We start from the raw sequence: 112,763 nt of genomic DNA on the forward strand, positions 1-112,763 counted from the left end.
TTGGTGGTGCCTTTCTTCTCTACAGTGTGGTTTATCGGGATTTCAAAAGTCAGTGGCACCTGGGCTGGATGTGTTTGCAGGTTTAGTTTGTTTGTTGCATTTCAAAACGCCAAGTAGTTCGTCTCGCATCACTTGCCGTAGCCCAAGCCGGAGTGTGAGGATTGATTGAGAGAACAGTCGGTAATGGAAGCCAAGTGAGGCCGGCGCAGCAGCACAAACTAAGAAGGATTAAGATCTCCAAGAAATCATCTTCATTTATTGTAACCCACAACATTACTTTTTACTGCAGCCGGAGCAGAAGATGGGCAACTTTCTTGGTAATCCGCCAGATGTTGCTGCGCCATTGTCGAACTTGCCCGGATGAATAGATGGCGCCGTTACATCAAACACAAAAGGACCATGGATTAGTTGATCCTGAGTTCTCTCGTTCCAAAAGTGTGTTTTTGTGACAGGCCTAGATGAGTGACCTACGCCCATCAGAAATAGAGTTGAAGTAGCTGTGGATGATAAGAACGATTGTCGACTTCTTAAATGTCACGTTAAACCCCGGCCTGTTCAAAAGTCATTAACGACACTCACAGGGAGCACTTGAAGCACCCCTTTTGAGTGAGTTACCTGTCTTGTGGAAATGTAATTCAAATAAAGAATGATGATGACCATTTTGTTAGCCTTAAAAGACAGGCAGAAATTTTCCATCCATCCATTTTCCGAACCGCTCGATCCTCACTAGGGTCGCGGGGGGGTGCTGGAGCCTATCCCAGCCATCTCCGGGCAGTAGGCGGGGGACACCCTGAATCAGTTGCCAGCCAATCGCAGGGCACACAGAGACGAACAACCATCCACGCCCACACTCACACCTAGGGACAATTTAGAGCGTCCAATCAGCCCGACATGCATGTTTTTGGAATGTGGGAGGAAACCGGAGCACCCGGAGAAAACCCACGCAGGCCCGGGGAGAACATGCAAACTCCACACAGGGAGGTCGGAGCTGGAATCGAACCCGGTACCTCTGCACCGTGAAGCCGACGTGCTAACCACTGGACTACCGGGCCGCCCGGCAGAAATTTTGTTTTTAAAAAAAACAACGAACTTAAAAAATGGAGGTGGTAAATGATGTTACAACGCAGTCGGAAATTAGGGTACACCTGACTTTTGTGCTGGCGCACTCAAGGCAAGAGATTGGGTGCACCGGTGCAAAAGGTTAGCCTCTCTCTCTCTCTCTTTAACTTTTCAGAGCCATTTAACAAATAAGCCTCACCGACGATCAGCATCATCATCCCAGACAATGAGCGCACAGAATGGAAAGTCAGATACAACATGTCAAATCCTCAAATGAGGCTGGATCCATCCTGCTATCATTCTCGCAACTTCTCTCCCAGTGTCCAGTACAAAAGCATGACGAAATCCATTTTCACAAAGTCTAAAATCTCCGGTTGGGAAGTCCTCCTTGATCTCATGATAGTATTGCACAGGACACCAATGGTCTGTTGCTCCATAATAAAATATGAGCTAAAACAAATCAACAGAGACGTAGTTAGATACATCATTGACAATACCAGCAGCAATACTTTTTGTTGAATCAATTGTCTTGATAACTTTTGCTTTTCATTTATTGTTTTGAAATGCCATTTGTATTGATGTGTTTCATGTCCGTATTTGTGACCAGTTCTCACAGGTTGCCAAAGAATAAACCCTGTATTTTTATGGACGTCGTGTTGTGCTGCATGCTATATCCTGAGGGAGCTACAAATGGATCAATACTCTGATTTCATGGACATAGTATTTCAATGTTCTGTAAAGCGCTATGTTGCAGCTGCAGCGGTTGTGAAGGCTCTATGTAAATAAAGATGTATTGCACTGTATTGTATTCCTTTAGCGTAGCTTCATCTAGTGGATGCATAACGTAACCGCAGCCACGATTGTAGCTTCTATTCTATGCGCCTTGTAATGCAGTGTGCCCGATATATGAAAACCGTTTTGAAATAGGCCATTCATTGAAGGTGCACCTTTTACTCCGAAGCGCCTTGCAGTGCAGAAAATATGGTAATTCACTCTCAAAAATTGAATGAGAGGACGAGATAACAAACGCATGTCTCATAGATTGCATCACAGATCCATCTTTTTTTACATTAACTGTCACACCGGTGTCAGAAGCTAACTCATGTCATAAAAATGTTGAAACAATGAAGCGCTTCACCTCGTTTGCCAAAAGGCGAACAGCGAAGCTTTTCATTTCCAAAAGCGTGATGCATATTTTTCATCAGAATGACGATCATTTTTTAGCTTGACAACCAATCAAATTCAAGTAGATTCAAGATCTACAAATAGCTCCAAATATATTCCTGAAACACATCTTACCCTTTCAAGGTTTTTCTTAATGGTCACGTTATCTCGTTGCAAAACCTTCCTCATTTCCTGCCCCGCCATGTACACAGCATTAGCTGCAAAGAGGGGGGAAAAAAGAAATTAAGACTACACATTCCGTGACATTCAGGTTGAGTTCACATTCTTTAATTATTCCAAGTTTAATTCTACTGTGATTAACTTTTTTCAACATCCTTTTTTATTTCCCCCCCCCCCCCCCCAAAGTTACCGAAGCTAATAAATCGGCTTTGGGCTTTTACATGTAACGTGCTTTTCCATCGGCAAAGCACTTCATCACAGACTCCTCATTCACCTACTGATGACGTACAATCAAGAGCAACTGGGGGTTCAGTATCTTGCTCAAGGATGCTTCAACATGGTGATTAAGGGCCGGCGATTGAACCCACAACATTAAGATTAAGATTAAGATGAAGATATCCTTTATTTGTCCCACACTGGGGAAATTTACAGTCTACAGCAGCAAGAATGTGGCTAGAAAGAAGAAAGAAGAAAAAAACAAACACCGTTCAATTAAGTGCAATATAAATAAAAATTAGGGGTGGGAAAGGATCACACTCTACCACTGAGTCATGCTACCCCGAAAAGTTTCAAAAGGAAGAAAAAGCACTATAAAAATAGTACGTGTCCATTTACTATTTTTATGACAAAATGTGACCGACTAGAAAAGATGACTGAGGGTCCTCAGTTACAAAAGTCTTTACCTACAATATTTCTTGGTTACAAATGCAGCACACTGAACAGTGCCATTTCCACTGTGCAACAACCAAAGGAATTGGTTTTCTTACTGTTTACCATTTGATGATATTTACGACTGAAAAGTGTTTTGCTCCAACTATTGACTGTAATTCTGACTTTAATACTGCGTTGGCCTTGGTTAGTCATGTCAGTGTATTCAGGTTTATCCATCCATCCATTTTCTGATTCGCTTAATCTTCACAAGGGTCGCGGCGAGTGCTGGAGCATATCCCAGCCGTCTTCGGGCAGTAGGCGGGGGACACCCTGAACCGGCTGCCAGCCAATCGCAGGGCACACAGAGACGAACAAACATCCGCGCTCACACTCACATCTAGGGACAATTTAGAGTGTTCAATCAGCCTGTCATGCATGTTTTTGGAATGTGGGAGGAAACCGGAGTACCCGGAGAAAACCCACGCAGGCACGGGGAGAACATGCAAACTTCACACAGGGAGGCCGGAGCTGGAATTGAACCCGGTACCTCTGCACTGCGCTAACCACAGGACCACCGGGCCGTTGGATCAGGTTTATGTGTAAAATAGTTTTAAGTGTCATGGGAATGAAATAGTCATAAGAGGACCCCCATAATTAAATGTCGGTTACATTCTAAGGGATTATTGTTTGGACAATGCCCAATAGTGGTTGGCCCCAGAATGAACATACCAGGGAAATTACAAATAACCAAATTAAATATTCTGCAAACCTCAGGTGTTGAAAGACATCAGCATGAACTCAATGAAGAATCAACAAACCTGCAGAATCGCCACTGAGGAGGCCGACAGTCGGCTGGACAACTGAGCTGTCCAGAGAACCAATGCCAGCAAAAACCAGTTTGACCAGACTGCGTTTGAATGTCTCAGGCAGGAGGGAGAGCAAGAAGATTGACAGGTAGGCGATGTACCGCATGTGACACAGCACAGGGGTCATAGTCTTCCCCTGGGGAGTCTGTGCCATGCGTTCAATAGTTGGGAACAGCATGACAGCCTTCAGAATCTGTTAATTAAAAAAAAAAAAAAGAATAAAAAAGTAACCCCAGTGGGCAGAAATTTCTCAAGAAAGAATAACAATATTTTTCCATCCATCCATTTTCTGATCCGCTTATCCTCACAAGGGTCGCGGGGGGTGTTGGAGCCTATCCCAGCTGTCTTTGGGCAGTGGGCAGGGGACACCCTGAACCGGTCGCCAGCCAATCGCAGGGCACACAGAGACGAGCATCCATCCGCGCTCACACTCACACGCAGGGACAATTTGGAGTGTTCAATCAGCCTGCCATGCATGTTTTTGGAATGTGGGAGTAAACCAGAGTACCCGGAGAAAACCCACGCAGGCACGGGGAGAGCATGCAAACTCCACACAGGAAGGCCGGAGCCGGGATCGAACCCACAACTCCTGTACTGTGAGGTCAACGCCCTAACCACTGGACCACCGGGCCACCCGCCCAACAATATCGTAATTTCTAATAATTAGTAATTCTATGCGCCTTTTCCACTATCCGTTCTACCCTGAAACAGCCTTGTTCCACCCTGTGTGGTCATATTTCGCATTTTCATTGCATTCATTCTGAGGTTACTTTTTTTTCAAGGCCGGGTGGTGACAACAGAACCATTCTTTCGAGCCTCTTCCAGCCGGGTTCAAGAACGCAAGCTGAGGAGTGCTGTGTGACGGCACCTGCCCAAAGGTGGGCGAGGAGGTAGTTTGCCTCCTCTGTCGTCACCTCCAGAGATCAGTGTGCTTCCACTTTGCTACACTTGCTTACCAACTGCTTTGGCTCCTCCTTGAAGGGCCTGCTACTTCAAGAGATGACCTGCACCTGGGAGCTGCTGCTCTGCTCAGCACTGTTATCTGCATGTCTTTTGGCAGAAGCGTAGCTCCATCTAGCGGATGCATAACGGAACTGCAGCCACAATTGTCACTTCTATTCTGTGCGCCTTATAATGCGGCGGCGCCCTGTATATGAAAACTGTTAGAATAAGCCATTCATTGAAGGTGCGCCTTATACTCCGAAGCATTCCTGGGGAAAAGTGGCCTCCTTTGTAGTAATAAAATTGACTATTTTATTAATATAACTGGAAATGGACTGGTGTGTTGTAAGTCACCTCACGCGAAATGGCAAGGAATGTGTTCTCCTAAATGTGTACACTCCATATGAATGTCTTCCTGATAAAACATAGTATCTTAATAGGCTTGCTTTTAACAATTGGTATTTTTCAGGCCATACGTTTTGTAATGTGTTTGTTATTGGTGATTTTAATTTAGATATTAGAGACAGTACATTAGTATTCGCTTATCATTTGCATGAGTTTCATGAGGACAATGTTTTTGTAATACTGTCAACTCTTACTTGCAGATCGTTTTACATACTTTAGTGACGCTTTGCATAAGTACATCCAAAGTCAAAATTTGGTAAATTAAATATTTTTTCACAAATCTATACTATTGGTCATTCCACATCCGTGCGCTATTTTTTACAACTTATTGACCAATCTAAAATGATGGCGCCAGCGATGTGCAACTGCCACTTAAGAGAGGTGTCAATTTATCGCGCGGCAGCCTTTCCAGCAGCTCCTATATTTTGTTGTTCTACTTCTTCCTTTCATAACTTTGCTGCTGTGAATCGGGAATTTCTCCATTGCGAGACTAATAAAGGTTTTTCTTATCTTATCTTAATTGCGAATAATTAATTACAGTCAGATTGAGCGCGTTATGTTTTTTAATCGCATTAATCTAAATTTTAATCTCTAACTTTATTATTTCTTTAGATGGGTTGCCTTTTTATAATATCCCTTTTCATTTGTTGGCTTCATGTGTTCGAGGAGTTGAGAGTGGGGAAACAACTGTCAATCACAGCCTGAAGCGGACATTGATTGACTGGCTGCAGATGATCACATGACATTGCTTGTCCAATCAGCGCTGCGGGACATTTAGTTCGCTCCGGAGTCAACGTGGGACATTTGTGATAGTACGTTGTAAATTTAAAAAAAAAAAAAAAATCCTTCTGTCTTGAAATTCTATTCACTTTTTTTCTGTTTTTAATAAATTTGTTTATGACTTGAATTTGTAAAAAGTCATATTTTTGTTTTGCACTAATGAAGGGTTCGGTGAATGTGCGTATGGACTGGTTAGCTTCAGTACCTCTAACATGGTTAAGAACCACCGATGTAGAGTATTTAGTTGTCATTTTGTTTCTGTGGCCTATATTTTGAAAGCAGCTACATTGTTACTAAAAATCAAGATCCACAGATTTATTAACAAATAAATGTTTTCAAAACGGGTTAAAGACAGGTGCAGTGATATGCACACTTTATACAATATCGCTCACAAACCTTGAAAACATGCTCTTGGGATGAATGACACATTTTCTAATTTGTTGTAATGTGTTCGACTCATTCAGGGCAGAACATTAAAAAGATTGGCCAAAAGTAAGAGTGGTCTTTGCGATGAAATGATTGACAGAATCAAATGAATTTGCCAGATCCACAAAAATAACACAATATTCTCTACCGTCTATTGAAACCAGAGATATTTCGCATGTCCCGCAAACCTGATAACCACTATATTGCAGAAACAAAATACATAATGTATCACATGAACCTATGGTCGGCATAGCTCGTCATAAAAACATTGCCGTTTTTCTTCATGGTAACAAATATGTGCTGTGCGGTATGTTATCAACACGTGGACATCTTGAAACATGACCGACCTTAAGATTGGGATCTCTCCTCATTATTTCCAAAATGATGTAGCAGCCAATGGAGTGTCCCACCAGGATGAGGTTTGTCTCCTTTGGGACATGCTTCCTGATGAAGGCCAGCTTGTGTTCTATCTGACCGTTCAGACCAAACGTGTCCAGATCAGTCGTTGAGTCGGCATCTGTGTAAATGAACAAATCATTACAGTAGCTCACAAAAGTGAAAGCACCCCTCACATTTTGTCAAGAATTTCTGATACCTTTTCAAAGGGAAAACACTGAAGAAATAACACTTTGCTCCAATGTAGTCAGTGTACTGCTTGTATCAAAGTGTAAATTCAGTGGCCACTAAAAGTTCAGTAAAATTCAGATCTAAATAAAAGGCAACTAAGATGGGTACAACCGAAATAAAAATGCGTGACCACCGTGAACCCTCTTCGCCAGAGTTCCCTGGGGCACCACAGATTGCCACTGGAATCCTCGTCCAAAACAAAACGGACAACCATGAGATCACAGAGATGATGAACGTTACAGAGCTCAAGCTACTCCACATTCCAATCGAGGAAAGCTCACAGATGCTCAAAAGGGTTTACCTCCGAAGACATGCTTGTCCAGTCTCTCACTTTTAGCTCCAGCAAAACACTGGTTGTCTTGGAAGTGTGTGTCTGTTTGGGGTTGTTATCATGTTGGAATACTGCCCTATGGTCAAATTTCTGAGGGGAAACATTAAATATAGCTACACAGTGCCAGCAACACCCATGCAAATGCCGTGTGAGAACGATAAACAAATTTTAACACTAACAAGTGACATGACAGTGGGGACGAGAAACAGCTCACTGGACTGAATGTGATACTTTTTACTGTTTAATGTCACTTCAAAATTAAATTGAGAAAAGGTAAGCAGTCACAGTGTGTTGTATAATTTTTTGTAGAATAACTAAAAATATATATAGTGGTAAGTTACCGTGATATAAAATGACCTATATCGTGACAGAATATTTTTTTTTCATATCGCCCATCACGACATTGGAGCATTACAAAGGTAATTGAGAATACTTCTGTTGATGCTCAGTAAACACTTAGCAAGTATACTTAAAATGTTCTAAACTGCTATGAGACTGAAAAATGGAAACTAACCAATGGCTATATTCTGCCATATTTACATGCATATGTTCATTAATATACACTGTGCCATTTGAAATCAAATAAATTAGGAACTAGTTTTTTAAAAGTGAATATACAGTAAATATACAAGTGATTCATAGTCCATCTTGTGATATGGTCGGTGGACAGGTAGCTGTGTTTTTTTGGGGTTTTTTTCTAACTCTCACTGATTGGCCACGAAGGTCCTAATCGTGTAAAGCATAAAAGTGAGTGTGAACAGTAGTTTAGTTTGTCTAGTGTAGGGTATATGTGCCCTGCAATTGTTTCCAGGATGTATCCTGCCCCTCGCCCAATCAGCTGCTATAGACTCCCGGCTCAATTACAACTTTGATGGGGTCAAGCGATATAGAAAATGGATGGATGGATGACAGCTAGTTGGATGGTCAACATAAATCTTTGAAATGGAAGATTCATCTTATAATGAACAGATGACAGTTTAAGTGCTTGATTCTGAATGAATTATTACTAAGACTTTTACCTTCCACCATGTCCATGGATTCAGGAGGCATACAGTGACCAGCATGGCTCACAGCCCACACTGGGTGGTGGCAGCCAAACAGAGCATAAAGTGTTTGTATGAATGTTCTGTAAAATCCAACTACACCAGGGTTACCTGTACAGAGTAAAAAAAAAAATATATATATATATATATATATATATACACACACACACAAATATATAAGTCATCTGGGTTAGGCTCCAGCATGCCCGCAACCCTCATGAGTACTACAGATGGATGATGGATGGATGGGTAAATAATTCTTAAAAATGTGCAGTCTTTCATCAGGCCTGGAACTGAAAAGTCCTGTCTCAACCTGGTATTAAATGGACAGTAGTTTTAGTGCAATCACTGGTGAAGACTGAGTAAAATGTGAAGAAAAATGCAAGACTATAGTTTGTTTACCTTTGATCATAACAGGAGGATTGACATTTAATAATTCGTACAGAAAGTAAAGATGGCCACAAGAAAACCCAATGATGATGATGATGATGATGATAATAACTCACCAGGAATAACTAAAACAAGCACGTTATGTCCAGTGTTTAAGTAAGGAGGGCCACATCTTAGAATCTCTGTGATGGCTCCACAGCAATAGATGAAGTCCGTTTGTGCTGCACCACCACTCTCCGCGTTTTCCATCTCATCTTAGAAAAAGAAAAACTGAATTTATCGCCACACATTGTAAACCACGTTAACATTGTAAACAAAAGCACACATACAAATTTCTAACTCAGGCGTTTCACCGTGTCTTCAAATGACTCGTGCAGATTGGCAGCAGGGTACAAAAGGTTCACTCCACGTCAAAGGACAGGCGATAAGAAAATGCACGAGCAGTAATGCTGATCCAAAAAAATAATTTTCTCATTTCCCTACATCGTCGTACTGAAATTGTAGTTTAGATATACAAGTGGTGATGAAAGTTGAACATTAGGAGGTGAGGCAAAAAGACAGCGCAAACTAAATAAGTAAATTCCAAACAGCATAATTTTTAAATGCTAGTTTGCGGCTGGAGTTTGTTGTTATTTACGAGATTCCTATTTTATTGGAAAAAGTTAGATTGACAGTTGTTAGATTGAGGGTGTAATATAAATTAAAAACGGATTCTTTCTTACCGGAGCATTACCAATGGATTTACAATGCAAAATAGCTTCCGCCTTCATATTTTCCTGGACTGTGATTGGTGGTTCTATCAATACACGCTATATGACGCCTGCACGATCTGAGAGCGCGCATGCGCAGAAGGTCGCCCATTATTGATGCAAACTACGGCAAGTATAGTACTGTGCACTGTTCAAAATGTGTACGGAAGGTCAATTAATTCTGGGGTGCGGGTTCGTACAATAATGTCGAATAAACGTACTCATAGAATGCACTATGGGCCTGCACCGCTAATATTTTTTCATTACCTTATTATTAGGTTATTCTAAAAGAGTGCACGAAAGAATGTAGAGTTGAATTAGGACGAAATACCGAACTCTACCCATATTAATAAAGTAGAGACAAGGTTTCAAGCAAACTAAGTGTGTTTTTCGTAATTTGATAACCAGAAAAATTTTGTCTCAGAAAATCAAAATAAGAATTGATATCTTGAATTTTTTATTTGACAAAACCAGCATCCACTCATTTACCATAAAACATGAGAATTACAAACTGAGCACACAAGCAACATTCATAAAACTGTATATTGTAACCAAAAAGGCCTTTAAAAAATTCTCTTCTTCGGTAATGTGCGTCGAGTTAGATTTTTCATCCGAATTCAAACTAATTGCTTTCGTGTGTTAATATAACTTAATTTTTAAAGATAATGAAAATACTGTATTACGAAAAGGGTCGCGTTAGGGTGTGTGGGAGCCAATCCCAGCTGTCTTTGGGCAGTAGGCGGGGGACACCCTGAATTGGTTGCCAGCCAATCGCAGGTCACACATAGACAGACAACCATCCGCGCTCACACTCACACCTACGGGTAATTTAGAGCGTCCAATTAACCTAATTTAACAAACAGTTGACTTGAGTGGTTTCAAAACTAGTAATCCATCAATTGGTTATGTATAAGTCATGAGAAGAGATAATTAAACATTTATTCGGTTTCACTGTCGTAACGGCCCGCCGAGGGGAAAACATAGCTACTAAGTGTCCCGCGACAAAAATGAGTTTGACACCCCTGGACTTAGGGTGTAGGCAAAGAAAATCTCAAAGCTGGAATTCTGAATCTTGGTGTCATGACCCTTTTGGGAACAGAGCAACTAAAGACAGACATTTCTAATAAAATTGGTTAAAGGTTTCTTTTTTTCCCCCCAGACGTTTATTTTATTTTTTTAACTAGTGAAGAGAAAAAATGTCCCCCCCCCAAAAAAAAAAAAACCTCAAACCTGTTTTCACTAATTAAAAGACAACATGAATGTCATTGCATGAACATTTTATCTCAGAAGGTAGAAAACTCGATATTTAGTCCAAATATTTTGTATCCAGGGACAGGAAAGATTCTTGGCGGAAGGCTTGATGTTTCAGGTTTGTATTTTATAGAATGTGCGATTGGGCCCGCTTGGAAGACTCCTCTGTTGGAATTTAGCCAGTATTATGCGGGCACTCTCACTGATATGAACTGGCTCTAAGTGCAACTCAAACCGTTGTGCGTTTGGGTTTTTATTGTAAGTAAGTTTCAGGTGTGCCGCAAATGACTGTTGAGGAGTGGTAAGCAATCTTTTTAATCCGGCATGTTCCCAAAGAGAAACGTCTTGAACTTCAGGAGTCCTGATTCCCAGGAAAGGGACATTCATCACAGGTATTGAGAAAGGAACCGTCAAAAAGTCCACATTTGCTTCTCCATAAGCCCGGAAGTTGAAGGTAACATTCATGTAATTCTGTTCTGCTTCAATGTTGTAGTTGTACTTGTATTGGTTGAATCTGGCCGAACCAATCCAGTAAGCCCGTTGCTTCTCAGAGTTGAATTTGGCACCGTAGTCATGCTGGAGCTCCACCTTCCCACTAAGTTTTAAGGGGAAGACCATCTTTAAGGTTGCTTTATTCTTAACGGCATACACAGTCTCAAATGAATGGGACATGAATTCCAGAGTGTTGGAAATGGAACCAGTCACGGGTCCGCTGAGTTGTGATCGATGATAGGCTGCCAATAACACTTTCAAGTCCCAGATATGGATCTCACCATTGGCACCGATTACACTCTTCACAAATGGCGCTTCAGATTCACATTGAGCACGCGTAACGATACGGCTAAAGACGACCGATTCCAACGTCAGCATTTGCTTTGTCCTTAACGCGCTCCAAGTTGTGTCGCTGACAAAATTTAACTTAGATGTGTTGAAATTGATATTCAATTCGAAAGTGCTTTCGTGTGTCCCTTCATCCGAGTAGTTTCCCCAGGACCACTTCCCACAAGCCGTTGTTTTACCACCCCAAGCGATTCCTCTGGCCACCGTCGACGCCATGTGGTGTTTCACCGACGTCAGACTTGAAATTTCCATTGATGGCATGTCAAAGTTGTGGTTGTAAGACGTGCTTGCATTCACAAAGATTCCACTCCTCAGTGAGAGTGTCACGCTGTTGACCAAGTCCGCCGTGTACATTGAAGTCGCGGCCTTTGAGACGGTCTGCGCACAGACCTCAGCCGAAGAACCCCCGAGTACCAAGGATGCGTCATGAGCGATGGAAAAAGCCAAATGGGAAGCTTTCAACATTTCTGTAAACGTCAACCCTTTCGATCCAGGCGCCTCAAATTGAGCCATCGCATCAAAAGTATATTCCATAATCCGGAGAGTTGATTTGGCCTGAGATTGAACGGTGGCTGTAAACTTGGGGTTTTCCGGAGTAGATGTTGAATTTTCAATCTTTCCCGTAGTAGCCAGAGTGTACACGGGGGAGTTCACTTTAAATTCACCTTGAAATGTTCCCAAAGCGGGGACACAATTCGCATGAGGAGTATCGGTTAGTTTGATTCCCGGCGTTGGGAGTGGTGTGACTTGAAAATCCTTTGTATGTAATATGGGGACGGTGATGGTTGGAACTTTGATTTCTGAAAGTCTTATTTCTGGAAAGGTGACGTCCGGTAGGGCAAATACATAAAGAACTTTCAGGTCACCGAAAATCCTGTCAGTGTCAATGGCTGGCATTTCAAATCGTTTGATAGAATCGACCATTGCGAGGATTTTGGCTTTGAGCTCATCGAAAGATATTGTCAAGGCAGGAACTCTGATTGAGCCAAGAACGGTAAACTCCGGGACTGAAATTTCTGCTGGAACGGAGATTTCATGCAATTGATTCATGTTGATTGTAAATCCGGGAATGACAAGGTCCGTAAAAAGTATTGTGAAACTGTCAACCTGAATCTTAACGTTCTTGAATTCATTCAAACTGCCGTTGACGGTTCGCTTCATTCGACAGAGGATCTCGTTGTCATTCACCAATTTGCCGATCTCCTCGATCAACTGGTTGATCTTCGCTGAAACGAAAGCTACAATATTATCGTAGGATTCGCTTGCTCTTTGGAGGTGAAAGCGCACCTCGTCTCTGATATCCATGTCAAGAATTCTCTGCCTGATGTCTTCAATGACATCCCGAACTTTCATTTTGACGTCGACGTAAAATGTACTGTCCATCACATGTTTTAGCTTCTTCAGCGACTCCGCTACTTTTGTGTTTCGGAGTTTTTCTATGTAACTGAAGATTGTACGTTGAATCGTGCGGATAAATTCCCTGACGGCTTCACCTTTTGACACAATCTCATATGTTTTTATCCTCTCGTTTATGTAATTTGTCAATTGCGCGACATTCTTGTTGGCTTCATTCACAAATGCATGATAGTCAACGTCCGTCAGTGACTCAAGAGCTGAAGAAACACCACCGAGTTCTTCCATTATTTTGTTCGCATCGATTGTACTTAGATGGTTTTTGACACTGTGGAGAAATTGCACAATTTGATCATGAACAAATTCCAAATCGACAAACTTCAGAGCATTGGCGAATGAACGCACGCCCTCCTCAATTTTCATTTTCCCGATGAGAATTGCCGCCCGCTCACTTATTTCTTTAAACGTGTCGCCGAGGTCGTATTTTGAAACGTGATCTCTGATGTAGGAATATATTGCATTGAGTTTGGAGGGCACTTCATATTCATCAATCCAGTTGACTAAAACATCCTTTGCTGATTCCATCACATTTGCGATTTTTGTGTAAGGAATTTCATACAAAAGTTTCTCAACGCCCAAATTGGTTGAAAGAAGAAACTCGTTCATTTGTTGGAACAATATCCTCACATCGAAACTCTCAATTTGATCACATATGTCTGCAAGGGTTCTTCTTATTTTCTCTCGTATTCTAGATTTTGAATCAAATTCTTGCAGCCAAGCAATGCTGCCGCCTGCGAGTTTCTCCAAATCAAACTGTTCCGCAATGTTATCGATGGCCTTCAGGGCTTTAAGTAGCCCTCCCCTGATATTGTACTTCTCAATAAATGCATGCAGTTCATTTTCGGTTGCATTAAGCACGCGTGCTAATTTTTCAGCGATGTGCCTCGTCTTGACGTAGTCATGGATTGAAAGAATTAGGTTTCGGATTTTAGCAGCAACATCAAATACTTTATTTTCCAAATCCTTTATCATGTTGTTCATTATGACGTCCAGATCATCCATCGTTACGTCAAACCCGTTCATAAAGTAATCGAGTTTCTCTTTAATCTGATCCACTTTGTTTTCCAACTCCATTTCTTTCATGAAGTCACTGACTCGCGATGGGAACTGATCTACCTTGACTCTGAAATCAGATATCATCTGTTTAATATTCTGATTGTTGATGTATCTTTGAAGTGTTTCCAACGCACGTATACATGCACTCTTCAGTTGTTGACAAGCAGCGGGAAAAGGAAATGGTGTCAGAATGCTATGGCAGTTGCTGCTCTTGTCATATTGGAGAAAACCAGTCAGACTGAATTCTTGCTTTTCGACTTTGGATCCGATATTTTCGTTCCATCTATGGAGAGCATCTGTGAGCATGACTTTCGAAAATTCAAATCCAGCTTTCTGTCGGTTGTTATAGGCGCCGATATTCTGTTCGAAAGAATGATTATTTAGTTGAGATTTAATTTTCCACTTTACAGCTTGACCACTTGGCAATAGGAAACCATCAAATTGGTGATCTAATCGGGTGGACGTCTCCCAATTTGAAAGTGCATGCACGGTCGACACTCTGCTGTCATGTGAGCAGACGAGAAGCGAAGGCTCAGCCTTCGCTAGCAGCTTACTGTACAGTCGCCCAGTATGCTTTCCATATAAATCGATTTCTCCACCACCGTTGAAAAAGGCATCAATCGAGAGGACGAACGGCAGCGCTTGGGAGCGTATCATGCTGTCAAAATGGAGGAGCTTAGATTCGACGTGTGATTCACAAAAATATGCGGAGGAAAGTCCAGCAAACTCCAATTCACAGGTTTGACCCAAATGGACACCCGATAGGTTTCCGGAAGTGTTCGATTTTATTTTACCCGCCATGGCTTCGTAGTTTAACTCATAGGTGTGTTTAATGATGTGTTCTCCTCCATAAGATCCATGTGTGAATCCACTCAGTTCCGCCTTAACTGGCTTCAACTTGATGGAGTCTTTTCTGCTCAGAGTGAGATTAAACCATTTCAGTCCATTTGTCGCATCCAATGTTATGACAAACGGCTTCAGAAAAATCTTGGTATCCTGCTTATAGTAAAACTCTTTACATAGTGCGTTGCTCGAAGAACGAAGGGCGAGGGCCCATAGCGTGAGGGTCAGCGTTTGGCTATTTTCGGTTTTCATCTGCCCCATTTTTCCCATGCTGGTACTAATAAAATTGAAAGCCCTTCTGTCCAGTTCGACGTTGACATGATTTCTTGCGTGTGCACTGAACACATTCCCATTGAAGACACCCCAAAAAGAGGCTTTTTTCGCAGTCATTTTAGCCTCAAAATTCAGCTCCCCTTCGCCTTCCTCGGCCATTGCTTTACTCGCGGAGGACAACGATGCCCCGTTGCTGTCCATGGATCCACTGAAGATATTTTCAAATGTGACGGGACTGTATTGAATGCTATTCGCTCCACTTGTGGTCAAACCATTTCTATCAAACACAATGGATGCTTTGTGTAGTCCTCGACCTTCAGCAAAGGTAAGAGAGCCATCTGAGTTTACTTCAAGCCTTCTTGAGTTCAGTGAGCCGTTTATGAGGTGATATGCCCGGTCGGTTTCATCATCTGCCTTTGATTCAGCGAAGATGATGACATTATGGTTGGACACGCCAAACTCAAATTCATTTCTCAGCATTTTTCTCCCACTTTTAGCAACGCCGTTACACTTCAGAGTTAGTTGTGAATCTTTGTAGTTGAGTTCTGCCACATGATTGAAGATGCCTTTCTGGGTGTTTGTTTCGGAGATAATATTCAATCCAGAGTTCGTATAGATTCCATGGATTGCATTGTGAATTTTCAGAAATGGTGAGTCAAAGTGTAAAATGGACTCTCCTCTTCCTTTTCTTTCTTGCAGGTGCAGCTTGTAACCGTTGCTATAGGAGCTATTGGTATAGAAAGAACCAATTTGAAGGGTTCCATTACAGGTGCCATCTCCTGTGACTTCACCTGAGTCTGTAATGGAAGTTGACTGGGCAACGTAGTGGAAAGAAGTGTAGAGGCCCAGTGGACTTGATGCTTCAATCTTGTAATTGGCCTTTGCATGTAGTTTGTTGGTAACATCCAAAGTGGCTGAGAAACTCACTCTTGTCTGCATGAGACTATGGCTCAAGGAATTATTCACCAGATACTCCAGATGATCATCCCCTCTTCCCGACATCATCCAAGTTCCTTGAAACAGACAGAAATTACATTACATTACTGACAATATCAAAAAGAGCCATTGATGGAGTGATTTGTGTAAAACAAACAAAAAAAATCAATCAAGTACATACTTTTTTACAGCAATTATCTTTAGATGTTTAAAACATATGGAAAAAATTGCATTGTAATGTTGAACAATAAGATATCTTACAAAACCCACTTCTAATGAAATTAGGATGTTGTGTCAAACAATACAAAACAAAAAAAAACTCAATACAATGATTTGCGAATCATGTTAAACCTATATTTCATTGAATCCACGACAAAGACAATATATTTAATGTTCAAATTTATCGATAGCAAATAATCATTAACTTGGGACAGGTGGCAAAAAAGACTGAGAAAGTTGAGGAATGCTCATCAAACACCTGTTTGGAACATCCCACAGGTGAACAGACTAAATGGGAACAGGTTGAGTGCCCTGACTGAGGATAAAAGGAGATTCCCTGAATTGCTCAGTCATTCACGAGCAAAGGTGAGGCGGGGTTCAAATCTTTGTGAACAACTGCGTGAGGAAATAGTCGAACAGTTTAAGGGCAATGTTCCTGAATGGACAATTAATTGCAAGGTCCATCATCAAAAGGTGCAAAGACTCTGGAGAAATCCCTGCATGTAAGCGATAAGGCCCATGGCCTTCGATCCCTCATGCGGCACTGCATCAAAAACCGACATCAATGTGTCAAGGATATCCCCACATGGGCTCAGGAACAATTCGGAAAATCATTGTCAGTAGTCACAGTTTGGTGCTTCATCTTTAACTCCAACTAAAAACTGTACCATGCAAAGTAAAAGCCATTTTATCAACAACACCCAAAAAAGCCGCCGGTTCCTCTTGGCCTGAGCTCATCTAAGATGGACTAATGCAAAGTTCTGTGGTCTGACAAGTCCACATTTCAAATTGGTTTTTGGAAATTATGAATGTCGTGTCGTCTAGAGGGCCAAAGAGGAAAAGAACAATCCGGACTGTTATGGATGCAAAGATCAAAAGCCAGCATCTGTGATGGTATGGGGCTGTGTTAGTGCCAATGACATGATGAACTTACACATCTGTGAAGGCACCATTAATGCTGAAAGGTGCATCCAGGTTTTGGAGAAACGTGCTGCCATCCAAAGCAATGTGAACACCCCTCCTTATTTCAGCAAGACAATGCCAAACCACATTCTTCACATACAGTGGCACCCCTCTACAACAAAACCTACAGTACATGGGGGAAAATACCCCCTAATGTGAAAAAATCTTCATGCATAAACACCATTCCCACTCTCTGCCCCCCATACAACGAAAAAAAAACCCTGTTGCGTGATATGAAATCTTTTTTTCTGCTCTTGCTTCGCGAAAAGATTCACTACAACAAAGTCTAATCCAATGGCGACCTCTACTGCTTCGTTCGGAAACGACAACATCAACCACCACACTGGTTTGAACATGCGCAGTAGTCCAGGAAGTATTTGTTATTGTTAGTTTCAGTCGCAGCACGAACGTTGCATTGCTAAAATGGCTACAAAACGGACCTTTGAATGTCAAGCAGCAAAGACAAGAAGCGCTCTGACGCTGAAAGAGAGGGTAAAAGTGATCAAAATGAAAGACGGAGGAAGCAAAATCAAAGACATTATCCAAGAAATTTATGTAAGTGAAAGTGAATGCTGATCGTAAATTTCTCAATTTCTTTCCCTTTTTTTCTTTCTCCACTGACTATATGAAGTGTCAAATAAGTGTATGCTCATACTTATGCACTATTGGAATAAAAATAAAGAGTACACATACGTTTGTGTGTGCGTGTGTGTGTGTGTGTGTGTGTGTGTGTGTGTGTGCGTGTTCACATCTGAGATCAAATTTGCTACAGTGAAAAAACCCTGTTGTGAAAACTTTCTTGCTGCAAACATGATTTCATTGTAGAGGAGTTTCACTGTAACAACATGGCTTTGACGTAATAGATTGCGGGTACTAGACTGGCCTGCCTGCAGTCCAGGCCTGTCTCCCATTGAAAATGTGTGCCGTATTATGAAGTCCAAAATACCACAACAGAGATCACGCACTGTTGAACGGCTGAAGCTGTACAGCATGCAAGAATGGGAAATAATTCTACCTACAAAGCTTCAACAGTTTGTGTCCTTTCCCAAACATGTATTGAATGTTGTTAAAAGAAAAGGTGATGTAACACAGTGGAAAGCGTGACCCTGTTCCAACTTTTTGGGAATGTGTTGCAGCCATAAAATTCTGAGTGATTATTTGCGAAAAACAATACATTTTATCAGTTTGAATATTAAATACTGCAATCTTGCCTTCGTCGTGTATTCAAATAAAGATCGGTTGAACATGATTTCCAAATCACCGTCCCAACTTAATTGGAATTGGCTTTGTAAATTAAAAATAAAGATGACACATGATCTCCTAAAAACACCGTACTTCAATAAATACAAACAAACAACTAAAACTACATACTAGCTGTAGTGTATTATATATAAACTTTAAATCAAACTAAAATCATTACAATTACAAGGCGACATCACTTGTCAAAGTATAGATAAAGCATTGCTATTTAAATGGGTGTTAGGGCCATGGAGTAGTGTCACTTGAAATTGGAAACTTAATCAATGAAACATGCTTATTTTTTTCCAGTGATATGGTCCCGAATGTTTTTTTTTTTTCCATATGGTACAGTGTTTAGGACATTGTATAGGTGGAAGTGCAGGAATTGTAACCCATTTACCGGGGCGTTTACTTGATGTATGTTCTATTTTGATGCCTTCAATTGATGATGCTTTATGTATTTAAACATGTGACCATGTTTTGTTTTATTTTTTTCTCTTTCTGCCTAAAGAATCAAGAAAAGGTTCAATAGCAAAAAAAAAAAGATTCTGCTCAACCACAATTTCATAGCTACAGTATTTTTATTTAATTATTATTTTTAATTATTACTTGTGTCAGATTCAAGTTATTTCTGTGACCATCGTGGATTTTTCTTTCAGAAGCAAAGGAGTACTAACAATTTATCCACATCTAGATTAGCCTCCAGTCATAAAACACACTCTGAGGCGTGACACTCTACACCACAGCTATCAAAGTCAAGGCCCGGGGACCAGATCTGGCCCGCCACATCATTTTATGTGGCCCGCGAAAGCAAATCAAACATGTCAACTTCCGTGATGCTTGCTAAAATATGTACCACAATTTCAAATTCTCATATGTAATAAATAAGAGAGACATTGTAATCATTTTCTTGTTGCCAAACACCTAAATTGAGTAACTTAAACAATAGTTGAATAAACTATTATTCTTGACTTCTTTATATGATTTCAGTCATAATGGACCTCCCAAGGGAAACGGTAACTAAAATGTGGCCTGAGACGAAAATGGGTTTCGCACCCCTGCTCTACACATTCATTCTTTGTTTTCGGGTAAATATTGGAGTCCATTCTGCAAGTAGTCATTCTGCAACAAAGTGAATTTGAAATGGTTTACCTTCAAGATTGTGTACAAGCAGGTTGAAAGGTGAGTTGGTTATGGCCTTGTATTGCACAATGTAGCTGGGGCTGTCAACAGTGTGGTTGCCACCGGAAATTGAGCCTTCCAATCCGTAGAAGTTGCTGTTGATCTTGACAGACGCTTCAGCCACACCAATAAGGGGCACAGGGAAATCGATAACGGGAGGTACAGTGAATGACGGGAGCCTATAGATTTGGGACGGGACATGTAAACCTATTGCTGGCAAATCTAGAGCGGGAGCTGACAGGGATTTGGGAAAATTCAGTTGCTCAGATTTTTTGCCTCCCAGTGGAAGAGGAAGCGAGAATGCCATTTTGTCCTTGTTAAACTTGTAGCGGAAAGAGTTGTCACTGTTAAAGTAAAAGCCACATTCGTTATCATGTCATTTATCACCTGGAAATACAGTATATTTAAAATATTGACTAGGTAGTCAAACGAGCAACTTACAACTGCAGGAAGATTCTCTCAGGTAGAGATGGGACAATGACTTCTGAGAGTCTCCTCTTATTTTGCATGAGCTTAAGAATGGGAATGCTTACTGTGAACTTGTCCAGCCAAATGTTTGAAGCCTGCATGGAAAAAGAAGGTCAGGCATCCATTGCATTTGCCAGTCAATAATTGTACAAAATTGTACAAAAAAAAAATTCTATCATTTGTCGAATTACAAGTACAATAAAACAACCAAAATTGTCTGATAAAATTGAGATTTAGGATCTTGGTTCAAGTGCAATACTCTCAAATATCTGTGAGAGTGTAGTTAATTTTGCGGCAACTTCCCTGCATTGCTAATTTGTCGGAGACATCCATCCATCCATCCATTTTCCGAACCGCTTGATCCTCACTAGGGTCGCGGGGGGTGCTGGAGCCTATCCCAGCCGTCTTCGGGCAGTAGGCGGGGGACACCCTGAATCAGTTGCCAGCCAATCGCAGGGCACACAGAGACGAACAACCATCCACGCCCACACTCACACCTAGGGACAATTTAGAGCGTCCAATCAGCCTGCCACGCATGTTTTTGGAATGTGGGAGGAAACCGGAGCACCCGGAGAAAACCCACACAGGCCCCGGGGAGAACATGCAAACTCCACACAGGGAGGCCGGAGCTGGAATCAAACCCGGTACCTCTGCACTGTGAAGCCGACGTGCTAACCACTGGACTACCGGGCCGCCCTGTCGGAGACATTTAATGTGATAATGTGTTGTGTTGTCAGTAAATCAGGTCATTGTCGGCCACATAGGGAACCTGACCATCTGTCAAGGAACCAGCAAGGAAACAAATCAGCCTGACTTTTTCTTTACCCTCCAATTCCAAAGCTAAGAGGCCTTATGGACAAAGAAATCCTAGTACACATAAAATGTGGCGTACGTTCTTTTCAAGGCAGAAATGTATCGAGCCCCCAAAGGTGACATGGAAGTTAAAAAAAAAAAACGTTGCCTTCCCTCGCAGTTTTGCATTCCCTCGCCAAGATTGCGAGATAAGGCAAACTTTTTTTAAATTTTTTTTGCAAAAGAACGTTTTTTTTTTGTTGCTATTTTTAAAAAAAAAACATGTGTTTATGTACTTCCGGGTCATCTTGGCAACTGTAGTTGCTCATGCGAGAGACGACTTCGGAGAAGGAGAGAATTATGGAGGAGGACTTGGAAATTGTATTTAAGCTCAAAAGTAGATTTAGTGGCTTTGTGTTTCAAGCCAATTTTAAAGTAAAAGTCCATCAAACTCGTCATCCATGTTTGTTGTTTTCAGTTACCCGGAAGATGACCCGGAAGTACGTCAATGCGTATAATTTTTTTTTTTAAAGCGCCCCCCCCCCCCCCCCCGCCAAAAGTTTTGTACACAAAGGGGTTTTTTTTTTCCTTCCATGTCTCCTTAGGGCAGGGGTAGGGAACTCCGGTTCCTCGAGAGCCGTATCCTCCCACCTCTTTTAGATCCCTCCCTATTCCAACACACCTGATTCAATGATCAGCACATCAGCAAGCGCTGTTGAGGCCTGAAAAGATCATGAGCAATTGAATCAGGTGTAATGGGGTCGGGATGGATCGAAAACAGGCAGGCTATGGCTCTCGAGCAACCGGAGTTCCCCACCCCTGCCTTAGGGGTTCCGTAGAAATGAGTAGCACTGGCGTGCTTCGTTTCTACAGCTGTTGATACTTTGGCGACACTTAAGAGTGATGCTGGGAAACTGTTCTAACAAATAAATCTGTGTAACTGATGAACAATGAACCCACCCACGCGCCTGCAATATATTAGCGCATGTGCCAAGTACTGGAATGATTATGAACAGTTTTCCAGATTCGCCAATTCATTAAGACAAGGAACTCTCTCCTTTTTGCAGTTTTCTGACCAACCCCCACTGTGAGATGCAAACATTCCAAGCACGTGTGAACTCTAAAAAGGACAGCCGCCAGCAGTGAAAATGTCTTTGTGTACGACACAATAATTAAATAATACAACTTCCTGCCTGTGCAATTATAAGTACGAGCCAGCGAAACGTGAATGTGAGTCAACTGGGTAACTTTTTTTTTTAACACAAATACAGGGGGGGGGGGGGGGGGAAACACAAAATGACAACTCACTGTTTGTTACCTCAATTCCTTTGGTGACAATATGTCGCAGTTTCATGTCTGTTTTCGCAACCTTCCGGTCCAGGATATTTTCAATGAGTTTTTTCAGTTTTCTTTGATGACCTTCGAGGCTTGGCAAAATTTGCCGAATCTTTGAATTCAAGTCCGATGTCAATTGCACCTCAAACTTCTCTTCATCTACGTACAAACGCAGCCATAAATAGTAGTTGATTGTCAAACGTGATACTTTGAAAGGTGATCATTGGTTACCATATTTAAGGGAAGCTGTCTGTCGGTAGCTGGTCTCAGGCAGCTTGATCGTAGTTTCGATGTTCATGATGATATCCAGATGCTTCTTCAGGGTTGCAGTGAACGAGGCATTTGTTTTTAGGGCTGGAATGAGCATCTGGAGTTGCAGGATTGCATTTTTCATCAATTCGAGTCTACATTGAGGTGCACAGAAGTTGAAGAATGAATGAAATTGAATTTGTCTGCATCCTTGGTATCCTTTTATTGCCGACAAGACTGCTTATGTTCTCGTGGCACTGAATTGATCGCAACCGGACTGTTTTGCACTGATTAAATGCCCTGAGAATGGAATGTACCTGGGTGAACGACATAATTCACGGGCACAAAACATACCTGTCAACTTTTCGGAGCGCCAACCTGTATAAACTACCAAAAAAATCCTTATAAAGAGCAAAAAAATCCTTATAACATCCCAAAGCATTTTATATGTCAAAATAACGGCAGAAAAAAACCCACGAAATTTTCAATGATATTTATTGTAGATCTCCATAATACAATGTCCGGTAACTTTCCAGTAAATCAGAATTACTGGAAAGTTACCGGAAATGAAAGCATTCGAGTAGACTAGCACCATTCTGGGCAAAAGCAAACGGAACTACCTGTTGGGGGGGAACGGAAATTTTCAGAATCCGTATGATTTGTGCGATACGGCCATATACGTAAGATTCACCACAAAATCCGTATGAACTATGGATAAACCGTATGAGTTGACAGGTATGACAAAATTACATGTTGAATTCTATCTGATTATAGGGTATGTTTTATAACTTTGTTTATTCATGAATCATAATAGCCATAATAATAATTTGTCGGAAGCAGCAGCACATTCATAGATACACGATTAAGCATTTGAACCAAAGGGTCATGATTGAAATATAGCTGTCGACAAAAGACATTTTAATTATCTTACAGATGATAATCACGATTGCAAAGACAAAAAAAACATCCCATAGTGGAGTCCTTAGTTTTCAGTTCTTTGTCAAAATATTAATTTCTCTAGAGATACTATCATACACAAAACATTTTCGTTTGTGGTCTGGTCATCCCATTTGGAATCATTTCCAAATCCATTTGCTGTCACTGTTTTCTTATTTATTGTGACAAAGTTTGCTTTTGTTTCCAGCTCATCTCCCTACAAATGCGTGCGACAATAAATACCCTTCTGTAAAAGAAAAATCTTGCTTGATGCACAACATTCCATAATTGGTTTTAACTGTTTACTGATAAAACTACGGATTGTACCTCGTACTCCCCACCAGCGTCAACTGTGGAATGTCCTTGTTGGTGACCTCCACGGAAATGCCGCGCAAGTTGTTTTGCTTGACTTCACTATCAACTCCAGCCGCCCTGATGCCAAGTTGCACATCATAGTTGGGAATGACAACTTCGCCGGTCAAAATGTTCTTATTGCGGTTGTATTTCACAGATGCAGTGGCTTCTGTTGAATCATCACCTACCAACGGAATAAATAGAACGTTGTTATTAATTTGTTATATTCGTCTTCTTGACCGTATTGCGTCATGAGATGCCGTGAAACTGGTGCTTATGAACACAGTCAGTGTATTATAATCCTACCTTCGGCCTTTAAGGTTATCCTCAGGGAATCAATTTCATGCCGACCCTTTTTTCCTTCTTTTAGGGTTTCACGCTTTATGGTGGCAGTGTACTCGGTAACATTGTCTGTGGGTTGAATTAGCACTGCAGCCCTAAGAGAATGTCAAAAATAACTTTATGTTAGGGTACAACATAATAATCCCCCAAAAACTAAATAATCCTTTTTTTTTTTTTAGGTTTTGCATAAAAACGTGAAGATGATCAAAAATGAAATCTTATTTTCACTCAATCTGTATGGTTTAGAATCTGATAATACCATACAATAGTTGGAAGGTAAATCTGCGACTTTACTGGGGAAAAAAACCTCTTATGAACTATCCATCCATTTTCTGATCCACTTTGTCCTCACAAGGCGTGCTGGAGCCTATCCCAACTGTCTTCAGGCAGTAGGCGGGGGACACCCTGAACCGGTTGCCAGTCAATCGCATGGCACAAATAGATGAACAACCATCCGCGCTCACACTCACACCTCGGGACAATTTTGAGCAGTGGTTCTTAACCTTGTTAGAGGTACTAAACCCAACCAGTTCATCTGCACATTCGTCGAACCCTTCATTAGTGAAAAATAAAAATATGATTTTTTTAAATCAATTCAACAGGTAAAAAACACATTTATTAAAAACTGAAAAGAAGTAAAAAAAAATTCTAGACATAAGTGTAATTGTTTTTAATTGTGCGCAAAATGAACCATGCATGACGTACTATCACGACAGTCACACGTTGACTACTGAGCAAACTAATTGAACAAGCAATGTGATGTGATCATCTGCAGCCAATGATGGCCAAGCGGGTGTGTCATAACTAATTGACATGATGAGTCGGGTGTGTCCTCCATGGGAGAGGCTCCGTCGAACCCCTGAGACTGATTCACCGATCGAACCCAGGTTAAGAACCACTGATTTAGAGTGTTCCATTAATTTTTGGAATATGGGAGGAAACCGGAGTACCCGGAGAAAACCCACGTAGGCCCGGGGAGAACATGCAAACTCCACGCAGGGAGGCCCGGAGCTGGAATTGAACCCGGTACTTCAGCACTGTGAGGTTGTAGCTTTGCCTTTACTAAAATAACTGTGGCGGGTCTACATCTTATATGACATTAACAATAACATGAAGTAATTCCAGCAGACAACGAACGAACTTTGACAAGTTTGATGCTCTCATTGATGCCACTACGCATTAACCTGCTGATCGGAAGTAAGGTGTCATACCTTACCCCAAACACGGAACTGCCGCATGCACAGATTCATCAAGTCCATTTGTAATTTACTCAGCAGACATTTTAATACAGGGGGCCACACAAGTGAGCAATATTACTGATCAAGATGTGTCACTTACATGGTTTCAGCAGTCAGAGGATAAGAGGGGGCCTGGTTTTTGGAGGATGTATTTGAGTAATGAACAACGGTGCAGATTTTGAGACCTCTGAATAGAGGCTGACAGTCAGTTGAGTTAGTCTGGTCCACCACAAAAGATGGCACTGCCATGACTTGACCAGAGGTGACTGACACCAACTTGTTGCTATATTAGAAAGAAGGAAGGGATGAAATGATCAGTGAGGGTAACACTCCTAGCATCATGTCATATTTCCGAATCTAGGTGATATTGTTAAACATGAAGTAAATTCCACTAACCTAAAAGAAAAAAGCTGCGTGTTTGATTTTGGTGCAGGAATGGACAGTCTAATTTGGTTTCTGTTGATGGTCACCGTTGCATTGAGGGAGTGCTCGTGATACATGTTCGTGTGCATCTCAAGACCTGCCTCCACATAATCTGCCGCATGAACAGTCATTTGGGTGATGAATTCTAATCCAATAGAAGGCATAAATGCCAGGTCACCCTGGACATAAAAAAGTCAAGCAAAACAAATGCACTGAACAATGATTCATTGACGGCCATATCCCCGCCCCCCCATGTGTATAAACAGGAAAAGGTGCATCGTTGTGCGCTTTTCTGGCTGCACATATTCTGCCAGCGATTTAAATCTGTCATTTATGCACCTTCAAGCCACCTATTCACTCTGGGTTCCGTGTCAAATCTGGCCTTCCGCATATTTTGCCCTCATCTTCAGCATATTTCCTCTTACGCGCTTCAGAGGCTGTAGTAAGTCAAGCATCCCGGTAGGATCATCATATTACACTTGGAGTTTGGATGCAGGTCCAATATGTGCCATTCTAACAACACCAATGTATTTCTTTTTAATTTCTTTCTTTTTTTCCCACCACAGTCTCATGCAGTATACCATCGTTGGCATACATTTGTTGGCATGAAGACTCAGCCAGGCCAAGGCAAAGTTTCAGATGATCAACCAGGTTTATTTGGTAATACCGTATTGGCCTGACTATAAGACGGCCCTGATTATAAGACGACCCCCTCTTTTTCAAGTGCAATCATATTCGTAAATGAATGGCTTCTGTTTTTTTAAATGTAAATTACATCATAACTTCTCCTCAGCTGCCGGTTAACTACGTTTCTCCATTTTCTGTTATCGTTTCTATCATTTTCTTCTCTTTTCCTTCTTCCTGCTATTTTTTATTTTTCGTCTTCGTGCTACCGCTATTTTTATTTTTATTCTTCGTGGCAGGGGTTCATTTTGGCCTGGGGAGTCAAGTTCAGCATTCGCTTCATTTATATCTGGCGCCATCTAACGTCGTGAATGGGTGTAATGTCTCGACCCCGAATATAAGACGACCCCCACTTTTTCAGTCTTATTTCAATGCAAAAAACACCGTCTTATATTCGAGCCAATACGGTGGTTGAGGCGTTTTTTTATTTCAAAAATTGATTTATAAAGACGAAATTATACTTATTTATCTCTTATTTTTGCAAAGGTTTTGGAAACATTCATATTGACAAGTTATATTGTACAATAAAGCAAAACTGACAAATACTATGTTATATATATAATATTGGTCATTTCTGTCAGGGGTGGTGTGGGGCATGTTGGGGGCACCACCAAATATTTATGGCTAACGTCGGCCCTGTATTCAGTTGTAAGCACAGTTCAGATTCAATTAATTTTGTCTGTTTCCTGTTTTCCGGGAAGGAACCATGCTCTCCTTCAAAGTCTAAGTGTAGCTGGAACAGTGCGCATGTCTCAGTTACCAATTTAACGTGGACTTTATCTTTTTCATGGATTTCAATGACATACGCAAGTTTCAGAAATCATTTGTTCAATGATTTGAAGCTCTCCTCAACTGTCAGTGAATCAAGCCTCTTTGGTGTTTCCCGGTTATGTGCCGTTGGTGTGTCAGAAGTCTGGAAAGCAGAATATGCCTAAAAAGTCACTTTGTCAATGACATATGGGAGGATATGGCCCTTAACCCTATAACATGGGATGAAGCACACAGATTGGAAATGGAAGCCTTGTCTACATGAGAAATATCATGATATGAATTACTTTGCTTGAAGTGACGGTCATGCCTCCTTTGGCTCCGGGGGCAAACACACCAGCCAATGAAAACTTCATTGGGAACCCCAGGGCGGTGGAAAATGAAAAGGAGTTTTCCATGAAGATGAAGTGAATGAAGACTTCATTGTCAGTTCTCTGGGTCAATTCAAAAAATATCTGTTGATTAAAAAAAAGAACATTCAGGAGGATTATGAGCCCGGCATGAAGTGATCAAACACATCACTGACTTTATCATTAGAGTCTTTCAGCAGTCTTTACTGAAACCTAAGCGAAAGGGTGATAAGATATCCGCCCGTTGTGTATGCAATCTTGAAATTAATAAACAGGATAGGAGAATCATCCGGAATTTCAATTTTCAAGTCACGCCATATAATGAAGCGCAAATGTATGTGCATATTCCATTTCACTTCTTGTCCCCTTTTTCTGAATATCTCCAGGTCTCATGATTATGTAGCTTTTCAGGTACTACAGATGATCGAAAATCAGAGAACCTGAGACACTTGGTCATCAGGGCAGAGAATGGAGGGATATAACTTTACTGCTATAAAAATGAAAGGCTGTTATTTCCATCCATCCATTTTCTGATCCACTTCATCCTCACAAGGGTCGCGGGGCGTGCCGGAGCCTATCCCAGCTATCTTCGGGCAGTAGGCGGGGGACACCCTGAACCAGTTGGCAGCCCATCGCAGGGCACACAGAGACGAGCATCCATCCGCGCTCATACTCACACCTAGGGACAATTTTGAGTGGAGAAAACCCACACAGGCACATGTATGACATGCAAACTCCACACAGGGAGGCCGGTGCTGGAATCGAACCCTGCAGCTCTGCATTGTGAGGTCGATGCGCTAACCACTGGAGCACCGGACCGCCAGGTTGTCATTTGATTTCACAAAAAGTACAGTACAAAAAGTCCTCAATAAATGTAAAATTGCATACAATTACAGCTTATCCAAGAAGTCCCAGATTGCTTTTGCAACATAAAATGTATTTGTTAATCCTGCTGTGAGGATCACATTGTCATTACCGTGTACACACATATGGGAGCCTAAGAACAGCCTCTTGCACTGCGATTGACCAGAGTAGTTTCTAGCGACTTGTACCTTTCCAAGAGTTGGATGTTCCGATAATATGATTTAAGGAGCAGTGACCATATTATTTCATTATTCAAAAATAGTTGCATTTTTGTTACTAGCACATGGAAGGAATGGATTTCAGTGCATGCTACCTGACTCACCAAACCCTAAGTTCCTTGACATGAAACCGTGTAGCTAATATCAACATAACATACTTGTGATTTTTTAAATGCAATTATTCCAGGTGTAAATCAATAATGATTCGGAGAGACAACGTGTTTTTGTCGTTTTATTTGATTTCGTCCTCAGAGCGCCACTTTTCAATAATCAATGATCTTACCTGAGGAGGTAAAACTCGGAAGAACATATTGAAGTACATGAAGAGAGTTTCTGCCATCTTTCGTATTTCGCTCGTCTTCACATAGATCTCGTTTCCCAAAAGCTTAAGATAAGCAGTGGCTTCAGGGATCGGCGAAGAATAAATATCCTTCATGACCTTCTGGACACTCTTTGTGAAGTCATTCAGTAGTGTCTCTGAAATCTGAAGAAGGTCCCAGTGTATACATTAGCTTTTTGCCCTTCATGTAAAATGTCCTATTGATGAAGTTGCATAAAAATAATGCATGAAAAACAAATCACCTGTCTCCTACTTGCAACTTTGTCAAGTGCCATTTTGTGCAAAACCTCTTTGATCATCTGGGATTGATCACCTGCCCAATACAGAACTCTGGAGATGGAATCCGGAAAGAAGCCATCTTCTCCAAAAAGAGCCTCAATTGTTGGTTGTAATCCTGTTCCCTCAACACAAAACTTAAAGAAGGGATTTTTTTAAGGCAGTGTTTTAACATTTGGATTTCACCACACCATAGAAATACTCATAAAAATACCTCAAAGATGTCATAGCTGTAGTTGAAAACATTTAGAGTTGTCTCCAACATAACCTCCTTGGGTAAAGTATTTGTGGCATCAAAGATGATGTTTACACTGAGTGACCCCATGGGAGATTCAATCTTGTAGTTGCGTGACTTGCCATCGATGACCTCGTTAGGGTTTAACAGTCGATTTTGCAAAGCCAGTTCAATATATTCTTTGTACCTTTATAAATAAGAAAAATATGAGGAACTTACATTCCATGCATTTTTCTGTTTTACATTCACAATGTAGTATTTTTAAATTGTGCACAGCCGCCTGTATGGACTTGAGAGTCACAATTGCTTTTTTTTTTCCACTTCAGGTAGAGGAGAGAGAGAACAATCGAATAAACCTTTATAGGCCGTAAATATGAAATGTATCTTTTTAATTTTATCTCATGTACAACTGAACCATTAGAGTGTACCACCACCAGTCATCACTTGTTTCTGCTGTTAATACATGTGCCATTGGAGGAAGGGTTTTTAGCAGAGCTCAATTTTTTGCTTTCACATTTTAAAGGGTCATACATTCGGAATTTGTTCCACTTTGTTGTGCTATTGCTGTATAATGTGCAGTAAGGCTTCCTATTGCTCTGCCATCTTACATGTACCGTATTTTCCGCACTGTAAGGCGCACCTAAAAGCATTGGATTTTCTCAAAAGCCGACACAGCGCCCTATAATCCGATGCACCTTATGTATGGAGTTACAATCTCTCGATATTCCCCATTGAATTGTTTCCCTGTTAGTGTTCCGATGCCATCTAGTGGTGATTATTAGCAGGAACCAATTGTAATGTAAAAGGGTTCTGCCCGACACTAATTGATATGGGCATTCGCCAACACACACTTCAACAGACTACGACTTTGTGAGCATCTGCGCAGCCATTATGAAACGAAGATAAAACCAAAAGCATAGCTAACTACTCAACTCAACTGTATTTATCGAGCACTTTCAAACAGCCATTGCTGCATACAAAGTGCTATACATGGAGCAACTTACATATGTACAACAGTAAAGCAATAATCAGTAACAAAGATGGTAGTAGGCACCAAACAGTAAAACTAAGATCAAATCTGAGTCATGCTGAGTCAAATGCTAAAGAATACAAGTGAGTTTTGAGGCGGTTTTAAAGATGGGCAGTGAGGGGGCTTGCCGAATGTTCAGTGGGAGGTCATTCCAGAGAGAGGGACCAGCAATAGAGACGGCTCGATCCCCTCTGAGCCTCCGTTTAGTTCTTGGTACTTCTAATAATGTCTGGTCCACAGACCTGAGGCACCGGGCAGGTGCGTAGGGGCGGATGAGCTCAGAGAGGTAAGGTGGCGCGAGGTCATTTAAAGATTTGAAAACAAATAATAGGATCTTGAAAAGAACTCTAAAATGTATAGGGAGCCGTTGAAGGGATGCCAAAGTAGGAGTTATGTGCTCCCTCTTACGAGTACCATTCAAGAGGCGAGCAGCAGCGTTCTGTACCAGCTGGAGACGCTTAATGGAGGATTGGCCGACTCCAAAGTAAAGTGCACTGTAGATGAAACAAAGCAGGAAGGAGACAAGCAAGATTTCTCAGGATATTTAGCTCCTTGTGGATGTGAGCCCCTGAGGTTTGTGTGCCTTTTTTGTTGAATCAATTGCCTTAATAACTTTTGTCTTTCATTTGTTGTTTTGTCATGCCATTTGTATTTACGTTTCATGTCCGTGTTTGTGACCAGTTCTAATGGCTTTGTTACAGCTGCGGTGCTTGTGGATGCTCTTTGGAAATAAAGCTCCTCACTAATCCTCACTAGGGTCGCGGGGGCGCTGGAGCCTATCCCAGCTGTCTTCGGGCAGTAGGCGGGGGACACCCCGAATTGGTAGCCAGCCAATCGCAGGGCACACAGAGACGAACAGCCATGCACACCCCACTCACACCTCGGGACAATTTAGAGTGATCAATCAGCCTGCCATGCATGTTTTTGGAATGTGGGAGGAAACCGGAGTACCCGGAGAAAACCCACGCAGGCCCGGGGAGAACACCTTATAATGCAGTGCACCCTATATATGAACACAGTTTTAAAAGAAGCCATTCATTGTTGCAATGATGCCAGAAGAGAAGACCAGAACGAGGGTGTGTCTTTTGCAGTGAGAGGCCCTGACTTTTGTTTGTTTCCCAGCCACTTCAGCTTCAGCTATTGCAGGGAAATGCTGAGGCATTTTGTGGACAGCTGGAAGACATAGTCCGCCACAGTGACCTGGGTCTTTACCGGGTCCTCCTACGAGCAGTTCATATCCGAAATACTGCACTCACAGGCAGATGCCTGAGCCACCTCATCTGGCTCCATCTTACTGTGAACGATAAGTGGCACTACTCTGAGCCACTTCTGGATGACCGAGGGACAGACATCCTGCAGAGGACTCACTTCGACCGCTTATATTCGTGATTGCGTTATTTTGGCCACTACCCGCAGCTTGTGACCATAGTTGTGGGTGGTACCATCGGTGTAAGAATAAATCAAGACATTTCCCTTTTGGCTCAACTCCTTCTCGACCACGAGAGACTGATGCAGAGTCCACATCACTGCAGACGTTGTCAGGATCTGTCAACTGACCATCCCTCACTCGTGAACAAGACCGAAGACACCCAAACTCCTCCTCTTGGGCCAGTAACCCATCCCCAAACTCTGACACAGGTCTGTGAAATTAGATGAATACACTTGAAAATACTCACTGGTACATTTGAGGCTCATTAGAGCTTTGGATATTTTTTAGGTGGGATAACACAAAGTTCTTGAGTTGATCATCCTCCATGATCTCCATGTTGGTCACAATGTCTGTCACAAATTCTAGGTCTGGGTTCTTCATCAGGATCAGGTAGGCTGCAATACGTATCTCAATGTGACCTTGAGGATCCTGATACACCTCCTTGAGGAAGTCTTTTATCTGTTGGCAAATAAATGATACCTGATGGATTTGCTGTTATTATGCCAGTAAATAGAAACAGATATTTATTTATGAACATATAAATCTGCTTCATATAGCTGATATGTAGAAAAATAAACATTTCATATGACCACCTTTTAATACCACATGAAATCACTATACCTGATCATTAATGTCCATCTGCCTAAAAGCCTGAATAGCTGCTTTTTTGTTTGATAATGAAATGTCACTTCTTTTGAAACAATTCATAATGGAGGAAATTAGATCAGGGCTGACAGTTTGCATAGCGTGACCCATGACTCCAACAACCTGGTGATCAAAAAGCAACAAACATCACAACAGGATACATCAAATACAGAAACCACACCTATAAAATAGGGCCTGAACGATTAATCGGCTGGCTTAATATATCATATAGGCCTTTTCAAAATAATAATACTTGGCCGGAGTTTGCCAAGTAAACGGCGATATAAGTTTACTTTCTCATTAAACCGTACATGTGAATTAATCCTCTCTTATGCTCACAATGCCTGTAAATATGCGCGTGTGTGTGTATATGTGATATATATATATATATATATATATTTGTCATGCTCTGTTCATGTTTCAGCATCCGGGGTGATTGGGAAAGCGTTCCCTCCTGAGCCGCACATGTCACGCATTACAATCATCTGCCTTTATAAGCTCTGTCTTGCCGACAACCTGGTGTCAGATAATGTGCTCGCCATGCTCACGACTCATGTCCCAAGTGTTCGATTATCGAGTAGTTCTTGACTTTGTTTCACAGCGGTCTTGTTCACATTTTGTATTCTCGGTGTCGGTATTGTTCTTGCTCAGTTGTCTTCATTTCTCGAAATTGGATCTCCTTGTCTTTTCATGACAAGCAGTTTGTGTTTTCTCGAGTTACCCTGGCACTTTTGTTATCAGCGACCTTTGTTGTTCTTTGTCGGTATTGTGTTTTCTGTAGTAAAACTTTTTGGTTTGTTTGTTTATCTTTATCCGTGTCTATGTTTGTGGGATCCACTTGGTTCCGGAGCAATCCAGAATTTGACATATTGGGGCTCGGTTTTACAAATACTGTGATTAGCTAGTACCCAGTTCAGAGTGTACCTTGCATACTGCCCAAAGACAGTTGGGATAGGCTCTAGCACACCTGCGACCCTTCATGAGGCTAAGCGGCTTGGATAATGGATGGAAAGATGGACTTACAAATAAATGTAAAAAATCTGTATCGCTCAGGCCCCACTATAAACTGCATAGGACAAGTTTGATCATCCATACCCTCAATACAAGGAAGGTCATTGCCTCAGGGTCCCTCATTTCTCCTGTGCAGTCATTTAATAGTGACCACATGAACTCTGAAACAGCTTTCACCTCAGGGGTGATATTCCCTTGATGGAACCTGTGGACATTATATAGTAGATACTGTATTGTTTTTGTGGTGTAAAAATATTTACATTAAAACTGATGGTTTTGCTGTAGTATAGTCAGCGAGGTGGTGGCATGGGTATTGGTAGTGTTGTGATTCATGTAATTAAATTTTATGTGGACAACATATTAATGTATCGATGACCCAGTTAATGTCACGTTCACAATCAAATTGCACCTAACAGGTGTCAAATAAAGTAATCGACCATTTGTCCTGGGATAGGCTCCAACCATTGCCATCATCCTGAACAGGGAATAGAAAATGAATGGTTGATTGTTGAGCTTACTTCTTTACTGTGTTGCCAAGAGCATACATGATAGCTTTGCTCTGTTTGTACTGAGTCATGCTGAGCATATCTCTGACTCGTGCTGCATCGGGGTTTTCCTGAAGACTCAGCACATAGATCAGGGCATCAGCCTCAAGTGCCAAACCATCCAGGCTTCTGATGGCCTGAAAGATACCACTGATGCACTCAGGGGTTCCACACTGAAGCAAGGCCTGCCAAGTAAGCCACGAAGATGAACGCAGCATCTCAGTGACCATCTTGTTCATCGTCTCATTCCTCAGGTTACGTAGGGTAGACACTAGTTTATAGAAAAGGCTAGTCCTCTTTTCACCACGGTCAGAGCCTGTCAAAGACTGGAGATCACTCAGGGTCCTCAGAGCAGCATCTTTTGTCTGGAATGGGGATTTGTCTTCTGGATTTTCAAAGTAGAGTGGCTTTTTGTGGCTCGGGTCAACATCTGCACCAATACATGTTTATTCGGATTATTATTATTTCACAAATTTTGCATTTTCCTTGAAAATATAATCATAATAATAGAAAAGAAGGTATCGTATTTTCTGCACTATAAGGCGCACCTAAAAGCATTCAATTTTCTCAAAACCTGACAGCGCGCTTTAAAATCCGATGCGCCTAATATAAAGAGACTGTAACTCTCTTCCCCCATTGAGTTCTTTCCCTGTTAGTGTTCCTATGCCATCTAGTGGTGATTATTAGCAGGAACCAATTGTAACCTAAAAGGGTTCTGCCCGACACTGATTGACATGTGCATTTGCCAACACACACTCCAACAGACAACGCCTTTGTGAGCATCTGTGCAGCCATAATGAAACAAAGATAATACCAAAAGCACAGTTCTCATTGTGACAGCTGCAGCGGTTGTGAAGGCTCTAGATCAGTGGTTCTTAACCTTGTTTGAGGTACCGGATCCAACCAGTTCATCTGCGTCTTCACCGAACCCTTCAGTAGTGAAAAATTAAAATGTGATTTTTTTTCCAAATTCAAGATATAAAAAATGCATTTATTAAAAACGGGGAAAAAGTAAACACAATTAGTATGAAGTATAATTTTTCTCATTGTGCACAAAATGAACCAGCCAGTGATGGCCAAGCGGGCATATAATAACTAATTGACATGTTGAGTTGGGTGTGTCTTAACTTCCATGGCAGAGGCTCTGGTGAACCCGAGACTGATTCACCGAACCCCTAGCATTCGATCGAACCCAGGTTAAGAACCACTGCTCGAGATAAATCAAGCTGTATTGCATTGTGTTGAATTCCCGTAGCGTAGCTCCATCTAGTGGATGCATTGTGCAACCGCAGCCACTATTGTAGCTTCTATTCTATGCGCCTTATAATGCAGTGCGCCCTATACATGAAAACAATTTTAAAATAATGCAGAAAATACGGTACTTGACATTTAAACATACCAAATAATCTGTTGTTGATCCTTTTGTGACTCTGAAAGCTGAGTTTCTGGGTTACCATGGACGATATTCCATTGTCCCTGCAAAGCAAATTAATGCTTGAACAATAATGCATAAAAGAATATACAAAAGTAAAGTAAACTATGATATAGGATGGCTTACTTAGCGAAGAAGGGAAGGTAGATATGTTTTTCTTTGCACATAGCAGTTATAATGTGCCTTTCTTTCTCATGAAACTGGTAATTGCAGTCTTGCTTGCTTGTAATGAGCTTGGACAAGGGTCTGTGCTAGAAACCACAATTCACAACAACATATAAATCAAAGCTATGCGCTCTGTGTTTTTGGTGATTTTGGTTTTGGATAGTTTTCAATTTTTCTCATGTTTTTCTTATTTCCTTGTGGGCCGTGTGTCTCTGGTTAGGTTTTTGCGTCCACCTGGGCTAAGTTTATTCTCACTTTTGGTTTGTTACTTTGTACCTTGTTTTGGGGCATTGTTCATTTATTTTTGTTTTAATTGTTCACAAATGCCTTGTTTTACCTTTTTGTTTTTCTAATTCAATATTTTTCTAAGAGCACATCTACTTTCCTCCCTGCTTCCCTCCATACGTCCCATGACAATGTGTGCAATTTAAGACCGACCGGTATAACTTGTCATGGTGCGACAAATCAAGCCAATCAGACTGTAGCGAGAGAAAGCGCAACCCAATAGTCTGGGCACACACAGTCACGCATGCTCATGCGCAAGTCGTCTGCCAGGTACTGCCAGACACATCCCGGTCTCGCTGAGTTTTTTTGCGCTGGAATATTGATTTTAATGTTGAAAAAAATCTTAGAAGGAATTGGACAGCCCTCAAGACAAATAAAGGGTAAACATATGCAATGGTGACTTTGTGGACAGCTGCATTATCACACCTGGGAAGTCACCACCAAAATCATCATTCTCAATATGTCTTTTGGTAAGCTTCTATTTTTAATTGATTGTACATTCCAAATAATACAATGTCAAACTGGGAAAGGTTCGTGTTTGGCAACCTCCAAATAAATAAGCCAAAGTAGCCACTTAGGCTAACGTCGGCTTGTGCACCATACACAGTGAGTGCATGTGCATTTGTAAGGGGTACTGCTTTGGTCATGGACGCAAAGGGGGGGGGGGGGGGGGGGGGGGGCTGGATAAAGTAAGGCTCGATTCAAAATGTCCTAGCAGTTCCAACATTGTATGTTGCACCTTTAGAACATAGAATATTGTTGTATTTCATCTTGGTTCAAAACTAGGACAATATTATCATTGGATGCTAAGGTGTCCATCCTCTCAATCTTCTGCACTCAACCCCGAGTTCTGCGTTAGCATGTTTGCCTGTCCCCATGGCTGTTTGGTGTTTTGCTACAACAAAGTGTGTGTTTGCCCATCTTTGGATAACCCGGAATTTCATGACCTGGCCCCAAATCGCTTTCGAATCCTCAAGGCTTTTTGTCTGGGCTTTAATGATAACTGCTCGCTAAATGGAATATGAAGTTAACTGCATTGCTTGTGACTCATTTGTTGCTGGACATGTCTCACTTTTTACTAAAATTATGAAACTAAGTACCACACACACCCATGTCACACATGTTGGACAAAACTCGAAGCAAATACAAGGAAAGCTTTCGGAAGAGATATTGTTGTGTGCTCATATTGCAGAGGGTTTTATTATGAATAGTATGAAAGTTTGTGTTTTTGTTTATTTCTTTGTTTTGGGGTGGCAGGGGTTGAGGGTGGTCTTTTGTGCACGAATGATTAATCCTACAGTGATATACAGTAGGTAGCAGTTGGTCTCAGTTCAGTCTCAGTGGACAGCTATTGTTGACTCACCAGCTTTTGCAGAAACGCAAGAGGACTGTTTATTAGTTCCCGGCCGTAGAAGTGGTCGCACTGTGACAGATCTCTCGATAAGGTCACATCTACTGCAAAATCCTTCTTTGTGTTCACCAACCATTCAGTTAAACACTGGCCATGTAATGTGCTCTGAAAGAAGAAAAAAAAAATGAAGCATATTTTAAATGATGGGGCATTTCGTGACAGGATAGAAACCTGGAAGCTGCTCTCCTCTTCATCCGTGGCTGGAACTATGAGAGCAGAGATGATTCCTCTCTTTACATTGACGATATACACAGGTTCATTTGGCTCAGGGTACAGCTGAACACTGGAGATCTGCTGCACTGAGAACTTGAGGGGGTTTCTGGGGTGGCAAGAGTGAGACATTATATTGCGTCAAAACATTTTTTGGTATTTATCTTCTGACATTTCTTTGACACTTTTACGAATGCTCCCATTCGCTTCTATTACTAAGAGCAGGGGAGTCAAACTCATTTTTGTCGCGGGCCACATTGTAGTGAAGGTTTCCCTTGGAGGGCTGTTATGATGGTCAATTTTCTGATACCATATAAATGTTTAATCACCTCCACATATTATATACACAACGCACAACAAATTGATGGATAACTAAATCAAAAGTCATGAATAATGCCTTGTTCCATCAGTTTACATTAATGTAATATGGAGTTTGGTAATGAGAAAATACTTGCAACAGATGATATGTTATGATGGATTACATATGACAGTTTGAAATTATGGTTCAGACTTTAGCAAGCATCATGGAACTTGACATGCTTGATTTGCTTTCATGGGGCCACATAAAATGATGTGGCGGGCCAGATCTGGCCCCCAGGCATTGACTTTGACACCCGTGACTTAGAGGGTATAATTGGAAAATATAATTGAATTGAATAATAATTAAGGATTCATTTGTGCATTTTGAAGTAAGAGTAGTGTCGTGCCAATCTACTGGATATAAATTAAATTAACACTTTGAAAAGACAGAAGAGCTCAATGGTGATAAAAAAAAAAAAATGCTGTATATTTTGACTGATATAGACTGGGTAATATGTTAGGAACGAAAGGATGCCACATCATTTGACGGAACTGAGAACTCAATCTACAGCAGGCTGAATTCAAAGTCACCTCGAAAGTCAACGTGAAAAAAATGATACTCACCTTTCCATGGCTGCCTTGAAGGCCCCAGAGCCAGTGGACTGTTTGTACACCGGTTGGCCATGAGGATCAATAGCAGCCACCTCAGTGATAGTGCAGTCCATAGTGCGCATGACGAATCCACAAATCTGAGGGACTTCAATCTCTACCTAAATATACAGAGCCGCGGATGAGTCACTCCTGCCTGAGCGGTATTGTGCTGGAGGTTTTTGTTTGTCCCAATAAGACTAGGACCTATGCGGTCAGTGTTTCTTTTGTTTGTTTGTTTGGGGGATTTTTGCCCCAGGAAGTGTTACTCGGAGAATGTAAGTCCTTGATGACTGTTCCAGACCAAGTACAGCTATGGCCTCTCTTTAAAGAGTAAATTTTTGGAGCTAATTTTTCTTCACTTAGATATGCTTCACTGGGGCTCTTCTCTGGAGCCAGGCCTGGAGACGGGGCTCGGAATGAACCGTCTTGGAATGAACTTTAATATAGATCCATCTATAGTTACAGATATTTTTGACAATGGCACACCGACTTTAATTCAGACTGCAACTGCATGCGCCATATCAAGGTTGGCGCAATAAATACATTGCAATAACAAATATTAAAGCCGTATTTTTTTCAACAATTATTATGACAGAGTAATGATCAATCGTATTGTCCAAATGAACAGTATGCGTGACTCTTTTTCTCCTATTACCAGAGGTGGGCGTTCTGTCACAACTGACGGAAGGGCCATCAATCTGCCCATGTTGCCGCAATGATGGCAAACGTTGAAAAACTGACGGAATCAGCACCCGTGCAAGTGGGTTTTCGTCCATCATCGGAATCGTCTCCAACCAGGTCCGTACTGACAAACTACCATTTCACTGATGACCGACGATAACACGCTGCGTGTCTTGTGGGTGTTTGTTCGCGGGAGTTAATACACCGGGATTGCTTCGAGCAGAGCTGAGTTCTTGACAAATTGTAAAAAATAAGATGGAAATTGGCGGCCCGGTAGTCCAGTGGTTAGCACGTCGGCTTCACAGTGCAGAGGTACCGGGTTCAATTCCAGCTCCGGCCTCCCTGTGTGGAGTTTGCATGTTCTCCCCGGGCCTGCGTGGGTTTTCTCCGGGTGCTCCGGTTTCCTCCCACATTCCAAAAACATGCATGGCAGGCTGATTGGACGCTCTAAATTGTCCCTAGGTGTGAGTGTGGGCGTGGATGGTTGTTCGTCTCTGTGTGCCCTGCAATTGGCTGGCAACTGATTCAGGGTGTCCCCCGCCTACTGCCCGGAGATGGCTGGGATAGGCTCCAGCACCCCCCGCGACCCTAGTGAGGATCAAGCGGTTCGGAGAATGGATGGATGGAAGATGGAAATTTGTTCAAATTGCTGTGAAGGAAATTGGGGGAAAAAAGATGAAAACATGTTCAAATTGCTATGAAAGTGGAGTTTTGTAGCTTGGCCGCTCTGCTTCAAAAACATGCAATTGGAGGGAATGAGGGGTGAAATTCGAATGGCGCACCTTTTTTATGCATAGTATCACTGTGGATGGTGTCATTTAAAACTCATTCAGTACCAGCCAATTCTAGACCAAGTCTGAAAAGACGTCTAAAAACGTCTTTGGGAGTGAATGAGTTAAATGGAGTTTTTGTTTGACAATTTAGGATTGTACTATTGCTATAGTATGTTTTCTGTACCATACTTTGGTACAACAACAGCTGCTGTGAAAGTGCGCTATAAATAAAGTTGCGCTGAGACCTGTGACATGTCTTGGACACTCGAGTGAAGAGAGGCATGAACCATTCACCACCTGGTGATGTGTTGGCTCTGATAGCGAGGGGAATATGTCGGTCTGACCAGGTAGATCCGATCATATGCTGGTAATGACTGGTGGAGTCCTCTCTAAGAGAAGCATCGACAACCACCTCTGGCAACTTTGAGCACGTCCCAGGGTGGGAAAGGGAACAATGACTTCAAGTGAACCATGTTCTATGCCTCCATTGTTGCGGCGGCTGACCAGAGTTGGTGCTTTCAGATGGTCAGTGCCTGTCATGGCTGCAATTTCTGAACTAGTTGGTGGATGCAGTTGGAGGAGTCCAACAAGGGCTGAAGGCCTCTGGAGGAATGTGTTAGGTACCAAGAGGCCAAGTAGAATGCATCTTTGGTCTTGTCTGAGTTTGGTGAGAGAATGAAGAACGTACTCGGGAGAGCTTCAAAGAAATTCCAAGGCACGAGTCAAAGTCCCGTGAGGAGGAAGCGGTGCAACATCAACACTTTTGAAAAGTGGGGATGAGGCAGTGCTGACCTTGACACAAAACATTGTGAGTTGGTGGAAAGAACACTTTGAAGACCACCTCAATTCCACTGACATGCTTTTCTGTGAGAAAAGAGAGTCTCGGGACCCTCAGGTGTATTTTCCTCTTTCTAGTGTTGAGATCGGTGAGCTGGTTAAAAACCACGGGAAGCTCTCTAGGAGAGGGAAGTCTAGATTTCCTTGCTTAAGGGAATTGGGCATGAGAACCGACACGAATCTCTTTCAGCACTGACTTACACCAAGCTGTTGTCATTATATTATTGATTCATTGTGAGATACATGGGGTTTACGGGGCGGGAGACGGGGGGGGGGGGGTGGGGAGATTTATGTATGTATGTGTGGAGAATGAGTCAGTAGAAAAAACTCAGACAAAGGTGAGATCAGAAAAGTGAACCAAATGAGAGCCACACAACAAAAGGTTTTACCTGGCAAGTAACTTTAAGTCCATTTTTCAAGTTGGCAGTGCCCACCGCACCATTACTGCTCTCTGTGATGTATTGGTAGATGTATTTCTTATTGACCTTAAACCTGGATGTAACTGCAGGAACATATTATTATTACATGGTTATATCAATTCTGTCGTGTCTTCAAGATCATTTACAATTCTTTCAGGCTGATCCAATAAATGATGTTAACACTGCTGGAAATTGAATGTAAAATACACACAACCAGAGAACTACTCTGCAGATAACAATGACAGCTGGAGGTTTCCACATTTCTCAGGAGATCAAATCAATGTGGCAACAGTGGTAGGGTTGTATTTTCCGTATTCCCAAAAATCGCGGGAATGAAACGATAATAAGAACAATTTTACTAGACATCCGTGCCTCAAATCGGGAGGCATAAGCATCTTGGTGGGCATACAACACAGCCAGCTTTCTTAACCGATTTTCCACTACAGTAATCACAGCAGCAATCAACATCTGCACAATACTTCCTGGGCCACTTGAAATAAATGAATGAATTCCCAGACAATTTTGCCTGCAACTTGACAACTGTGACTTAATTTAGCACTCAGTGAGATCCAATTGGAGAACCCTGTTCTTCAGTAGATTCAGCTTTCCATGTTCTCACTAAGTTTGCTACAATATGTCTGCTGTCCAAATTAATCATGACCAGCACAAAGTTCTGCTGCTGCTTATATCTTTTGAAAATAGGTCAGATGCCTATTAGTTTAGTAGAGCTGTCATTGATTGTGATTATTTTGGACATTTTATCACCCCTGACCTGTATGCAAGCATATTCACATCTATGTATAAATGAATAAAAAAGTCGCAATTAAAACAACTTCATTAACAATGCACGATTGGTAATTAAAAGAATAGTGAATTACGGTAGTAAATGAAACATACTGTACTATATGTGTTAAAATCAACTTACAGAGGCAGGTTGATGGGTTCTCTTTACTGCCATTGTCTTGTTCTGGGAAAGGAGGGGGGGACGGACGTGATATACTGTATGTATAGAATGTTAAATATGTAACAGTTTTGATTTAAAAGAGATTGGAAACACAAGACCATCATAAAAGTAACAAGAATATATTTTAAAGCACAAAGATCATATTGTTACTAGTCTGCTATCGATGTACAGTACATCATAATGGCACTGATTCCTATTTGAAGCTTTAATTGAACAGGCATGTGACAAAGATCTTTCGGCAAGTGCTGTCCAATTGCTATATCTCAGTGAACACCCATCCCATTATGCATTTGCCAAATGAAAATCGGATTACTTACGAGCCAGTGAGTAACTGCTCAGTATCATGAGCAGATATAGTTTGTGGTATCCCATTGTGGGGTTAAAAAAAATCACTTTTTCCTGTAATCCCAGTTATCTCAGTCTTATTTTTGTTTCACCCGCATTTCTGTGTGGCACTTTTATGAAGTTCAGTACCGCTGTACAATCAATACAGTAACAAAGTCTGGGAGGAGAGTGCAAAGTTCAAACTTTGATTGAATGAGTGCAAGTATAAATCAATTTCTCTTGGTGCCACACGAGTGTGTTACTATGGCAGGTATTTTACATCAGCATGATTACTGCTGTGTTATGACTTCTAATACAGTACTTTCAAACTGTACTCTGATACAGTTACTACAGTAACCTGTTAAAAATGTTATAGAATCCAAGTATCATAATCTGAAAGCAAATTGATCATTTTTATTCTTTTTGTGTTTTCTCCAATACCAAATATGCTAAAATAAAACGAGAATCAACTGATGTACTGTATATGTATACTTTTTTCCTGCTGATGAATGTTCCTAAATACCACTTGTTCACCGTGCTGCAGATGGATGGATGGATAGATAAATAGATAGATAGAAACACACTTTGTTTTAACTATTGAAATGGAAAAAATAGAATATAAATTAATTTTACGGAGGAAACTTTTGCAGTTAGCTTTAACCTCACACACAATAACACATACTGTACATACACGGACACTATCATAATTTTCTTTCAGTACTTGAAATTTTGATATGATCCGAACATCGATCCATCCATCCATTTTCTAATCCGCTTCATCCTGACAAGGGTCACGGGGCACGCTGGAGCCTATCCCAGCTGTCTTCTGGCAGTACTGGTTGCCAGCCAATCGCAGGGCACACATAGTCTGTCCCGGCATGGCTTTTTTGTTGTGCTTATGAGTAACTTTATTACAGTTTCTAAGCTTTACCCAAAAAGATACAGCTCCATGTTGTGTCAAGACTTGAAAGTGACAAATGTATGGTGTTATCTGATGAACTTCAGAGAGGGTTCCATTTCTTTCTATGAAATGACAAGACTATTAGACTATCTCTCCACTGAGAGGTGTGAACAAATGATATAGGCCATGGGTGTACAAATGGGGACTTTGTCTCACTACTTTTTTGATTGTCAGGCCGCATAATTATCATATCCATCCATCCATTTTCTGATCCGCTTGTCCTCATAAGGGCCGCGGGGGGTGCTGGAGCCTATCCCAGCCGTCTTCGGGCAGTAGGCAGGGAACATTCGCAAATGCCAATCGCAGGGCACACAGACACAAACAACCATCCGCGCTCACACTCACTCCTAGGGACAATTTGGAGTGTTCCATCAGCCTGCCATGCATGTTGTTGGAATGTGGGAGGAAACTGGTGTACCCGGAGAAAACCCACGCAGGCACGGAGAGAACATGCAAACTCCAGACAAGAAGGCCGCAGCCGGAATCGAACCCTCCAGCTCTACACTGTGAGACTGATGACTGATGTGCTATCCAGACGACCACCGGGCCACCCTATGTGTACATGGGACATCAGATCTGAATGAGAGTAGACTGGTTGGATACCTGGGGTACTTTGTGTCCCCTTGACTTGGTCTGGTTGAGGGGTACCTAAAATTCATTTTTTTATGTTTTTTTAAAAACCAGGCAAAAATGTCAAAATGGCATACTTTAGAAACCTTTTATTTTGAAATGGAACATCAGATCTGAATGCCAAGACTGTGGTTGGAACAGGGGTGCCCTTGTGTGTCGAAAACCTGGTGTGGTTGCGGGATAACTACGATTCATTTGTTGATTTTATTTTTTTTTAATATCAGGTGAAATTTTAGTCATTGATGTCGCGTTGCCATTGACTTTATTTTCTGTCAACTTCAGAACTCTTCTTGGCGTTGTTCTGAGTTTTCATTCTCCCTGGGCGAACTCATCGTTGTCCCACAGCCAAGAAATTATTTTGTAACGTTTTAAAAAATCGGAACCACTGACGTGCATATATTAGTTGTGGCGCCTTTATTTTGAAGGTGGCCAACGCCGCTCGCTGGAGCCACATTACCGTAACGTAGAGTATTAACAATCCCGGCTGGCGTGACATCAATTTTGCGAGTGGAGGCTGGCCTGACCGCTGTAAAGCGGTCGAAGGAACGTCTCCAATGATGCTGCTGCATTTATGTTGAATACCACTCAATGTCAATCCGTAATGTAAAGAGATTTTTGCAACACTACGTTACAAGTTTACCGAATGTTGTGGCCGGTAAGTATAATTCTGTCAACAAAGTTTGAGCAGTGACGTTTTGTAGTGAATGTACAGTACTTACCATCTCATGCCAGCAGATGGCAGCAATGGGGAGTATGAGACGTCAGCTCCACTGGAAATGGCACAATACAGTCTTTCAGCAAGCATCATAAAGACTGAAATCAGCTGTTTTTCCTCTTCTGTATTTTTTAATAGATATCAACAGAGGCAGCAAAGCATAATCAAAACATTTTTCATTACACGTGTGTGTGATAATGTCGTTGAACAAAACAACAGAACAGTTTGAAGCCACTGGTCCTGAAAGGCTTAATGTGGGAAAAATCGGTTAAAAAAGTAGTGCTATGCGAATGAAAAAAAGAAGCTACTGTTGAACCTCGTTACTACGTACCTCGACGGACGAATCTGTACGTTATAACCGTAGCTCATTGCAACCATTTCTAACAAGATGGCCGCCAAGTAGAATGTATAATACAGTAAGAAAATTTCTAAATGTAAAAATATGAATATGTAATGCAGTATAAACATATCAATTACGTGTATACAGTATTAAGAAAAAAATATTTTATAAGACATGAAGTAGTGTTCCTATGGGATGACCCAGGACATGCTGGAGAGACGATGTCTCCCAGCTGGCCTGGGAATGCCTCAGAATCCCCCAGGAAGAGCTGGAAGAAGTAGCTGGGGAGAGGGAAGTCTGAGCTTCCTCGCTAAAGGTGTTGCCCCCGCAACGCGACCCTGGATAAGCGGTAGAAAATGGAGGGATGGATAAAAACTGTACATATAAATCTCTTGCATCATATTTTTCCTTTTAATACCTATTACACACTATACCTGCAAACACACTCATCAGGAAATATAGATGTCAATGACTTGTAAAATATGTTACAACTCACTCTTTGCCGAGTGACACAGTTCTTTGCTCTTTTGCCTGCACACTGGAAATGTGAATGCATGCAATACAAAAATATAATTTACTCTTCGGGGTGAATATTTGGTACACTATATGAGATGGGCTTCAGCCCACACTACTGTGACAAAGTGGGCAGTAGTTATATTTGCTGATCTCATTGCTTTGAGCGCAGTGCTTGCAAACATTGCACATCCACAAGTGGTAGTCGTGGATCGGCAGACCGCTCACTATGCAGGTGGGTAACTTTTCTGCCGTCCTAAAATGAAAGAGGATTGTCATGTAAATACCAAAAAAGGAAAGTAAAAAATGAAAATGCCAAGAGTAGGGTGAGTTCTACAAGTGTTTTCTCAACAGGAATCAGATACATGTTACTAGCTGGATTTAAACCTTTAATTTCCTCACCCTTCAGATGCAGCATCGAGCTGCAGCGCGCGGCTGTCTTTTGGCGCGTGCTTGGTGAAGATCTCCAAGGCCAAGTCCTCATAGAGCAACCGCTGTTCGGGGTCAACGCTCTCCAGGGCCTCCAGCTTGATGAAGGCCTGCGAGCACGTGCCGAAGGCCCGGCTGGCCGACGAGCAGACGGCAAGGAGAGAGTAGATCTCCACCGCAGGAATGATGTCTTCATATTCGCGGAGATGGAGGGCTTTAAACATGGTGCAAATATTACCGGTAAGTACCGGTATACTGCTTTGTGCAAATGAGTAACTTTATTACAGTTTCGAAGCTTTACCAAAAAAGACACAGCTCCATATTGTACTTAGTGCCAAGACTTGAAAGTGACAAATTCATGGTACCTGAGGAACTTCAGAGAGGGCAATTTGGAGTGTTCATTAACCTGCCACGCATGTTTTTGGAATGTGGGAGGAAACCGGAGTACAAAGAGAAAACCCACACAGGCGCGGGGAAAACATGCAAACTCCACAGAGGAAGGCCGCACCTGGAATCGAACCCTGCACCTCTGCACTGTGAGGCCCACGGGCTAACCAGTCGACCACCATTGGCCTTTACTTATAATATCCATCCATCCATTTTCCGAACCGCTTGATCCTCACTAGGGTCGCGGGGGGTGCTGGAGCCTATCCCAGCTGTCTTCGGGCAGTAGGCGGGGGACACCCCGAATCGGTCGCCAGCCAATCGCAGGGCACACAGAGACGAACAACCATCCACACTCACATTCACACCTAGGGACAATTTTAGAGCGTTCAATCAGCCTGCCATGCATGTTTTTTTGGAACGTGGGAGGAAACCGGAGTACCCGGAGAAAACCCACGCAGGCCCGGGGAGAACATGCAAGCTCCACACAGGGAGGCCGGAGCTGGAATCGAACCCGGTACCTCTGCACTGTGAAGTCGACGTGCTAACCACTGGACTACCGGGCCGCCCTACTTATAATATGATCTATAAAATGTAGATGAATAAAAATGAAGACCTGTGTAAAGTTATTTTTTTAATGTAAAAGTCAAATAAAAATGTGTCAAACGTTTTTTTGTTGGAAATTTGATATACATGACAATCTCACAATATACAGTATCACACAATTGCTTTTAAATTAGATTATCATACTATGGTATGCTACGCTGTTCTGGGTATGTCATGAGCTCATAAACTGCAACTACTTCAACCCACAGGTAACTGTGGGTGGATGGGATGTACTGTAATTGTTTCTTTTGCCATTCATCTGGTGAAGGACTTTGTGATGCTTTTCAAGTATGAATGGTGTTATATAAGCAAATGTTTAAATGATCGATTGATTTCTCTGTCACCGATAACACTAAATTGGGATATAGTTTCTCTCTGAAATTAAAACTGGTTTGCATAGTTTCAACAACAGCGCGTTGAATTGGCTTTAGTCTTTTACGAAACACAAGGTGTATTGGGCCAACATTTTTCTTCCATTTTTGTGTGTGGGTGATTTGAGTGGAAAATTTGGGGACACTCTGGATATAGTACCGGTATTTTGGCACACTATAGTGGGGGTTGTTTACCTGTGTGCATGGCATTCTCCGTGTAGCCTTCATACAGATGCCTTTGAGCGAGCAGGAAGAAGTGATACGCCTCCGCTCCTCGCCACGCGTTCTCCAAAATGCGATTGCCCGAAGAGGTCGTGTCTTCCTCGAGGAGTCCAGCCAGTGCAAATGTTGCCTAATTATAGGGGATGGGAGAGCGGGGCGGGGCGAAGGGGGGTGCATAATATTAACCGGTTCAGGAACAGCGGTTACTACAGTGGATAGCTTATCATGTTATCAGGTTACAGGGTGCAGGAAACTGTAAAAAAAAAAAGAATGAAAATGTATTTCTCATCGACCTCTGACTTCTTCCCTTTCGCTTTAGTCTGTTGCAACGTCTTCTTCTGCTCGTGATGGTTTTCTACCAGCCGAGCAGCCAACACATACAGCTTCTTCACCCGCAGCGGGCGAGCCCTTTTCTTGGCCTCCTCATCTGCTATCTGGGAGCAAACGCCACAAATGCATCATTGAGAAGACGGCCACGATAAATCCCACTGGGCATCTTCTGGATTTTCTGTTACATTACAATTCAGCAATTTTCTCTTCTACTGCACTCCAAACTTCAATCAGGAAGCTGATTATCACCATTAGGCATCATATGAACATCGCGATGGACGCACGTGCAAAATGGATACATTTTTTTAATGAGAAAATGTGACTGCATGGTGACCTCGTTTGTGTTCAGCAAGTTTGCCACACAGTTTTGCTGATCGGGGTTTGAATTTTTGTCTGTGTGACGGGCATAGTTGTCCTGGTTTTGCATAATTATCAAGTTTAAATATTTCGGATCATTAAGCCTTGCTTTAATGTCTCACAAAGAGTAGCTTCTACATGCAGCTTCTAAATGAGGATAGTTTGTATGATGAGAACCCTTCTCAAAACCTAAAGTAACCTACAGTACCTCTAGGTTAGTTATTGCCCCCTGAAACTAAATAACTGATTGGACCACCCTTGGCAGCAATAGCTTTTAATCCTTTCTTCTACACAGAACTGGTTTAACTCAGGCACATTGGAGGGTTTTCAAGCATGAACTGAGTTTAAGGTCATGCCACAGATTCTCAACTGGATTGAAGTATGCACTTTGATGTGATCAGAAATCAAGGAGCACAGCAATCAAACATGCAAACAGGATCCAAGATGGCGCCGGCACGTGTGGCAGCCTCGGTTACGTGCCGCCTAGTATTGTCTTTGTTTCTGTCATTTTCGTTCGCTTTTGGCGACCCTACGCTGCTTACTTACACGAGAGAAGAGTTGCTTAGCATTAGGAAGTCTACACTCTTGACTTTTTCCCCTTATATTACAGAATGTCTTTCCATACTTATTTGTCATGACCTTGTTTATTGTAGTTGCTTGTTATTGATGATACTAGTGTAGCCTGTACTACTGGAGACAAATTCCTTGGTTATTTTCTACATACTTGGCCAATACAGATGATTCTGATTCTGACATACGGTGCAAGCGACAAACCTTAAACATGAGTTTGGCTGCATCCAGAAAATGGTGAGCCTTCTGATACAATTCCACCGCCTCCAGTATTTTGTTCTTCTCAAGGAGATGTGAAGCATATTTGGACAGAAGAGGTTTAATCTCCTTCATGTTGTGGGTTCTGGCGAGTTCCACTGCTTTGTTCCACTGATGCAGGAGAAACCAAAGAGCAAAGTCAGGCTATCAGAATAACACACGTGATAGTGTAATGGAAAGGGATGGGAAGCGGGATCTAACTTGAAAGTGAATAAATTCCAGTGCAAATTTGATGTCATTTAACAGAGCCAACACATGTTGAGGTTTGCAGCACTTCCCGTTGAAATTCATTATTATGCTACTCGATCTCTATCCACACTTCATCGATCAAATGTTACACTTGCATTGTAACAGCAACGTGTGAGGGCAACATTCACACGGCCAAGCTAAGCATCACTCATGAAGCGGACATATGTGGGAGGACAGCGAGGTGCCGCAGTGGGCGTCTCTCACCTGGTTCAGATGGACACAGGAGTCAACGGCAGCTTTGGCCTGGTTGCATTTAAGGTAGGCGTTCACGGCCTGTTCGCACATGCCCACGGTTGTAAACATCTGGCCAATATCCTACAGCACAGGGGTGGGAAATGTCCGTCGTTATGTCGCTATGACTACAGTTAGAGGCCATGCAGTCTGGAATTCGCTTTGAGTTGGAAGTTTGCCCTTCACGTTCGTCTTACTGGCAGAAGTTTGTGATTTTCTGGGAGTGAATTGGTCAGCTTCTCAAGGTTGTCGTAGTCCTCCAACATGTAGTAGCATTCTGCCAACTTCTCTTGGTGGCGACCTTGAAGGTAGTACTGCACTGCGTTGACCCTACGAACAGGAAAACACGAGGCTTAGAACTTCATTATTATTGTGAATGACAACTTACTAAAACTAAAATGGAAAAAAACATTCCCGGTGACAAAGTAAAATAAAAATGAAAATGCTTTGAAAGAATCGAAAACTAACTCACCTACATCTTACATTGATGAAACGAACGGAACTGAAACTGATTACAATCATAGCGAAAAGGGCCTTTATTTGTCAGTTAATATCTCACATGAGCTTTCGGGGTTCATTCTAAAAATATTTATTGGGGTATCTTGCACTCAACACATACTCAAAACAGAAAAAAATAACAATAAAACAAATAATAAAACTAATAAAAACTTACAAAACTCTAAAAACGAATTTAAAAAAACTCAAGTCAAAACGAAGTAAGCATTGGGCTCTTCAAACAACAAAGAGTATGCAGAAAAGTGGTTATGATTGAATGACCTCCCTGAGGTGGGTTAAATTTGCTTGTTAAATTTTCAGGGGCTACACTGGTGTAACTTTGCACGTGTGACCGCTCTACTGGGGTAGCACCGGAGCAAATGTTGCCATGTGAACACCCCTAGTATTTTGCGTGAGTCTGTATTTTTCGGAGAAAGTTTTCTGATTACAGCCAGGTCGGTCCCAAGCACGGATATCAAAAAAAAAAATGGGTGGGTTGCATCAGGACGGGTATCTGTTGTAAAAAGTGCATCAAATAAATTTGGCTTTCGTGTAAAATTTGAGGCTGAATTTAAAGCGCATCATAACCTGTAAAAACGTGACAATACATATATCGCTAACGTTTTGTGAGTGTTGCATGTTGTAATTTTCAGTTGAAGAATCCGAAAATGACTGCGAGTAAAGAGGAACGGCAGTCAACGGATGAAACAAGCATCTCCTGATGTTGAGTTGTATGGGCAAACAGAAGACCAAATGAAAGGGGAACTGTTGCCACTTCAGACTGGACATAAATCACGAGAATGTGCTTATCTAAAAAAAAAAAAAAAAAAAAAAAAAAAAGTCTTGTCACGAGCCAAGCTAGTCCCCCACCATCACCCCCTCCCTCATACATTCCCTTGTTTCACCGTCTTCATTGTTTATGTCTTGTGACCTGTTGTAACTGTCATATGCTTGTGCAGGATGTTTTTGCCTCACTCAAATTATCCTCAAATGAGGGTAGTTCGAGCGTGGGGGGTTTTTTCTCCCCCTCTCCCTCCCTTGTTTCTTTCTGACTTTCGGGTTGAGTGAACGCTGGCGCGTTTTGGCTGCCGCTGCTCAACCCGTATTGTTTTGTGTTTTTTGTTATTGTAAAGTGTCCTTGGGTGTCTTGAAAGGCGCTTATAAATAAAATCTATTATTATTATTATTATTATTATTATTTGTTGTGGCAACCCCAGATGAGACAATTTAAGTACGGTTTATATTACCTTAACTTTAGGGCAAGAGTTGAATTAGTGCATCTACTTACACCAAAGTCTTATTTTTACACAAGTAACTAAATGTGCATGGGCAAAAAAGTACTAAAGTACAGTGTGTGACTAATTTTGCCAACTCCCAACATCATTGGAATTGGGCAGTAAAATAGCAGAGGAAGATGTGCACACTCTCGGAATGTAATGAAGCAAATAAAAAAAGAAATTCTTCTAAAATTGCCACTACCACTTCTGTCTGTCAGCAAAGTAGTCTCCGATTGCATTGTAGGCTTGGTCCAGGAGAGCATCATCACAGTCCCCAGAGCCAGTTTTCAGCAGCTGGAGCACCCGGAACCAGTCTCCCAATTTCATTCGAAGGCTAATGGCGAGGTCCCTGGAATATTATACGACCGCATCACTCAATATGATCAAAGAAGGGAAAAAAAGCCCATCTTACTCCAACAAATAGTAGCCCAAGCTTACAGTACCTGCGGTCCATGTCCAAATACATGCGTTCAGCTTCCTCAAACCTACTGAAGTAAGCTGCCACCTCTGCCTGTTTCATGGGCTCACTCTGCAGGTTCCCCAGGCGCTTGACAAACTCGATGCCCTGGTTGTCTTTGCAGCGGACAAATGCCTGCTCCGCGGTCTTCAAGTCCAACTGTTGGAGGGCGGCCTCGGCGAGCAGACGCCTGGCATGTCGTTCAAAGCAAAGACAAATGACTCGGCTAAAAAATATACATATTTTTTAGAATTATATTTACCAGAGTCTTGGGTGTGGATTATCCTCAATGAACTGTGAAGCATCTGCAATTCCGACCTTTTCAATGAGAGCACGGCTGTCTCTCAAAGAACGGATTTCGAAGTTGATGAGGTTGTCTTTATTCGGCTTCTCTGGGTCCTGTATAGAACCGGTGGTTTTTAAGTCGCGATATTCTAACCTCTTACGATTTAAATTGAGACGTGAACATAGATTCTATAATTACTGTAGTTAAGATTTAGGATATTTAATGAGCAAAACAATAGCTTGGATTGTTTTTACCTTCATGATTTCATCCAGTAGGACAGATTTGATTTCAAGGTCCTCAAAGCTGCAGATATATCCTGATGTTTGGATGGGTTCCTATGCTCCCAAATGACAAAAAATACAGATATCTGGCTTAACCACAAAACACAGTCGACATTTAAAGGACAGGGAAGCATATTTTGAACAGAAATCCAATTCAAAATGGATGTCGCACATGTCACTACGAGGCACTACAAAGTAGAACCGCGTGCGAGAACCAAGGACATTATCTGAGTCAATCAAGAGAATAATGACAATGATGAAAAAGGAACAAAGGAACAGATGCAACACTCACAGACTGAGATGTATGAACATCTAAACATGTTAAATGGCATGTGACATATTTAACTTCACTTAACGCACTTCACTTGACGCAGATAACATGATTCACTCACCTCCGGGTCTAGGTTCCTGAAGACGTACATCCTGGTCTTTTCCATCATGGCAAACAGATCAGGATTGTCCTTTGCCCACTTCATGTCCCAAACGTCCTTGCGCTCAAGTTTAGATGGACCGCCTAATGACACCTGACTGCCAGCGGCATCACCCGACGGCGCGTGAGCCTCCACGTCCAGCAAAGTTAGCATGCCTGAGATGTCGATAACGGCCAGCCGACTGAAGGAAAGAAAGAGTCAATCAAACATTCAGCCGCCAGTCCCGACGAAACAGGTGCACTAGTGCAGAGTCGACATATTTATACTGATGCGCAACAACTAGAATCAGAGCTTGCCTGGAGTTGCAGTTTAAAGAGAGATGATGGGCTCGGTTCATCTGGTATTTCTGGATGAGAATGACATTTGGGAGGCTATATCTGTGGATAATACCCGACTCGCGGCCCTGGAACACACACGCAAACATTACTTAAATTTATACTCCTCACAGAATTAGGGCTATCCGGCTTTCGGCTGAAATGTCAGGACAACTTAAGATGCACTGCGACATTTAGGTTTAGGTGAACCTAATTGCACCTTCAGGCTGATTGGACACTCTAAATTGTCCCTAGGTGTGAGTGTGAGCGTGGGTGGTTGTTCGTCTCTGTGTGCCCTGCGATTGTCCGGCAACCAGTTTAAAGGGTGTCCCCCGCCTACTGCCCGAAGACGGCTGGGATAGGCTCCAGGACCCCCACCTCCCCCGCGACCCTTATGAGGATAAGCGGATCGGAAAATGGATGGATGGATGGATAATTGCACCTTCATTAAACTTTTGAATGTCCAACAGTTCAATGTTTCAATGCTTTTTGCATAACTTGCTGGTTACTAACTAGGAGTTGAACAGCAAAATTCCTAACGGGTTTGAAAATGTGATGAACATCCATTCCTCTATGCCTTTCTGTGACTCTTCCAGTGTTTCTGCATGTCTGCTGCAACTTGCTGAGGACACTCTTGAGTTCAGTGGCCACTTCCCTTTGCGAACATCCTGTTTGACGCCTCACAGTGACAAGATAACGTTAATCAAATGTGAGGTGTCATCTTGGTTGTCCATCCATCCATCCATCCATCCATCCAGCCATCATGCATCCATCCATTTTGTAATCCACTCATCCTCTCGAGTGACGCGGGTGTGCTGGAGCCTATCCCAGCCGTCTTCGGGCAGTAGGCGGGGTACACCCTGAACTGGTTGCCAGCCAATTGCAGGGCATACAGAGACAAACAACCATTCACATTCAAATTCACACGGAGGGACAATTTAGAGAGTTCCATTAACCTGCCATGCATGTTTTTGGAATGTGGGAGGAAACCGGAGTACCCGGAGAAAACCCACGCAGGCATGGGGAAAACATACAGTACAGTATAAATTCCACACAGGAAGACCGGAGCCACAATCGAACCCTGCAGCTCTGCACTGTGAGGCTGGCGTGCTAAAAGGTCGACCACTGGCCCTCCCCATCTTGGTTGTATGATATTAAAATGTGAACAGCATGTTGATGAGTACTGTTTGGACAGCAAATCTAGTGGAACCAGGAAATGTACTGTATTGGTGAATCAAACTTTGCTGTTCCACTCTTTGTTAGATAACGGTAAGTTTTTCAACAAGTACTGAAACTCTGAACAATTGGATATGTGCATTCAAAAGGTTTAGAGAAGGTCAAATGACAGTAAGTTCACTTGTGAAGTTTCTAGCGCATTTTCGGTTTCTCCTGAAATTACATCACGAACTTTTCCCAAGTCATGGATTTTGTATTCATTGTTATTGCATGAATATTAGCAAAAGCAGAGATGTACCTACCACAATCAGTGTATTATCTGTTGCTGTGATAGAACAGATCGGATCTCTTGTTGCCTTAAAACAAACAGACAAGTTAGCATTGATGTGCTTTCAACTTTTTTTTTTGCATATATTTACAAAACGTTTACATCCCGTGCACACATATTGAAAATGGACACTTTTGGTTAAGTACAACAGTTTGTTGATGAATGGGGCCCAATGTCACTTACTATGAAGGCTTTGGCAAAGTCTTCTCCATTGTCATTGACGCCAGTCGGACTGCTGTCAATGTGATATACCCTACAAAGACAGGAAGCGAGAGCAAAGCAGACGGTTGCACTGGGGTGACTTTTAGTCCATGCTGTCTGGAGTCTCCGTGGCAGTGGATGCAGATGAATGAATTCTATTCAGATTTCAGACAGTGACTCCCAGACTCAAGATGTGTGGTTATCTTGCCTTCCTGTAACTTTCCGTGACTGGCTTGGTGTGTACTGACAGTCTTGGCATGAGTGCGCTGGGTAAACTTGAGGCCATCCTGTCAAGATACACCTTGACTGTGCTGTAACCCCCCGCAAAAAATAAAAAATAAAAAAAGAATAGTCAATAAATAAAACTCACCTTTCCCTTCCCTCTTTCTTAGTTCTGGTTACTTGGTTGATCTCCAAGGCAGTCAATTTATTCGCCACTCTGTACTGCCACAAGTACAAAGCCTCTTTGGATGCAGCTATCACATGTGTCCTAGTCATGGTGATAAACAATGGACCTAACCGAGGAAATAATTTGGATAAGCAGGCAGTTTGGTTTGGTGAAATAGATGTGGAAATATTTTGCTTAGCTGGTGCTAAATATTTGAGCTGACAAAAAACAAAAAAAAAAAAAAAGGAAAAGGAAGATGCCTCACAGACGTTTGACCAGAGATTCCCCTGTTAAACTTGGATGCTTGAAGCCTATTTTAGATGACAGCCTTTCAAAGTTTGAAATATTTTGGAATGGGTTCATCAGCAAACAGTCAGCTATGCCACGCAGGAACGGAATGTTGAGTATTTGGGATGTCTGAAGACGCCCACTACATACTGTCTATTGGCCACAGACTTGCTGTGAGCCTGTGAGAGTTGAGACTGTGGGCGGCAGGAGACGGACTGCCGGACACTATTTTTCCATGTGAAGGTGTGAGCTCTAATATTGACTTGAGGTGATTAATCAAAATGCTGGTCTTTTAGGTATTCAAAGTTATAAAACACACTGTGATCAAATATTACGTACGACTATGCAGTTCAATTTCATTTTAAAATTAAAACGTACATATGTCGATGTACTTGGAGTCCAGTGGAGTCCCGATTGAGTTGCACAGAATCAGGACGTACTGAAAAACAGGAATGGTTTTTACAGATTAGATTGAGGATTCTTATTCTGCACATGTATTCTTTATTTCCGAAACTACACTTTTAATGAACATGACATTACCTTCGCATGACTCCCAGCCTCTGACTCAGCGTTTCCCTGCGTGCCAAAGAATAAGTCAAAGCCGCTTAAGAATATACAGTGCTCAACATAAATGAGTGCACCCAAACAGATTAGCTCGACAACCATTCCTTTCAGAATCAACATTTTCAACGGCATATGTACACATGCAAAAATGTCATTTATCTGACCAATTCATTGACATTGCAAAGCCTAGAAAAGATGAATTTCAAACATCTTAATCACGTGAATTCAACAACAGACGAGTGAAATCATCATGGAAATCCTGAAGAGAATTGCTGTGTTCAATGAGAAACGACAAGTGAACTTTTTGAGTTACCTAGCGATAGAGCTGTCAAAACTGCTTCATGAATCAATATCATTTGGTCACTTTGGAAGACGGAAGGTGAATGAATCTGTACCTGCGGTTGGGTGTCATCGGCCTTGCTAGCCAGGGTGCAGAAGTCCCCTGATGTGGTGATGGACATGAGGCTCTTGACATACTTAACAAACTTTTCATTGTTTTTGGTGTCCCAGAAGATGACGCAGTAATCTTGGCGCTCTGGCTTTGTGAAAGCATACACAACTGTGCTGCAACAGTATCCCCACTGGTAAGAAAAAACAAAAAGACACCAAAGTTCAACTTTTGTTTGAGATTGCTGAACCCTGGGAAGCCAAAGACAAAGGTTGTCAAATGAATCCATTCATTCCATTTTTCCGAACCGCTTGATCCTCACTAGGGTCGCGGGGGGTGCTGGAGCCTATCCCAGCCATCTCCGGGCAGTAGGCGGGGGACACCCTGAATCGGTTGCCAGCCAATCGCAGGGCACACAGAGACGAACAACCATCCACGCCCACACTCACACCTAGGGACAATTTAGAGCGTCCAATCAGCCTGACATGCATGTTTTTGGAATGTGGGAGGAAACCGGAGCACCCGGAGAAAACCCACGCAGGCCCGGGGAGAACATGCAAACTCCACACAGGGAGGCCGGAGCTGGAATCGAACCCGGTACCTCTGCACTGTGAAGCCGACGTGCTAACCACTGGACTACCGGGCCGCCCGTTGTCAAATGAATAGAACTAAATAAACACATTGGAGGTGCAGTGCAGCTGCTTTTTCTCTATTTTTACTTTTTAATAGAATGCCGCTGATGGTGGAGTGGTACACACGCTGGACTTGTGTGCGGGCAGTGTGGGATCGGATCCCACTCAGTGACGGTGTGAATGTTTGTTTGCGTCTATGTGTGCCCTGCGACTGACTAGCGACCAGTTCTGGGTGTATGTAGTCTGCCTTCCGCCTAAAGTCAGCTGAGATAGGCTCCTGCGACTCCCCTGTTCAGGATAAGCGGTGTTGAAAATGGAAATCAAATGTAGAAACAAAACAAATGCCAGCCTTCACAGAATTGCTTTGAATCATAAAATCCAAACTCATATTTAGACTTTACACCGATCTGATTGACTGGATCACCGCCAACACTTCTTCTCTGTCCAACTGCCTCAGGTGCGCTTGCGCTAACTACATGGCAAACTTCTCACGCAAGGACATGCAAATTAGTCAGTGGTTAAGACAGTTAACTAATAAAGATTAGCATACTTATCTCTGTGGTATTTTCGACAGGATTACTAGGTGTTTGTGTTATCACGGCTTCACAACGGCCATAAAGATATGGCTTTCCCACAATGCTTTGCTGCAGTTCAAATTAACACTTGCGATTGCTTATTGATCCCATACATGTGGAATTGTTTTCAATGCAGCGCGTAACATAGTTTGTGATGTTGTTTCTAGTCTTGTATGAAATGATTGCTACTTTTGTTATTCTATTCAGACATTACTAGAGGTAACCAAGAACTAAGCGAAGGAGCAGAGGGGATCGAGCCTTTTCCGTGGCTGGTCCCTCCCTTTGGAATGACCTCCCACTGAACATTCAGCAAGGCCCCTCGCTGCCCATCTTTGAAATTGGTTTCAAAACTTATTTTTATTCTGTGGCTTTTGACTCAGCATGACTCTGACTAGATTTGTTAGTTTTACTGTTCTTGCGCTTTCTACTGTCTTTGTTATTAATTGATTGCTTTATTTGTTGTATTTATGATATCTGCTCCATGTCCCACACTTTGTATACAACAGTTGTTGTTTTTAAATGCTCTATAAATACACTTGAGTTGAGTTGAGTATTATTGTGACTTCTGCCTCCACCCTAAGAACACAGTCAATCACTCGGTGCTACACATCTCAATGGCCATCGCCAATCATTTAAAACTCATATGTCGTTGCAGCCTCATTCTCCTTCTGATAAACTGAAGAGAAGATTGTGATCTTAGTAAATCATGATCATTGTGGCCAAAGCACGACACTCTTTTCCATGTTTTTGTTTTTGTTTTGTTTTTTTGCTCCAGCCACCTGAATGATTGAAGATGTTCATGCCTACTTTTTTCCATTAGTCTCAGGGAAGGGAATGTAAACATTACATCTTATATTTAATATTTATCAGCATTTTTTTTAATGTATTGCTCCACCTTCTGATTGAATCCGTGATCGAGTATTTTTTTTGAAAAGATTTTGTCAGAAACGAGCAAATAATCATTTGGAGATATAACTTTGCTCTTCTGGCAAATGTTTACACGCTAGTTCAAGCAAAGGAGGAACATTTCACATCATTAAGTTTAAAGTGCTGTCATGTACCTTGTAATCTGGTCTGATATTAGCAAAATAGATGTAGGAATCGACAGCCAGACTGATCCGCAGGCCTCCTCCTTCCCAGGCGACTCCTGTCATTTCTTTCCCTGGCACTTTCAAGGTTCGCAGGTGCTGTGTAAAATGAGGTAGAAATCAAAGCGCAATGGGATTTTTATTTCAACATAGAGATAATACTGTAATACACAAAAAGAAAGGTGGAAAATGAGAAAATGAAATTGACCACTTGAAATACAGCTATACAGTCACGTCACATGTAAACCTTACTCATTGTTATACCGGACATTATTATGACTTATAAACAACTTTGAAAAGACTGAACGGTTAAGTGTGCAACAACGTTGGATAGAATATAGCTTTAAATGATACTTTTCAGTGATGAGGCTGCACATTATGCTCCTTAAATCAGTATAGGCATGAAACGCAATTTTATGTAAGAGTTACTATTACCCTACAACATTAGCCATTAACAGGTTTAAAAAAAAAACAACAACAACAACCTCAAAGCGATGTAAAACTAATGTCTTCATTGTTTATGTCTTGTGACCTGTTGTAACTGTCATATGCTTGTGCAGGAGTTTTTGGCCTCACTCAAATTATCCTCAAATGAGGGTAGTTCGAGCGTGGGGGTTTTTTTCTCCCCCTCTCCCTCCCTTGTTTCTTTCTGACTTTCGGGTTGAGTGAACGCTGGCGCGTTTTGGCTGCCGCTGCTCAACCCGTATTGTTTTGTGTTTTTTGTTATTGTAAAGTGTCCTTGGGTGTCTTGAAAGGCGCTTATAAATAAAATCTATTATTATTATTATTATTATTAATGTGTGCCCAAACTACAATAGAGGTATCAGAGCTTCCATTTCGAGCCTCTAATACTTGAAAATTAATTTGTAGGGGGCATCTGATCTTATCAGAATCAGAATTGGCAATCCAGACAACAGAAACCTGATACAGTGTCTATATGTACCAATCCACCTTCCGCCGACCCTCATCCTCTGTCACAGAAACCCACTTGTGGGTAGCTGCAGCATTGTTTCGAATGAAAGGCACTGACATTGATTATGTTTAAAAAAAAAAAAACAGATACAGGAAATAACATGTTGCCCTCACCTCTCCAAAAGGTGTATAAAACTGCACCACGTTGATTTCTACGTCTGAGTTCAAAGCTCTGAGGGAACCAGCCACTGCCAGCACACTACCACAATGGTTCCACTGAATACTGACCACATTCATCATGGTGTCAATACATACTGGGTCTGCAGAAAAAAAAATAATAATAATGTTGCGTAGTTGATTGTCACAACTGGCAGTAAACCGGGAAACGCTCTGCATTCTTAGCTTTTGAGCGCCTTACTTTCATCAGTCTCATAGCGCATAATCTGACATCGTCCATTTTGAAAACAGATAGCGAGACACGGGCAGTCGGGTTCGACGTAGCCGCCTGTTCCTGTGTACCAGTGGATACCTGCTATCCTGACGGCTCCTGTTACGTTAGTCAGGCAGCTGATGGCCAATTTCATCTGAAAAACAATCCGCGTGATATTGAAGATTAGCTCTTAGTAAAAACACACAGGCTCCATAGATCTTTGCATTATAGGAGCATAATTTTGGTAACCACAAGAACAGTATCCAAAAAGTCCGTGTATTGCGTACAATACCAGTCAAAAGTTGAGACACAGCTTCTCTTTCAAGAGCACGAGAGACTTTGATTGGCAGAGGAAGCATAGATAGAAGCATATAAAGTAGACTTTACACCGATCTGATTGAGTGGATCGACATCGGTTGATATTTTCCATTTTAGGCAAAATCGCTGATCGACTGTAAGATCATAATTTGTGCAATCAATCAACATGGAAATAGCTCCATTCTCAATATAAGACTCACTAAACATTTGCTGAACTAAAATACATGATATCGTGTGGTTATGCAAGTATACCTGTTATTAATTCGGAAGATACATTTAACACAATTTTACCCTAATTGCGGCTTGCAGGTATAGCAGCATTATTTTGTGAAGCAGCCAACCTCATTTATACTCAACAAATGGAGACTTTGACTAGAATTATTGTTTTTCAGTCTAGGACAAGTGTGTGATGAAGACTTTTTTAACTGCGGCTTTTGTCGAACATTTGAGATAATATAACCAAAAATCAAATCCGGTGCAATATGTTGTTTGGCCTGAATATTGACTCTTCCTCTCGTGTCAACGGGTGAGCTGGATTCACAAGGCCATGCGAGATGACAGCTTGCCACAGTCATGATGTGTGGATGCACTGCATCGAATCAGCATTTACACTCACAACCGTAAAACCCCGAAGGCGAGCAATCTGTCAGCTACATGGATGAATCCTTCATGTTTTGCTTCTCTTACTTTTGATCATGCCAGTCGTGCGCTGCGTTTATGTACTCACTATGAAATTGCCGTGGTTATCAAAGATTTGCACTTCCCCGTTGGCCATGCCGAAGAGCAGGACCTTGCTGTCTGGAGACCATGCCACATGTGCAAGCTGATTTCCCTTCAGCTCCTTTCCCCAAATCCGGTTTCCTGCAAAAGAAAGGTCTTTACCCAAACTAGTATTCACACGTGCGTGCACACACATACACACATTCACTAACACACAAGTATGTGAACAAAACAATCCCTGTCAAGTGACAAATTGGGAGTTTATGCTCCAGTCATTTTTCCAATACGAAGTATGTGTTGTATTTAAATGTACAATGTGTGCAATTCTTGTTGTGCGGTGATTTAAGTTTTAATGTAACCCTTTCATGCACCAATAATGATAACCTGTATCCTGATAACATGATGAGGTGTCTACTGGAGTATCCAGTGTGCCTGAAATGGTTAAAAACCAACAAGGGTGTAAAAAAACAAAACAAAACCATCTTAAACCATGCACAGAAAGGGCAGAAAACATACGATATACACTTTCTGCAAGACACACGGGAGCATTCAGGGTGCTTTCACAACGCGGGAACGTGCATACACGCACACCGCGCCACTGGGCTCATGAATAGTTTTTATTCTATTATAATGTTTGGATGAACGTGAGAAGCCAAAATTGAAGTCACGACTAATGTTGTCTAGTTCTACTATTTACCATCTACAGATCCAACAATGACTGCCCCATCTTCATACACAATGCAGATCTTTTGACCATCGGCATTCCAACTCATGCTCCTCACCACCGACTTATTCCGATTATTGATCATTTCTTCATACCATGCACCTTAGAAAAAAAAGAAATTACAATATTAGGACATGATTGATCATTGATTACGACGCAATCATCAGTTCATAATAAAAGGGTGCAAGCACCTTTGTAGAGCATCCATACAATGATGAGTCCATTCTGGTCGCTGGTTGTTAGTTTTTCATACTGTTCGTTCCATGTAACTACTTGTACGGCACCTGAAAATGATTGATATGGTGTTATTGTTTCCCACTCAAATCCCACTCCCTGATTCTATCTTTTCTTGGTTGAGAAAAGGCTCAAATGTTGACTCACCGCTGTGCCCCCCCAATGTCTGGTTCATTGACAAGTTACTGGGTGCGGCAAGTCCTTTAAGTTTGGTGTCATCTGTCAAGATAAAAAAAGAAAAAGTAAAAGGGAGCCAATTCAGCATCAATACTTGGGAAAAAACTCATTTGAATGGAGTCTCACTATTGTTTGTCTGGTTGGAGTGGACAAGGTGGTACCAGTTCGACTTACAGGGACTAATACTGAGGTACCCGCAAAGCACCGAAAGGCTTTTGGTGAGTTTTAAAAGATTTCTTACACACTGAGTGAACTATTGTTTCGCAAATTCTAAAATCTCAATCACATGGATCTTACATAACAGTCTCACAAACCAACTTAAACGCATGTTAAATGTTGATTTGCTGTGTGCAAGTGAACAACAAACTCAACACAGTGACTTTGCGATCTGGCTGCTGCAAATGAAAGTTGTCCTTGTAACACTCATTTGATAAATTAAGCTTGGATCACACAATCCTTCCTTAATTGATCATTACTTCACTCCCTTATGGTTGTGGGTGAACTGGAGCCTGTCCAAGGTGATTTTGGGCGAGAGGCAAAGGATATCCAGAATTGGTTGCCAGCCAGTCACAGGGCACATACAATAAACAAGCACCCATTCAGTCACATTCACACTTATAGACAATTTGGAGTCTTAATTATGTTTTTGGGATGTGGGCGGGTGCTAGAGAAATAGGAGAAAACCAATGCAATCAAAGACAGGTGCATAATCCGCTACTGTGAAGTAATGACAGCAGTGGCCACAAAACAGCACATATCTCTGTTCCTGCGAGGTCTCGTGCATTGGGGATGATGTAATATAATAAAATGTGAACATCGTAGCTTGTGTCACATCAAACCCAGCACATTATATTGCAGGCTGTTGTCTACAAACCACAAACATACCTGTCTGAGTTTCAAGTTTGAGCACTTTTAAGAGGCCGTCATCTCCTCCACAGGCAATGAAGCCCTGATCTTTGTTCCAAGAGACACATTTCAAGTGAATACTGTTGGGGATCGCAATCTAGAAGACAAAAGAGTGTTACATAAACCTGTGGCTTTAGTCGTTAAAGTGTCAATGTGAGGTGCAGGGTGCTCACCTTCTTGCTGAGGTAGATGAACATGGTATCCTTAAGGTCTCTTTAAATCTAGTGTGAAAAATAATATGCGATACTCTACACTGAGTAGCCACAACTTTATAGCCCCTTGCACAATATAACATCCAATGCAAGAGGTGCACGGTATAGGTAATAATATTCAATTATGATGAATAATTTCAGACCAGTATTGATTGAACAACATGGTTAGTACTGTGGTAGGACTGTACTACACCGTACTGATTGTTGTTTTATATTTGTGTTGTCTGACGTGTATTTAATTGGGATTTCAAACGCAGGATATGTAATATCAATCCACCTACAAGTGATAGAAGTATTCATTAATAGCGCGGCTGGCCGGTGCAAATCGTAACCAAAATTAACTTATTTAGCAAAAGAGCAAGGCGGTACTGGCATTGACAGTTCGCCAATCACTCGAAAAGACGACCACAGAAAGCTGCGGAATATACACAAAAGCACATTTCTAAAAATAGCAACAGTGAGTCCGACGTTCTCATTTATGCCTCTCTTTTCAAAGCCGCAGGCGTTTAGCAGCTATTTGCTCGCTAAGCTAGCACGACACAACTAGCTGCGAAGAAAATGAGCGTTTTCGGAACACAAAACACATACGACGACCAGTTTCAATAATTACATTAACGACATTACTTCTAATGTCTTAGAGAACAGTTCAAACGCAACATATTTTTGGCGTTTACGCAAAATGTAGCATGGCGCACGTAATCTCTCACAGTCGCCCGTAGCAACAATACACTGCGTTGGATATCTGGTACTTGTAGTTCCTATTTTGAACGTTGTTGGCAGCTGTAATTTTTCGTCATATAGAAAAAAAATTGAATAAAATAGAGCTGTTTTTTTTTTGTATTTACATCGCTGTCAACAAGTTAATACACAAAAATTGGAAGGGGCAAATGGGCAATTTTAGAATTTTTGGAGAACTAATGAAATAAGTGGTTCGGGTAACGGATGGATGATTCAGATCCCGAGTTTCAAAGATTGTCGAGATGACGCTGTTTGTTGTTTTTTGGGGGGAGAAGTGGACAATCTGAAATTTTGCAGAGAAACGCTCTAATACGTTTAATAACACATAAACTCATGTTATTTCTGCATAAGTAGTGTTATTAAATTAATTACGGTACTGTATCTCTGCTGGATTGCTCACTGAATGAATTGTTCCGAAATGTATGCTGGATTGATGTCAAAGACGCACAATAAATCCGTTTAATAAATGATTTCAGAATATTTATTCAGCAAGCACCAATAACATGTCCATTATAAAAGAAACAGTAATTAAAATATTTCTTATATAAGGCATCAGTTTACACAGAATCAGTACAAAATCCTGTCATGTTCACAACCAAACCATTGGATGTGAGAGAAGCAGAAAATACAGTACGTACTTACAAGTGAGCACACTTTGAATAGGTCACATGGACAATTGAACAGATCTGATTGTCAATAAATGTTTGACCTTTGTCTGTTGTGTTTTACAACAACACCAACCATAAATAAAACAAAAGTCTTGACTGAAATTAATGAAAAAGTTCCAAACTGATACAAGAAGTGCACCATTAAAGTAGTATGTAACTGAGCCACAGGTAGGCCAACTGCATCCGACTTTACTATGATCTTTTCTCTGCATAGTATTGCTGTAATCCACTGGATGAGAACTATCATCTTGTTGCTAAAAGGATAACAGTTTGATGTTCATTGATGCGGACCTCTGAGAAAATACATGCATAGAAAGCAATGAATACAGTACAATGAATGAATGATTACATACATACACATGTTTGGAATGAAAATATAGGGGTTTTAATATAAAACCAAAGTGCTACTAGTGTCCGACATCTTTTTTTTTTTTAATTACTGAAAATAATTCCATGGGAAAGTTCCAAAATGATAAAATATACAAATTCTGTGCTGGTCTTGTGACATCATCACTGTCCCTAATACTGCTGCTGGTCTTCAATCTGGTTCACTCGGTCTGAAAGGTCATCGAGTGGATTCACAGTTAAGAAAGTAGTACCAAGAAAAACTGTACAGGAAAAGTGCTCCTGTTTGATCAGTGCAGATCATTGTTAAAACTAAGTGATGACTTAATCGAATTCCAAGTTTGGATTTAGAATGCAGCTGGAGTCATAAGAGGGGGAAAGGATATGTCTTCTGCTCAAGTCTTGAATGGTTGACTGCATTTTTTTCTGGAACAGTATCTGAGCTTCACACTTGCAGGCATCTTGCGTTATTTCTCTTCTCGTTTCCTCTGTAAGAAGAAGAATCGAATTATATGAGCGGTCAAAGCTGTGTTGTCTCTGTTGTTTATCAACAATTGTTCCATGTGTTAAAAATCATATTGATTGAATTGGTAAAACACAATCATAAATCGTCATCCATTAGATTCGGAAATGTGTTTGAAAACACGTCCATTTTGCACACCAAGAGCTACGCCGCGGTCAAGTGTGAATGGCCACTACGTGTTAATAACAACGATTTAAGATCATTAAAGACCTAGTTCATCACATATGTTAAAAAAAAAAAGAACATTTCATTCAATGATAAACTGAATGAGGTCACCCCACAAAAAGTTCTCGTGACCATTTATGGCGCAGTGATAAATCGTCCATAAATGACCGTTAATGGTATGCTTGACGTTGGATATTGAAGTCATGGCTTCAGGCAACTGTGCGTTTCTTCATGACTGTAGAGTGCAAAAAAAGACAAACACTGTCAAATTGTCCAATATTAATCCCTTGATGCGGGTCTTAAAAACAGAAGCATAATATTCGAAACAGCTCTCAATATGATGCATTGCCATTCTACATCATTGCAAAGTACAAAAAGTCATAAACATCTTGTAAAAATAATATTATTTGATTGTACCAGGTAGGCTTATTGCATTTGTCATGGCATTTTTTGATACACCACCTGTGCAGGTTTAGCAAATGCTGTGCTTGCTAAATATGTTGCAAAATTTAACCAGATATCGATATCAGTGCGAGTTTTGTATGTACTGCATGTTAAAAAAGAAAACATTCTTACGTGAGCACGTTCTCTTATCTGCATTCAAAATATATCCCGCACGACACTTGCAAATGTACGAATCTCCGCTGTTGACACAAGTATGCTGGCAGTTGTGTCCAAGAGCGCAAGCATCCGCGCCTGGAATGAGATGCTCCAACATTTAAAGGAACTCAAGCGCTCAGTTGAGGAAACCATATGAAGTGTAAAATCCTCATTTTACGAGTGGGAAGAAAAAAAAACGTGACGGTGTTCACAGTTTCTTACGTGAGCACGTTTTCTGATCCACATTCAGTATGTACCCGACTTGACATCTGCAGTAGTAGGAATTTCCATTGTTGACGCAGATTTGCTGACAGTCATTACCTCTGGCACATGCATCAGTGACTAAACCTGCAACATAAACGTGCACCTCGGTGACAGTTTTCGGGTAAACGGAGGGATACAAATAAGCACTTTGCGCAGGATTTACAAATGGCTGATTGTCAATTTTATTTGTGATTTCCAACCAATATTGCATTGGTGAATATTCATCCATCCATTTTCCGAACCGCTTGATCCTCACTAGGGTCGCGGGGGGTGCTGGAGCCTATCCCAGCCGTCTTCGGGCAGTAGGCGGTGGACACCCTGAATCAGTTGCCAGCCAATCGCAGGGCACACAGAGACGAACAACCATCCACGCCCACACTCACACCTAGGGACAATTTAGAGCGTCCAATCAGCCTGCCATGCATGTTTTTGGAATGTGGGAGGAAACCGGAGCACCCGGAGAAAACCCACGCAGGCCCGGGGAGAACATGCAAACTCCACACAGGGAGGCCGGAGCTGGAATCGAACCCGGTACCTCTGCACTGTGAAGCCGACGCGCTAAGCACTGGACTACCGGGCCGCCCTGGTGAATATTCATTCATTTTTAAATCTGGAAAAAAAAAAAGTTGAAGAGAACAGATATACTGTATTGCAATCTAACAGTGTCACTGACACTGAACTCCAACAGCGAAATAGACAGTTTGCCATTGGATTTCAAATCAGTGGTTAGCGCATCGACCTCACAGTGCAGAGGTCAATGGGTTCAATTCCAGCTCCGGCCTCGATGTGTGGAGTTTGCATGTTCTCCCAGGGCCTGCGTGGGTTTTCTCCGGGTACTCCGGTTTCGTCCCACATTTAAAATACATGCATGGCAGGCTGATTGAACACTCTAAATCACATGTGTCAAACTCAAGGCCCTGGGGACAGATCTGGGCCGCCAGGCCATTTTCTGTGGCCCGTGAAAGAAAATCACGTGTGTCAACTTGCTAAAATCTGTACCGAAATGTCTAATTGTCATGTGCAATAAATAACATTGAGATTTAGCAATAAATTTGTTGCCTGGTTTACACTCACTTGAATAATAATTGAACAAACTACAGTATTATAATTGACTTTACTGATTTAAAAACTAGTTATCTATTTGTTGTGTACAAGTAATAGTTTTGTGGTTTCACTGTCATAATGGCCCTCCGAGGGAAGACGTAACTCCAAATTGGCCCGTGACTAAAATGACACCCCTGCTCTAAATTGTCCCGAGGTGTGAGTGTGAGCGCGGATGGTTGTTCGCCTTTGTGTGCCCTGCGGTTGGCTGGCAACCGGTTCAGGGTGTCCCCCCCCGCCTACTGCCCGAAGACAGCTGGCATAGGCTCCAGCACGCCCCGCGACCCTTGTGATGATAAGCGGATCGGGAAATGGATGGATGGATGGAGAAAACAAAACAAAACTAATGATGTACTTGAAGGCAACCTTACGTGAGCATGATCTTTTGTCTTGATTCAATGCATATCCTGGATGACATTTACAGATGTAAGAGTCTCCATTGTCAATACAAATATGCTGGCATTCATGTCCGGCAGCACACGGATCCGCACCTGGAAAGAGATATTGGGCAAATTCCCCCAACGCCAATGATTTGCATGTCATGATAGAAAACCAATCCATGTTGCATTTATTTGGGGTTGAGGGTCAGAGATGCCGCCCGGTGCGGCCACACGTATTGCACGGACCAGAAACCGTCACTGGCAAACAGAAAATATGAGACACCATATTTGGCCATAAAGCCCATACAAAATCGAAAGAAAGAAAATGTACTGTACTTGTAAATGTAAGTACTTACGTGAGCATGTTTTCTGGTCTGCGTTCAGGACGTATCCCATTCCACATTTGCAGACGTAAGAGTCGCCACTGTTAACGCAAATATGTTGACAGTCATGTCCCCGGGCGCATGCGTCTTGACCTGAAAAGAGATGGTGTCACATTGTGAGCCGTCACTCGGTTTGAATCAAGACGAAGGCGCAGTTTAGCAAAGGCATGAACAAAAAAAATGAAAAGTCTTACGTGAACATGTCCTCTTGTCTGCATTCAAGACATAGCCAGCCCAACACTGACAGTTGTAAGAGTTACCATTGTTGACACAGATGTGCTGGCAGTTATGCCCGCGAGCACATGCATCCACTCCTGAAAGAAAATATCTGATTTGCTTAAGTCTACTTGATTTCACACTCACGTGTAATTAGTATTTGTTTTCAATTAGTCACTCGTGAGTAATGATTGTTTAGTCATGCAAAATGGCGATGCTTTTATTTTGTCATTTCATCACCATCTCCGCCGTGAATGAGAAGATGTGCAACAGATAGTTCATGTCAAATTTGACATAACCCCTACCATTCCCGCATGCCATGCAAAACTATGCAAACCCTTCAAGCGAATGCTTTTACCACAAAGGGAGCTGAACGCGTTGCATGAGCAACCAAGTTTGAGTGCTGCTACACTTTGCAATGAGAATTTGGGTCTCTGACATTTTGATCTCTTTTCTTATGTGAGTACATTGGCCAATTTTAAGTTGATTAAACCGGTCATTTTGACCCCGCACCAATCACCTATTTCACAATTCGTAGCAGCACTCACACGAGTTTACACTGCTTAGAAGCAGGCCGGTCGAAGCATCCATTACATTCCATTTAATAAATGTTAAGTTTAGTGAAATGTAAATGCATACTGTAAATGTTTTTTTGTTTTTTTTTTAATAATCGTGACTGAACAACTCTGTCCACCTGTTGCAGATCTTGATGTTCAGTTGATTATTGATGTTTGGAAAAACTGGATCTATGGCACCATGTATCACATTTTTAGACATGAATGAATATTAACAATCAGAAAACACAACAAATATCATCATATCCTAAACACTTGGATCTAAGCTTAACTCATTCGGTACCAGCCAATTCTGGACCAAGTCTGAAAAGAAGTTTAAAAACGTCTTTGGGAGTGAATGAGTTGAATGGTGATGCCACATTCTCTATTTATTTTTTTAATGTACTTCATGTTTAAAAGTAACTGCAAGGAATTTGGAACAAGACTTCAATGATTTGTGGTATTTTATAAAAAGATTAGTTTTCAAGTAAAACCTTAGGTAAACACAGATTTGGCCTTGCAGGATTAGCCACTAAGGCTGATTAAAAATGCAGCAGCCCACTTTTAATTCCTGCACAGCTTAGCACATCAAGGTGCATGAGTAGGGCGTATGGCACGCTGCGAAATCGGCAGCTCAGTTTTGCAAAAGCAGCATACGCTGTGAAAACTAAAGGGCAGCATCATATTAGGTTTGGACCACTTTAAAGTTCTCGAAATTGCCAGATCAACCAGTGATCTAAGCTTAAGTCTTCTTCTTGAGGATGGTTAGTACTTGGGTCATTGTACGTACTTAATGCTGACTGCATTTAAGTACAATACCACGTGTGTCCGTTTTCTTGGAGGACAATCCAAACTGAAACTTGGATTGACCTTGCCCTTTTTAAATGAACAAAGAAGAAGACCATTGAGCTTTAAATGGAGGGCTGTACAATATGGCGCTGCCCATTAATAATCACAGTTGCTTATTAAGAGGGATCAATTTGACGTACCGTGCTTTGTCCTATTGTCATTTTCATATTTTATCCCATAACCGTCTTGCCTGCCAGTTTGTGCTATTCGCAAACCACTTAATGGAATCTCCACACTCTCCAGATCATCCTTACCACATAAGGTTTCCCTAAATTTGCCAGTGAGCTTCTCTATGACCCCATACGTCTCCACGTAGAAGACATGGTCTTCTAGAGGCTGGCTGGCCATGAGGCGGAGGGACATCAGATCTGCTCTGTCTACTCCCACCGCATAGATTTCGATGCCGGATGCCCGAGCTGCTGCCGATACCTCTTCTACCTGGTCCTGGGGTCTCCCATCAGTCACTATGATGGCTACTTTGGCAATGTTCATGGAGCTGCGGCGAGCCCCTGCCTCCGCAATAAAAGCTTTCTCCATGGCGGCTTTAATGGCTACGCCCGTCATGGTGCCGGAAGAGAGAGGCTCAACACGGGCCAATGCCTGCTTTAAAGCTTGCTTGTCAAAATAGGTGTTCAAATAAAACTCAATCTTCACTGTGCTGGCATAATTGACAAGGCCCACTCGGGTGGCATCCGAGCCGATCTCCAGGGTGTCCACCATGTTTATCAGGAACTCCTTGGCCTTTTCAAACTCAGCAGGGCGTACGCTGCGGGAGCTGTCGACAATGAAAACCAAATCTATTGGACGATTCTTGCAGTTTGTTGATGAGGTTACTGGAAAAAAAAAAAAAAAAAGAAGAAAGACATGTTGAGAAAGTATCAGGAATAAGAAATAGTTATCAAACCTGGGCACAGAGCAACACCACCTCTAATGCAGTGGCAGTTCCGAAGTAGAGCAAGTGGGCACAAGGCCTAACCTGATATAGATGACAAGCACGTTTTATGTGACTGGCATATGCTATTTTTCATTTCGGTTATATGTGAATGGTGCTGTCAACATTTTATTAAAATGCTGCTCCGTCAAGATAGCAAATGTGTGTGTTGGCGGTGACAGAAGCCTTTAAAGCCAAAACATTCTTTTTTGCAAAGATGCAGATTATTTCTCAAAAGAAAGCTTCAGAAGTCAATGCACAATAGGGCAAACAATCTAACAGCAACTTCAAGTGTGCCTTTTACCGGTGTGTTTCAGTACCTGTGGTAATTCTGGTGGATACAGGAGAATTGGGATGTTGAGCAAACGGCTGAGAAGCATGCTTTGCTGCTTTGTGTTGCAGCTGTGAAAGCGGCTGGTGATGTGAGGGCTGAGAGCGATAAAACCTGGAATTAGTGCCACCAGCTTTTCAAAGAGGGAAAAGGATATAGAGGAAGGAGTGTTAGAGGAGCTGGTTTAACTCAAGCAATGAAGAAAGATGGTGCAAAAGAACAGTGCGGTCAACTTTTTTGTGAGCATCATAAAACACTGCATATTGTATATACAGTATAGTACATCACAAAAAGGAGGAAGAGAAAAGCTATTTATGTCATTGTTGTTGTGTTTAGAAAGTGCTCTGCAACTGCTGCCAAAATTGTCATGATTCATCTATAACAGATGAATCAAATATTTGATTAGATATTTGACGGATAAAATACCTTCTCTCCAGGAAAAAAAAATCGGAGGTGAATATTCCTATCATGTGCAACCTTAACTGATAGACAACTAACTGTTCAAATATGTAGTTCAAGATCACTGGCAAAAATAAAATTCATGTGAAGCGGCACATTGTTAGACAGAAAAAAAAAGTGTACTGGAGGCTACTTGGTGCCAAATTGTACAACGAAACAAATCTATCGGTACCATTAAAAGCAACGCTGGTGCAACACGCTAAGCAGCAACTATGGAAAACATTGAAAAATTAAAACGTACTTGCTGAGATGAGGTTCCGTCCTCCCTGTGGTAAGTACATGTTGCGTGCATCCTGCTGCGGCAAACTCAAAATGCTCTGGCCTGTCTTTCGGACCTCTTGGGAAATTTCAGAGCTTCGTGCTTCATCAGAGGCTTGTTCAGTTGATCTGACGTCCTCAAAGCTGGCATGGGCCCTTGGGGACACCTGTGGTGATACCTTTGGGAAGGAATGACTGGCTAAACGGCTCTGCTGGCGGTGTGGCCCTAACTGCGATCCCAGACTTGCCGGGATCAGAATGCCAACGATACAGACCAATCCCCAAACTAATGACATCATGTTGCCGACTGCTTAACCTTCACTCTCCAACTAAAGTTGATTGTAGCTTTTTTATATGATATTGTCCATGGGGCGTGGACGATGTGAAGCCCAATCCAGGACAAGGAGGAGGAAGGGCAGGCACCAACTGGAGGTGCAAAATTTAGTCAGCTCACAGAATTCAAGGAAGACAAGTCGTCTTCCTTGAATTCGTCCCTTATAACTATATGGAAAGATACATATAGGTGAGGAGGATTGTTATTGCCGCCTACATTTTAAATTAGGATTCCAGGATTAGCATAGCACAGTGTCTCAAGAGTCATTAAAGAAATAAAATGATGAATTAATCAACAAAATATGAATCTGAGTAAGGACCCATTGATATTCCACCCTTTTTTTTATAGAAACAATGAAAAAGTGCCTCTGTTTGCAAGAATAATAGTTTGCACAACTGGTACTCTCAGAATGTCAAAAAAATACAAGTCAATTTATCACTCTGGGAATGTTAAATATGAATTAATCTTGGAATTGTGAACATACTGTATTTAAAATCATTAATAGGATGGTTTAATGTCAAAATGGTTGTTGATCATTTAAATGCCAAAGGACTCAAGTTACTAGTGTCTAAACATTGAAATGTGTTAATATAATAAAAGTAATTCATTTTAAAAGAACCCAAATGTGCCCTGCATGGCATTGAGGGGACAGATGTCATCGTGTTGTATTTTGTAACACATCTGCTCCAAGACGAAAAAAAAACCTCACACGTTGATGTACGTATTGATTTGATGTTCGCTGAAACCTTATTTTTGTATAAGTACTGTATGGTTTTCATTGCTGTAGTTTAAGATGGTTCCATGCTGACCTCTACTGGACACTTAAGGTAATAAAAATATTTTTAATGGTAAGGTCGGGGATGAGATTTTTCCAGAAGCGGAAGAGTGTAAGTACAGTACAGTACTGTATACCGTTTGTCCTTTACCGTTTGCATGCGCTTTTGGTTCAACTCGTTCTTATCCTGATTAGTTTGTTACCAGCGTTGTATGTTGACATGTTGTCGATCTTGTGACCTTATTTGATAAATAAACCATTTTTTTAAATATCCGATCTTTTCTTGGTTTGCATTTGTGTGATTCGCTCTTGTTCTGGACTGGTCCGGAACCTTAACAGGTGTGAAGCTGAAGAGAGAACAGCCCGAGAAATATCGTAAAATATCCACAAATGAGATGAGCTAAATTCCATACATCGCAAGACCTAGATCAGGGGTGCCCAAACTTTTTGGACCGAAGATCGACTTTTCAATCAACCAACCTCCCGCGATCGAACCGTTACCGCGTATGCTTACACGCACGCACATACGCACGTACACCATAATGAGCAACAGCCTGACACAGAAGCATGCTACGGTCTTTAGCAGCCTGTTTACTATCGTAGCTCACACGTACAGTTTTAAAGTGCTTGCCTCGGCCCTCTAGATTCCTATTCTTTGCCCATGCCCTCGGTGAATTGTACACGAAACAAACTCTGAATGAGAATAATGATAACGAAAAAACAAAGCGCAACAGCTCTGATCACAAGCTGCAATTGCAGACTGCTGAGCACTAACAATTTCCGGTTGACGCAGGTCACGCGCCACCGTTGGTTAAAGATTTATCTGCTTTATTTTTTCTTTTACTTTTTAAATACTTTTTGTAAAAATGAGACTGAACGGATGATTAGGGTGCAGTGTCCATTAACACAAAAATATATTACTAACATGCACAAAGACACACAAATGGTTGTTTTTTTTTCTCCTCTACGGCCCTCGCGATCGACTTGGGACGAGTCCGCGATCTACCGGCCGATCGCGATCGGCGTAATGGGCACCCCTGACCGAGATATACTACACAAAACGTCCCCCCCCCCCCCCCACAAAATACATAGCAACGGTTAATACGAATTATTGATCAATTTAATGCGTTGAAAATTACCTGCTCCCTTTGATGATATAATGTTAATGGTTGTACACACATGCCAATTTTAGGATCTCCTGAAGTGGGTTAGGAGGTACGGGGATTCCACCCTGTCACTGATGTATACAATACTTACTCATACTGTATCTACATTCATCCTTGCATCAGTAGACTAACAGTTACTATGGGTTTTGTTTTGAGATCATGTATGGACACTTGGGAACCATGTTAAGTTCCCACTATGTTATGAGCAGTTTATGCATGTATGTTTTGCTAGTTGTGAATGATTCTGAGCAATTATTCCGTTTCAAAAACAACAATTCATCAAAACAGAAGCATCTTTCAAACTGTATCCTTAGGAACCTAATTTCAATGTCAGTAGTTTTTGAAAGAAGCATAAGGAATATTCAAAGACTGTCTGTCACCTGGAAGGAAAGTAGATAAGGACACTTGGTGGTGGAATGAGGCAGTGCAGGAGTGTATATAGAGAAAGAGGTCAGCTAAGAAGAAGTGGGACACCCCGAGGACTGAAGAGAGTAGAATTCAAGGTGGAGGTGGGACTTCACCAGGCGTCAGCTCTGAGCCCCTTCTTATTCGCTATGTTGATGGACAGGCCGACAGACTAGGTTAGACGGGAATCTCCATAAACTATGCTGTTTGCAGATGACATCGTCATCTGTAGTGAGAACAGCTGGGGGAGAAACTCGAGAGGTGGAGGTTTGCCCTGGAAAGGAGCGGAACGAAGGTCAGACGAAGCAAGACGGAGTACATGTGTGCGAATGAGAGGCACCCAAGTACAAGAGTGAGGTTACAGGGAGAAGAGATAAAGAAGGTGGAGGATTTTAAGTACTTGGGGTCAACTGCCCAGAGCAATGGCGTGTGGAAAAGAGGTGGAGCGTGTACAGGCAGGCTGGAACGGCTGGAGAAAAGGGTCAGGTGTGATGTGTTAATGACTTGTTAGTTGCTGATGGGAGTAGTTCTACACTCGCCTGACTTGTGTGCGCGCAGCGATGGTGTGAATGGTTTGTATATGTGACGTGCGACTGACTGGCAATCAGTTCAGGGCGTAGTTCACCAGAAGTCAGCCGGGATAGGCTGCAGCTACTCCCCGCAACCCTGTCCAGGATAATCAGTGTATCAAGTGGGTGGGTGGGCGTTAGCATGGAACAAACGGGCTTCTGCCTTCTTGGTTGGAACATTAGTCCCTCCTAGACCCACGAGATGGCGCTATTAAACCATTGTGCAAATGCCTGACTAGTTATAATCAAGCATAGCCTTCAAGTGGGCAAAGGTTGAACAACATATCGAAATCATTCAGTTCTGCACCACTTTATTTTGGAAAATAAAAAATAAAAAACTTGCAAACGTTTCCATAGGAAAGCATCCCATCTCTTTCACAACGCACACGTTCTGCTTTTGAGGATACAATCACAAAATTAAGTTAAATGAGAAGAGGCAGTAATGTCTTGAGGCCATGTGGATAAATTGCTATTAAGATTTGTTTTTAACAGGGTACCACCTACATCATAACATGATCTAAACCATATAGGAATGAAAACAAACAGTTTCAGCATGGAGTTTGATGGAAACACATTCTCAGAGTAAGTGATGACTATTTAGCTTTTGGAATGACAGATGACTTAATGACTAGCCAGGCAATACAAAGTTCCTTGTATATGTGGTCAAATAAAAGGGTTCTGTGAAATGGAGACAATTGAAAACAAACAAAAATTATAGCAGCCTTTCTTGAATGGTACCATCAAGCCACCACAGCCAACTGGAAATTATTAGCTTCTAAATAGAAAACAGAAATACATGCAAAATACCTGTTTCCTTTTCCAAGTAACTGGCCAAGATTCTTCACAAAAATAATTTTTAAAAACTGCATCTGTAATGAAAGGTGTGATGTGTGTTTTTATTGTCGTGAATGATGGTGCCCTTTAAACCACATGGGCCTGGGGAGACTTGGAGGGAATCTCCAAGTTCTTCTCTCTTCCGCAGCAGGCTGGAACATCCAGCGTGCAGGACTCTGCGGGGACCGGCAGTCCCTGGGCGCAGATCTGCTGCACATGTTGCCTAAAACCAAAAGTGACCAAAAATGAAATTAGCATCTGCATAGCAAGCCTGCAACAAATTGCTTGTATGACTTTTACCAACCAGGCTGGCCGCGAAATGACGTAGTAAATATCGGGCTTCTGGAATCCATTGAACGTGGAAGAAGCGGCCACAGTGTAGGCACCCATGTTCTCGAAGAGCAGCCAGTCACCCACATGCATGTCCGGCAGGTTACACTGTTCCACTATACGATCAAGGCCATCGCATGTTGGGCCCCAGATACTGCAGCGATACATGGACTCATCTGGCTTGGGCTTCTATGGAAGCAGAGCAGACTAACTGTTTAAAAAAAAAAAAAAACATGAACACATCATCTTGTTGTTGTTTGTTTTCAGCTTACCTTGTGTAAAGTTGGCAGACAATGTGCGTGGTCATACAGAATACAATTGAAGGACCCATACACTCCATCATTCACATAATACATTAGGCTCCTGTCAATGATCCCTTCATCTTCCTCTGTGATGGATTGGGGGGGGGGGGGGGGGGGGGGGGGGGAGACAGACACCCTTAATTTCAGAGTCACAAATAGCATTACATTTATAAAAACTAAACTGCCCTTACCGTCAGAGGCCGAATCGTCATCTATAAGGACCTTTTTGGCGATAATGTTAACAACCAGAGTGTAAGCAGAGGCCACATAAAATCGACCAGGTTCAGCAATGATCCTCACACCACTGTCGACAGGGAAATATTTATCCAAGGCTGGGTTGATTACTGCAGTGATCTACATAGAGGTAAATCGAGACAACATGAAAATCAGGCTCTGAATACTAACTTGTACAAAGTAAAAAACATACCTCTTCAAATTTGATGTCTGCATCTTCTGAACCAGGGAAACCCCCTCCGATGTCCAAAAGGTTCATGCAGAAGCCTAGGTCAAGCTAATAAGAAGTAGTTTATATTAAAAATATATATTAAAAAAACACACTTCAATGGGCACAATGAATTGAATCAACAAAACCACATGAAGACTTAACACTTCTGGTTTTGAAAAGCTCATGGTTCACAACATTAGAGAGGTATTCATTTAACTTGTGTTTGTACCAGGTATGCCTGCACTGCAACTGAAAGGCCCCTCCCACATGGCAAAATAAAGGCAAGGGTTGACATCTGCCAATATGAGCCAAGCACTTTTCCTTCAACTTCCACAACGGCACTTTTATCTCATTTCTGCGGGTATATGTAGAGAGTGCATTCCAGATTTTTCACTCACCCCCATATCAAAGACACAGCGGGCATCTGCAATAGCCTGCTTGAAGGCCGCAGAGTCAGTGCAGCCACTGCCAACATGGAAGCTGACGCCGATCACATCCAGCCCCAATTCCTTGGCCTTCTCCAGAAGGCTTCGACAAGCTTTAAGTTGGGCTCCAAATTTGATGCTCAGACGGCAAACGGCCTTTGAGTCATCTGTGGCAATACGCAGCACCAGCCTGGAAAAACAAAGCATAAGGAATTCAGAAAGGACTGGTAGAGCAAATTACGCAAAAGCTTTTATAGTGCGACCCGTTTACGAAAAGCCATACTTAGCATTGTTATGACAGCGAGCCACTTTCATTAGCTCTATTTCACTGTCAAAGGTCATCATCTGGACCCCGTGGGCAGAAGCATACTTTATCTGAGAAACCTGCTTGCATGGGTTTGCATATATGATTCGGCTTGGATCCACTCCCAGAGACTGCACAAGCTGGATCTCAGTCTGGAGGGGAAACACGTAAACGCAGCCATTAGCTTTCAATTGTGCTCATAAGACCTGCACACGTTTCCAATAGTCACCTTGCTTGCACAGTCAAAACCAGTTCCCAATGAGGCCAGTGTCATCAAAACAGCCCGGCTGTCGTTGCACTTGACTGCATAGAAAGGAGAGACGCGAGGAAGGGCCCTTGCCCAGCGCAAGTGCTTCTTCAAAACATCCCCCAGGTCACATACATAGAAGGCGTCCCTGTCATCCTGCAAGAAGGAGTACAATGGTTTGACACAGATCCATCATAACAGAAGCATAGCAAAATTAGGTAAATATTGCCACGCCAGGATCTTACCGTCATGGATGACTCATTAATCTTCTGCTCTACAATATCCTTGGCAGAAAAGCCCTCCTCAAGGAAAGTGAAATCAAACTCGGCAGTATTCATGGTCGCAATAAGTTCTTTAAATGGTCACTCAAAAACTACAAGAGGGTTGCAAAAATAGATAGTCAATGTTGAGCACCGTGCTGTAACCCCCCAAAAAAACCATACAAGGGACAAAGGCAACAGCCAGTGTTGTACTTACGAGATGGAATTTTTATGTCAGTTGCTCAGATGCAGGAGATCCAAGGTGGCTCACCAGTGAAGTTAAAGCCCTTTAAATAAGCCTCAAGGCCAGGGCCTGTTGAGCAGACAGTGTGTGTTCTCCTGGAGTGATGATTCTAATAAGTGAAGAAAGAACATTACAAATAGTGCATAATTTTCGTATAGGGAAAAACAACTTGTCTTAGTAAATTTAGAGTTTTCAATGCACTGTCCGAGTATGTTATACAAAATATTCATTATCCTAATAAGGCTAACAAATACTTAAATTGCGCAAGGTCGCATTAAAAAAAATGTATATTGCGTCAGTAGAATTTGACACCAAATGACAGAAATAAAGACATACAGAGAAAGAGCCACTGAAAAGAAAGCCCCGCCCAGGAACGATTTCCTCCAATCCCCAAGAAGAGAATCTTTCGTCTTTTATGAACGACATCAAAACCAACAAATGGAAAGTGAACGAATTACATAAACGTCAGTTTGCCGGTTCCGCTTTCCATGCCAGGAGGCTACTGTCGACTGTACACGAGAGTTAATCTTAGGCGTGACTCGTGTAGCACGTTTTATGAAATTTATATAAAAAAATTTAAGAGAAGTCATTCTCATCAGTTAACGCCAGGCGGCTAATTCGCAATGTGCGTACACAAAAGGACTAATTAGCTACATGAAACCACGAACGTAAAACTTAGATTGCGTAGTAATTAATTCTCAAGTTCCAAACTGTTTTATAACCAAATTGGTTGTCAACTTTAAACACAACGCAAGGCCCCCCACCACCACTTCAACACGAGGGCTGTTGAGGCCATTCTCACGAGTTCGGCTAGCTAAAATTTCTCTATAACACAAGGCCCGGAAAAAAAAAAGACAAAAAAACACGCATACACAAACAAACTGGATGACTTACCTTAAAAAGCATTTACAAAGAGAGTTTGTCCATTAGACACAAGCGCTGGGGTGTAAAAACAGTTTTCTTTCAGACAATTGAGCCGCAGCTAGCATGCGACTCCTACTTAGCTCCAACTGAAGTGGAAGCAGCGGATGTCCCGTCTTGAATTTATAAGGAGCTCGTTGCTACGGCAACGGAGCCAGCTGAAACCGGCCTATCATCTACGTAAGAACCGGTTTGGACTTGTCCCCCCCATCAACGTGGTGGGAGAAGAAGACAGGAGAAACATCGTTAGCAAATCAGTTTAAGAATTAACTCTTTTTTTTTTTCTTGTAGCAGACTGTGCCTCTGACTAAATCGTGTTTTGGTCTGACTTTCTCAAAGTTTGCGCGTTATCACTTTCTTCCCTGGGCAGGAAAATTCATTTAGTATGTTTTTCTTCTTTTAAACATTAGGCACACCAGCATACCATCATTGGATGCAAGGCGCGAGAGGGTATCAAGCACCCGGGTATCAAGCATACAGTGTAAACACCCCCACCCCCATCCCCCGCCACCACCAATCCACAGTGCCTCCTATTTGTAGAATAACTCTCAGTGTAGTAATTTTTATATGTATATTATTGTGGTTCTAATGTGCACAAGTGAAGGAAAATGCAGGGGTTTGACTTTACCTCCTTTATTTGGTCCACTTCCTCTCGAACATAACATAATAACGCCATTACAGTTTCAGCTCAAATTGAACACCGTTGTAAAGCTTTCATTTTTGATAGGACATGAAATGGCCCTCATCTGAGACATGGGGCAAGGATGACACCCAAATGCACTGTAAATTTAGTTTTGAGAGGAAATTGACCAGATATCCCATTGATCACATATAATAATTTAATTATCATACTGATGGTTATTCTAAGTACAGTATTATGTAATTCAGAGGGAATCATTTCGCCACAATTGGACTTAAATCGTTGGAAAACTCTTAGAGCTGATGATCCAGCATTCTGACATGACTGCAATCATGGTTAAATGTAAGACAATTTGCTCTTTGTGTGTTAATCCGGGTGATTCGCTAATTTACTGGCACACTGGAGCCTGCTGCTAGCTCTGATTGACAGCAGGGTTTCAAGCACTCATTCTCACGGAACTGTAAAGGTTCTTGACCAGTGTGATGAGATTAAGAGAGGCCACACAATGACTCAGATAGCAAGCTGTCAATAGTGTGCACCTGGCACATGACAACCACAGTCTGTGCTCCAACCCATGCATCCATCCATCCATTATCTGATCCGCTTATCCTCAAAGGGTCGTGACGTGCTGGAGCCTATGTCAGCTGTCTTCGGGCAGGGGGGTAAACGCTGAACTGGCTGCCAGCCAATCGCAAGGTACACATAGACCAGAGGTGTCAAAACCATTTTCGTCCCGGGCCACATTTTAGTTACCATTTCCCGTGGAGGGCCATTATGACTGAAATCATAGAAAGAAGTCAAGAATAACACTTTATTCAACTTTTTTTAAGTTATTGTAATGAATTGTTTGGCAATAAGAAAATGCTTACAATATATCTCTTATTTATTACTGTAAATCTGAGAATTTTGGTACATATTTTAGCGAGCAACATGGAATTTGCCATGTTTGATTTGCTTTCGCGGGCCACATAAAATGAGCTGGTGGGCCAGATCTGGCCCCCGGGCCTTGACTTTGACACATGTGACAAACAACCATTCGTGCTAACAATCACACCTGGGAACAATTTACAGTATTCCATTAACATACCATGCATGTTTGTAGAATGTGGGAGGAAACCGCACACCTCGACAAAAACCACGCTTGCACGGAGAGAACATGCAAACTCCACACAGGAAGGCCGGAGCCCGGAGTCGAACCTTAGACCTATGTACTGTGGGGCAGGGGTGCCAACCAGTCATCCACTGTGCCCAGAACAGACATAATTTATTTAAAATCTCAATACAACTCAGTTGTGGATCTCAGGTATTGAACATTTGGCAGTAGTCCGACTGAAGCTACCAATATAAAGTCAAAGTCAAACGGAGACATAAACGCAAGCAGGGGGGGCCGAATTAAAAAAAAAAAAAAAGAAAGAAAATGTTTGCCACGGTGTTTAAAAAAAAGAAAAGAAAAGGAGTAAAAAGAGAAAAAAGAAAGCACATTGAGCTCTACATTAGGCCTGTAGAGAGCTGAAATCAAGGCCAACTTGTGTCCGAATGATGGAAGCACAAAAATATTGGGAAGAAACAATTCATGCTCCAAAGCATACCACATCATGCATCATATATTGTGGTGCTTGTGTGTTGAATCGTTTCACTTGTTGAAGACAAACATGATGGCAGCAAGAACCATAAACAAGCAGTAACTGAGGCTGGCTTGCACTGAAGCAACTCTGATGCCCAGGCAGGAAGTGGGCCCACAATAAGCACTAATTGATTTGCGAGCGCATCTTTGGTATGTTTTGGTCCAAATCACAAGATCACAGCAATTAGATAAATTAGTAAGGCCGGGATGAAATATTTACTCTAGCTGCTCTCTGGATCAGCTCTTCTAATGTCTGTATCTTATTAATGTGAATTTATTAATTTGCTCCTAGGAGTGCTGTGACATGACCTCGCTTTTTGCAAGACAACACAGAAGACAAGCACGACAATCGTTATGTTATCAAACGTTGTATTATCAAACCCTGATCACGGACTAAATTGAACAGTGCTGATGTGTGCTCCCTGAGAAATCAGTAGTGATTCTCCAATATGTACTTTAAAAGCCCCAAATGTCTGCATTGTTTTAAGCAAACTAAATGGAGTACACTATACAAATAATGACAAGCATGACTTGGATTCAGTGGACCCAAAATTAACAACTTGGTTGAACAACAGATTTCCATAAATTTGACATCATTGACTCAAGAAAAAAAAATCTACAAAAATGATACATTTTTAAGCAGTCAATTATCATGCCATAATATAAAGTGTCACGACAAGTAGGGTCCCCTCCAAAAGAATGAAAACGGCAAGGTCAATTTCTTTGTTTTTTATTGTATGGGTATCAGATGGAAAGATGAATATGAGACAAAAGTTCAGAATTCCAGTTTTTCTTTCATGGTATTTACCGGTACATGTAGATATTTTCAACAACTCAGTACAGACCACCTTTGCACATGATGGATTCAGCAGAATGATTCCTGAAGTCTACTAAATCCCTTTGTCTGGCAATGGACAGAAAAATGCATTTGAAGCATGCACCGGTTTAGTGAAGTTCACAGCTCGCAATCTTGATCCAGTTTTTGCAAGTAAGGGTTACGCCACCAAATATTACACGTTAAATGCAGTTCATTTAACAATGACATGTACTGCAATACCTTTCCTCACTTGAAAAGTGACTGAAACAGAAGGTGTGCTTGCTGTCTTGAGTTGGTTCACACACGTAGACGTACATAACATAAAATACAAGCTGGATTTCTTAACTTTTATCTGATATTCATCTTTTCATCTGAAATCCAAATGGCTTTTGCATATAACAGAAGCAAAGGCATTGACCTTCCGTTCCAATACTTTTGGAGGGGACTGAACATGATACCTCCTTGAATGGCCTTTTGGCCACATTGCTACGTTCCAAAGAGCTGCTGCCAGCAAAGTCTGATGTTAGTTCTTCATTTATCCGGTTAAATCGGTCAAGGGGTCAGAGGTTAAAAATCACAGGTGTTAAGCAGGTAAACCCAAGGAAGTCTTGACCTCAAAGTCCTTAAGTGTTTGATTGGCCCAGACTGCTATTTCAAAGACTGCGCTGGCGATCACTTGTTTGTCTGGCGCTGGACCCAAATTAGCAGATGCTATGTGCGGTTTTCATTTATTTTATTATCATGTTGATTTCAATGCTTAATGTGTATGCAGAGCCTTAAGCAGCGTGTTGACACACTGGTAACTTAATCAAATTAAAATTCTCTGGCTACAGCAGACTACATCCAGATAGGCGGGCTTAAAAACAAGCAAGCATGAACGATTGTTGTTTTTGCACATTTCAATCGACACGGCCACTTATTTCCACAAAAATAGATGGCCTGGTTCACTACAAGGCGGCTGTAAATCATAGCAGCATCGTAAAGCTTTGTTCATTTTCAACTCATGAAGCAGGGAACAAAAAGCACCCGTTACGCTTTGAAATGATGGCAGTATATTGTGTGCATGGCGCAATATGAAGTTTTTCTTCCATGTTTACAGGATGCGCTAAACACAGTGAAGCAGTGTATTTGTGGGCAGGTGTTCGAGCTTGTGTTGATTCACAGCACTGATCATTTTGGTTGTACTTTGTACAATTGAAATGGCACCTCATTTTGGGGACAAATTGTTGGATTATGAGGCGACAAGTTGAGGATTCAGAAAGGAGAGGTTTGTGTTGATTGGCACTTGTTGACTACTAGTGGATTTGGTGGAACAATATCAGAAAATAGATGTGTACGCATGCCCGGTGCTGACATTATGATTATTTTTTGTCAGTATTTAATCAGCACAGTGTAGAATAAAAAGTCATGTAGACTCATCATTCGGTTGAGTTCCTGTGAATTTGTTCACTTGGCAATGTATTGACAAAAAAAAAAAAAAGGGATCACATTTTAACAGAGTGTTTTTTTTATGCTTTTCTGGGATCGGTGAACACTCAACATCAGCACTTTTTCCTCCTCAGATCCTTTTGGAGGAAGAACACACAGATTGATGCACAGACTAACTCCTTCACTCAGAACTGCAGGGGCTGAAAAGAGTAGACGGGGAAAAAAAAAATACATTTCACCCACAGATGATGATTACAAAGATGACCTGCACAGGAATTTGACTGGATCATTGTCCTCAGTTACCCTAATGGAGGTTAAGTAACCTTTAGAGGTCAAGCGTGAATTAAACTTGGCCAACCATCTTTTGAGTAAAATTTAGGGCTAAAACTATTTCAAGCATACTTTAGTTTTTTTTTTTTTAACACAACCCACCCCGGTGCATAGTTAGACCCATATCAACCCGCTTAACAACGAAAATGCTTTTGTTCGGCAATCTTCACTGAGTGACGTCATTTACAGAATGCCGAGTCGCCAGTCAGCCATTGTAATGCATTGTTGATTTTCCCATTAACTGATCTTTGCAATTGTTACCGAGTTATTCGGCAATATACGCAGATGTTCACATTCAGGCAAACACTTGTTTGAGTGACCAAAAGAAAAGAATGTGGCATGTGAACGGACTGCAAAATTGGAACGATAGTTTCATTCTCGCAAAGCAAATGAATTTCACGGCAGTGTCGACGAGCATTCTTTGTTACAAGCGCTAAGAAGACCTCCGTTATCTCTCAACCTGATGTGCAAAAAAAAAAAAGCTGATGTGATAACCAATGAATAACTGGTTGTTGTTCATGCAAAAATTTGATTCCAAGTCCGTGTACATGGATGGAATCTTGTACGAAAACATTCAAACTATTTAAGTCCATGGATGGAATCCTCTGAAATGGTTGGCAATTAACAACGCTGCCGATACAATGTGCAGAGTAGCCAACAACGCAACAGAACTACCTTTGCAATGACAATGTAGGACACCAACCCACTATAATGGGTGCCCTCAGTGCTTGCGGAAATGCATGCGCTAAATCAGTAATCCCATCATGCGCAATTTCCAGCACGACACAGTATCGAAATGCAAACAATACACTGCACATTTTCTGCATCCTGAATATCTGGCTCATACATGTATGGTCCAACATACATTTTGCCAACCACCTCATCTTCCTCTGACTCTTCAAACATCTCGATCCTTTCAGATAAATTTCAAACTTTCCGATTCCCAAATCGATTTTTGACTCGCTTTGTACACTTTCCACAGTGAGCCGGGCTATTGTTGTCTTGATGTGATGTCACACTTCTGGGGTTTTTCGCTCGTTAGGATCTCTCTTTGGGAAAACGATTACTTTGTCAAATTTACGAAATCAATTTTTTTAATGGTTTATTACATGCCTTGCTTAATTGCTTTGTGACCTAAAAATATTTTGTTTGGGATTTTCTAAAACTACTTCACGCTTGACCTTTAAATTAGATAAATGCTGAATTAATTTTTGTATTTTATTATTTTTTTAAGGGGTGGTGCATATTGATGAACAAGCCATATTGAAGCCACAGGCTAACTTCCATCTGCAATCCAGTCAGGACTGAATTTGAACATTTTAGGTGTTTCTTCAGTGTTTTTCATCGATGGAAATATTATGTAATCATCAGCATATATTTCAATATTAACATCAGTGCAAATATTATTTTTCCAGGAAAGAAGAAACGGCGTTGACATGCTATGTACTGACATGTGCATAATCGGGTATATCACGAGATTCTCTCTGCTGTTTCAGGAAGGAATGAGTCAATTCTGTAGTGATTGTCTATAGCCTTGGATGTTTTTAAAGAGCAAATGATAGTTGCCATTTCTGCTTCAGACACATGATGCAGTCGCTCATTTTTACTGGGTTCATCGGCTAAGTTGATTTTGCAAAGTCGATTTTTTTCATGAAATGCGGTCACCTTTTCATGACTCGGAATACAGTATATCAGAATTTTGTGGCCTAACTCAGGCAAAAAAAAAAAAAAAAAAGTGGCCAAAATTATGACGCCGCATAAGGGCCACATTGAAATGCAAAATTATTAACATTTCAATCACTATAAAGTATAGTAAGATGCCTGTGTAATAAAACTACGTCCAGCCATGACCCAATGGATCTCTTGTCTTATATATCATCACATTTCCTTTAATTGGATTGATACACAACATGCTAGAACACATTGCACTGGATGTTTTTTTTTTTTGGGAGGGGTGGTTTGATGGATGCATTTGATTTTTAAACTGGCCCAATTTGACACCAAGTACTTTTGTAAGTATACCGAATGCATCATTATGTCAATCTCGATACTTTTTGGTGACACTTTTGTATGGTGGCATGCAGGTATAACACGGGTGCCTCGGCTCAATTAAGGTTGGCAAACACGGAATCAGACAACCCCGTCATGGCACAGAACATTGCTTCCACATAACTGATCAGATCGATAACGTGGTTGAATGTATCAAACTGCACTTCCACATCCCAGTAGGAACCTCATTTATTCCCATATTATTTCTGTCACTGCCGCATGACCCACTTCTTGCAGACAGTCTGTTGTCATGGTGAAGCATTGTGAATGGAAAATGACACAAATTACCCAATATTTTCCTTTATGTTGATTGATATTTAAGTGGGACAAATCAGTCGTCATTTCTTCTACGTTGTTCAATTTTGCATACCTCGCAATGAAATTAAATCTGGCGCTTTTAGAGTAAATGTCCATAATATTGTATTTATACTGACTGACATGGTGCTCGAGTGAATCCCTCATTGGAAGAGTACCACTATTATCTTTGAAGCACAATGGTTAAGATGACATGAGCCTGGGGGAGCTACACCACATTTGAAAAAGGTCAATGGTGGTCGAGAAGGGGGTTCATGCCATCCATCCCATTGGGGACAGGAAGGGAGCAGGGGGTGAGGTGGTGGTGGGGGGGGGGGGGGGGCACAAGCATTCCAATTTCCAAGAACTGCAGTTGTTGGCAGGGTGAAAGGGTGGAAAAAAAAACACTCACATTTCTCTCCCCCCCCTTCTTTCACGACTGACGCAAGTAGGTGCGTAGCTGCTACAAAGAATACCACGGCTAGTTGGCAAAGAGAAACCAGGCAAGAATAATTTCACAGTTTGAGTTGTTTTAAGAGCCTGTGATTAGTTTTGGCAATGAAAAGAAAATAGCATATTTTATCATTACAACGTTTTTTTTTTTTTCAAAATAATTTTTGAGCAAATACTACCCAAAAATGTTTCCCAAGAAAGAAAGAAACAAACAATGAAATCAATAAAATAAAAATGACAAGGTGAAGTGGTAGTAACTCATCTGTTCATAGCCTTGGCCACTTTTAAAAACAACAGTTAAGCTATTTCGGACATCTGTCTAATTGGTGTGACTTTGGCTCGAGGCAGTTGCAGATGGGTCTTCGCTCCTCAGAGCCTTCCTCTTCCTCTTCCTCGTCCTCTTCCTCTGCCTCTACCCCAGCCCCTCCCACGGGCACTGCTCAGGTGTCCGGCCGAGCGCCTCAGCTTCTTCCTCTCTTCATGGTGGTCCCGTTCCGCCTGCTGCTGCTTCCGTTGCTGCTCAGACTGACACACACACGCGCACACACACACACGGGGGAGGGAGGTTGTTATTCAATCTCTGTTACATTCTTTTTTGCTGATTTGGGGGTTTTTTTTTTTTTTGGCAGAGGTAGACAAAGACTCGTTTAAAATTTGGGCCAGATAGGCTTCTGGGTCTGGCTGTTTGGCCTTTTCTTAGCCAGCTGTGGATGTTGCCAATCGAATAATATCTCGCCTTGAAAAGATTTATATTCCTCCGCATCAAGGCATGTCATTGCAAAGTCGTTGATAGAATTTTATGGGGTCCAGTAAGACATGGGCGGGCTACCTTTTTCAGTGTAAAAGTAAGCTGCTTGCTTCCCACTGTGGCATCAGGCATGTTGCTGGTTCCAGAGTGCTGCTCCAACTTCAGTCGTTCCTCTAGGGAAGCCCTGAGACACACACACATGAAGAAGAAAAAAAAACATTTTCATTGAGCAGAGTGCTGAAAAAGTGCACAGTAAGTGTGTGTTTGACCTATTTCATGTTGATGAGCTCTCTACAATTATGATTTGAGCCCTTTTGGGAATAGGACATACTTCTGAAGTTTCTGCTGGCGGGAGACATCATTAAAACCACGGAACTCCTCCCCACTTTTAATCTGATAGAATTGAGGCTGGCTCGTCTTCTTGTTCTCAGCCGCGATCGAGTTTTTCTCTCCTTCGCTGCTTTTGCTCCCCAGCAGGACCGTGTTACGGTCGGCGTCCTTCCTCTGTTTCCGCCGGCGATCTCGGGCTTCCTCGTTGAGCAATCTCCGCTGCTCTCTCACTTCCTCCACCCAGCTCTTGTCATCATCTGAGCTTTCCTCCTCAGAGCTCGCTCGACCCTCCTCCTCATCATTTTCTGGGGCAACCTATAAAAAGGTGGCAGAATGATTGGTGCTTATTTTCTTGAGAGTGAAGGCTAATTGTATTTCAAACGGTGGTATTCATTTGCAATGTCTGCTTCCTGACAAGCTTTTCGTTCAGTGCAGCATTCACCTGCAAGGTGGCATCCTGAGCTAGTAGCCGCAGCTTCTTCTTCCTCTTCTGGCTGACTTTGGAGACGATGGGATTGAGCAAGCGGAACTCCTCGCTCTGCTCATCCACTTGATAGTCTGGGTTTTCAAACATCACTTTGAAACGGCTATCGCCTAAAACGGTGGGTAGGGCCTGCAATTTCAACAGCAAAAATGTGAATTCCAAATTCGGTGATGCCGGCAAGTGCTGCTATCCAAGTCTGCCTACCTTGCCCTTCTTTTTCCTGGCAGTCAGCTCCATTTCATCATCGCCCTCCTCCATCAGCTTCAGAGCCAGCTCCTTGTTGACCTTTGGCAATGTCTGATTCAGGCACAAAGAGCAACATCACAAATTGCTAATTATTGTGACAGTGCACAGCTTGCTTCTGACAAAATCATTTGGATTGCAGTTATGCGGTGACTGACAGTTTGCTCTGATTAAACAGTTATTGGTGCTTAAAGGCATACGGTAGTTTCAAAGTCGTTTTTAAGAAGCCCACATTGTTTTCTTTTTCTTCAAGATTACCGGTAAATACCAACTTCCTAAACCAAACAAGCAACCCGAGGCAGAGCTCACCGTCAATTTTATTCTTTAAGTGTCACCGTATAAATTTAACAGGTTCCAGGTTAATTGAGGGGTGTGTCTTTTCATGTTTTGCACAGAGCAATTCTCAAAGCCTTTTGTTTGGCAAGTTTGGTAAAGTTTAAGGACTCAAATATTGAATTGCAGTTTTAAAGTGTGGTAATGAAATAACAGAGGTGCTTCTTGTCCTCTCTTAGTTCATATTTTTTTAAGCTGTGAAGGTTTATTTCTTCACACAGAAATTTGGCACCTTATGCTCAACAATGTGCTGTAGCTACAAACGCAAACTGGAAGAATCTTGTCATGGTCTCGGAATTTCTCACCTTAACCTGCACTCTTTGGGTCCTCGTCTCTGCAATCTTTTGTCGGATCTTATCCTTGCGATACTCCTCGTATGCAAAAGGATTTGCCATGCTTTTGACCTGAGGAGGTGGGGGGGGGGCAAACAAAAAGAAAACATCCACATTTGTGCGCAACACATTTTGAATTGAAATTATGCTCATTATCAAAATGATCATTTCTATGGGTTGCAATTGTTGCAATTACATCATAACGGTCAACAGCAAATTTGAATCAGAGATGGCTTTATGTGTCCCTAAAGGTCTTTTTGATGCCGATTTCAAAAGGATCCTAGCAACTCAGGTTTTTGAGATATTTTCATTTTTTCTTCTTAGGTTTTGACATTTAAAAGCTTGCCCGATATGGATTTAACATGCACTGCAATCCAGTATCATATCATATCAAATACAATAACGTTGTATCCAATCCAATCCAATTCAATCAATAGCTATGACGTTTCAGAAATAAAATACACCTGTTGCTGAACCTAACCACAGAATTCCTAAATATTACAAAATGTAGAACTACTTTACATCTTATTTTATTGTTATTCTATTATCATGAAAACGCGATGTGTTAATGAAAACGAGGGCCGATTCTGAATCCGGAAAGAAAAAAAAAATGTGCAAAAGCTTATTGCATTTAGGATTAAAAATTTCAGTCAATATTTGTTGACCGGTGTTATTTTTAAAAATTATTCAGCCGGAATCATTTACCAGCAACGGCTGTGAAGGAAATATTCCACCTGTAGCGCAGCAACATCATACCTTATGATACAGCCTAATGTCCATGAAATAGCCATGCATGTACGCCCTCAGGAGGGATGATCCCACAAGATGAGACAAACCTACACATGAAAAAAAAGAATGAAGCAAGCATTCATTTAGTTTGAAAGATATTTGTGGCAGAATTCTAAATGGAAATACGGATTAAGGATTTCATCAAGTACATGAAGAGTTGTCAGGAAGACAAATTGCCTTTGCCTACGTGCAATCAATGCTCTTGGAATCTTACATGGACAACAAAATTGAATCCCTAATGTTGTCTCTGAGCAGTGACAAATGCACGTATCTTCAAATTTGCTGGAGGCGCTTAGAAATTAATACCGTCGGGAGATATTCGGCTGAGCGAGCCCCTTCCGGCCATTTCCACGCAGCTAACTACAAGGGACATTATGCAGTACTCTAGCACTTTTCAACCCATTGAAAAAGAGTCTTCCCACCCTGAGATGACTCAATCTGACAGAATAGCATACCTTTCTTGCCTCATAGTACGTAAACGTTCTTGACTTAAGGTTACGTAACAGGCCACGTTACGCAGCTTCTGTAAATCAACACCCCTGCTACGCACCGTTATTCGACAGCAGCCAACCACTCCTTTGCTTCTTGTCATTTGATCTCTTGACTGCTGAGCCTGCATTCCAATGTTCATTCAACCCTTCCACAGGGGTACGGCCCCACCCCCTCCAGACTCCCTCCCCCATGAGAAGGCCTCCGAAGCTCTGCTCAGCCACCTGTGATTTATCCAAAGTTAGGCTGAGGTTAAATAGGGAGGTTCTCCCCTGTCCCACAAGCATAATCAACCTGAACACTTTTTCTACCAAAAATAGCCACGCATTACAAAGGGGACATAGTATTGTAAATTTTTTTTTCCCTTCTTCCGCACAAATAGTTGGGACCCTGGAGTGCTTGTCCACTCACTGAATGTGAAATTTAACAACCAGGTACCTGTTTAGTTATGTGGCTATTTCTGAAAATGTGTCTTTAGAAAGGTGTTTGGAAATTTGCCAGATAGTGGCATTGCAATTACATAACACTCACAACACGATAGGGCAGCAAGACTGCTATCGCTTCGGCCAATGTTTCTAAAACTTTTGACATCATGTAGCCCCCCCCCCCCCAAAAAAAAAGAAAATTGTGGCTTTGACCAAGTGCCATCCATTTGCAGTCAGAATGGAGATGGGCAAACATCTCCTGCTCTGGAGGAAGTTTAAGGGTCTCCAATAATACCACAAATAGGCACTAAATTTGTTACTCATAGCCTTAAAAAGGTTGTTAGAGTCGCATACCCTCACTTTGCCTCAGGTCACCATAATCGGAAGCGGCACTCAGCATTTGCATTAACCAAAACCAGCCGCTGAAAAGCGAGTGATTTGATCCAAAATGCGGCAAGTGGTTATTAAGTGGACAGTAATTCTTTATCTTATATGAGTTGTGACAAAAGGATATCGGAGACCTGGAAAATGTTTTAAACTGTGCATAATAATGTGTATCCTTTCGGGAAAAATAACCACATTTGTTCACTGCATATTTCCCCCCCCAGAATAATGACTAGGAATGAATGCCAGAAGCTCTCACCCAAATTGTCCAGGTCCTTGCGGGTGACAAACTTGTAGTCATCATACACGGTGCTCTCTGGGCTCTCCTCCAGCTCTTCTGTCAGGTTGTCAAGGAAGGAGCACCAACGAGGTGCTGGGCCCAGAGCCTGGACTCATACAAACAGATCGGGTCAAATAGGTGACTCATATAACTAACTATATAAATTACAAAATAAAATACCTTTGAATTTAAAAAATGGCATTTGGCAGCATCAAAAATCATCTAACTCATCAACTTCTAAAATAGAGATGACGTTCTTGGATACAGACTTGTTCTGTAAACCAACACGGATACACTAGCCGAAATACTGAGAGTCCTAACATATTTCTTTTTTCAAACAGAACCGTGACAGCGTTATACCACTACACTACCAGCGCATCTCAAGTACCACTACTACTAATATAATCATGTAACATGCAATGTTCCAAATGTGTGAGCAGTGTTCTGAGCGCACGCAACACACACACATGCACACGCACACACTATACAACAAAAAACAGTTGTATTCACTATCCTTGACTGTTGGAGTATTATTTATAGAATAAATGGAGATATAAACATCATAGTACTGTAAATGATTATTGTATGTAAAATCTAAAATGGCCGATAACGTGATGGAAGTTTTTTTTCCCCCACCCACCTTTATATACTGTATAATATGAACAACCCGGTCCTTTCTGACTTCCGGGTTGAGTGAACGCTGGCGCGTTTTGGCTGCCGCTGCTCAACCCGTATTGTTTTGTGTTTTTTGTTATTGTAAAGTGTCCTTGGGTGTCTTGAAAGGCGCTTATAAATAAAATGTATTATTATTATTATTATTAACATACTGTGTCTAAGTTCAAGATCTCAAACGAGTATGCGACATCATGTTGGATATGATTGCTTCATCTTATTAACCCCTAGTCAATATTTGGCTACAAAACCAAACAAATGGGTCATAAGTCATGACATTTCACTGAGTTGGAATGGACAGATGTGTGTCATATAATCCCAGAGCACAAAGTCCACAAAAACCCACCCCTTTCAATTTCCCGCTCATTCTTTGGAGTCTTCTCTCGTGAGCCCTCACGTTACAGTCACTTGAGTCACGGACTTTGAGCAAGTTTGTGCATGGGAGTAAGCAAGTTATTGAACATTCTTTATTGCATCAATAATAATACGTGAGGGTATCCATTCAGTTAAGTTATGAGATGTGATATCCAGGTCAATGTTAGTGTCAGTCCAACATGATGGAAGTTTTTTTTTCATCCATCTTTATCTGCTGTGTAATATGAATTTACTGCATCTAAATTCTATATCTGAAACCAGTGTGAGACGTGTTGGCTTTGATTGCTTCACCTTATTAACAACCCCTGCTCAATATTTGGCTACAAAACCAAACAAATGTGTCATGAGTCATGACATCTCACTGAGTTGGAATGGACAGATGTGTATCATATAATCCCGAGACACACAGTCCACAAAAATCCGCCCTTTTCAATCTCCCGCTCATTCTCTGGAGCCTTTTCTCACGAGCCCTCATTTTTACAGCCACTTGAGTCATCGACTTTGAGCAAGTTTGTGCACGGCAGTAATCAAGTCAGGTATCATCCTTTATTGCATCAATAATATATGTGAGGGCATCCGTTCAGTTATGAAATGTGATGTCAAGGCCACTGATAGTATTATCAGTCTGTGTGTGGGTTTGTGTTTGCTGCCAGTGAGGTGTTGTAAAAAAAATATATATAATAATAATTACTCACTGGAATGTAGAATGTGCTCATCTTCGGATCCTCATTGCCAGTGAACAGCATACCTATAAAACACACACACATACAAGCAGGATGATGTGAGAAGCTTGTGCGTACACAACGTAGTTGAGGTTTGAAGATTGCAGTGTGTGTACAGGAGGTATGATGCTGCAAATATTCTGAGACAGGACAGTGTGTGAAACTCTTTTGGGGAATGTTTTCAAAATCACAAAGGATAGACACATCTGACAAGGTCTTTAACGAATGTGTTTTTCACCTGAACAAAATGTTTGGTTGAAGTCATTTGTATGTTTGAAACTACAAGAGTAGATGGCACCTCCTAGTGGTGAAAGAGCATATCGCGCACACACACATTCGACGATGTCCTAGTGGTATACATCAAGTTTTTTATGATTCCCCCCCCCCCCCCCCGATTTGTTTCGTAAATACATATTTTGTGGAGAACACACACAACTAAAAAATACATTTAAAAAATGCAGCCTGTGAGAAAAAGTCCCAATCAAAATATGTGGTTGTTTCAAGGAATACAGTGAAGTGCAAATAATTTACCGGTAACTGAATACAACAGCGCCTCAAGGAACTTTTAGGAATGGCTACCATTTAACCAGAATTTTGGCAACACAAGTTTCTCACCGTTTAATTCAACTTGTGGTGTCTCAGTCTGAACACTGGGTGGGACCTATGTACTGACACACACCTTACTTAGAAGAAATCTGAGGTTGTGTCGTTGCACTCACCTGAGCTGCACATAACTTCACAAGAAACAAAAAAATACGTGACTGATTGTTGAGAATTTCAACACTGACCAAACCATAATATAGACAGCCCCCCGCCCCCCACTCCTGATTTTAAACTTTTTGAAATTGAAAATTACAAATTGAAGAGGTGTCACTTGACGCAGAATGACCCAAATTTTAATTAACTTCAGAAATTTTTAGATTGGTGATCTGTCAGACATGTATGCCTTGCATACCTGATTGTAAAACGGCCACAAGAGGGCGGCGGTTACCAGTGACTTGAAATAAGGCCGGGTCTCACCCACTACCGAGATCTGTTCTTGGTACCGTATTTTCCACACTAAAAGGCGCACTGGATTATGAGGTGCACCTTCAATGAATTGGATTGGATACAACTTTATTGCCAAATGTGCTGTAACATACAGCACAGATGAAATTTCTTCCCTCTCAAGACAACATAAATGGCCTATTTTGTCAATTTTTTCATATACTGGATGCACCGCACTATAAGATGCAATCTATAATGCATCCACTAGATAGCGCTACGCTCAAGGAAATGCCAACAGAACTGTAGCAATGCCACTCGAGTGAAGCACGCCTCAGCAGTCCATGGTCTGCTGCTCTCTGCTGTGTGAGCACGTACGCACGTGGTTCAACCAATCAGCGCCGACGCAACCCACATTACAGATCAAAGAAGCTTTGAACAAACGACAACAGCTAAGATAGCTTAGCTGTTGAGTGGCGTTGCTACAGAACGGTTAAATGTCAGTAAAACCTATGTAATAAAGCAGCGACACAGTTCACTTAACCAACAAGTTATAACATTGACTCGTTAACATTGAACTCTCTTGCCGCTGCTCTATTTCCGTGTTCAACTGCGTAACCCGATCGCCTTAAGTTTGAACTCGGTGTTGTAAGCATGGTTCCAGCAAGCAGCCATTTTGGGGGTCGACAGATTACCATAATAACCATACACAAGGCACATCGGATTTTAAGGCGCACTGTGAGCTTTTAAGAAAATGGAAGTTGGGGGGGGGGGGGGATACTTTCCTTTCCTTGCAGTCATGAATTACACATTATCTTGGAGTATTCTCACCTGAGTGAGGGTACATGCAAACATCATTAATGTTGCTCTCAGGCTGGATGCAGGAGAACACTTTGCCCTGTGGTGAGTGGAAGAAAAACAATTATGTGCAGCATTTCTTTGTTTTTGTACATCTTTGTTGCATTGGCTACCATGAGTGACACAATGCAGGATATAATCTTGCAGGATCACTCCTATGACGAGCAAGCCAACTGACCGAACTGAGTGTACATTCTACTTATGTATGTTCCTCTTACGCTGTCTTTGTTCCAGATTTTAATTATTTTAGGGTCTGCTGACACAACCAGGTCCATCTGATCATGGAAGATGAGAGACTTGATGGGCAGGTTGTAGAAGTGGTCTTTCACCATCAGCGGCTGGCTGGAACGCAGGTCATACAGCAGCACCTTTGGTAAGGAGGAGGCAATTATTACAACTTTCGATTCCATCAAAACCGCCCTGGAGTGTGTGTGAGGTGCACGGGAGGGACGAAGATACAGCTCTTTAAAAATATCTTTTTTTTTTTTACCGTAAGGACTCTTCAGTGCCTATAACATTAGCCATTCAGGGATGTTGTTGCATACCTGCCCAGTGCTGGTGCCTACTCCCATGACGAGTGAACCATTAAACTTCAGTGCGCTTACTGAGGGCAAACTCTGAACTCTGCAAAACAAAATGAAATGATCCAAGTCACAAAATGGTCACATCTAATTCGATCAACGACAAAATAAGCTCCGTAAGTAGAAACTGCATTTCTGAGCAACAGACAGCTACTTACTCCATTCCTTCTGTTAGGCTGCTCAGCGCACAGTCCAGAAGGCCCACTCGCTTCCGGACACGAGGGTCCCAGCATTCCACTTTTCCCTAATGACCAAAAAGGATACAGGTCAGTGAAATGTGGGATACTGCTTGTTAAAAGCAGTATTGTTAGTTTTTGTTAACTTTTCTTTTGATGGCGGCGCGCAGCGGCTCCTCATGTTTTATGTTGAGAAGGAAGAAATTTCATCTCTGCTGTATGTTACAGCCCATTTGACAATAAAGTTGTATCCAATCCAATCCAATACTCGGAAACATTGATCATTATCTTTCTTTTTTGTTGTTGCAGTTTTTCATTTCTATCATTTTATATGGACATGGGCTAAAAGTCTTTGAAGTACAAATATTTACCATGTATTTACTACTTTGATAGATACTATGTGTGTTCCAATTTAAACAAAACATGGGTTCATGTTGGTTTTGTAGGCAAGCAAACTGTCTTAAACTGAGGACCCATTTATGTCATTCCACATTTTTCTTTCAGTGATGTCAACAGTTTGGCCTGGTAGATGTCTGCGCTTTTTTGAGTGAGGTTCTATTGACATTAAAAAAAAATCGACATGAAGTAAGTCTAACAGTTGCCTCTAATTTTTGCACACTAGCGTACTGTATATATAGATAAATGAATTACAGTAGGTATTCTTGAAAAGATGAGTGAGTTAAATTAAAGTGAGTACATTTGATTTCTACAGCATGAAAAGTGTTCTTTGCAATTACAACATAACAAATTACAAATATTCAAACAAACAATATAGAGGCATTGGAATTTTATTTTTTATTCTTTTTGGGGGGAGGGGGGTATATTTCTATACGTTGTTCTAATAAATATTTAAATCTCAACTTCAGTTGTGTCGATGTCAGATCAAATACCCTGTAGCCGTGTTTCACCAAGAATGCCTGTTTACAGTCATTTATCACCGTATGATGTGGGCACAGTAGGTTGCCAGAGCAAATGCTAAGCTGTTAGACAGAGGGAGAGATTTAGGGCATGTATGAGGTCGGTTGTGGCATGGAAGACTTGTTTGCTGATAGGTGTTGACATGAATTAACTCTTGACCAATAGACATCCCTGAACTATTTAAAATATAGGACACACAACTCTAAGGACAAAAGGTATTCAACTCTATTACCAAAAACGGATTTGCTGATGGCTCTGTGTTGATGTCATATGGCAGGCAGTCGAAATAACTATTTGAACTTCCTATTGGTTCGTGTCTGAATAAAGCTACAGATAACATTTTCTAGTTATTGTGTAGTTGGAAGTAATTAGTTTCAATCAAGATATGATTCGGTAAAATGAAATTTCATGCATTAATCTGCTCGTTGGAAGTTCGCACTGCTTCTGTCCATGTGTAACCAAGAAAACAAGGCAGTCATTTTACAGGTGCGCTTCAATGACAATATATTTATTTCAGTGTTTCAGTTCAGTAGAAGTTGGGCGGCAGTAGGGTTTCAACTTGTTCGGTGAATGGTAAAAATGAACTTTGCTTTGATACTGTCGTTGTTTAAGATCCAAAATACCAGTTCAAGCTGCGGATGATGGCACATACCTCGGAGGTTCCACTGGCAAACAAATGATGGACAGGGTTGATATCACATGCGTTGTGCTCCCTGGTGGATGAGGCATAAATAGGCGACAACACAAAGAAGAAGCATTTTTACTTAATGCGAAGATTTAGTGGATCATTTATACTGGATAATGCTTTTTTTTTTTTACACTCACACGGCATCTGTCTGAAGTGAGTTGAGGAAGCGACCTTGTTCGAGATTCAGTCTATAGATGTCTGAACTGGACGAAAAAAAAATGTACAAAAATGCATTGAAGTTGGTCTGAATAGTGTCTCAAAATCTGAAAGATCTGAAATATGTTCTCACCTACAGCCCACGAAATAAAGGTCACATGAGGGGTAATGGTAAGAAAAATCCCGACCAAACTTTGGAATTCGTGTTTTGTAGTAGTATCCGTGCTGGGAATGAAACTCCACATAACGGTTAGTGTGCAGAAAGACAAGCTGAGGACAAAAGGAGATTATCAGTCAAAAAAAGAACAAAGTATTACACATGGACAAAATTCGTGGCACCTCAGTGAATGAAAGAAACAGAAAAAGAAAAAAAACTCATTGAAATAATGTGAAACTGATAAACGTAATGGAAATAGGACATAATGCTTCTGTTTTTAAGTTCCATGTCCACCATATAGGTAGGGGTAAACATTTTATCAAATGAGACCCAAGAATCTTCGAGAGAAAACGAAAAGGAAATCTCAGGAGTATCAAGGCATACTGAAGAGAAACATGCTGCCTAATGTCACAAAGCTTGGTCAGCTCATGGCTTTTCCGACAGGATAATGACCCAAAACACACATCTTTGTCGTTACTGTCAGATTGCCACACATGGTGCCATAAATTCCTTCGACCGGGCGAGTGGCCACACAACAAGTCTGACGTTGACCAGACCGCGCCTGATCATCGCAGGCTGCCGCCAAGAGATGGCAGAGGTCGTCAGGGAGGTTGCACAAAAAAGGAAAGAGGCCAGGCAGCATGGAAACAGTTTGCGGGCATGCAGGACCGCGGGAAACAGTGCAGTTCCGCGCCGACGCTTATCGGTCTGAAACGCACCTTCTTCATGGAAATTACTCGATAATGCTCATTGGCCCATCAATCGAAGCCCCACTATTTATTTGAGCACATAAAGCAAACTGGTAGAATTTGCTTGGCAAATCTATGAATAAAAATTATACAAAAAAAATATCAAATATAATATTCCCAAATTACCTTTGAGTAGTCATCAGACAGGATGTCAAAGGCCACAACTTTGAAGTAGAGAAAGAAAGCAAATTAAATAGTGGCTGTTGATGAAATAAATGGGCATGAACGAGATGAGGGTAGGGCGTGTCTATTTGTATTTACCATCAGAATCCAAGCAGCGTTCAAACTTCAGTGAAAGCTGGTAGGTGTCATAACATCGAATCCTTGGCTTGTACGTCCCTACAAAGATCATGCAGATTAGGGCTGGGCAATAATTTGAAATTGAATTGTGATTTCGATTATGGCTTCTCACAATTAAAAAATATGAGAATCAAAGGAAGAAAATAGACGCGTCGAACACCGCGGTGTGTATTTAAGTAAATTTTGAGTACCGTGGCTGAAGTTTGGGAGTTTCCTAAGTCAACTAGTTTACTTCTCAAACTGCACGTCCAAGTATTTACAAAGGTCCCCCCTGAAATTCTAGCAGACAAACTGTCTTCCATTTTAATGACTCAAGCTTCATTTACCTTAGTATTGTATAATAGATCTGACCTTGTTTTTGTAATAAAGATTATTTGTTGAAAAATACATTCAAAGAGGACCTTGGAAAAAAAAAGGTTTGCAAATTAAATCGCAATCACAATTTTGAGGGAAAACATTATCGGCCTGAATTACAATTTGACTCAAATATGATACGCTTGTAGATTTTGTTACCTTTATTAAGCTGTGACAACATGTAAAAAGCTTTCCAAAGTCCTGAATATTCAATGTTATTCAAAATTCAAAGAAAAAACAAATCATCTGCAACATCAAAACGATCTATACCTGGTGTGCTTCTCTCATAAAAGATTGTTTGATACGTATCTAACGGTGCAACACGATTCAAGGATGGTACATTTTAAAATTTCACAGTTTGATTCAGTTCAATTCACTGAAATCAAAACCGATATTCCTATTCAAAAGGGTTTTCATTACACCCCAACTTTCAAGCATTACCTGTTGCCAAGATGAATTGCCCATCCCTGGATACCTTTATGGACGTGCACACTGTGGGCATCTCAAAGTCCTGGATGAGCTCAATCCTGCGCTGGATGTCTTAAAATTTCAAAAAAATACATTGTGACATTCCAATATTTCATTAGGACATGCAAAATGTATGTTAACATTACATGACTGTGACTTACCAACATCTTTCTTTTGCAGTTGCCTTTTCTTACGGTCTGATAGCCACTGAATGTTCAAAACAAATGTGTTTTAACTTTTAAATAAGAGTACACCATTACGTTGCTCATTTGATTGATATGGAACTTGTTTGACTGATAGTTGGTGGTAGAACATTTTTATAAAACGAAATGTTAACATATCTTTGAAATATTTACAACGGAGGATCGCCGCTTAGCTACCTAAAGTCAATTATTTTGTTGATGAAATGTCATTAAACTACAAGTTCCTATTTGTGTTTCTTACCTCCGGAAGGGACTTTCCATGGCTTAAATTATAAATCTTGACATCATTCACACTTGATATCTGCATTTTATAACTTTAACAAAGCTGCGGTTAGACATGAACATTATATGTAAGACACCAGTGTGCTGGACGAACCCCACGTTGCCTCGGTGCGAAACAGCAAGTAAACGTACCACTGACAAATGTGTCCGTCAAGAAACGAGAACAGACCAAATTTCTTCCGCTGCGTTTTGGTTCCAAGTTACCCTGAGGTTGAAGTTCGATGTAGAAAATATCATCGGTCTGCACGATAGATAGAAAAACAAATAACACATTAAAAACAAACAAACAAACATACATATAAATAATTAAATAAATAAATATGCAAACAAAGTAGCCAACATTGTTTGTGCAGTTCGGATGTAGATTACCGCCCCTCCCCGCTCCAATCCCCCGCTGCTTTCCCCCCCTTTTTTTGTGTAATCTTATGTTATGTTATTAATCTTTCTTTACAAGTCACTGCATTTTGACTGAAACTCATTAGAAAATTCTGAGTCGTTTATTTGTATGTCCCTTGATCACAAAACAGTCTCCAATGACTTCACAAGCCCACAATTGACACATATTAGCGGTGTCCCTGGTCTCATCACCCCAATATTTTGGTGGATGGGGATCCAAAAGGTAACTCAAATCTCCTGACATACATACTGCAAGACAACCAATGAACTAGTTACAATTTATTTTTATTTTTTTTTGTGTATGTGCATCTTTCTCACAAATTAGGTGTCTGGATAGTATCTCTGTGGCATATTTCTGTTAAAATACCTGAAAGATCAAGAATTATGGAACACTTCTCACATTATTTCTTGTCTTGTTGAAATCTGCCTGTTTTTGTCTCATCTCATTCGAATATCTGGTTCACACAAAACAACGTTGCTGTACAAAATTTGACATTGACATTGATTTGATGTCTGGAAACAAAGCCATTAATTGATCTCACGTTTGACGTTGGACTAAAACTGCTCAAGTTGAAGTATTTTGCAATGAGTTGTTTTTAAAGTGCTCTGTAAATAAATTTGAGCTGAGTTTACTTCACATTTGAAGAGTGCGCAAACACTCTAAATACCCAACTTTTTTCTTGACAAGCAATTAAGAAGTCTGATTTCTAAATTTTCAATGATATTTCCCCTTCAAATGCAAAGCATTGTGTTTAAATAATGGCAAGGTTGCGTCATATGACCTGCTTATCTGTATTCATGTTCTGGAAAATGTGTTATTTTAGAAACTAAATGAGCAGTAATTAGCATGTTATCCCCAGGCCTGCGTGGGTTTTCTCCGGGTACTGCGGTTTCCTCCCACATTCCAAAAACATGCATGGCAGCCTGATTGAACACTCTAAATCAGGGGTGCCCAAACTTTTTGGACCGAAGATCTACTTTTCGATCAACTAACCTCCCAGGATCTACCCTTACCGGCAGGCGCGTGCGCACACACACACACACACATGCATGCCATGATGAGAAACAGCCTGAAACTGAAGCATGTGATGCACTTTTGCAGCCTGTTAACTATCGTAGCTCACACATACCGTTTTAAAGTGCTTCCCCGGGCCCTCCTCGATTCCTATTCTTTGCCAGTGCCCTCTGTGAATTGCACACGAAGCAAACTCTGAATGAGAATAATGACGATAAAAGATAGAGCGCAACAGCTCTGATCACAAGCTGCAATTGCAAACTGCTGAGCGCTAACAACCTCCGGTGACATAATCACGCGCCACCGTAAATTCAAGATTTACCTGCTTTATTTTATTTTTTAAATATTTTTTGGTGAAAATGAGACTGATAGGATGATTAGCGTGCAGTGTTCATTAACACAAAAAATATATTACTAACATGTACAAAGACACACAAATGGTTGTTGTTTTTTTTCTCCTCGACACTCCTCGGATCTACTTGGGACCTGTTTTAGATCTAACGGTAGATCATGATCGACGTAATGGGCACCCCTGCTCTAAATTGTCCCTAGGTGTGAGTGTGGGCGTGGATGGTTGTTCGTCTCTGTGTGCCCTGTGATTGGCTGGCAACCGATTCAGAGTGTCCTCCGCCTACTGCCGAAGACGGCTGGGATAGGCTCCAGAACCCCCCGCGACCCTAGTGAGGATAAAGTGGTTCGGAAGATGAATGATTGAATGAATGAGCAGTAATTACAATTGCAGCGCAGTGTCCATTTGCGCTGTCCATTTTAAAAGTGTCCATTTTAAGTTAAAATGGACACTGCGCTGCCATTCTTAAAATTCTTAAGAATGTGAAAGGTATCAAGAAATGTAACACAGGAGCTGACTGCTAGGGGGCATAATTTCTTCCTCAACACACCTTGAGCAAATACTGTATTCAAACGACACCCGTTCTCTCAACCTCCCAAACACCCGCCCCATCTCTCTCTCTCTCTCTCTCTCTCTCTCTCTCTCTCTCTCTCTCTCTCTCTCTCTCTCTCTCCCTCTCTCTCTCCCTCTTTCTCTGCGTGTGTGAAACACATAAGCTCGTGGCATTCAGTCTGTCAGCTTTAAGAAGGGAAACGTGTTGCACATTGAAATCATGTGCATACGCTCTAGTTAGTAGGCATCCCTTTTCCGTGTTTCAGCATTTTGATTGCTCAAACTAAACAATTGAAAAAAAATGTGGACGATCCCGAAACCTAGGTACAGAACCAGTTCGTGTGGTGAGCCTGAGATCACCGTGAACATCGGCGGGGTGCGAGTGGTGCTTTTCAGGGATGTTTTGAATCGTTACCCGGAGAGCAGACTGGCCGAGTTGGTTAACTGCTCGTCGGCGCAGAATCCTGAACTTTTTTCCTCTCTCTGTGACGACTTTGACCCCGGGCGAAGGGAGTTTTATTTCGACCGGGATCCAGATGCGTTCAAGTGCATTGTCGATGTTTATTACTTCGACGAAATTCACATTAAACACGGCATTTGCCCCATTTGTTTCATCAAGGAGATGGAGTTTTGGAAAATAGACCAAAGTGCTTTGGACGAGTGCTGCAAAAGTTACTTGAGCGAGAAGGAGGGAGAGCTGAAAGAAATTGCGAGGAAAGTGAAGGTGATTTTGGAAGACATGGAGGTGGACCAGAGTGCAACGGGAACGCAGAGGTGCCAACGGTTCTTGTGGAGGCTCATGGAGAAGCCCGGTTCCTCTTTCCCTGCGCGCGTCGTCGCCATCGCGTCCTTCCTCTCCGTCCTGGTCTCAGCGGTGGTGATGTGCGTGGGAACCATCCCAGAATTGCAGGTAACAGACGCCGAGGGAGAGCTGGTGGAGCACCCGACTTTGGAGGCTATTGAAACGGCGTGCATGCTGTGGTTCACCGCGGAGTACCTGCTGCGCCTCGCGTCCTCGCCCAATAAGTTACACTTCGCGCTCTCCTTCATGAACATTGTGGACTTCATGGCTATTATGCCTTTCTACGTGGTCCTCAGTTTGACGTACCTCGGTACCAGCTCCATGATGGAATTGGGCAACGTTCAGCAGGCTGTGCAGGCGCTGCGCATTATGCGCATCGCGCGCGTCTTCAAGTTGGCGCGCCACTCGTCGGGACTGCAGACGCTCACGTACGCGCTCAAGAAGAGCCTCAAAGAGCTGGGGCTGCTGCTCATGTATATGGGCGTAGGTATATTCGTGTTCTCCGCTCTGGGCTACACTATGGAGCAAAGTCACCCCGAGACTCTGTTCCGGAGCATTCCACAGTCTTTTTGGTGGGCCATCATCACCATGACAACGGTGGGATATGGAGACATCTACCCCAAAACTACACTTGGCAAGTGTAATGCGGCCGTGAGTTTCCTATGTGGGGTCATAGCCATCGCCTTGCCCATACACCCCATCATTAATAACTTTGTGGTGTTCTACAACAAACAGCAAGTGCTGGAGACTGCAGCCAAGCATGAAGTGGAGCTGATGGAGCTCAAGTCTGCTGGGGATGAACGCAGAAAAGACAGCGACAAAGATGACACTTATCGTGAATAACATTTCAGACTTCAGTGTAAAAAAAAAAAAAAAAACCCAACAACAACAACAAAAAAAAACTGTGAAAGCAGGGGTGTGCAATGGCCTGCCGTCCATTTTTTGAGCAGCATATCAAAAGTGATATTGTATAAGCCTGCATTGTATTTTTTACTGCATCGATGGAAAGGCAGGAAAACAGGAGATGTTTGTTTCATCACTTATTTCCTCTATTTACAAATGAACTATTCATTAAATTCCCCTTGACGGGGCTCCAGACTGCCCCTAAATGCTAGCATTTTGCCCCTACAATTTGATGTAGTGGATTTTTTTTTAAATTCTTAAATATTTTTTGTTGCCGACAAACTTGGTGAAGGAGCTTACACTTCAGCCCATTTACAAGTACTCATGAGCAAGGCGAACAATTAATTATTGGTACATAGGTTTTACTGTAGGCGGCCCGGTTCCAGTGGTTAGCGCGTCGACCTCACAGTGCAGAGGTCGTGGGTTCAATCCCAGCTCCGGCCTCCCTGTGTGGAGTTTGCATATTCTCCCTGGGCCTGAGTGGGTTTTCTTCGGGTACTCCGGTTTCCTCCCACGTTCCAAAAACATGCATGGCAGGCTGATTGAATACTCTAAATTGTCCTTTGGTGTGATTGTGAGTGCGGATGTCTGTTTGTCTCTGTGTGCCCTGTGATTGGATGGCAACCAGTTTAGGGTGTCCCCCGCCTACTGCTCTGGAGATAGGCTCCAGCATCCCCCGCGACTCTTGTGAGGATGAAAGCGGATCGGAAAATGAATGGATGGAAGTTTTACTCTTTATTGCAGTGTTCCTGTGATTTTGGGCAAAATTAACATAATGTATATTATTGTAGTTGGACCCTAATTTGCAGTCGTATATAGCATAGAGGTGTTTCTAACATTTTGCCATATGCACATACTGTTGCTCTACAATAAGGTACTACTACTACACAATACCGTACACAGCAGAGTAATGAGCATATTGGGGCGGCACTATTGTATCATCTTTAAGGAAGTGGGGAGTCATGGTTTGAGTATTGCCACGGAGGAAACAAAAAAAAAAGAAAACTTGGAGATGTTAGTCTGTTTTCTCTCTACTGTCGAATGTGCCCCCCAACACTGTTGTCACTTTGGACAGACTGTAACACATTTTCTAATCTTGTTTTTCTCCAGCCTGATGTGTAACAAAAATAACTTTTTTATGACATATTCTTTGAGTAAATGTGAGCATTGTTCTTTCGCAGCATGCTTTGGAATCTCACCACGTGTCATTTAAAAGGTGTCAGTTTTGGCAAGGAGTGCAGTGATCAGGTGAAAACCATTGTGACTGGCCTTGTAACATTTTTAACAGTAAACAGACGATAAAACCATGGAACACCTCAATAGGATGCAATGGGACTGACATTACCATACCCGTAGGACTTGTGTGTGTGTGTTTTTTTTTGATCCCACACTGACCTTTTACTGAGGCATTGTTTCATCACTGTAGCTGGCAACAACTCCAAAAAAAAATGTACCAAATCATAAATAGTGTAAGTCAAAATTCCCTTAACTCATTCACTCCCAAAGACGTTTTTATACGTCTTTTCAGACTTGGTTCAGAATTGGCTGGTAGTGAATGAGTTAATGACCACTTCATTAGGCAGACCTGTGCAGTACTTTTTAGACAACTTTGCCTTTATGCAGAAAACAAGAATGATTCCCATTGTCAGTGAGGTGTTGGTGTAATTACATGTTCATTTGTGTGTTTGTCATTTGCAGTGGTGTAGAATGGCACTGCACCAAACTTGAAGCTGTTTTTCCACAATTACTGCTTGTGGTTATACAGTTTGTGCGGGCTATATTATTCGAAACACGTTTCAGTATGATGTTGTGCTGAACCAAAACTATTTATCCATCCACTTTTCTTCATTATGACAATTTAAAAAAACAATCAGTTGAACTAATACAACATCACTCCAAGATGAGCAGTACTGTTGCAAATGCAGATTTTTTCTCTCTATACAAAAATGGATCTCCTTAGATTGTGAAAGTATAATACAACAGAGTGGCCGGTGAGTGCATGTCTCAGTAAATGGGGGAGGGGAGGGGGGCGGTAAATGGACTCCCTTCACTTGCCTGTTGATATGATGTTACATGTGAAGTCCACATGTATATTGCTTGTACCTTGCGTGTCACACGTTCTGAGGCAACGTTCTGGGTGAAAGCGCCGTCCCCGGCGGGAAATCGATACACCCACACACACTCTTACCACCTCGCCCTGCATTCCCCCTGCTGTTTTTCGCCCTCTGCCGCTCATTCCTTCATCCAGCATCCTTGCTGACAAATTTGTCAGCATGACTTGCTGAACTGGCAGTGATATGTAAAGCTGTCATATGTTGATGAATATATCTGGCCTGTGAGTGGCTTTGACTTGTGACATCAAAAAGTGTTAAAGCCAAAGGTTTGCTCATTCCCACTCAAGTGTGACCCACTGGTGTAGGAATGATTGACTTCAACCAAAAATAGCACTTCATATGTTATGCATCACTGACCATTACAGATGAGTCACTACTTTACTGTGAGCCACAGACACATATACAGTAGGTTGTACAGTAGATGCATTGCAAACTGTGCATCCGCCCATGTGAATGAATGCATTTTGCTTGGGTATATATTTTTTGGGATGTATTTGATCAATGTCAAACTGTAAACAAACGTATCAAAGCACATTGTCAATAATCGGCTTCACCAGAGAGGTTTGATGCTTCAGAGGAGAGATCTCCCACGATCCTCCGAGTCTCAGTGCACATGGTTGTCGATTGGAGTCAGGGTTGAAAGGTAAATACTGATAATTACTTCCCACAGGTTATCGATGAAACTGGGTGTGCGTGTTAGGTCACAAAAAAAAAAATAGCAACACTTTTCACGCACGTTAACTCACTCCGCACAACAGAAAAAGTCATGATTTTATTTTTATATATGAACAACTACATTAAAAAAAAAGTTTGAATTCAGTATGTACACAGCAGAAATACTTTGAATTTAAACTTAAGTATAAAAGTAAAAAGTATTGTTTATAGGCCGATGTACGTTTTGTTTTGTTAGCATGATGATGCAAAAACAATAGGGGTTTGATGGTAGTAATGTAACGACAACGGAAAACTTGCAATATCGCAATACTAACATTGCCACAATATCATCATTGTCATGTCACGATAATAAAAGTAGCACATCTGTTAAACGGCCAGATTGTTTTCCATTCGTGCAGCTCCAGCAAACTCTGGTGGTTAGGCACCGGTAATTAGTTCAGTTTCATTTGAATTCAGCATGTTTTGGCCACTTTGCTCACATGGCCAAAACTATGTTGTACTGCAACAGTTATCACTCCTCCAAAACACAAAACAGTCATACTAGCACATATTTTTCAACATTTCCATCATAAAACCCGCTTCAGACGAGCACAGCATCGTGAACTACATAGACCATCATACGTTGCACTGCCGAGCTTATAGGAGCACAGGACAATAAATTGACTGGCGAATTCTGTTTTGGTCACTGCTGTTATATACCAAAGTACTATTAGTAGTAGTAGTATTGTGCTTTTTTTTTCCAGTATGAGTTTTTTTTTAAACAGTGCAGAGTGATTTTTTTTTATATCGCCAACCACACAACAATATCATGTTAATTATCGTATCATGATTTTAATACCGTGGAAGTGTCTTGTGAATACCCACGTAACGGTGGCAATCCTGTGCCATTCATGCGATGACACCCAAGATTTGAACCTGCGTCACCAGATGCTAATCAAGTCCCCTGACTGCTGATTTAAAAGCACATCTCGCTAACTCAGCGGCCAGTAACTTTTTTCGAAGGCTCTGGCGAGTGAGGTACACTGATGCAGGCGCAAGTTGGCATCCATTACACGTTAATGTCAAAATATACTGTATACATAGCAAGAAGCATGGCTGGCTCACAAAGCTCCACGGCAGCAGTGGTCACATCTCACAAGGTCATTGTGGAACTTGGAGCTTACGGTAACCCATCACGAAGCCATGTTACCCTCTCTGCTCGCAATTACTGTGGTGGGTTGAGCTTCTTTGAAGGTGTTCCTCTTCTTTTCATGATTTGTAATTTCCCATGAAAAAAAAAAAAAGAAACACTGGAATTATGTGTTTTGCGGGGGAAGATTACAGCCAACAGTAATCATACATTTGTGACCAAGAGGTTATTGATTGCCCACTTGTTGATACTTTGATACCATTGCTTCCTTGTCTTTACCAAAAGCGTCCTCCAAAGGATTGGTTTGGATCTCAAAGTAGTACAGTAATCCCACGTTTATCGGGGGTTACGTTCATAACCCTTTTAAAACCCGTGACATGTAAAATCTGTGAATTAGTCACCATTATTTTTTATAACAATTAAATATACAATAAGGGCGGCCCGGTAGTCCAGTGGTTAGCACGTCGGCTTCACAGTGCAGAGGTACCGGGTTCAATTCCAGCTCCGGCCTCCCTGTGTGGAGTTTGCATGTTCTGCCCGGGCCTGCGTGGGTTTTCTCCGGGTGCTCCGGTTTCCTCCCACATTCCAAAAACATGCATGGCAGGCTGATTGGACGCTCTAAATTGTCCCTAGGTGTGAGTGTGGGCGTGAATGGTTGTTCGTCTCTGTGTGCCCTGCGATTGGCTGGCAACTGATTCAGGGTGTCCCCGCCTACTGCCCGAAGACGGCTGGGATAGGCTCCAGCACCCCCCGCGACCCTAGTGAGGATCAAGCGGTTCGGAAAATGGATGGATGGAATATACAATACAATACTGTATTGAATGAAACCAAAGATTAAACCTTTTTTTTAGGCCCCAGCAAGAGCAAGAATATTTCGTTTTCTTACAACTGACTGTCAGTTTTTAGAAATATTGTACAGAACGTTTCGTCGACATTGTGGGTTTTGTCATGGAGAAAATTTGGCAAGCTATACAGTTGCTTAGCCAATCAGGATGCAGAACACAACACTGTAAGAAAAAAAAAAAAACAGCACCAAAAAAAAAATCGTCACACCTTTGAAATTACCATCGATTTATTTGTCTAGGGGTGTGACTTGCCATCATTTGTTTGTGCATAAATCAAAGGCTAATTTGGATGGGAGTGTAAATGATTGCATAAATTTGCCAAAAACGTATTATAGTACTTCAAATTTGATTGGTTTATTCTGATTCCCCAATAACCTGGATGTTGTTCGCCGGGCTAGTAGCTCGCTCAACAAGGAAGTAAGAAGAGGAGAGGCGTGAAAGCGGGAGAAGGTGAGCGAGTGCGGAGCGATTAAGGAATTAGACACAATCAACAAAAAATGGTATTATAGCATTCTAGCTACGACTGGTCAAGGGCACACACAGTCGATAGAATTCCTGTGTTTCAAGAGTTTTAATTTTCATGTTGACAGTGGTTGTGAACATTCTGTCGACAAATTCAAGATGTGTATTTGAGGGTTTTACTTTCACGTTCATTGACTGTGTATTCCAACTGTAAAGAAGAATAAAAAACATAAATGTCCCAGTAGGAAGCGTGGATGACTGACCAGTTAGTATTTACAGGTACTGACATTCAAACCGATGTTATGGCACAGCTTTTAAATTCTTTCTGTCAAGGGCTTGAGGGACATATTTTAATGGTTGTGCAACCATGCCTGTGGTGTAATTGGCTCCATTTTAGTAACAGAGTGTCATTTTTTTATACTATTGATGGCAGCAATCAGTTGCTCTTTGATTCAAGATATTGACACACACGAATGAAGAATGGAAAGAGAAACTGGCAAGGAAAATGAGGTTAAAAAAAGGCACTTAGTACATGGATGTAACTGGCAGAGTGCCTACCAATGTTCTCAAAGCTAACAATTTTGCAGATGATTTCATGCCTTGCAACAAATTTTCATGCAGGTGTATTCTTTTAGAGTTGGTTCTCTGATAAATACAAGGTTGGTGTTGGTTCCCAGATGTCAGAGCTTCTCACAGCATGTGAATGTGCAACATGTCTGCCACCGCATATGCCATTCATTACTATGCAAATAAGAATTTCAAACAAAGCAATGCTACAATGTGGCCGATTACCGTTTGGAAACGGAGAATGTAACCAGCAAACTATTAGTCAGAAAATAACGGAATACCATATATTTCAGCAACATACAATACCTGAATTTTCACTTTTATCATATTCTCTCAAAAGAGCTCAGTTGATGTCCCTCAGCAGCAGTGGTCTGCAGTTGTCATGGCACCAGTCTTAAATAACAGTCTTGCTCTCATTATTCTGTCTCAAGCAAGCCTCGCTTTTAAAATTGACTCCCACATCGAATACGCTCTGACTTTCTTTTTGATAAAGTTGACAGAGGGAAAAAATATCGTGTTTTTTTTCCTGATTCACATTTCAATAACGTGTCATTGCAGATATTTAGAGGTGATGTTGAAGTGGAACAGGAAATGGGAAATAAGCCTTCTTGACAAAAATATGCTTTTATTCAGTCATTCATATTCTATTCCGCTTGTCCAGTTATCCGTAGGTGGATAACTGGGTTACACACTGAACTGATTAGTCATAAAACGCACAGTCATATACTGTACACTCACATTAACACCTATGGACAATGTATGGACATTTTTTGGAATATAGATTCAATCTGGAGTGCCTATAGAAAATCCACAAAAGCATGGGAAGAACATACAAACTCCATGTGCAACAGAGATGTTCCAATGGAGAGTTGAACCCAAATTAAACAATAAAAAGGTCTCGGGCATGCTGGCGCCTACTCCAGCTGACTTCGGGCAGTAGGTGAGGTACACCCTGAAATGGTTGCCAGCCCATTGCAGGGCACAGGTAGACAAACAAAGATTCCCCCGCACGATTACACCTATGAATATTTTAGAGTGATCAATTAACCTATCATGCATATTTTTGGAATGTGGGAGGAAACCGGAGTACCTGGAGAAAACCCACACAGGCACATGGAGAAAGCGCAAAACTCCATACAGAAAGGCCGGGATCAGAAACAACCCCTGCAACTCTGCATTGTGAGGCAGACATGCTAACCAGTCGACATCGTGCAACCAGAAAAAGCAGGCACGAGTACAGGGTTAAAAGTTGAAATAATGGTGAGCGGATAAAGTACAGGTATAATGCATGAAGCGGCGGCCCGGTGCGCCAGTGGTTAGCGTGTCAAACCTCACAGTGCAGAGGTACTGGGTTCGATTCCGGCTCTGACCTCCCTGTGTGGAATTTGCATGTTCTTCCCGTGCCTGCGTGGGTTTTCTTCGGGTACTCCGGTATTCTACCACATTCCAAAAACATGCATGGCAGACTGATTGAACACTCTAAATTGTCCGTAGGTGTGAGTGTGAGCACAGATGGTTGCACGTCTCTGTGTGTCCTGCGATTGACTGGCAACCGGTTCAGGGTGTCCCCCGCCTACTCCTTGAAGACAGCTGGGATAGGTTCCAGCACTCCCCGTGACCCTTGGGAGGATAAATCGGATCAGAAAATGGATGGATAATGTATAAAGCAGAATTGGAAATTGTACATCTGTCTGGGTCTGTGTGTGCTCTCTGATAGCTTGGCAGGCAGTCCA

At 41.7% G+C, this 112,763-nt stretch overlaps 7 protein-coding genes across 16 annotated transcripts; 1 reads left to right on the forward strand and 6 right to left on the reverse strand.

Annotated features, from left to right (window-relative positions):
* Positions 1–236: 236 nt before the first annotated feature.
* On the reverse strand, positions 237–9,659 carry ldah (lipid droplet associated hydrolase). Of its 3 annotated transcripts, none has more exons than XM_086127722.1 (7): positions 9,587–9,659; positions 8,981–9,118; positions 8,451–8,585; positions 6,821–6,990; positions 3,873–4,113; positions 2,359–2,441; positions 237–1,509 (listed from the first exon to the last, which is right to left on the reverse strand). In XM_086127722.1, the coding sequence occupies exons 2-7, from the start codon at positions 9,111–9,113 to the stop codon at positions 1,321–1,323; spliced, it is 951 nt and encodes a 316-aa protein (XP_085983848.1). In that variant the 5' UTR covers positions 9,114–9,118; positions 9,587–9,659; the 3' UTR covers positions 237–1,320. The 3 variants fall into 3 exon arrangements, with proteins under 3 accessions (XP_085983848.1, XP_085983849.1, XP_085983847.1); XM_086127723.1 differs by lacking the exon at positions 9,587–9,659 and adding an exon at positions 9,194–9,578 and having other exon boundaries at positions 237–497; XM_086127721.1 differs by lacking the exon at positions 9,587–9,659 and adding an exon at positions 9,194–9,578.
* Positions 9,660–10,834: 1,175 nt separating this feature from the next.
* On the reverse strand, positions 10,835–42,926 carry apoba (apolipoprotein Ba). The gene is made up of 25 exons (XM_086128153.1): positions 42,806–42,926; positions 42,450–42,491; positions 41,495–41,607; positions 38,788–38,933; positions 37,825–37,972; positions 37,606–37,758; positions 35,919–36,043; positions 35,760–35,836; positions 34,334–34,790; positions 33,900–34,020; positions 32,781–32,927; positions 32,407–32,618; positions 29,680–29,887; positions 29,432–29,602; positions 29,133–29,333; positions 27,705–27,872; positions 25,939–26,144; positions 25,643–25,825; positions 24,269–24,399; positions 23,936–24,146; positions 22,655–22,827; positions 22,407–22,582; positions 20,270–20,391; positions 19,799–20,172; positions 10,835–16,302 (listed from the first exon to the last, which is right to left on the reverse strand). Exons 1-25 carry the CDS (start codon positions 42,858–42,860, stop codon positions 10,979–10,981), a joined length of 9,444 nt encoding a protein of 3,147 aa, XP_085984279.1. The 5' UTR covers positions 42,861–42,926; the 3' UTR covers positions 10,835–10,978.
* Positions 42,927–45,850: 2,924 nt separating this feature from the next.
* On the reverse strand, positions 45,851–64,498 carry wdr35 (WD repeat domain 35). 2 transcript variants are annotated; one of them, XM_086127661.1, is made up of 28 exons: positions 63,742–64,498; positions 63,548–63,665; positions 62,633–62,704; positions 62,443–62,535; positions 62,225–62,353; positions 61,535–61,668; positions 60,478–60,643; positions 60,234–60,379; positions 59,121–59,246; positions 56,860–57,045; positions 56,441–56,476; positions 56,279–56,339; positions 55,595–55,739; positions 55,207–55,276; positions 54,998–55,051; positions 53,502–53,608; positions 53,167–53,386; positions 52,748–52,828; positions 52,470–52,606; positions 52,194–52,397; positions 51,953–52,099; positions 50,176–50,308; positions 49,952–50,062; positions 49,445–49,609; positions 48,277–48,417; positions 47,957–48,113; positions 46,374–46,614; positions 45,851–46,227 (listed from the first exon to the last, which is right to left on the reverse strand). In XM_086127661.1, exons 1-28 carry the CDS (start codon positions 63,763–63,765, stop codon positions 46,077–46,079), a joined length of 3,555 nt encoding a protein of 1,184 aa, XP_085983787.1. In that variant the 5' UTR covers positions 63,766–64,498; the 3' UTR covers positions 45,851–46,076. The 2 variants fall into 2 exon arrangements, with proteins under 2 accessions (XP_085983787.1, XP_085983788.1); XM_086127662.1 differs by lacking the exon at positions 48,277–48,417.
* A 478-nt stretch (positions 64,499–64,976) lies between these two features.
* Positions 64,977–72,856, reverse strand: LOC147195947 (uncharacterized). 7 transcript variants are annotated; one of them, XM_086128116.1, is made up of 10 exons: positions 72,529–72,856; positions 71,818–71,961; positions 70,821–71,399; positions 69,142–69,261; positions 68,921–69,040; positions 68,556–68,675; positions 67,042–67,167; positions 66,796–66,915; positions 65,918–66,019; positions 64,977–65,758 (listed from the first exon to the last, which is right to left on the reverse strand). In XM_086128116.1, exons 1-10 carry the CDS (start codon positions 72,842–72,844, stop codon positions 65,706–65,708), a joined length of 1,800 nt encoding a protein of 599 aa, XP_085984242.1. In that variant the 5' UTR covers positions 72,845–72,856; the 3' UTR covers positions 64,977–65,705. The 7 variants fall into 7 exon arrangements, 5 of the variants coding, with proteins under 5 accessions (XP_085984242.1, XP_085984240.1, XP_085984245.1 ...); XM_086128114.1 differs by having other exon boundaries at positions 70,707–71,399; XR_015102718.1 differs by lacking the exon at positions 64,977–65,758 and adding an exon at positions 66,336–66,454 and having other exon boundaries at positions 70,707–71,399.
* Positions 72,857–76,088: 3,232 nt separating this feature from the next.
* odc1 (ornithine decarboxylase 1) lies at positions 76,089–80,214 on the reverse strand. Its single transcript, XM_086128051.1, has 11 exons — positions 80,080–80,214; positions 79,159–79,294; positions 78,927–79,054; positions 78,664–78,837; positions 78,414–78,586; positions 78,104–78,320; positions 77,688–77,771; positions 77,452–77,614; positions 77,231–77,346; positions 76,933–77,147; positions 76,089–76,851 (listed from the first exon to the last, which is right to left on the reverse strand). Exons 3-11 carry the CDS (start codon positions 79,017–79,019, stop codon positions 76,716–76,718), a joined length of 1,371 nt encoding a protein of 456 aa, XP_085984177.1. The 5' UTR covers positions 79,020–79,054; positions 79,159–79,294; positions 80,080–80,214; the 3' UTR covers positions 76,089–76,715.
* Positions 80,215–87,278: 7,064 nt separating this feature from the next.
* Positions 87,279–101,344, reverse strand: nol10 (nucleolar protein 10). Its single transcript, XM_086128020.1, has 21 exons — positions 101,181–101,344; positions 100,898–100,943; positions 100,710–100,808; positions 99,876–99,953; positions 99,741–99,778; positions 98,842–98,978; positions 98,690–98,755; positions 98,517–98,577; positions 96,929–97,014; positions 96,735–96,813; positions 96,408–96,557; positions 96,163–96,229; positions 94,321–94,373; positions 92,558–92,684; positions 90,968–91,047; positions 90,185–90,283; positions 89,508–89,600; positions 89,262–89,432; positions 88,821–89,134; positions 88,571–88,673; positions 87,279–88,266 (listed from the first exon to the last, which is right to left on the reverse strand). The coding sequence occupies exons 1-21, from the start codon at positions 101,244–101,246 to the stop codon at positions 88,111–88,113; spliced, it is 2,169 nt and encodes a 722-aa protein (XP_085984146.1). The 5' UTR covers positions 101,247–101,344; the 3' UTR covers positions 87,279–88,110.
* Positions 101,345–103,707: 2,363 nt separating this feature from the next.
* kcnf1b (potassium voltage-gated channel, subfamily F, member 1b) lies at positions 103,708–106,410 on the forward strand. Its single transcript, XM_086128042.1, has one exon. The coding sequence runs from the start codon at positions 103,835–103,837 to the stop codon at positions 105,176–105,178; it is 1,344 nt and encodes a 447-aa protein (XP_085984168.1). The 5' UTR covers positions 103,708–103,834; the 3' UTR covers positions 105,179–106,410.
* The last annotated feature ends 6,353 nt before the right edge of the window (positions 106,411–112,763 follow it).

This window comes from Hippocampus guttulatus, chromosome 13, assembly GCF_054856545.1.
Source record: "Hippocampus guttulatus isolate MCC_2025c chromosome 13, RoL_Hgut_1.0, whole genome shotgun sequence".
In the NCBI taxonomy this organism is placed as follows: Eukaryota; Metazoa; Chordata; class Actinopteri; order Syngnathiformes; family Syngnathidae; genus Hippocampus; species Hippocampus guttulatus.

What these genes read in the sequence shown, in the direction of transcription:
- wdr35 (XM_086127661.1), bottom strand. Translation starts at nt 63,765, where the DNA reads ATGTTCATCTACCTCAGCAAGAAG. An exon ending in CAGCCAAACTCATGTTTAAG is followed by an intron (nt 48,418 to 49,444) that starts GTTTGTCGCTTG and finishes GTTTGCTCCCAG; the next exon opens with ATAGCAGATGAGGAGGCCAA. An exon ending in CGAAAGGGAAGAAGTCAGAG is followed by an intron (nt 48,114 to 48,276) that starts GTCGATGAGAAA and finishes CCCTATAATTAG; the next exon opens with GCAACATTTGCACTGGCTGG.
- kcnf1b (XM_086128042.1), top strand. Translation starts at nt 103,835, where the DNA reads ATGTGGACGATCCCGAAACCTAGGTACAGAACCAGTTCGTGTGGTGAG.
- LOC147195947 (XM_086128114.1), bottom strand. Translation starts at nt 72,844, where the DNA reads ATGATGTCATTAGTTTGGGGATTGGTCTGTATCGTTGGCATTCTGATC. An exon ending in TGACAATAGGACAAAGCACG is followed by an intron (nt 69,262 to 70,706) that starts GTACGTCAAATT and finishes ATTTTCTTTCAG; the next exon opens with GAGTGGATGCATGTGCTCGC. An exon ending in AGATAAGAGAACGTGCTCAC is followed by an intron (nt 66,020 to 66,795) that starts GTAAGAATGTTT and finishes TTCTTCTTACAG; the next exon opens with AGGAAACGAGAAGAGAAATA.
- apoba (XM_086128153.1), bottom strand. Translation starts at nt 42,860, where the DNA reads ATGGGATACCACAAACTATATCTGCTCATGATACTGAGCAGTTACTCA. An exon ending in TACCTTCCCTTCTTCGCTAA is followed by an intron (nt 35,837 to 35,918) that starts GTAAGCCATCCT and finishes TTTGCTTTGCAG; the next exon opens with GGACAATGGAATATCGTCCA. An exon ending in ACGCAGCTTTTTTCTTTTAG is followed by an intron (nt 25,826 to 25,938) that starts GTTAGTGGAATT and finishes TTTCTAATATAG; the next exon opens with CAACAAGTTGGTGTCAGTCA.
- ldah (XM_086127722.1), bottom strand. Translation starts at nt 9,113, where the DNA reads ATGGAAAACGCGGAGAGTGGTGGTGCAGCACAAACGGACTTCATCTAT. An exon ending in GGAGAGATCCCAATCTTAAG is followed by an intron (nt 4,114 to 6,820) that starts GTCGGTCATGTT and finishes TTTAATTAACAG; the next exon opens with ATTCTGAAGGCTGTCATGCT. An exon ending in CCTCAGTGGCGATTCTGCAG is followed by an intron (nt 2,442 to 3,872) that starts GTTTGTTGATTC and finishes CCCTCTTTGCAG; the next exon opens with CTAATGCTGTGTACATGGCG.
- odc1 (XM_086128051.1), bottom strand. Translation starts at nt 79,019, where the DNA reads ATGAATACTGCCGAGTTTGATTTCACTTTCCTTGAGGAGGGCTTTTCT. An exon ending in TGACGATTCGGCCTCTGACG is followed by an intron (nt 77,347 to 77,451) that starts GTAAGGGCAGTT and finishes AATCCATCACAG; the next exon opens with AGGAAGATGAAGGGATCATT. An exon ending in GTCTGCCAACTTTACACAAG is followed by an intron (nt 77,148 to 77,230) that starts GTAAGCTGAAAA and finishes CTGCTTCCATAG; the next exon opens with AAGCCCAAGCCAGATGAGTC.
- nol10 (XM_086128020.1), bottom strand. Translation starts at nt 101,246, where the DNA reads ATGCAGATATCAAGTGTGAATGATGTCAAGATTTATAATTTAAGCCAT. An exon ending in CAAGGACCTGGACAATTTGG is followed by an intron (nt 91,048 to 92,557) that starts GTGAGAGCTTCT and finishes TTTCATGTGTAG; the next exon opens with GTTTGTCTCATCTTGTGGGA. An exon ending in ACATTAGGCTGTATCATAAG is followed by an intron (nt 90,284 to 90,967) that starts GTATGATGTTGC and finishes CCACCTCCTCAG; the next exon opens with GTCAAAAGCATGGCAAATCC.